This window comes from Pelobates fuscus, chromosome 5, assembly GCF_036172605.1.
Source record: "Pelobates fuscus isolate aPelFus1 chromosome 5, aPelFus1.pri, whole genome shotgun sequence".
Taxonomy (NCBI): domain Eukaryota; kingdom Metazoa; phylum Chordata; class Amphibia; order Anura; family Pelobatidae; genus Pelobates; species Pelobates fuscus.
The window spans coordinates 73,847,152-73,969,047 of record NC_086321.1 but is presented as its reverse complement, the minus strand read 5'-3'; the positions used below and the strand labels follow the sequence as shown (position 1 = coordinate 73,969,047).

General features: G+C 42.4%; 1 protein-coding gene across 1 annotated transcript; it reads right to left on the bottom strand.

Annotated features, from left to right (window-relative positions):
* Positions 1–4,567: 4,567 nt before the first annotated feature.
* Positions 4,568–83,943, bottom strand: OSMR (oncostatin M receptor). Its single transcript, XM_063453991.1, has 18 exons — positions 83,787–83,943; positions 53,564–53,664; positions 52,300–52,466; positions 49,997–50,156; positions 47,031–47,297; positions 43,057–43,201; positions 40,219–40,367; positions 35,960–36,105; positions 34,763–34,934; positions 33,897–33,973; positions 27,426–27,648; positions 26,407–26,592; positions 25,050–25,151; positions 11,555–11,734; positions 9,543–9,704; positions 6,964–7,057; positions 5,757–5,829; positions 4,568–5,446 (listed from the first exon to the last, which is right to left on the bottom strand). Exons 2-18 carry the CDS (start codon positions 53,640–53,642, stop codon positions 4,898–4,900), a joined length of 2,931 nt encoding a protein of 976 aa, XP_063310061.1. The 5' UTR covers positions 53,643–53,664; positions 83,787–83,943; the 3' UTR covers positions 4,568–4,897.
* Between the last annotated feature and the right edge of the window lie 37,953 nt (positions 83,944–121,896).

Sequence of the window (121,896 nt, the reverse complement as noted above, 5' to 3'; positions counted from 1 at the left end):
ATTTATTGTTCCCGTAAGAAACAGAACCAACTGCCAAATACAACCAGTCAATGAGATTTAAATAAATCAACACAATATATTTTGTGGTTTGTTTCATGTGCATGTTTAATATAAATTGTACACAAGAAATATATACGAAAATATGTATCTACTATACTGTAATCTCCTGAGATATACAATTTATTAGAACACTTGGCTCAACAGTTTTTATAAATCCTTAATTGTAACTTCTAGGTCAGATCGTTTATAACAAAAATATTTAAATGAGAATGTCACAACAGTATTTGTGCACTGGCCAGTGTCATTCCACATATTTTTACAAACAAGGCTGCCATCACGGGGCCACAGCTCCTACCCATGTAAGAGGCCCAGGACACATTCAGAATGTGACTGTATATATGTATATACAATAGCGCTACGGAATATTGTGGCGCTATATAAATGGCAATAATAATTATATATATATATATATATATATATATATATATATATCATTAAAACACGTACAGGGTGGCTCAAAAGTAGGTATACAGTTGAATCAATGAAATACATCACAACAGATTATATTGGTACACATACACTGATACACAAGAACGTGGCAGTTGGAAAGGAATGTTGGAGAGGATTGTTGCAAATGGAAGACAAATGGAAGACATTTTGAGCACTCAATAGATTCAATAGTTTTAAACAAATATAAAAGTAATAAACAATGTAATAAAATGCAAATAAACTCTACTGTATACTTAATTTAGGGCCACCCTGTATTTATATACATACACACACACACACACACATATAGATATAGATATAGATAGTAGATTTAGTAGACAGTTGGCAGTGAGAGTAGGACCTGCCAAAGATGGGGTACATTGACGTTGTGGCAGGCTTATGCAATGTATGATCATATAGTGTAACTAAACCCCCATTAATTTTTTGCCTAGATTAGGTGTTTTTAATAAAACTAGTCAAATCTGTCAGCATCAAAGTAGCTGTTTAGTTGATAAGTGAGTGCGCTGGATTTCTATTTTTACTATATATATATATATATCTAAACAAGAAAGAATCCAGGATGCACTCTCAGGACTTGTGAAGAAAAAGTGTTCCGTTTTATTTTAAATCATGTGCGAACAGAAGAACCAACGTTTCGACCTCTGCAGGTCTTTTTCAAGGTTGACCTTGAAAAAGACCTGCAGAGGTCGAAACGTTGGTTCTTCTGTTCGCACATGATTTAAAATAAAACAGAACACTTTTTCTTCACAAGTCCTGAGAGTGCATCCTGGATTCTTTCTTGTTATATATGGAACGCATTACCGTTTGCACCCAGGCAGATTTATTGGATTACAAGTAGGGAGAGTGCCAAGCTATTTATCTATTTATCTTTTATATATGTATATATGTATATGTGTGTGTGTGTGTGTACGTACACACACACATTCATATATACAAGGTCTAGTGCATTCACTAAACACCATTCACTAAACACCATTCACTAAACACATTCACTAATATATGAATGTGTGTGTGTACGTACACACACACACACACATTCATATATACAAGGTCTAGTGTATTCACTAAACACCAACTACAAAGCTCACAAAATGTTATAGCTTTCCAAGTGTCACGGTTCAGGAACCAGACACATAGACAGATCATGAGAGAAACAATTGCAATACCGGTCCTTAGAGTGGCCGGGCTATGCAAAAGGAAAGAGGTCAGTGTACAAGCCGAAGTCAAAGGAGAATAGAGATACAGAACAACAATAAGACAAGCCGAGGTCAAGAATCAGAGAAGACAGAGTAAACGAGAGACAAAGACAGAATTCGGTAACCAAGGATCAGACAAAGTAAACGCTCTATTGGGCCACAGCAGGGCAACAAGGCACGGAGGAGGTGTGTTTAAATATGCTGAGACTACTTCTGATTGGATAGCTTCCACTTAGAATTAATTACAACATTATTTGACCCTTCCTGTTTGAGCCCTGACGTCATCATTATGCACCATGTCAGGTGGCTGACTCAGGCGCATATTTGAGCTTCAGAAGGAATGCCGGCAGAACCCGCAACAACGGGAGCCACCGCGAGCGGCGAGCAGGCAGGGGGGCTGACACCAAGAGGAAGAGTTTCCCAAGTTGGTTAATCGCAAAAGAGCAGGCATTAGGTTGCTAGGATTGGAGCTGCCTAAATTTTGTTTACAACGACGTTGTGGGAGGCTTATTAAATATATGATCATATACTGTACCTAAATCCCCATTATTTTTGCTTAAGTTAGATTTTTTTAAACTATAACATTTTGTGAGTTTTGAGCAGCAGCAACCTTATGCATGTTCACATGAGTGGAGCCCTCTTGGTTTTATATATATATAAATATACGGCTGTGGGCAAGGTAGATCAAAAATCTTCCTCCCTGGGCCATTGTAGGTGTGTACAGCTAGGGCTTATCAAGGCAACACTCTGACACCATGTGCTGGGGTTCTCAAGAAGAACCTGTACCCAGCCAAGAGTTTCTAGAGTACCACCATACCACCAGGGAATGTCATGCCCCCCTCCTTAGCCAGAGGTAAGAAGAGGTGATGGCTTGCTCAGAACACTTACGCACACACACATTCCATGCATCCTTTTCACACACATACACTGCATCTATAAACACACATTGCATCCCTTGCACATACATTGCATCCACTATACACTGTATCCACTACACAAACACTTCCTACATTACCCCGGGATGCACTGCATCCCCTATATGCACACACTATATCCCATAAACACACTTTATTCCCTATAAACTACATTCCCTTAACACACACATTGCATCCTCCACAAAGACACACACATACACTCCACTTTCTGTAAGCTGGGATGGGCCCCGTGGGCAAACTCAGAAGCAGGCCCCAAGTTGCTTAAGGCGTTCTCAATTTTTTATGGCAGCCCTGTTCACACAGACTGTCCTTTAGTGAAAAAATAATATATTCAACAATTCAACATTCTCTATACAAGTGTCATTAAAATTCAATTCATAGAATTTATTACCAACATAATCCGTAAAAAAATAATGTTTTTAATAGAGTTCCTTCACATTTTTAATTTTCCAACATTTTATTGTTTAATTACCAATGACTATTATTATTAATTTTTTTGTACGTGAAAAAATCCTGTTTTAGTGAATTTCTCCCAGTATTTTGTGATCAAGGGGAATTATAGATTGTAAGCTCATTTGAGCAGAATCCTCAACGACCTATTGTTCCTGTAATATTTTGTAATTATCTCACTTATTGTTAAATTTCCCCTTTTATAATATTTGAAAACACCACTGAATTAGTTAGTAGTAGTAGTAGTAGTAGTTACATAACTGAAGCGACTTTCGTCCATCAAGTTCATCCTTCCTCCCATATGTTTTTGCTGTTATATCCCTGTATGTTATGGTTTTGCAAGTATTTATCCAATTGCAGTTTAAACATCTGTATGGACTCTGATAAAACCACCTCTTCAGGCAGAGAATTCCATATCATTATTGCTCTTACTTTAAAAAAAACTTTTCTTTGCCTTAGATGAAATCTCCTTTCTTCCAGCCTAAATGTGAGACCTCGTGTCCTATGTATAGCCCTGTTTATGAATAGATTTCCAGATAATGGTTTGTACTGGCCCCTAATATATTTGTATAATGCTATCATATTCCCTCTGAAGCGCCGTTTTCCCAAACTAAAGAGATTTAAATGTTTTAACCTTTCTTCGTAACTAAAATGCTCCATTCCTTTTATCAATTTTGTAGCTGGTCTCTGCACTTTTCCTAGTGCCATGATATCCTTCTGGCGCTATATAAATGCCAATAATGATAATAATTGCATTGTGATAACAATTCCTGCTTTGCTATGTGAATTGGGGTATTCTTTGCCTACTACAACTAACGTCGTTTGTCTTTACATGGTTTCCAAAGTTTGTCTCTGCACATGAGAAAGTCTACTACAAGAGGTAATTCAAGAGAAACTGGACTTCAGTGACCTATATATAGCAGATCTTCAGTTGACATCTATGGGAAAATGTTATGAAATTACTAGAGGTATGCTGATCTCTTTTAGTACAAATATACAAAAATAAGTCCCCCGCTCAGACTCCCACTACTCCTGGGCGGCAGCAATGACCATAGTACACATCAGCCCCAATACATATAGTAAAAAAAAAAAAAGTTACTTGCTTACTATCCCAAATCCCTATGCACATTTGAAAACTGGAGGTTTAAACTATAACACAATAAACTTGTATACGTTTTGATGTAACACTCGAATGCACATTAAAGACATTTTGGTTGTTTTCCCGTATTTTTATGTTTTGCTTTAGAAACAAATATTCCATCCTCATCTTTGTATAACACATACAGATATAAACTAGTTATAATCTCAGTATACATTGCCCACGAAGCTCACAATGTAACCACAGTGCCGGAGTGCCATTCTTTGCTGTGAATGGACTTTACAATTCTGTTCCGGTTCTGATTACAAGTGTCATGTAGCAATTAACACTCGGAAGAAAATATTTATAATGACCAGGATTGGGAGTAAAACATTAGCGCGAGTGCTGGCAATTTACTTTTTTCTAGGTAAAATTGAAGGCGTAAATGTGAATTTTCTCAGCTCCCTACTATGATAATGCAACCTGTTTGAATATTTTATTCATTGTCCTCCAAAATGTGGAAAGGAAGCAGTACTATCATAGAGTAGACAATGTTCTAGTGATTCCATTCTACGTGCCATATTATGTGCACTGACCCATTTCTGTTATTTTATCACTCCTGAACTTGAATCGAAGGAATGATAACTAGATTTGGAAACGACCGAAAGTAGTCTTCCTGTGATGAAGATATGCTTTGTAACAGATGTGTATTTGGTAGTATCATTGTCTTAGTCTTTGAGTATGAATGCAGAAGAATCTGTGGATAAAGGGCTCATCTCCCCAATGTCCAAACTATAAAGGTTTTCTGAACTTGCATTCCTCCATCCTAAATATGTCTCTGTATTCATATCCGCAGTTTGCACATCAATGGTGGGACGAGGATGAGCCTTCAACTGTAATCCAAGTTGTGCAATTTCTGTTTGAGGCTTATATCCTACATTTGAAACAGTTTCATCCACATCATCCGAAGTAGGGCAATAATTTCTGTTGAAAAACTCCATGTTATCAATTGCTTGGGAATTATTTAACGCGCTGTACGAATGTTGTTGTAAAGGATTGGTGTGAGGCATGTCAGTAAGTAATTCACTTTGTGTATCATTGATACATCTACTCCAGATCTTATCGTTGCTGTATGGATCATAATCTCGAATATCCAATCCGTTGTATTTTTCGTCCTGTATTTCCTTATGCATTTTTGGTTCCTGGACATTAACAATATAAATATTTTGAGTTGGACCACTGGTGGGCAACATTATCATGTTACTTCTTGAGTTATCCTGAAAAATAAAATAAATTATATATATAGGTAATGCACTAATCACACATCATTTAGATTAAATAATTTAAAGGACCACTAAAGTCACCATGTCCACCTCATCTCAATGGAGTGGTCTATGTGCAGTGGTCTTGTAATTTTAACAACACTGCATGGTTAAATATACCTCTAGTTTCTGTCTTCCTGAGCACTTTATTATACTGTATTACATGTAGAAATGAGCAATTCACACTACAATAATAGAATATGTGGAATTAAACGCAATAATTGTTTACTGTATTTTTTTTTTTTTTTTTATATATATATTTTACCTTGCTGGTATCAAATGAAAGTATATTGCTCTTGTTGGGACTTGGTATATCGGGGTAAAAGAAGTTCTTTAACCTAAATGGAAAAACCACAGACAATGAATTGTATTTTATAGACTTAACATGACAATAATATTCTAGAAGATATCTCTATCTGTCAGAATTCTATTTGTACCTGGTATTTAAAAATTGTATATATGTACCTTGTGAAGATGTCATATAATGTATTGCTTCAATTGATTTTCCTGTTTTTGAGACTGATTTCCAGATATGGTTTATTTATTTTGGGTTTATTTATTTTGAAGACTTTATTCTATTGTTAGCTGTCTCGCCATATTAAAGGGACACTATAGTCACCAAAACAACTTTAGCACCTCCCTGCATGTGACTTACACAGCCTTCCTAAACACTTCCTGTAAAGAGTCGTCTAATGTTTATACTTCCTTTATTGCAAATTCTGTTTCATTTATACATTTCTTATCTCCTGTTCTGTTAATAGCTTGCTAGACCCTGCACGAGCCTCCTGTTTGTAAATACAGTTTAATTTACAGAGCAACGTTTAAAGTAAGTAACATTTGATTGAAAATGAAACAATTTTTTTCATGCAGGCTGTGTGAGTCAAAGGGAGGTGTGGCTAGCCCTGCATAAACAGAAATACAAGTTATTTAACTTATAAATGGCAGAGAATTGAGTAGTGAGACTCAGAGGCATGATCTATAAGCTGTTTTTACAGTTTCCATTTCACATGCAGAACTTATAACAGCACCGATTAAGCACATATATCCCAAAAGGTGGTTTGATCTCCTAACTGGCAATAATTCTCTGGAAATATACATTGTAAAATAACATAATAATAACATAACATAACATAATAATAACATAATAACTGATACATTCAAACTCTAGCAATATTAGTATTACATACAGTATATCCACTCATTTACTAGATCCATGTTGAAGAATGGTATTTGTGGATATACACAAGTATTTACTAAAGTGAGAATTCAAAGGGCATTTCAAAATAAAAGACGAAATAGACAGACTGGAACCATTTCTGTAAATCTGCTATGATTCCAGTTTGACTACTCTTACATTTTAAATTCACTTTTGTTCACTTGGAATTCTCAAATTGGTAAATAATTCTGATAAAAACATGACTACTAGTAATGTAGGCAGAACATCAACTGTTCTAAATTCTAAAACCACTTACGTTTTCCTCTTCCAGCAGCCCACCACTAGTAGCATTAGTGCTGTGATTAAAAAGATGACCACAGGCACGACCATTGCAAGGATTGCCCCATTTGCTGCAAAATAAAATGTTAATCAATATTTACATATTATATCAATTAATGTTTTATTATGATATATTTAAAGGCAGCTCAAAGAAGTTGTTTTGGTGCTGTCTTAAATCTCAAATCTTAAATCTCAAATAGTGCTGAGGATTCTCAATTTTCAGAATAAATTAGGAGTGCTGCTACATATTGTACTTTTTAGTTTGTTAAAACTCTCTGTTCAATGTATGTGTTTTTGTGATCCAGCGTCATATTTTGAAAGGGGATTCTGGTTTTAAGAGTTTTCTAAACTCAATCCATTTCAAACCATGCTTCAAACTAGGACCCTTACAGCTGGTATAAGATATCTTGAGGCTCCTTACAAAACTATTGGCCTATTCCCAGACACAGCAGGTACCCTGAATAATGAAATCCAAATAAAACGTATTATCAGTGGCAGAACTAATGTAGAGAGGGCCCAGGTGCAAGAAATTATTTTAGGGCCCCTCTCTAGAGCATGGAGAAAAGATAGATCCATGTCTGTTGTGCAACTCCCGTGATGCTATGCCAGGTGGGAATCTACCATTTGTCCATCTTTGAAGGGTTGTATTTGTGAGCAGTGTTTGTGCACATTGGGGTGTATTTGCATGCAGTGTTGGCTTTTAAATTTAGGTTTGCTTTTGTGAGTAGAGTTGGATGTAGTGTATTTTAAATGTGGATGTACATTGTGTGTGTAGCATTGGTGTTTTGCAAAGGGGTGTGTTTGTATATAATTTGGGAGTTTGAATTCAGGTGTGTGTTTGCATGTAATGCTTGTGTTTGCACGGGTGTGTTTGCATGTAATGTTGGTGTTTGATTGCTGGGATGTATGCACATGCATACACATTATCACACAGATACACACATACATACATTCATACACACACTGACACATACACTCAAAGATATACACACTGACACATGCACACACCTTGGCGCATGCACGCACTTTGATTCAAAGAAAAAAGGATAAAGGATACTGCACTTTTACAGTGAAAATCAGGTGCATCGCCAACACTATAGAGGCCCACGCCCGACATAAGACTAGAACACAGCACACACATGAGCGGCAGACACTAGCGGGGACAGAAGAAAACTGATGCACCCAAGTCTACCCTACAATTCACGCCGGAAAGTATTACGGTCCCAGATGGACAGATAGCCCTTGACACCTAGAGGTACATTGGGGATGCCACCCCGGTCATTGCCGTATATGTTTCCACGCTCTACACTCTAATCTCTCGCATAAATTCCAGAAGGGAAACAGTTAAACCCAAATGCGATAATCGACACGAGGTAAAGAGTAAAAGGCACCAGATAAAATGATGCAACCATTGTTCCTTGACGACACTACCTGAATGTTCTTGCTTTTCCTCTCACAAGATCTGCCTTAATGCTAGAATTGCTATAACTCTAATGCCAACGACTGCTAACGAAAATTGTTGTAGCTGTACATCTCAACGCAACTACATAGATAGGAACTATGACTATGTTTCTGTATACACTGTCGTGAATGCTATGAACCGAATTGTTACTGCTTTCTTGAATTTTCACCTACAAATACAAAAACAATAAAAAGAAAGATTGACAAAAAAAAAAAAATCAAAAAAAAAATCTGGTGCATTAAAGACCAGGTTGGCGAAACAGAATTTAGTATATATTAGTAGAAAGTAGGTCCAGACAATCAATGTTTCTTCAAAAAGGCAGATTTAGTGATAACTGAATGTGCAACGTTTTGGCCTTCACAACGGCGTTTGTCAAGCTTGACAAAGGTCTCTGTGAAGGCCGAAATGTTGCACATTCAGTTCTCAATAAATCTGCCTTTTTAAAGAAACCTTGAGTGCCTGGACCTACTTTCTACTAATATCTGCATGCACACACCTTGACACAGAGATACATACACACTGAGATACACACATATACACATACTGGCACACAAACACATAAAAATACACACAATTGCAATACTCAGATATACACATTTGCATACACAGATACACACAGATACACACTAACATATACACACAGTATATTTGCAAACACCCTGCTGTTAGACACCTTTAGCCTGCAGCAGGAGGGTGACTTTCTTGGGTGAGGCTGATGGCTGAAGTTGATGTGGGTCTGTAGCTGCCTGTGTTGTCGCCTTTCTCCCTTCCGCACTGTTCTCTATTTAAGCTGGGTGAAGTGATCAGATGTCACTTCCTCCCAGCCAGCAGACACCACAGATACCAGCAATAAAGAAATAATACCCACCGAGTGGCTCTAAGTGCATGGGTCACCCAATATGCCCCCCAAAGCGTGCGGGGCCGGTAGTTCTGCCACTGTGTATTTTTTGTATTTTTACTAATTTCACATACCAGATGTGTGCTTTACACCAATAATGATGTCACCTTTTCTTCTACTAGAATCCAAATTTCCTCAGTTCTAATAAAATTTTTACTAAAGAAGACTGCATGATATATGAGTTTTGTATACTTACTATCTGAAGGAGTAAGGACTTCACCAAATGCAAAGGAACTTTCACCACCTTTAGTGACCGCTGCTACTGCCACTTCATATTTTGTGTTGGGTTTAAGCTGCTTTATAGTAAAAGTCTTCTTTAAAGGGTCTTGAATAAAAAAAGTGCATTGTTGGGAGTCACCTGCAAAAAAAAAACAAAAAAACATGTTATTTGCCTTATTATTACATATATCTTTAAAATCATAGTTATGATAATTATACAAAAATAGATTGTTGCACAATTTAGGTCATCCAATTTGTGACCTTTTATTTTTGTTACATCGGTGCCTGTTTTCAAGCATCTATAATTCTCCCTAAGATTCCTGTTCTGTCAATGACTTTTTAGAATTCTTTGTGGCCATCATAATTTTAAATGTATTTTATATAAAATGAGGCAGACGTTGAAGCAAACAGTATGTAATTTCTTACATTAAACAAAGAAAAAATACACATTGACACTACAGAATATTTCATTTAAACACAGGAGCACTTAAACAGTTGAAAAAAAAAAGTATATTATTTAATAAAAGTAAAGCAATACATGTATTATTTAAAGAGTTTGCATTAAACCTCAATAATATGGGAGGTACACAGAGCCAAAATGAATACTTCCAGATACACACATGCTCTCAGACAAATCTACAAGGATGCATATACACACACCCAGACACTACATACACCTCGACACATACATTTAGACAAACCCCTTTTGCTGCACATCATATACTTACATATTGCTTTAAAGGATTACATTATCCAAAAAAAGTTATCATAAAACACTACTTTTGGTTAGAAAAACAGCAAAAAAAGAAAAAATACGAAATCTTACCTCCATTCCATCGCCGTGTCCATGTTCTTCCTGTAGCCTGATTCTCCCTGCCTGATGTCACTTATCACCAGAAGGGGAGGGAGGGCTGAATGAGAGGAGGCCAGGGACAGCATGGGAGGGGGATCTGTGCTGGCATTGGTTGTCTGGCACCAGTATGCTGAGTGTGTTGGCGTCAGATGTAAATTTTGCACAGAATAGACATTAGCCAGCCCCGAACTTTGTTGTAACTCTAACTCTGGTAGCTATGGTCTTAATCTCTGTATTTACAGAATTTTATAGTGAAACTCTGCACTTACGGATGTCCAAGTCAAATCAATTAAGTGGTCAAGATGCTTTGAGTAACCCTTCTCTTTGTTCTAACTTAGTTACATCCCCCCAGTGCTAATGTTTCAGCCAGCTCCATTACTGCTCTTCAATGTGGTCTGATTAAATAAGACATTTCTACGTCCCCAGAGAAGCAATGGGATTTTACCATGCAACAAAGCAAGCTAGCCACCTGCATGACTGTGCCTGTACAAATACTGTCTACACTCCATGATGGTGGTTCTGAGTCCCACTCACAAAACTATATAGAGTTAACATTAGTCTCTGACTATCTATAGCTGATACATATATAAAGTAGTTTCATCAAATGTAGGACACATTTCAAAACACTCAGATGTTCATTTACAGTTTAGCAACTTAGACTTTTTTTTTTAACATTTCCTGTAGAGCATAATGAGAGAACCATTACATTCTGGTCCACTAATGACCAGTGACAATAAGCAAATGTATTAATTGTGGATATTTCTATTGTACTGCTTAAAGGGATACTATAGTGCTAGAAGGCAAAGTTGTATTCCTAGCCCTAGAGTTCCCTCTGGCTCCCTCCCTCCCCCTCCCCCTCTGCCCCCCCCCCCCATACTGTAAATGTTAATAAAACTTTACTTTACTTCCCCAATTCCAGCGCCAACGTGCTGAGTAGGCACTCTGACAGGGTTGGTTAATGCGCACAGAGTGCAGTAGGCCGTTAATGCTTTCCTTTGGGGAATTTACTGAAACTGGATGTCCTCAACCATAGCCAGTAGTCACCTAGCAAGCAGGAAGTGCCTCAAGTGGTTGAAGTGGTCTGGGTGCCTTTAGTGTTCCTTTAAACAATATACATGCATTTATCATTGTTTTACCTGAAACAATATCTGCTTCCGATTTCTTTAGTTCACAAATTCCTTCTGGAGGTTTTATGTGTATGTTGTAGCCACGTATAAAGCCTTCCTGTAAGTCATTGATTGCATAATCCTTCCATTCCAGGTGCATTATATCTGGCTCAACCATGCCAATTTTTGGACGTGGATAATTTGAAGGTGCTATTTGAAGATATAGATGGGTTATTATTTTTAATCAGACCTTTCATGGTCTAAGTCTGTATTTAATAAAAGCTGATTATATTTAAATTCTTTATTTTCACATGTTTTGTGAGAAATATCATTATGCAAGGTCGGTACAAACATATAAAAATAATTCAGGATTCACAAGCAAATAATCTCAGGAAATGCACAGTTAGAGCTGTGGCCAGTGAGGTGAGTTCTTTTAGTTATATAGAGATGTCTGAGCATATGTATAATAGCCAAAACAGTAAACAGCCTATGCAATAATTAACAAGATGTCGTCTCAAATGTATCTATACTATGAGTGTTTACTGTAGATATGCCGGTGCAAATAAATGTATGCAAATAAAATAATTAAAATAAATCCAATGCTAAAGCAAAATAATTAGGTGAGAGTGCAGAGCGTGAAGACACTGAACATCTGTGCTGCACGTTGTGCTGGGACTGACCCAGGAAGCACCTTTAGTGGCCGTCTGAGTGACTGCCACTGGAGGTGTTCCTAGGCAGCAATGTGAACACTGCCTTTTCTTAAAAGTCAGTGTTTACCTGAAAATGCCTGCAGGGACCTAATATAGTCACAGAACATTAACTACATTAAGCTTTAATTGCTCTGGTGACTATGGTGTTCATTTAACTTATATTTATTTCTAAAATATTTTACTAGGAATGATATATTAAGATTTCTCTCGTTTTCAAGTGTGTCCTGGGACCACAAACATGGCATTGTTACAATAGTGTACAGCATAATATTAAAAGTACAAGGTAATATTAAAATACACTGTATAATATTAAAAATACAAAGTAATATTTACATAGTAATAATTATACACAGAACAAGTAAGAAATATAATTAACCATGATTACAGGTGCATTCTGTACGGAGCTTTGTTGACAGATATCTCTTAAAGGATTTTAGTGTGGAAGAAGATTGAATTGTGTCCAAGGTAACATTATAACTTGCGGAGCTTCGTAGGAAAATGAGAATCAAGCTACTTTTTTTTTGAAATGCGGTGTACTTAATAAAGTGCTGGTACTAGATCTGCGATTACAGGAGGGGGGAGCGGCCGGGGAGAGCATTCTACTCAGGTAGGGTGGGAGCTTCCCCAAAAAACTCTTAAACACAAGGCTGGAAGGATGGAGGCGCATCAGGATTCCAGGGATAGCTAGCTTAGCTCTTCTAACAAGTCACAATGGTGGGTCCTGTAATTACATTGTAGCACAAAGCTGGAGAGCGAGTTATACAATTTAATAAGCTTGATGTGGGATTATTCAAAATCTTTATTGTACTTGTATTGAATTATTGTACTAACTCCATTTTAACTCTATACTGTGATGATCCTCCATTTTGTCCTCCTAACCTGACTTCTTCAATCCTCCATTTTGTCCTCCTAACCTGACTTCTTCAATCCTCCATTTTGTCCTCATGACTTAACTTGTTCATTTTAAAACTACATTACGTGACTGAACTTCTCAACCCAATTAGTATAGTAGACAAAGACTGTGTTTCCTGCAAGGACAAGCACCAGGAGGTGCCGGCTACTCCTTAAACCTTGCTGGCTACTCCTTAGAACTTGTAAGATAGTATAGTTTGAAGGCCACAGAACACAGTAGTAATGAAATGTTCTATTCATAAGAGACCTTGCACCTGGACATGAAGCCTGATATCATTGACCGTGTAAAATGACGCTTAGGACCCCCTTATCCCCACCCGTGTCCAGAATAATCCCACCTCTGGTGGGTGGACACGGGACTAACCTCTTAATTTTTTGAACCAATAGGTAAGACACTAACACCGACACTTAACAATTAATCCAATTGATGATGTTTATTTGCTGATATTCTAATAATCAATGATGACGCAAAATGCCTCTTAAAAGGGCCTGCGCGCCCGCTTTTTCTTCACTTGCCAATAAACTTTCTCGAAGTTATTTTAACCTGAACCTTGTGTGTCAGACTTAATTACTTCAGCGTATATACGCAATTTAATTTTATTGATTTGGACAGGAACAGATAGACATTTAAACATTTGGTTTACTTTTAAAAAGTACCATAACAACTTGGCGCCCAACGTGGGGCATCGGGCTATGTCCGGCCGGTGAGCCGTCCTAAGGAAGACAAGGGTGGACGGAGGAATCCGGGGGGAAGGAAAGGAGATTGATCACCTCCAGGTACACGGTAGAGACTTCTGCAGAGCCACCGGTATGTTCCGGCCCCTTTGATTGACCCGTCCACGTGTCTGTGACTGCTTCCCGGGAGGACATCAAAGACAGGTAATATCTTGCCCGGTGCCTCGTTACTCACTTGTTTACCTCCATTTTAGTCTATCTGTTGCCTGGGTGTGTTTGAATTGTTTGCCTGTTTTCCCCTTTTTGGGATAAAGGGGGGTGGACCTGAGGGGACTTGCCTGGGTCTTCAGTGTGTCTGTCTATCTGTTTGTATTTTACCTCTTTTGGGATAAAGGGGGGTGGACCTGAGGGGATTTGCCTAGGTCTTCTGTTGCCTGTTTTACCCCTTTTAGGAACCACGGTGCTGTGGTTGTAGGGAAAAAGGGGGGTTGACCTGTGGATGTGTTCCTGGGGGTCATCTTTTCCTGTTTAACTCTTTTAGGAGCCTCGTGGCTGGGGCTGTAGGGAAAAAGAGGTGTGTTGGATCTGTGGAGATTGTGTAGACTCATAGTTTCCTGGGGATCCTTCTTGTGTCACTTTGATAGCCTAGCTAGCTTCTCTGTGCACGTTACTCTGCTTGCAGAGTGGTGGTACCCTCCAGCTTTGAGCGCTGAGCTGGAGCCATTCCAATTTTTATTTTGTGGTGTGTGAATTCGGGCAGGCATTGCTGTCTTCATCACCACAGAGTAGTGGGACTTATAAAGTGGGTCTTTATAGGGGCACTACAAGGGTGAGGGTAGCGCAGACACTACGAGTGGGCTGCTGTGACGAGGGAGGCATATGGATTTCGGACCGGTGTTAGCTGTTATCCTTGGCCGTTGGTAGTAAGATACTACGGGATTGAGGGAGGTGACTTTGGAGTAAGCACACGAGTAAAGGAAAGGAATTACTGTTGATTTCATTTGAACTGTGATGCATGCACTGTATTTCAACTGTATTGTTGTCTTGTTTGTTTAATAGGAGTCTCATGAACTCCTGTGTCTGTCTCTAAGGATTTTCCTTGCCTTTCATCTTTTCTGTACTTCCTATATTATTATACTATCCACTCCCATTCCTCTTAAAGGAGAAGTGATTGGTCACACACTTCTCACCTCGCTCCAATCCGTGTCTACCACCCCGGGTAGGCGGATTCAGTGACTAGTCTACGTTTTGGGAAGACGCACCTGAGAAAGTCCCACGGTTCTCGGGTGGCAGTCGAGCATTGTAGACGTTCTTGTTCCGTTTTCCTTCTCTCTCTCTATATCTAGGACGCTGGTATAGGGGTAAAGGGATTATGGGGCAGGATTTAAGCAAGCCCAATAAGGGCTGGTTAGCATGTGATTTGGTAGAAAACAGAGAGGGTGAGGAGATGGTTAAAGGTGTTGAAAAGATTGCAAAAGTATGTAAAATTACTGTACCAACGGGTGGAAGATTGCAACCAGAAAGTTGGCGCAAGTTACTGGCAGAAATGAAAGGCAAGCTTACAGATAATGGTTTATTAAAGACTGCTGAAGCATGGTACAGAGTAGCGAAGGCTATTCAGCTAGAAGGTTGGGTTGAGGAAGAAATAAATCACAAAGGTGTGAAATTGTTTGTGTATCATAATAATTGTGTTACTGGGGTTTACCCTCAGCCAGCGCCCCAAAGTGGCGCCCAGGGGACGTCTATCCCCAAGGTTCAGTCAGCAGTAGGTGATAGCCAGCTGACTATGTTCCCCACTCCCAATCCTCCTAACACCCATCCCGTCACCTCCCCTGTCTGCCCGGTCCTGAATTCTGATGGATCTTTCTTTTCCCCTTCCCCGTCTCTAACATTCCCATCATCCTCATCCATCCCTACGCTACCTGCTGTACCTCCCCCTAACATTTCATCTGCCATTCCTTCCCTACACTCTCTCTCCGTTAAAGGGACACTGTAGGCACCCAGACCACTTATGCTCATTGGAGTGGTCTGGGTGCCAACTCCCACTACCCTTAACCCTGCAAGTGTAATTATTGCAGTTTTTCATAAACTGCAATATTTACATTGCAGGGTTAACTCCACCTCTAGTGGCTGTCTATTAGACAGCCACTAGAGGTCACTTCCTGGGTTCTAGCACAGGTTTCCTGTGCTAGAGCGTCGCTGGACGTCCTCACGCTGTGTGAGGACCTCCAGCGTCGCTCAAAACCCCATAGGAAAGCATTGAAATGATTTTTCAATGCTTTCCTATGGGGAGACGTAATGCGCATGCGCGGAATTTCCGCGCATGCGCATTAGGTCTCCTCGGCCGGTGAGCGAGTTCAGTCTCGCCCACCGGCCGACGTAATCACTAGGAGGAGCGTCGCGGAGGCGGAGACAGCGGCGAGGGACATCGCCGCTGTCCCAGGTAAGTCACTGAAGGGGTTTTCACCCCTTCAGTAACCAGGGATTGGTGGGTGGGAGGGAGAGGGACCCTCCAGTGCCAGAAAAACGGATCGTTTTTCTGGCACTGGAGTTTCCCTTTAATAATCCCCTCCCCTCTTCATCCGCCCAGCTAACCACCTCTTCCACCCTTGCCCCGGCTCCTCCCTCTACACCCACCCCTACCAATCCCTCTCCGTCCCCTCCCATCTCCACCCCAGTCCAATACCCCACCTCCTTCCCCTCCCCAGCCTGGCCCTACCCCTTCCCATATCCCATGACCCTGCCCTATCCCGGATATCCACTACCCCTTCCCCAAGCCACTCCCCAGGTTCCGGTCATGCCCAGTCCGGCACAGTCTGCCCCGGATGTGCCCACATCCAACATGGCCGCCACTTCTTCCCTTAACCCTAATGCAGTACCTTTTCCGGCCACCAATATGGCGGCCCCCAGTACAGCCCTGATGCCGGTAATTCCCGGTGACTACCTATCTGGTTATGATCCGCTAGCCACCCCTGCATCTGGGACCCCCTCTCATCCCCCGGTCCTGTCACCTTACTCGGGCCCTGCCCGTAAGAGAGCTCAGATCATAGAATTAGATGAGGGAGAAGAGGATAGGTTATCCCAGGACTCGTTGGAGGCTGCAGGAGCCGCTGCAGGAGCCTCAACTCATCGTTCTATCGATGATCCCTTTGGACACAAGGGTCGGGGAGAACGGACCGCTCCTAAGTATGTTGCTTTTAACCCCACTCAAGCCAGTGCATTAATGAAATCGCTCCCTGACCCAGAAAAACAGCCTATGCCTTTTTACCGAGGGATAGTTCAAATTCAAAAGACTTATTCCGCCGCATGGCGTGATCTACTCAGCATTTGTGCTATTAAAGCAGGGGATGCCTATTGACCAAGCATGGCCCGTCACCTCAGTACAGATCTGCTTTCCAGTGATGTTGATTACCCCTCCGGGGTAACCTTTTGCACCCAATTAAGAGAATGGGCTAAGGACAAACTTGCAGATCAGGCTGCTGGCCTTACTGATGTTATTCAAGATAAAGGAGAATCAGTGGAAAGGTTTCATGCAAGACTGTATCAAATGTTCACAGATTTGGGGTTTGATCTTACTGACAAAATTCATTCACAAATGCTGTCAGGTGCGTTTGTCCAAGGCGTTAAAGACTCTATACGCAAGGGAATTATTGCTGCACGCCCTGAATATAAGGTTGTTCCCCTGGATACCCTGCTTTTAGTCGCTATGGGCCTAGAATCTGCTCAGACCCCCAGAAGGCCAAGCTCTGCTCCTCTTATGGTATCACGCAGTATCCCTGTTCCCAGGGGCACCAGGCCAGAGGATGGCTTCTGCTTTAATTGCAAAGCTAAAGGTCATTTTAAAAGTGATTGCCCGGAACCCAAAAGAGAGATAAGAAAGCCATCCAGACCTGCCCCGGTCACTAAGGCCGAAAAAGGGGTTCCAATAGTTGAGGAACCCGATGAATAGGAAATTGGCAAGCCTGTGTCTGTGACCCCTGTCATGGCAGTGTCTACAGGGGATAAAGGGGGGCCACTTGCCACAGTGACTTTGCCCATTGAAGGCCACCCTACCACATTTCTTGTTGACACAGGTGCAGCCCGTAGTGTTCTGCGAGAACAAGACCTGCCAGACCCATCTTTCCTGTCCAATATTGACGTCTCTTGTGTTGGAGTGGATGGCCAGCCAAGACATAGCCCTTTAACAACTCCACTACGAGTTGGCTCTAGCCTGCTTGCTCGCTTTGTGGTATCCTCCACATGCCCAATTAACCTGTTAGGTGCTGATGTCCTCTCACGCCTGCAAGCATCCATCACATTCACCCCAGACGGGCAGGTAGAAATGTTCACACCTCTATCTGTATCAGACACCTCAGCCCTGTGCTCCTTGCCTCTGATGCTGCATTTAGAAAAGCCCCGTGAGGAAGCAGCAGAATTAAGGTCCAATTTCCCAGAGGAATTAAAAACACAGGTGCCCGCCAAGTTATGGTCCTCAGGCCCAGAGGACATAGGTCACCTGAATGTTCCCCCTGTGGTGGTAAAGCTTATTCCAGGAGCTAAGTTACCAAGAAAACCACAATATCCATTAAAACCAGCACAGTCTGCTGCCATTTCTGTCCACATCAAGGCACTCTTGGAGAAGGGTGCCCTGGTAAAATGTAAATCTGAATGCAACACCCCGTTATTTCCTGTGAAAAAGAAAACTCCAAAGGGTGAGCCAGAGAAGTACAGGATGGTTCAGGATCTCCGTGCTGTCAATGAAGCTACCGTCCTGGACACCCCTCTTGTACCAAATCCCCATACTCTGCTCTCTGGAGTCCCACCGTCTGCTAAATTCTTCACAGTCATCGACCTGGCCAATGCATTTTTCAGTGTCCCATTGGACCCATCCTGTCAATACCTGTTTGCTTTCACTCATGAGATGCAACAGTATACCTGGACTGTTATGCCCCAAGGAGCACAAAATTCTCCAAGTCAATTTGCAAAGGCCATGGGTACCATCCTTGACCCATGGCAAGCTGAGCACCCAGAAGTTGTCTTGCTCCAGTATGTGGATGATTTACTGCTCTGTGGAGATGATATACCCACTACTGAAAGGTGTTCAATTAGTCTTCTTTCCTATTTGGCAGAACAGGGATGCAAAGCTTCACTCACCAAGCTGCAATTCTGCCAATCTTCAGTGATTTTCCTTGGACATTGCCTATCTCAAGGTACCAGACATCTTACTCGGGACCGGGTAAGAGCTGTTCTGGACATTCCACCTCCACGGACTTCAAAGTCTCTTCATGCCTTCCTAGGCCTCATTTCCTACTGCAGAGCATGGATCCCAGAAGCCTCTCTGCTTATGCAACCTCTCTATGATGCTCTTAAGTCTGACCCGTTCTGTCTGACCAATGAAGCTCTGGACAATTTCAATGCTCTAAAACGTGCCATTGCTTCTGCTCCTGCCTTGGGCCTACCCGACTACTCCAAACCTTTCAAATTATTTGTCTCTGAAAGACAAGGCCATGCAACAGGAGTTCTCACCCAAACGAATGACTTAAGAGGCCGCCAGAGACCTATTGGATATTTCTCATGTCAACTGGACATTGTGGCCAGAGGGACTCCTTCCTGTCTCAGGGCTGTTTTTGCTGCAAGAGAGCTCATAGAAAGAACCTCGGACCTGGTCCTTGGCCACCCTCTGGTTGTTCTAGCCCCTCATGACATTTCTGCTATCATCAACCAAGTCCAGCTCAAGCACGTGTCTCCAGCCAGACACCTGCGCCTACAGTGTCATCTTCTTTTGCCTGACAACATTTCCATCCAAAGATGTCAAGTGCTTAATCCATCCACTCTTCTTCCACTCCCTGAGGGGGGTATCTATTATGGATTTATCACGGATGAAACCTACATTTACCTGCTCTGTGGATGTATCAAGAAAGTCATGCATCCACATTTGTCATTTTATGAAGATGAGACACCTCTTTGTGAAGGCCCGGATTACGCCTTCTGTACCATGTGGTACAAGCCAAACATTACTCCCGAACCTTGCTATGAAGATGAGCTTTACCACTGGACCAATGTAAAGCTCACTGCACAAGACTTCTATTGTGACTCTGAAGGCAATAGCATGGTCTTGGTCCAGCTACCTCAACAACTCAACTACCTCTACCGCCATTGGGATACCGCTATCCCACATATTCCTGTTACCAAGTCGAAGACAAGGTCATGGAATGATCTTGGGCCCATGGCAAAACTATGGGCCACCATGAATGAAGAACAGCTACAGGAAAATGGTATTGCCAAATACCCAACAACTGACCTTCTAGAAGCATGGCCACGCCATTTCCTGGAAAAGGAATTTCAAGATCTGGTCATAAAGAATGATTATGACCCAGAAACACCTCATGACTGTTTTGAACAGATGAAAATGGAAACAGTGCACTTACCAACTGTGCATGAGAATCCATTACCAGATCCGGATTTTACCCTGTTTGTGGACGGATCAAGATATGCCGATGAAGGAGGAACATATCACACAGGATATGCCGTAACCACAACAGACGAAGTCATCAAATCATCATCCTTACCGCCAGCAATGTCTGCGCAAGAAGCTGAATTACAGGCTCTGACTTCAGCATGCAAAATTTCCGAAGGAAAACGTGCCAACATCTATACAGATTCAAGATATGCTCTGGGTGTGGCACATGACTTCGGCCTAATTTGGAAGACAAGAGGATTTCTTACCACCGCCGGTACACCAGTCAAACACAGCACTGCAATCAAGGAGCTAATGGATGCCCTCCTACTCCCCAAAGAAGTGGCCGTTTTGAAAGTTAAGGCCCATGGGAAATTGGATACAGATGAAGCAAAGGGCAACCATTTAGCTGATCAGGCTGCCAAGCTAGCGGCCAGGGATCTGCAGGAAGTGGATGAAGAAGTGTCCGGACAAGAAGAAGAAGAAGTTCCTATTTTTGCTCTGCAAACTCTTCCTACTGATTTGCGAATTTTGCAAGAACAGCAAGCTGCAGTCACTCCTGAAGAAATCCAGAAATGGAAAAAGAAAGGAGCTGTCCAAAAGGACGGAATATATTACAACAATTTCAAATTTTGTCTTCCCAGAAATTTGTATCCAGCAGTTGTCCAATGGGCACATGGGCCTGCACACCTGTCAAAAGAATTGATGGCCGCCCTCATACAGAAGTATTATGAAGCACCTGGAATCACAACATTGATCAATAGCTTCTGCAAGGCCTGTGTCATTTGTGCAAAATGCAATCCAGGAAGACCAATCAAGGTGCCTGCAAAACACCTGGCAAAGCCCATGTATCCCTTCCAGCGAATTCAAATTGACCACATCCAAATGCCCAAGAGTGGGCCCCATGAATATGCACTAGTCATAGTGGACATGTTCTCAGGCTGGCCAGAAGCCTACCCAGTGGCCAATATCACTGCAAAAACAACCGCAAAGCGCCTACTTACAGATATTGTATGTAGATTCGGACTCCCAGAAGTCATTGAGAGTGATCAAGGCCCAGCCTTTACAGCAACTGTGACTAAAGAAATTTGGACTGCTCTAGGGGTGACTCTAGCCTTCCATACCCCTTACCACCCACAAAGTAGTGGTAAAGTGGAGCGCATGAATGGCACTCTAAAAACCAGAATGTTAAAAATGTCACAAGAAACAAAGATGCCCTGGCCAGAAAGCCTGCCAATAGCTTTATTTAGTGTTAGGCACACACCTAGAGGGAAGCATTCACTGTCTCCATATGAGGTTCTATTTGGGACAGCACCCAGGCTAGGTTGTTATTATCCACAGCAGTTACAGCTCCAATCAGATGTTTTAGTAGACTATGTAACTGAACTTGCAAGTGTTTTAAACAAAATACATGCCCAAGTTTTCTCTTCAATTCCAGATCCCGAATTGGATACAGGTTCCCATAACCTGCTTCCCGGAGATTGGGTCCTGGTCAAGAAGTTTGTGCGGAAAAATACCCTGGAACCAAGATTTGACGGTCCATTCCAAGTTCTTCTGATTACCGCAACCTCCGTCAAATTGGCCGGTAGGCCAAATTGGATCCACGCTTCCCACTGCAAGAAATCTCCTGCCCCAGAGGAAGCGAATATCGTACAAACATGTATCTCTGGTACATCTTCTCCTTAATTAGCCTTATGAAGGCCCAGCAAGTAGCCATTACCAAAGATATTAGTGGGTACACCTTCTGGTATAATTCATCGTGCACCCAGGTGGCTACTTATACCTTTGACTACTGTGATATTGTAGAATGCCCATTTCCCACACCACAAATCCAGAGCATCTATAGAGATATCCCTCATTCGAAAGACCCATATGTTTGTGCAGTTGACAAGCAATGGGGGCACAATTGTGACCATTGGGGGGCGGCGGGATGGAATGCCGGGCCTGCCTGGGGTTACAAACCAAAAAGTGCCGTATCCAAAGTAGATGATCATGGTAGATCCCTCCTCCAGAGAATGACTTTGAGAAAGCCTGGGGGGAGTACACCAATGAAATTAATCCTTAACATTGAGCATCCAAGCCCAACAGATGCGGACCAGTATGTGATGGGAATGTATTGGAAAAAGGGTTCCTACCGTAAATTAGGGCATTTCTACCTCAAAGATATGTGCAACTCTTCTGAGTGGCAAGGGGCCACCCATATGGTCCCTAACCCATTAAAACCTCATATCCAGACCTTTCAAGACATGATGGCCATTGCTAACCCCACCTTCGAAGATACCATGGCCGCTGAAACAGGTTTTAATGATGTAAATTTATGGTTAGAATGGATGAAATATAATGCTAATAAGCATAATAGAACTGCATGCTATGTGTGTGGCGGTGCCCGGCCTCACCTGGGTACCGTGCCTTTAATCCTACCAGTAGATATAGAAGAATGTGTTTTAAGCCTTTTTGCCTATCACTATAATTTTAACAGGTCCATATGTATTGCATGGACAAAGGAGTATCCTCTCCTAACCCAGGATGTCAAACCCCCAGATGGTATTACCGTGTATAAAGGTAATTACACTTGTTATGCTAATTACGATGGAATAGGTAAATTCTTGGGTAACTTCTCCAAGGGGTATTGTGCTACCTACAGAAATGTCTCTATGGACTTGTTGCAGTTTCACACCAGGTCATTAGGGGATATTTACTGGTTGTGTGGGGATTTACAGCTAAGATCCAGAATGGACAAACAGTGGTGGGGGGAGTGTACTTTGGCTAAAGCTATTATGCCTATACATATCATCTCTGACACACACCTCGTCACCCATGGATCCAAACACACTAAGGTTAAGCGTGACGCCCCAGTGAAAGGAAGTTTTGATCCTCATGTGTATATTGATGCCATTGGAATGCCTAGGGGGGTGCCCAATGAGTTTAAAGCAAGGGATGAAGTTGCCGCAGGATTTGAATCAATTTTTACCATAGTTACCGCAAACAAGAATTTAAATTGGATAAATTACATTTATTATAATCAACAGCGTTTTGTTAATTATACCAGAGACGCCCTCCAGGGGTTGGCCGAACAGCTGCAGGCCACATCCCAAATGGCTTTCCAGAATAGAATGGCCCTAGATATGATCTTAGCCGAAAAAGGAGGGGTTTGTAAAATTTTACCCGACACCATGACATGTTGTACCTATATCCCAGAAAACACAGGCCCTAATGGTAAAGTTACATTAGCCATAGAGAAATTAAATGACCTGTCTGAAGAATTAAAAAGGAATTCTGGGGTAAAAGATCCCTGGGAAAGATGGTTTGGTTGGATGACAGGATGGCAAAAGGCTTTAATGCAGATTGGTATGGCTATACTAATTTTTCTTTTTATTTTTGCTCTTCTCTTTTGTTGTATCCTCCCATGTCTGAGAAAATCCCTCATGAAGACTGTTGACCAAGCGGCACCCACTTTCACCCATCTCGAAGTTGATGACCAAGATTTCCAAGTCGTCAACTCACCCTGTCTGCCGCTGCAAACAATCCCTTTTGTTGATAAAGTGCAGGAATTCTAGGAAGGGACTAGCTTAGGGACAGCATCTGTCAGTGAATGGTAAAGGCCCCGTGTGGAGAAGTGGTGGGTTAGCTGCCATGGGACACCCATGGGTGTGAAGTGTTCGAGAGCCATACTGATGGATGAGTTAGCCTATTAGGGTCAGCTCTAGGGACAGACTTGCACTTTGCATTAACACCTAGCTAGCGGCCACGGGGTTTCTGTGCCTTTGGGTTAACACGTCTTCCTGGTACTAACTTAATAAAGTTTTTATCTCTTAGAATCTAACATTTCATAGGGGGGACTGATGTGGGATTATTCAAAATCTTTATTGTACTTGTATTGAATTATTGTACTAACTCCATTTTAACTCTATACTGTGATGATCCTCCATTTTGTCCTCCTAACCTGACTTCTTCAATCCTCCATTTTGTCCTCCTAACCTGACTTCTTCAATCCTCCATTTTGTCCTCATGACTTAACTTGTTCATTTTAAAACTACATTACGTGACTGAACTTCTCAACCCAATTAGTATAGTAGACAAAGACTGTGTTTCCTGCAAGGACAAGCACCAGGAGGTGCCGGCTACTCCTTAAACCTTGCTGGCTACTCCTTAGAACTTGTAAGATAGTATAGTTTGAAGGCCACAGAACACAGTAGTAATGAAATGTTCTATTCATAAGAGACCTTGCACCTGGACATGAAGCCTGATATCATTGACCGTGTAAAATGACGCTTAGGACCCCCTTATCCCCACCCGTGTCCAGAATAATCCCACCTCTGGTGGGTGGACACGGGACTAACCTCTTAATTTTTTGAACCAATAGGTAAGACACTAACACCGACACTTAACAATTAATCCAATTGATGATGTTTATTTGCTGATATTCTAATAATCAATGATGACGCAAAATGCCTCTTAAAAGGGCCTGCGCGCCCGCTTTTTCTTCACTTGCCAATAAACTTTCTCGAAGTTATTTTAACCTGAACCTTGTGTGTCAGACTTAATTACTTCAGCGTATATACGCAATTTAATTTTATTGATTTGGACAGGAACAGATAGACATTTAAACATTTGGTTTACTTTTAAAAAGTACCATAACAAGCTTATGAAGGTATGTTGGCGGCGCAGGCGCATACATTACATCCCCATATTGCTTCTTATTACAAAATAATAGACAATGTTTAAATTTTGTTTTCTGTAATTGTAAAAACAATGACGACTGCTTGCCTTTACCATAACATTTTCTACATACCTAGTTCTTCTATATATCCGGCTTTTCTTTCTAATAAATGTTCGCCATCGAGAGCAGATCCATATATTTGAAAGTGATATCTCACACCTGGTCTAAAGGCATCTGTGAATAGCAAAATGAGAAAAAAACACACACACTCAATATGGGTTATTTATATTGGTTTTACTGGTATAATTAAACTTCCTCGGGACCATGCAAGTTTGTGTTGTTGATCACTAAAAATTTAAAGCAAGTAAATTTCATGTCTCACAAAGAAAAGCAATAAAATGTTTTATGACCTTATTTCATGGCACAATAAGAGCACAGATTATAAATGGTCATAGCAAAGTGAACTAATGTGCCCAAGATTATTGAATTTACTATTCTCAACCAAGTTCATCCTTAATATCTAACCTGTGAGCGATAAGTAAGGACAGAGAACCCTTAAAGGGGAACTGCCACGTTTAAAAAAAAAAAAAAAAGCCTTTTAATAATATGTTAACCTATTACTATAATTACGAAATATGTATTTGCAAGGTGTGAAAAACATAATTAAATGTAGCCATCCACACATATTTATCCTGCAGCTGGGTGCCTACATCTTAGTTCCCTGTCAAATTTTCAATCACTTTTATGATCTCTATCTTTTGCACCTGGTATTCAGCATGGAGAAAGTAAACATAGGAGAGGAGAAGTTAAACAATGTTTCTATTTCTCCTCTTAATTTGCAATGTTTGTACTTGCTTTGCTTTGTCTAAAATGGATTTTAGTTGTCTAATTCAATGGTTTAAATCTCAGTTAAGTGACATGTTCATTTTATTTTAAAGTATCAAGACTATCATGTCTCAATGTCGGTTTGTTACAATGTATTTATTTATTCATTCTTTACATAGTGTTTGATTAATTAAACTCTTTGTTTTCAGGTTTGGCAGCTTATTTTGTATGAGCAGTCTTTTTGTTTTGTTTACAATTGTTTTAATGTATAATACTGTACAGTATTGTAAACATTTTTTTAGGGGGTTTGTGGGAGATGTTAAAATAGGGGCCAATATCCTGATTAATTGGCTAACATATTGGTACTTTCTACCATGGAATTGTGTATCTTGTTGTTACCCATACTTGGAGGACAAGGTAGTTAGATCCAAAAAGATTCTCTATTCTCCCAGGTATTCTATGCAACTGAAGGTAAATAGGGAATTGGATGTAGGCCACAGCTTAATGGGCCACAGACATGAGGTAAGAATAGACAGACCACCGCTTAGTACTATTAATCATTCACAACATGTAATATATTTTTATAAATGTTATTACAGTAATTAAACTATTTTCATAAACTCGTAGCATTTTTCCTTCCTGTTGATATTATGGGAAATCTTACTGGATTTTATAATGTGTTGATGGATGCTGGAGTTGAACTTTTTCCATTGAAGATCACAGTAATCTTCCCTAGGGTAATTACACCATTCCACAACATATCCGTGATAAAGGTTAGGATTGGATGTCCATGATATGAATATACCATCATCTTCATTGTGTGTCATTTCCTCTTGTACTTGATCAAAGCCTATAAACCCATAGAAAGCAAATGGTAGGTTTAAATCAAGTTTGCATTCATTAGTGGTTGAAATTTTGAAAGCCTGAGAAAGGGAATAAAATTAATAAAATGTGATTTGGGATATGGATGAATTTTCTTTAATAGCTAGTGTTTTTAAAGGGACACAAGGGTAGTCGCCAGAACAACCACAGCTTATTGTATTTATTCTGGTGAGTATAATCAGTCTCTTCAGGCTTTTTGCAGTAAACATTGTTTTCAGAGAAAATGCAATGTTTCCATTACAGCCTAGGAATACCTCCACTGGCCACTCCTCATGTGGCTGCTAGAGGTGCTTCCTGGGTCAGTGCTGCACAGTGTGACTAACATTCAGTGTCTCCAGCCTCTGCATGGAAACACTGAACTTTCATTATAGGGATTATTTGATTCAATGCATCTCTATGAGGAGATACTGATTGGCCAGGGCTTTGTTTGGCTTGTGCTGGCTCTGCCTCCTTGACGCTTTCAGCCAATCCAATGCTTTCCTATGAGAAAGCATTGTGATTGGCTTTTGTTTGATACATTTGATGATGTCAACCAAGCAGGCAGATCAGGGGCAGATTCAGCAGCAGCAGACGGGAAAAATATATAAGGTGTTGTTGTATTAGGGGAGTTAGGGGGGCACTATAGGGTCAGGCATGCATGTTTGTGTTCTTGATCCTATAGTGTACTTTTAGTCACAATAAATACAGCAGTAATTGGATCACCCCGTTGACACTTAAATTTGAAGAAAAAAAACACGTCTTTACATTTCTGTGTTATATAAAACATGAGGAATTGGATGCGTTATACCAGAGTTGACGTACCATCTTTACTGAGGGCAGGAATTCGTATTTCTGACTCTGGAGAACTGCCAGCAGCGTTTAATGCAGTAACTCTGATCACAGAAGGCTTGCTGTCAATAGAAATGTGTGTGCTGTTTTCTGGAGAAAAAACATTCATGAATTGTGGTTTGGAGAGTTCTCCCAGTGACTGCCAGGTAACATTATAATGTTGAATATATCCATTGGCATGGAATGCTGTTAAAGGCTGAAAAACAAGAGATAAAAGTGAAAATTGTTGGAAATATCCTGCTTCCATTTGTCTCTTTCGAATTAAATGAAACTGCAATACCTTTTGTTGACATATCTAAAAATACATAATTTTAAAGTCATATAAGTCATTAAGACCCTCCCTAAGTCCTCCCCTAACACTTCATTTCAAATGGTACCATGACATCTTATTTTGTGTGATGTTTAGTATTAATATTGTGAAAATCAAAATTAATTATTTTTACATGACTTACATTCCAATCCTGCGGTGTGTCATTTCTTTGTTTACACAGGAAAGGAAATTATCCTAAAGAGGACACTTTTTTCTTAACCTGTAAGCTATTAAAGTTTCCACTGTATATTCACTATAAAAATTGCTCACTGTTGAAAGTTCACTGGACTGGTTGGGATATAAAGAAAAATAAGGCGAAATAGCATTCTTCAGAACACAGATATAATAAAGTTCTGTCAGAGACGTAACTTGAAACTACCGGGCCCAGGCACGAAAATTGTCCTGGGACCCCCCCCCCCCCCCCTCATATGTCTCATTTTCCCACTCCCAGCTCCTCCATGTTTCTCACTCTACCCCCACCCCAGCTCCACCATGTGTCTCATTCCTTTGCCCCCAGCCCCTCCATGTGTATCCTTCCCTCACCCCAGCCCCTCTATGTGTCTCATTCTCTCCCACACAGCCTCTCCATGTGACTCAAATCCCCCCAAAGTGTCTCATTTCCTCCCCTCCAAAGCCCCTTCATGTGTCTTATTTCCTCCCCTCCAAAGCCTCTCCATGATTCTCATTTCCTCCTCTCCAAAGATCTTCCATGTGTCTCATTTCCTCCCCACAGCCCTTCCATGTGTCTAATTTCCTCCCCCCAGCCCTTCCATGTGTCTCATTTCTTCCCCCAAACCATATATCTCATTTCCTCTGCCCTGGCCCTTCTATGTGTCCTATTCCCCATCAGCCCCTCCATGTATCCCATCCCCCCTAAGCTCCTTCATGTATTCCATTCCCCCCAAGACCCTCCATGTGACCAGCCCTGAAGCCATGCAGGCGGGCCACGGTCTCAGGGGTCACAGCTGCGGCTGGGTCCCCTGGAGTGACGGGCCCGGTCAGAACTGCGACCCCTGTGACCATGGTAGGTACGCCATTGAGTTCTGCTGTGTGTAAAGAAAAGGGGCTCACAATAAGATCAAAGTATTTTTATATCCAAGTGAACACATTTGGCTCAATAATCAGAAAATCATTATTTAATGTTATATACCACAAAACGGCAATAAAATAAAACAAATAAGAAGGAGGAGTAAGAACCAGTATGAATCAAAATGTGGTTTTTTTTTGTTTCTTTTGGGGGGATGGGAGGGGAGGTCCTTGCCTACAGGTTAAAAACAAGTTAATAAGATTTCTAATCAATGAGTAGTTAGTTCACTCTTACATAAACTGGATATTTTATTTACGGTACATTTAGGAAGGAAAGAAGTAAAGTACAAGGAAAAGACCTGTGTACTCGTCAAACAATAGAGGAACTGAGCAACAGAGTTACAAAATATCCCACCTAAAACCAATGATTCCTTTAAATAATTTACTTTGACCGTAGTATTTGAGTAAAGTATCATTTAGCATAGATTTCAATTTGCTATCTATAAATCAGTCACATGAGAGAATTGTCTGAGTTCAATACATTTTGTGTCACTGTAAATAGCAGAACTAAAATCTGTTTAACATGCTTTATAACTGCTTTATAGAGTCCTATATGCCTCCAACATTCAAACCAAAATAATATCTGTCATGCCCAGGGCCGGATTAACATAGGGGCTGATGGAGCTGCAGCTCCAGGCCCAGGCCCATGGAATAGGCCCATTGGTTTAAAAAAAAAAAAAAAAAAAAAATTTTTTTTTTTTTTTTTTTTTTTTTTACACACTACTCTTAGGGTTGCCAGGTATTTCTCATGTATTTCTTAGGGTTGCCAGGTATTTCTCAGAAGTATTTCTCAGGTATTTGAGGCTGCCTAGCCGGTGCCGGTATTGCAGTAATACCGGCAATACAAATGTCTGTCTCAGTATAAACATAGATTATTCTGCCAGCGCCGGCCAGTAGGGGTCGCTGTTTGTGTGGAGAGAGGTAGTGATAATAAGTTACGGCATCTGCCTCCCTGCCTCTCTCTACTCACTGATCAGCGGGGAGCAGCTCTGCACAGAGAGTCCAGACAGCAGCTCCGAGACATGGGGACATTGAGACATTGGGACACTGGGGAACATGGGGACCCTGAGCATGGACGTCCGCAGGAATTTTTCCGTGGGAGGGGGGGGGGGGGAGGAGGGCATAATTGTAATGACATCCATGCTTGGCCCCTTTTTGACAGTGTCATGAAAGGGAAGGAGCATAGTCATTTTCACATAAAGCAAGGATGAATAGCGTTTTCACAACTATGGTGTCAGGAATATATATTTGTATTCCTGACACTATAGTGTTCCTTTCATCAAATTACAGGTACATTCTGGTCACCATAACAACTTTATCTAAATGAAAATGCTGTGATGCAAGAAGGCCCCTGGGTGCTCTTTCTTTGAAGGGGTGAAACCGCTCTCAAATGGTTTACCCCCAAAGGCTTCCTTCAGCTCCAGGTCGCTCAGTGGTATTCGACTTCTGAAACAGAGTGTCAGGAAGTGCAGATTGACGTTGGGCATGGGTGCCGCTGATTGGCTAGAGTGGTCAGCTGACACTCTAAGCCAATCGCTAGTTCCCGATTCATAAAAATGTTTTACATTTTTATGAATGGGGAGCTACTGATTGGCTTAGAGTGCTAGCTGACCCATCTAGCCAATCAGTGGCACCCCTACCCAGCGGCCTTCTGTGTTTCCTGACACTCAGTAAATAAAAGTGAACACATTAACACTGATATTGTTTTTTTTTACCTGGGGAGATGAGAAGGTCCAAAGTTTCCCTGCCAGGCCCAGGTACCAACGCCTTATGATGTGGTGTCCAGAATGAAGTGCTCCAATCTCATTTTCTTCTCCTTCATTTGACACGGTCTTCTTTGTCTTCTGAGGCTCCTTCTGCTCCTTTACCTTTCTGCTACTTTCTGCTTATTTTGCGCCCTTCTGCTCCTTTCTCTTTCTGATCCCTTTCTGCTCCTTGATGGCTCTTCCTGCTCCTTGATGACCCTTCCTGCTTCTTGCAGACCCTTCCTGCTTCTTACTGCCCTTCCTGCTTCTTTCTGCCCCTTCCAGCTTCTTGCAGCCCCTTGCTGATCCTTTCTGTTCCTTCTGATACTTCCTGCCCCTTCCTGCTCCTTGCAGACCCTTCCTGCTCCTTGCAGACCCTTCCTGCTCCTTGCAGACTCTTCCTGCTTTTTGCAGACCCTTCCTACTCCTTTCTGCCCCTTCTTTCTCCTTGCTGCCCCTTCCTACACCTAGCAGACCCTTACTACTCCTTGCTGACCCCTCCTGCCCCTTGCAGACCCTTCCTGCTCCTTGCAGACCCTTCCTGCTCCCTTTTCCTACTCCCTGCTCCCTCTTCCTACTCCTTGCTGCCTCTTCCTACTCCTTGCTGCCCCTTCCTACTCCTTGCTGCCCCTTCCTGCTCCTTGCTGCCTCTTCCTACTCTTTGCTGCCTCTTCCTACTCCTTGCTGACCCCTCTTGCTCCTTGCAGACCCTTCCTACTCCTTGGTGACCCCTCCTGCTCCTTGCAGACCGTCCCTACCCCTTCCTGCTGCCACTTCCTATTCCTTGCTGACCCCTCCTACCTCTTGCAGACCCTTTCTACTCCTTGCTGACCCCTCCTGCTCCTTGCTGACCCCTCCTGCTCCTTGCTGCTCCTTCTACTTTACCCTCCTGCTCCTTGAAAACCTTTCAACCCCTTCCTGCTTCTTGCTGCCCCTTTCTATTCCTTGCTGACCCCTCCTGCCCCTTGCAGAACCTTTCTGCTCCTTCTACTTTACCTTCCTCTATGCGGTCTCCCCCACCCCCCATCCCTCACTTACCTGCTCTGTAGGCTGCCTCTGTGCTGCTCCCCTGTGGATTCAGTCATGAGAGAGAGGCAGGGATAAGCTGTAGCTTCCTGCCTTTCTCCATTCACAGCGCCACCTACTGGCCAGCGCTGGTATTGCACTGTATTCTCACACTAAACGAAAAATAGCAGCACAAGCTGAAAAATCCGGGGGGGGAGGCAAGTACCCCCCTTTACCCCCCATTCGGACGCCCATGACCCTGAGACACTAGGGACACAGTGGCCCCGTATCTCCCAGTGGCCCCTAATCTGTGTCCCCATGTCTCCCAGCCACTCTCCCTAGTGGCTCAGTGGCCCCATGTCTCCCAGTGTCCCCATGTCTCTAAGTGTCCCCTAGTGTCCTACTGACATCAGGACACTGGGAGACATGAGGACACAGACTCTAAGGGACACTGGGAGACATGGGGATACAAACACTAGGGGACACTGGGCGACATGGGGACACTGAGAGGCATGGAGACACAGGGAGACATGGGGACACTGGGTGACTTTGAAACATAGGAGACATGGCAGTGTCCCCATGTCTCCCAGCCAGTGTCCCTAGTATCTCAGTATCCCCATGTGTCCCTGGTGTCTCTCAGTGTCTGTAGTGTGCCAGTGTCCCTAGTGTCTCAGTGTTCCCTAGACTCCCAAAGTCCCCTAGTCTCCCAATGTCTCTGTGTCCCCATGTCTCCTAGTGTCTCAGTGTCCCCTAGTATAAAAGAAAAATTCTCAGGCACTCACTGTGATAGATTTAGGCAGGTTTAGTGGACACCGCAATGTTTCGACCTGTACCCAGGTCTTTATCAAGTCTCCAATGTCCCCTATGTATCAGTGTCCCCTATGTATCAGTGTCTGAGTGCCCCATGTCTCTCAGTGCCCGTAGTGTCTCTGTGCCCGTAGTGTCTCTGTGCCCGTAGTGTCTCTGTGTCCGTAGTGTCTGTGTCCCCTAGTATAAAAGAAAAAAATCTCAGGCACTCACTGTGATAGCTTTAAGCAGGTTTATTGGACACCGCAACATTTTGACCTGTACCCAGGTTTTTATCAAGTCTCCAGTGTCCCCTATATATCACAGTGTCTCAGTGCCCCATGTCTCCCCGTGTCCCCTCGTATCTGTCACCATGTGTCCCCAAGAGTCTCAGATTTCCCAGGTCTCTAAGTGTTCCCTAGTATCTGTGTCCCCATGTCTCCCAGTGTCCCAATGTCTCTCAATGTCCCCTAGTGACATGGGGACACTGGGAGACATGAGGACACAAACACTAAGGGACTGGGAGACATAGGGACACAGACATTCCCCCTTTTTGTGTATGTTCGCCCTTTCGGCCGTTCTGGTTATGTGATTTGTGTCAGTAGCCCACCCTTTTACCGCATCCATAGACTTTCCTGCTTTACTGGACACTGCTGTTAGGGGGTATGGGTTTACTTGAAAGATGAAAGCATGAGATTAGCAAAGGGTATGTGTTTTCTCATAGTTGCATCCTATGAGTTTCCCTACAGCATCATCTCCATCAGATACATGACGCTTAGGAGGTAGGACTGTTTTAGTGTTTTTGGTCAATAAGATTTTGTAATTAGGCCCATCATAATTATCAGCACCAGGCCCACTGGGCTCTTAATCCAGCCCTGGTCATGCCAGGTAGGATACAAATATATTTTGCTGATGAAATTTGACATTATATATGGACAGGTTTTGCATCACATAAATAAATGTTTTGCAGCATTGTGCACCACAAATCTGCCTTCTTAGCCATGCCCCCTCACTCCGGAAAAATACTTCCTTATAAAATGTATGTACACAACTCAGCCACTGACAGTACTGAATTATCTGAACAACAAAACAACCTGCATTAGAAGGACAGGATACCCAGGACAAGGATATCGTTACCTGTTCATAGCATCTCTGTCTGCAATCAGGTTGTGAATTAAAAGCAGTTTACTCAGTCCTGTTGGGCTGAGACTTTGTGCACACTTTTTATAGGGAAGTCTTTCTGCCATGAGTGGAGACAGGCTTATGGTGTAAAAATCGGTAAAACGTTTTTTTTTGTGCAAAAACAATAAATATTTGATGATGCAAAAAATACAGTGTACCTATAAGGCCAAAATCTGTAAAATGCATGTTGTGTTGTTACCCAAAGTGTCCCTTTAAATCATTTTTTTTCTCTCAGATGCACTTTATTGAATAGTTAATCCTTTTTTTAAATTTCCTTATGAATTGCAAAGCATCATGTTAACATGATTGCAGATTGTTATAAGTGCTTACCTTCCAGTGAAGAGTCACCATTCTGTCACCATAAGATTCATTCACTTCTCTCCAAATATCAAGTGGTGCAGTAGGAACTGTAATCAACCACACCAAAAGTTATAGGAGACACAAGGCTGCTGTAGGCAAATCTATGTCTGTTACACAACTATGTGCATCACCTCTGCTCACTCATGCATGTTACTTATTGAGAAACACAGAAACTATTGACTGATATGAGCCCAAAATTTGAGCTAGATTAGCTTTTGGAGAAATAATTTGTGACTGCTGAGAAAATGTTGCCGTTTATCCGAATAATATTTTGGACCATGTATGTGTGCATAATTGTATATCATTCTCTGCACAGACATTATATATTGTACGACTTTGCACAACAAATAAATCTTTTTTTTACATTTTTTAAAATGTTTTAGTTTGGATGAACCGAATCTTGTAAAGACAGCTCTTACAGGACTGGCTTGACCTACTCATTCTTTAAAATCTCAGTCAGAACACTCTGATTGGTTGGCTTGTAGGCCAACCAATCAGGGAACTCTCACAAGACTTGCCTTTGAATATTTTGTTATAGTTTTGCTTCTCTTTGGACAGAATTGTAATCTTGGCATGCTGTATACATTATATATATTATATAATTAAGTGATTTTCCTATAAAAGGCTGACTGAGTACATTTATGTGTCTAGCACTATTGTGCGAGTGGGACACAGGTAGCGTCCCTGAATTAATTGCTTACTGTGATGTGTGAATTCATGTAGCCTAAAATGGGGGAAAAAACTATTGTACTATTCTGAACAAAATAATTATTTTATGCTTTTTGTAACCCTATTTAATGCTCAGAGGACAGGTATTTTTTTAAGGTTCAAATTACCATCTTCGAGTGTCCTGATTGTAATACTCTTGCACCATTTGCTCCATTTTGGTAAAGAAGAAATAACTGCACAGCGTACTTTCACTGTGTAAGTGGTATATGGGTGTAGTGTTCCCTTGCCAAGCCTGGAAATGCATTCAGATGTTGAAGTTCCATGTATGGTCTTATTTATCTGTAAAATATAACAAGATATTATATAATATCTAATGATGTATAATCTGAATGTAATAAATAAATCATAAAATAAAAAAGCATTTTAACTAATTCCCTAGAGTGATATGGCAATGCAGACTCCAGAGCACAGCTAAATCCTGCAGTACAGGGCTTGCTCATTGACTGAGAGCTGGACACTCTCAGCCAATGAGCGCCGATTTGCACTGCTGGATTTAGTTCAGTACATCTGAAGAACATCATTCATTTTGAGGAACAAGCTCCACATAGAGGAACACCCTTTGGATTTCTCGCCTATATACACCACCACCCGAAAACAGACTGTCAGAAAAAGGGCATATTATTGAACCCTTCAGCATTTGATCTCTGGTTAATATCTGATTCTGTTTATACTTTTGGGTATTTGTGTGCTTTCTTTTACTGGGTATATATACCGCCACAGTGCATGTATTACACTCTATTTTGTGGTACCACATACCTGCGCTGCACACTATTTCTACTGTTTGCTTTAACTCTTTCAGTGCCTGATGGGTGTTTTGTAGCACAGAGCTGGTAATATTCAATGCTTTATGAGTTTTGTTAGTGATGTTCGATGGCTTATGAGTATCTTACTTTAGCATGGGTCTATAGCTTTTATATTTACACAAAGGCCCCTCAAAAAAAAAAAAAAAGACATTAAAGAAACACTACAGTCATCTATACAACTTTAACTTAATGAAGCAAATTTAGTGTTTAGATCATGTCCCTGTAGTCTCACTGCTCAATTCTCTGCCATTTAGGAGTTAAATCACTTTGTTTATGCAGCCTATTCACATCTCCCTGCTTGTGACTTACACAGGCAGGGAGAAACAAAAGTGATATAACTCCTAAAGGACAGTGAATTGAGCAGTGACATTTCAGACACATGATCTATACACCAAAACTGCTTCATTAAGTTGAAGTTGTTTTGCTGACTATAGTGTCCCTTTAAGAAAATGTTTTGGCTGCATTTATGTTAAGCATGATATAAAAAAGTAGCCTTTTTACCAGTTCTTCATCTCCAGTGCTCTTCTGGAGTCCAATTTGACACAGTACTGGATGATCTTTATAGCTGACCTTTAAAGACCATCGTAGTGTGGCACTTCTGGCAGTTATATTAATTACCGATAGTCGTTCTGGAGTGAAAGGACGAACTGAAACATAAAGAATGTTAGGCCATGAGAATGAGTATAAGGAATTCGTTGAATACATTAACAACAGTTAAGCATTGACATCCAGTGCGCACGATTTAACTATAGTTTTCTTGTATTGAAACCTAATCTCTAAATCAACATCAACAAGCAATGTATATTGTAACCTTAATACTTAATGCATTGTTTCCTTTACTCTACATATATTTTCCTGCCTCGTGTTCCACTTTGCTATAATTACCTTGTCTCTCTCTTGCCATCTCTTGCTCATCATCATATATCACCTTTTCTACTATTTTCCTTGCATATTATTATTATTATTATTATTATTATTAGCATTTATAAAGCTCCTACATTTCCTGCAATGGTTTACATTATTATTACTATAAAGAGGGGATATTTGTAGGACTTGCTCAGACAGCAAACAGGCTTACAATCCCCCTCCCTCGCGCGCTAGAAAGAGACCGGGGCCGGAATATGACGTCATATTCCGGCTCCGGTCTCATTAAGCTGCGCGCGAGGGAGGGGGAGCAGAGACAGAACAGCCTGCTCCCCCAGAAGAGCCTGCTCCCCCAGCGGCCTCATGAAGAGCTTCCCCTGCGGCCGCCTTTCAAGTTCTCCCTGCGGCCGCCAGCACAGCTACCAGTCTGCCCAACCACAGGTACTAAAAAATATGTATGTCAGTGGGAGTGTGTGTGTGTCATGCTGTGTGTGTGTGTGTGTTCCATGCTGTGTGTGTGTGTGTCTGTATCATGCTGTGTGTGTGTGTCTGTCTGTCTGTCTGTGTCATGCTGTGTGTGCCTGCGTCATGCTGTGTGTGTGTGTCTGTGTCATGCTGTGTGTGTGTGTGTGTGTGTGTCTGTATCATGCTGTGTGTATGTCTGTGTCATGCTGTGTGTGTGTGTCTGTGTCATGTGGTGTGTGTGTGTGTCTGTCTGTGTCATGCGGTGTGTCTGTGTCATGCTGTGTGTCTGTCTGTGTCATGCAGTGTGTGTGTGTCTGTCTGTGTCATGCTGTGTGTGTGTCTGTCTGTGTTACGCTGTGTGTGTGTCTGTCTGTGTTACGCTGTGTGTGTGTGTCTGTATGTGTCATGCTGTGTGTCTATCTGTGTCGTCTGTGTCACGGTGTGTCTGTATCATGGTGTGTGTGTCTGTCATGGTATGTGTGTGTGTCTGTCATGGTGTGTGTGTGTGTGTGTCTTTGTCTGTCATGGTGTGTGTGTGTGTCAGTCGTGGTGTGTGTGTGTGTGTGTGTGTGTGTGTGTCAGTCGTGGTGTCTGTGTGTGTTTTTAAAAATAGTGTTTTACTCACCTTTTTTTTTTTTCCAACGTCGTGCTGGTCTCTGCCTCTATGACTGAGATCATCAAGCTTGATGATCTCAGCCAATCCGCACTGACACAGGAAGCGCCTCTAATGACCGTCTGAGTGTCTGTCACTAGAGGTGTCACTAGGAAGCAATGTAAACACTGCCTTTTCTCTGCAAAGTCAGTGTTTACATTCAAAAGCCTGCAGGGACAGGCACCAGAACCACTACATTAAGCTGTGTGTGTGTGCGCCTGCTAGTGAGCTTGCTTGCATGTGTATGTGTGTGTGTGTGTGTGTGTGTGCCTGCTAGTGAGTGAGCTTGTGTTTTATGTCAATGAGCTTATGTATATTAGTGAAATTGTTTGTCTATGAGGCTGTGTATCAATGAGCTTGTGTGTGTCAGTGAGATTGTCTGTGTCTGCATGTGAGTATGCTTACTGTATAATTAAATGTTTTACTCTGAAAGGACCAATATATTATATTAGAAAAAGCAATATATGGCGCAATGACTTATGGGGCTGGCATAGATTTTTTTTTTCCAGGGCTGCTTTGTATCCCCAGTCCGGCCCTGCTCATATGGAATGCTTAATATGCCACGGTAGTATCCTACCTTGAACATTGTTGTTTTTTTTCCCGATCACTTCTAAACTCCACTGACTAGGAGGAATTTGGCAACTTGTGGATATGTGGAAAGTTGCCTAGTACATAACTAACCAATTTCTCTCTCCACCTTATTTTAAATAATTGTTTCCTTTTCCTAACCTCCAAAACAGACACCATATAGGCAGGATATTCAAAGTGTGTAAGCACGTTACAAAACACTACCACCATGTTTATAAAAGGTTCCATTTAAAACCCTTATTCTATATTTGAATTGCTATTACATGCCTTTTTTGAGTACCAGGTCTGGTGAGCAAAGTCTCTCCCACGGGTAATTAGCGAGTTTCTTGAAATATAACTGCATTTAAGTAAACTTGTCACTGTTAATATTAATAAGTTTGTCTGGAAAAAATATATTTTATAATTTAAGTGTAAGTTCAGTAAAAGGTAGGTTGGAGTCAAATAAAAACTCCATATTCAGACACTGTGTATTAGAACTGATGAGCCATCTATTACTCCTCATTCCTGCCATACAATGCAGCTTCAGCTTCCAATGGATGAAAAGACATGCTTGCCAAAAAATGTCCGGTTTCTGATTTAAAGGGACACTATAGCCACCAGAACAACTACAGCTTATTGTATCTGTTCTGGTGAGTATAATCATTCCCTTTGGGCTTTTTGCAGTAAACACTGTCTGTTCAGAGAAAATGTAGTGTTTACATTACAGCCTAGGGATAACTCCACTGGCCTCTCTCATATGGCTACTAGAGGTGATTCTTGGGGCAGTGCCATTAAGTATCTCCACCCTCTCCATGCAGACACTGTACTTTCCTCATATGTATGCATTGATTCAATGTATCTCTTTGAGGATATGCTGATTGGCCAGGGCTGTGCTTGACTTGCACTGGCTCTGCCCCTGATCTGCCTCCTTGACAGTCTCAGTCAATCCTGTGTGAAAGCATTGTGATAGGCTCAGAGAATCACTTCTGATGATGTCAGCCAAGCAGGCAGTTCGGGGGCAGAGCTTGAAGCTGCAGACTTGAACAAAAGTAAGATTTTACTATATTTAGGGCAAGGAGCAAGGCAGGGCAGGGGGGCTAGATTGTGGTTTTATCAATGTTTGTGTTCCTGACCCTTTAGTTTTCCTTTAAATGTCAATTTAATAGCTCTTAAAACTAGTGACACTCTTATATAAACTGGAAGGAAGGTTTCCAGTTCTTGATTCCAACAAAGTCCTTGTGTTCTTCAATATTCAGACCTGACTTCTTATCGTTGCTGCTTAACCCCTTAAGGACACATGACATGTCTGACACGTCATGATTCCCTTTTATTCCAGAAGTTTGGTCCTTAAGGGGTTAAACCAGGTTTGAGATGAGCAGAAAGGTATTTTTCCGCATTATTGAAAACTAATTCACCAAGTCAAGTTTTAGAGACTGGCAGTAGATTGTAAATTGCTGACCTTAACTGACCAGCACTCAGACAAGCATTAACCGAATCAAAGTTATTATTACTATTATTGCTATTATTACAAGTATTACTATTACTAGTACTAGTTTAGTTATTAAGCAGGGAGTTGTGTTGAGTGGACCACGGCATGCGAAATTTAAACTGAGCTGGAAAATAAATCTCTAATTCACTGTTTAATTAATACCTTAAGTATTCCAATTTAAACACTTTCCCTTTCACGTCTATTCTAAGCCATGTCTTTCGGACTAAATGGTTTGTATTGAAAATCTGCCATCAGGAAACCAGTCTTATTTTGCCTTCTGACTCACTGCCCAAGTGAAAGGGATTCATATGTCTAGTATGAAACTGTTATTTCTTGTGCTAAATCATTTATTTTACTAATTTGATGAGACATTTGTTGACCAGTGTGTGGGCTGTGGCAGATGTCAACCGACCATTAACCTGCAGTGTGTCAAGCTGCCCCCATTATAATTGGCACAAATAACAAATACACTGTGTTTCGTTAGTGCTATGTTTGTGCTGTTTTGTGCCGTAAAACAAAGTGGATTTTTTTTTTATAGAGGAACCAGCTTCATACAGCCTTAATCTGCTGGTAATCTAATGAAAGCTAAAGTTTACTGTATAATTCCCACAAACATAGTAATACAGAAAGAAAATTAACAAGCCAAGCATTCTGTGCATTTCCATAATGAGAGTTTGGTGTGGAGTCATTTGGATGTAAAGTAGTTATAGTGAGATGCCATACCGCTCTCTGTCACATTTACAAGAGTATTGACACTTCTTTTTCCTAACTGATTTTCAGCAGTCAAGGTAAAATTATATATTGCCCTGTTCTTCTCAATGGTCCAACTGCAGCTGTCTCTAGCGGAGCAAACACTTGTTTTCTGGGAAATCCTTAAAAAAAAAAAAAGAAATACAAAAATGTGTTTCAAATATGAATATTCTTATCAGTGACCTGTTTTTTGAAGCACTATTTAAATAGATACACATATGAATTATTTATACATAGGACATGAGCTGTGGATCATTAAACATGGTGGGAATTCGTTCTCTCAAATAACTTTATCATGCATTGCAACAGTTATTTTAAGGTATCTCAGGTTGTTACACAAAACACACTTGTCTTCTATTATACGACTTGCAGGCTTGTAAGCAATGCAAAATGCAAAAAAATGATATTTCCCCATAGTGGTTTGGTAAACATGAAACAGGCACTCAATACATAATTAATAAATTGTTCATCATCAGAAGTATGTTTAAGTAATTTTGTGTGGTGTACAGCTTCTGCAGTATTGATAAGACTCATTCCCTTGTAAAATTGGCTGTATCATAAGTATGTTTTGTATTCCATTATTGTTCTTTTTATACTTTCATCTTATACAAAGCCAAAAATAGCCTCAATTCTACTAAAATATTTGCTTTTACTAGATTTAAGATATGCATGTGTGGCTAAACTCCATGTAACTCCAACCAAATGCTGCTATCAGCAGTATTTGATTCCAAGACTGAGTTTCACTCCTTTCTGGAGAAGGACATGCCTCTCATTCTGTAGGCTGAATAATGCAGGTACATATTTTTCATGTTTACCTGCTTTTTCTTTCTTATGCTTTCCACACCCACTCCCACTCCAGGGGTGACACTGATCCAACCAATCAGCGTCCTATCCCTAGGAATTTCATGAAAGTGCGTTGGGCATGCCTGACAGATTTATACACATGTAGGACATGTAGGTGGAATATCTCTTCATCTTGCAGTATCCTGAAAGGGGATTTATGCAGAGCAGGCTCTGGTGTTGGGTTCCAATTTTTCTCTCCTGCTGCTACACAATGATGCTCTATCTCTGTCATTAGTGGTCTAATCTGAAACTGAGATGGCTGGGGAAGAGGGATGTGGGGTCGAGCTGAAGACAATCGTCTAGCTGAGATGCATGCCTAATAATGCAATATGACCAAGTTTATGGTAAGTTTATAAATCTTTATTAAATACTTTTCAAAGTTTTTTCATTTTTTTAAATTTATTTTGGTTTGTATATCTGTTTAAAAGTTTTTGCTTGCTGGTTTAAAAAAAATATTGTCCAGTGGTGTATTTTTTTTTTTTTTAACACTTAAACGTAAACATTACAATATCTGCATAACTGTACTGTTTTACATTGCAGGGTTAAAATGACAGGACCACTGCACCCAGACCACTTCAACTGAGATGGAGTGATCTGGGTGACTGGGTTACTTTATTGACCACTGATCTACTTTCATCTTGAAATGCTAAATTTGATCTGGGAAAATCTAGCCTCCTGTTACTATTATGTATTATAATTCGTTTTAGGACAATAGTCGGAAAGTGAAGCAATTACTAGGAACAGTATTTAATTGCTTTCCACTTTGAGTTCTTCTCGTTTACTTCTCTTTATCACTAGAGAGCAGCATTTAGCTAGACAAGATATATACAAAGATAATGCAAGTCAGTGAAATCAGGAAATCAACTAAGAACAAAATGTAACCAAAAAGAAAGAAAAATAAGTGCAAAAAACACCCTGTCAAAGTATCCTACTGGCTGAAGCAAGTGTGATAGTTTGGCTTCAGAGTGGAAGAGTAGAACAGCAAGAATGAGGCAATGAAGGAGTGAGGTTGACCTTAATAGAAAATGATCACTGTATTATATATTAAACTAATGAAAAAGGACACTAAAGGCTGTTAAATAAAGATGCTGCAGAAATGTTTTTATTGCAGCAGAACAGATACAAACAAGATAGGTTGATATTTCAATCCACACAGGACTTTTATTGACAGAATGGTCCACCTATCTTGTCTACCTTTAATACTGCAAAAAAAAAAAAACAAGTTCTATAGCATCTTTATTTAAGACCCTTGAGTGAACTTTGTCATTTGTTTTGTGTTTCTTGGACGGGGCTATTAGCACCAGGGAATTTAATGTCAATGAGACCAGAGCCCATGTCTGTATATACATATCAAATTATAAATTTAAAAATGCTAAACAAAATAACTAAATATGACAAATAAACGATGGCAGCCTAGAATTCTTCCTCTCTTGTCACTTTTCCACAATTCCTCTTTTTGTGAGTAACCCTGATAATTATCTTCATAAAAGGAACACTCCAGACATCATAACAGCTTCATCTCAACAAAGTTGTTATTGTGCCTAGCAGTCCTGGGGATTGTCTTACCTTAAGACCGTTCATAAACTTATGTACATTTGTAACGTATTTGGTCTTATGGGAGTCCAGTGAGAGGCTAACAGCATCACCTTATCACCAGCAAACATGGAAAGGATTTTGCCTTGAGGCCGAGGCCAGTGGAGGCAGTGGGGCCAGGAGAATGGGCGTTGTCACTACCACTTTTGGGTTAAACCATTCATAAACAGTTTAATCTTTTAAAGTAAGACAATGTTCAGATTAAGTTGTTATGGTGCCCAGAGTAAATCTTTAAGGTCTTCCATGAAAGTCTTCATAAGTCAAGCATTCAGTGAAATAATTCAGCACAGACATTGTATTGTCAATTGCATGGCATTATGATAAGCATTGTACTTAGGTATTATAGTTGACAGGTTTCTATTTTCTCAAACGTACCATTCATGCAGGGTATATTTTGGAGACATTTTCCCATCACCGTTCTTATTATCAAAGTTGTATAGTGCTCCCGGGTACCAGGTGCACTTTAATGTTTTCAAATCTTGTGTCTCACAGGAAATATTGCTTGGCTGATCTGGTGGTTCTGTAATATATGGGACATGAACATTTAAAGGAACAAATCGCTATCATCTCTATTCAACAACATAGACGATGTATATGCAACACACCAAGAAAAAAAGTAGGTCAGTCCAAATTAAACTAACCCATACTCAAGCAGAGAAAGGCATCAAGTGGAATTAACTGAAAACATTGATTTTATGCATAAAGACCAATTCTTGGGTTGAATGGAAACTGCCACATTTCTGGTATTTACAATTTTGAATGTGTTACATTTTTCATTCTATGCTTCATTTTATTTTAAACTTGTAATAAAGATTTAGCAGATTGAATCATAAATCAGTTCAATAAGAGGAGAAATAAAAACTGTTTAATTTCTCCTCTCCTCTGTATGCTTTTGCTATGGTAACTGCAAGATGCAACCGATAGAGGTAATAATTACTGCTAAATAAGTAGTATTTAGAGGTAATAATTACTGCTAAATATAACTATTTAATCTCAAAGAATTGGTTATAGTGCCTGGACTCCTCTGGAGCAGTTCCTCCATTCAGTGTTAAACCAGTTTCAAGAAGTTTAACTTTCAAGGTTTACTGTTAGTGAAGCAGCATTGATGTATAGCTCATGTATAGACCAGTCTCACTGCTCAATTCTCTGTCATTTAGGAGTTACATCAGTTTGTTTATACAGCTCTAGTCACACCTCAATGCATGTGACTTGCAGAGCCTGCTTAAACACTTCCTGAAAAGAAAGATCTAATGTTTAAATGTCCTTTGTTGCAAAATCTGTTTAATATAGAGTTTCTTATCTCCTACTCTTGATAATGCAACCATTCATTTTGTTTTCATGCAGGCTGTGTTGATCACAGCCAGGGGTGGTGTCGGTAGGGCTGTATAATAAAAGTGAAATAGAAGTGATTTAACTCCTAAATGGCAGAGAATTGAGAAGTGAGACTGCAGGGGCATGAACTATACACCAATACTGCTTCATTAAATTAAGGTTGTTTTGATGTCTACAGTATCACTTATAATGGTCACCAGTCACCAACAGCTTGGCCCCTACTGCAGGGATGAAGGTATTAGTTATACACTTCATTCTAGCCATACCAGCAATGGGTACTGTGATAGTCAGCCGGCACTCTCAGCCAATTACAGTTTATAATTTCTCCTCAGGGCAATGCTTCCTCATTAGTCCAAGCAGTTTGGAGGGGATGGGCTACTGGGGAACCTCATTTAGCATTAAGACACTAAGGGGGACTCCAGACACTATAATCACTTCAACGAAAGGAAGCACTTACTGAGCCTACAGTGTCCTTTAATTTAAAATTTTACATGGCATTAATACATATTAAAAAATAAAAAATAACTTAGATATGTGTCCAATTGCGTCCAGAGCCATTGAAGTGATGCAAATCCCAAGTATTGGTATGGTAAACACTTTTGATAAAGCCAGTGGTGAAACACATTGTGTATTCTAATATTGTTTTATTCTTTATTTTATTGTTTTTAATGATAAAATAACTTTTTGAATAGACCTGATCTGCTGCTGAATTCCTGAGCTGAATATCCTTGGTGGGGTTAATACTAACTGTGCCTTTTGATTGTGCATACCTAACTTTGTTCAAACACACGTGAGTAGGTTTTTATGATTTTAAAGTGTTTTACACTCTATTTCTGCAGTGTGCACTATTGTGGTTCTACTTCTCTTTTATATATCCACGGAGAGAGATCTAAATTATCTATAGTGGGGATCATATCACTTCACGCTATATCTTTGGAGGCAGAATTAAGGCTCCATTATATATGAGTGCTCACTTTTTATATTTCACCTACTCTTGCTAATTGACTCAGCATGCTACACCACATATTTTTTTTATTTCTCTTCCATATCTCTGAGAGGATAACTATTACCATAAGGACTACCTGAAGAGCTTGTACTACACTATATGCTCAGGCAGGGATCATTCCACCCAGGCATTCAAATAAGAGCCGAATTCAATTTCCCTGAAAGTGTGAGTGCACAATTTTACCTATATTATCCCATCACAAATTTTTAACCTGCTACACTATTACTTCCTTTTGTCTCTCCTTTTCTCATTGCATATACCTTCAAAAAGGACATTTCAGGCACTACATCATTCCTGTTTTATCTTATCTTTTATCGGACCAAGAGAGACCACGTATTTGGCGATTAAGCTGCTTACTGAAATTTATCAGTATTGTACAAGTGCTGAATTTTAATTTTTTACTTGTTGATATCATTAATAGAATAAAAAAATGCATTTATTTTGAGCGCAGTAATATTTTTTCATTTTTTATTATTTTGGAGGCTGCAGTAGGTGACCAATTGCTCAGTACCAGCACCAATTGGACTGCAGAGTGCCAACACAATATATTTTTGTAACAAATAAATATTAGTTAAATGTAAGGATAAGTAAACATAATATTAGTAATCCTTGGCAAGTTCTCCTTTATGTTTTATGAACTGCAGCAATCACCATGAAATGAATGAAAGGTTTCTGTTGATTATCTCACACAAGCGTGGACGTAGGGGAGTGGATAAGGTACTCTACACTCAGTTAGCTGGAAGTTTTGCATTTCCATAATGATTTTCACTTTTAAATTATGTAGAATTTAATGAGCACATTTCTGAGTAACTGGTATTGCTGGATGTGGAAAACAACTTTTAATTAGCATAATATTGCTTTTTTTCTTTTATTCCAGGCAGAGTTCCATTTTCTTAGTTGTGGTTTTGGTTGGGAAATATCTCCTTCCTGTACCAATTATTTCAAATTAGATCTGACTTTGCCAATAGAAGAGACACAAAGGATCACGTAAGAAACTGCTAATGTAAAACTTAACTAAAAAGATAACATCATTTTATAGTGAGAATGCAATAAAACAAATATGCAGAACATTTCGATAACTCCGCAGAGTAGTAGACACAAGAGAGGGCACCAAAAATAAAAGAGTTTGGCACGATAAAGATGAAGTTGAATCCATATACTGAGAGTTGAGAGGCTATGGTAAGATGCTGCATGAAGTGGATAGATATTGCGAGGAACTTAAAACAGAACTTCTAAATTCTAATTTTCAAGACTGACTGAACTGCCCTTAAACAGGGAAAGCCAGGTTCGAATCCCCGGCAGGCCATCTTACCATTACTTACTAGTAGGTGTCTTTAGGCAAGAAATTTAATACTATATAGCTGCCCTACTCAAATACTCATTGATTGTAAGCTCGTTTCAGCAGGGCCTTCTTCACCTCAAAATAGCCCCTTTCTGTAATTGTAAAGTGCTGTGAAATATGTTGATATGTGATGCTATATTATTATTATTTATCTAGCACTGTATATAAATGCAAATAATCTCTCCTGTCCTTCCCACACTCTATATGGCCCAATATGACTCAGAATCACAGGGATGCATTTTACCCACAGACCAGTATTTTTACATCCTGGTGTCCTTCTATGCAATCTGTGTTTCCTATGTTATGCAGTTATCTTTGCAGATGGCAAAAAAAATTTTCATGCCACCAATAATTCAAGTACAAATAAATTAAAGCATCTTAAATTGTTTTAACACAACTAGTTCTTTCAGTGTGTATTTTGTTCAGTTTCAGACGTTGTGCTTTTGTTACTTTGCATATTTTTTATAAATGTTTGTGATTTATGGTTATGTGATATTTGCAATGTATATTGTGCATTGGTTTCTGGCTCAGAGTTAAGTTTTTCTTTTCTATGGGATGTTGTTCATAAAATCTGATGACTTATTTGGGGATACTATTTGAAGAATATTTTTAGACTTGATAGCTAGATAGATAGATTATAATGACACAATGACATTAGGTAATACTTACTACTAACAAAGAGAACGGTTCCGTTGTAAGACCCGTTACAAAAGCAGATAAAATTGGTTCCGTCAGATGCAGATATTGACACATTTTTCACCGTGATCACAGCTGTCCCGGGGCTGCCATTTGCCATATTGTAAGAGGTAGATTTAAACTGAATTTTTCTGACATACTGATTTTTGACTGGGATGCAACAAAAGCTCACACTGGATCCTTCATGAACAATTTTCTCATGTGGGTAAATGATGGGCTTGGATCTGTAATTATTCTCTCCTGTGCAAACAAAAGCCAACAACATGCATTTAACCTAATACTCATCCTTAATTTAAAGTTGGATTAACAAAAAAAATAAAATATAAATACAGTTGGTTGTTCACTTACAATATATATATATATATATATATATATATATATATATATATATATATATATATATATATATATATATTCCACACATTACTCATTATTAACTGAAAATTGTAGTTCCCCATTTGGCCACACGGAGGACTTATTCAGGGATAGCATGTACAATAAACATGTTGGGGCTCTGTGTGTGCCAGATATGTGTAGGGCTTGGACCATTTGACAATGCTTGTCAATAGGGCTGGGATTCCATCATTAACAGCACACCCTCCACTACTGACTTATGATACAAAACAATTCAGAAAGACCATAGAAAAGAGTTGGAGGATAATGTCGAAGCTGCACCAAACATTAAAGGAACACTCCTATAGAACTTTTAAAAAAAAATCTATTTAGTTGGTTATGCATGATTTTACTGGGGGTATATCTAAAAACAGTTTGCAAAGGATACAGAACTCTTGTCTGCAGCTTTTGTAACCACTCCCCTTCTTCCCCAGCCCACACTTTCTGTAGCTGTCCAATCACAGATGTCCCATAGCAGCTCAATGAAGTCTTTGCAAGACAGGTGTTCTGAGTAATTGCTGCCTCTTGAACTTAACTGCACTGAGCTAAACAAACCAGAAAGGATTGACAGCCAGTGGGGGCAACAAGGGTAAAAGTGCCAATTTCTATTGAAATCCGCACTTTTTGTAAAATGAAAAAAAGAAGACACGCTTCACAGATAAACCACTTTAGCAAGTTAAAGTGGTTTAGGTGTGTGGATTGTCCCTTTAAACAAACCCAGTAGACATATCTAATAAGGTAAGCTATTTAAAAGAGGACATGAATTTAAAATTGTATCTTCAAATATATGTATTGTCGGCTAATTCAGTGATATAGTAGCTAATTAGTAACAATGAAGTTAATAATTTAACTTTATATTCCTGTGCCTCCTTTCTAAACAAGTTATATACATTCAGAAGGTTAAAGCAACCAAAACATTATCGTAAAAGAAGGCCCAAGTAACAACCAAATTCCATATTAGAGATCAGAGAGGTGAGGGGTGAATTGGTGCAGCAAATGCAACAACATTTGCAAAACTGTAGCAACATGAAACAATCTCTTCACTAGTGTGTGCTATTACATGCAATGTCCTCATAACAACTGAGCTCCAAGGATCTGTCAGATTTAGCACTCAGGGTAATACATTAGTTTTGAGTTGTTGTTTCTAGAATTAGATAGAGCACAAAAGGAAATCAAAATTCCATAAGAGAATATATTTTTAACATTAAATATGTCACCCGAGCCTCAGGAAGTGCACTTTATTTCTTTACAAAATTATATCTATACCAAGATCTTAAAAAAAGACCCGCTAGGGTCAAAACGTCGATCATTTTTTCAGATGTAATTCTGTTTTCCTATTAAATCATGACATTATTCTAAGTCCTGTGAGTGCCCTCTGGATTATTATTTTTGTTTTTATATATATATATATATATATATAGACACGGGTAACACCCGGGCCATTTAGCATTTTTTTTGAAGTTGCAAGTAGAGTGATAAGCGTCTACAGTTTATATATATATATATATATATATATATATATATATATATATATAAAATAGAGATATCCCCTGCACTCACGCTTAAAGACAGTCCAATGCCGGGCGCACCACCAGAGCTCCAAATAATGTAGAAAAATAGAAGGGAAGGCTGCTCTCCGGACTTTAAAACATCAAACTTTTATTAAGAAATGGTTAAAAACGACCAAGGTCGTTTTTAACCATTTCTTAATAAAAGTTTGATGTTTTAAAGTCCGGAGAGCAGCCTTCCCTTCTATTTTTATATATATATATATATATATATATATATATATATATATAAAATTTTGTAAAGTAAAATACACACATCATTTGCAACTGACCTTTTGGTCACGTTCCACACTATAGAAGAATTTCAGCATTTACTTGGCAAGATAATGCATCTGTGGTTTTCATTGTAACAGTGTATGAAAATTCTCAAAGAGGAACTACCACTTTGGGTGCGAGTCTACTTTATAATAACGAAGTTCTCAATTTTATTCTCTCAGATAAGCTTTTCAAATGATCAGAATCTGTTAGAAAAGCTCTTTAAATAACATCTACAAAGATTAGGTATTGCATTTGAGAAAAATGTTTCTAACAGATTGTGATAATTTGAAAAGTATATCCAAATATTAAATTGAGACCTAAGTTAGCTATGTTATCTTTTATTTAAAATAAAATGTGGAGCACTTCAGGAAGTTGGAGGAGCTTATTATCTGAAAGTGTGTTGGAGGTAAATGTGCATTATAAAAACCTCTGCTGGGCTCCACAACTGAGTAAAGACTTTAATATTATTTACCCGGGACATGGAAATAGGAAATGTCTCTATCACAAAACGAAAAGCTCAGGAATCCAGTAAATATTTCCAATCAGAATTCAGCACAGGTTCATTGTGATCTAGAAGTGATCATTTTAGATTTCGTAACAAGGAAATTGAGCACGGTTATGTATGATTGCAGTTTTAATAATATACAAATTAAGGAATATAATACAAAGGAAGGAAAGTCCCAAAGGAAGAGTAATCAAATAAACAAAACATATACTCACCATGGTGTGTCTGCCACGCACTCCACGCACTCCATCCCTCTTGTCTAACTAAGGCCCATCTTATGCGGACAGAATGAGATTCGCATTCCAAAGGCAACTCAGAATCCCAGGTCCATTGGAAGGTTTGTTTGGTGGTAGAAATATGTGTACTATAATTGTGCTGGTAAATTAGAATAAATGGCAGTTATTAGAAAACTTTTGTTTTACATAACAGGGTTAGGTATAAAATTAAGAGAAAGTAGAGAAATCACCATGGAAACTAGTAAAACCCCAGCATGCATATTTCATTGCTAACTTTTATATCTTTGCACCACTTTTCAGAAAATGACACTTTTTATACATAACCCCCAAAGTATCTATTCACCTTTTTCAATATACAATAACACACATTACAATTAATAAGTTTGTTTTGTGAACTGAACAGTAGGTGGAGCTATAGCAAGCTGGCGAGTTTACTTACTGCTGTGTACTATAGCAGTACATTTGTCTGCCTCTGTTATAGCTTGATGTTCTGTTTGAACCCCTTCAAAACCAAAACATCTATACATGTTTTAATCTTATTTTGGCATCTTAAACTAAAATAATGTTTTTTCCATTATGCCCCTTGGTTCTGGGCACTGTCTTACCTTAGGGTGTTAAACCATTATTAAACAGTTTAACCCCAAATGCTGAAGATGGCCCCCAATCTCATCCCTTTAATTTCCTTTCTTAGTCCGAGGCTTCATTCAGGTCTGGTATCGCTGACAGGCTCAGAGTGTCAGCTGACACACTCAACCTATCACAAGCTCTGCATTCAAAAAATGGAGTGAAAACCCTTCATACCTAGTGATAGGATGAGAGGGTCAGCTGATGCTGTGAACCTACCAGTCCAAGACTTTTTAATTGAAGCCTCCAATCAAAAAAAGAAAAGAGATGCCAAGCAATCGGGCTCCCATCTTTCAGAGTTTAGGGTTAAATTGTTAATGGTTTAATTATCTAAGGCAAGATAGGGCCTGGCGTCTCCGGGGGGTGGAGGAAGACTATTACAGCCACCAATATATGCATTGTTCAGTTTTAACAACTTTAAATTGCAGGTAATTATTACATAACACAAATTAACATTTTAATTAAGCAGCAATGCGTTTTACCTGCAGTCTGCAGAGTAGCATATATATCCATAATAAAATATGTAGAACTTTCTCCATAAGTTGATGAATGCATTATTAAATACAATTACAAACATTTTATGCAATTTTAAAGGAGCAGTCCAGGTACCACAATCATTACAGTGTGTTGTAGTGGTTTTTGTCACAGGAGTCCCCTGGTGTCTCCAAATCTAAGTAGTCAAACTGTTTTCTAATGGTTTGACTTTGGGTCAGTCGGGCACAGATTCCTTTCAATTTTTTTCTGGTTTTTAGAGATTAAAGCTCTTGTTAGGATTATCGGTTAGCTCTCCTGAGATGTACCTTGCAGTGCCAAGCTAACTCATTTTCTAAAAGAGTGTCAGCTATTGATTCACAACCAATGAGCTTAGCCCTGTGCTGCCGGTCTTAACTCAGTCAAAGAGCTTTGTGTTTTCATTGAGGCAGGGAGCAGCGACTGGCAAACCACAGGTGAAAAGTCAAATTGTTAGGAAAGGGTTTCACTACTTACACTGGAGGGAAAACCAGGGCACTCCCGGCACCATAACCACTACAATGCCCTGGCCATGGTGCCTATAGTGTTCCTTTAAGCACGATTAATAAAAATAATATACTGAGAATTAATGCTAATTTTCTATCTTAATGCATAACTTGCTGTTGCGAGGATGGTAACCTAAGCAATTCAGTACATTGCAAATTATATTTCCTATAATGCCTTTCTAGCTTTTACCAGCAAGCTATATTACACAAATATATATGTGTGTGTATATATATATATATATATATATATATATATATATTATATATATATACTAACTGCGTATAACCTCAGAGTTGGAAGAGTGGCTTTAGCATTTTTCAGGTGGGACATCGGAGATCTCTGTCCAGAATAGTACAGGTCTAGGAACAGCGAAAATATTGTTCAGAAACCTCAGACTCCTGGGCTCGAGAATGACGAATACACAAAAAGAAAAGAAAATGGAAATCTCTGTCCAAAATAGTGCAGTTCTAGGAACAGTGAAAATATTGTACAGAAACCTGGCTTGAGAATGATGAATACACACAAAAAAATAAAATCAATTAATATATTGAATATATTAATTAATCAATTAATATAGACGTACAGATTTGCACTTACTGCACTATTGTATTAAGGTAAATTGAGACGATGTTGTTACTTACGTTGCATATAATATTTGTTTCGTTAGCTCGGCTCACTTGGATGTGAAACACAATGTCTGAATCCGACGCATGCAGAGTATTGTTGACATTCCACTTCACAATTAAACGTTGTTGTGATGACACATTGTAAAGTTTCAGATTCAGTGGTTCATGGAGTACATCAATGTCTAAGATAAAAGAGCATATTATGTTAATAGAATGTTTCATAATCTTTCTCAGCATTAGAGTTTCATCATAACTTTTGCTTTAACAAGAGTCTTATTATTGGCCAAAGACGGCATAATGTAATCTACTGTATAGTAATGTCACTGCATTATAAATACTGACAATGTAATAATATAGTCATTGTGTAATGTGTACCTTTCTAAACATTAAATTTGAAAAAAGTAAAACAATGATTGAAAAAGAGAAGAAAAAAAACATGCCATAGTGTATTGACTAATGCTAATAATGCACTCACATTAATCTGATTTCTTTTTTGGATTAATATCTCAATGCTGTTAATACTTTACAGTCATTAAGTTTTTTTTATTGTTCTAACAAATTTTATCAGTACTTTTTATAGCTATTTGACCAATGATGATTTTAAGATAAAGAAGGTGACAATTATCTAAAAGAAAATACGTTTTCCCTCTCTTTTCTTTAATGTTGCACAATATAATTTTTATAAAAACTACAAATATATTTCTGCTATTGTCTTTTTGTAGTAGTCAAATCTTATCTTTAAGCCCCCTAACTTCAAGTCTCCCTAATGCCACCCTAGCCTTACTCCCATAACCCTGAAAGGCTAACCCAACCTATGGCTCCAACCATAGCCATATAAAAATATATGCGAGACTGTTTGCCATTTCAAGAGTAGTGTTCCCAAATATTTCAGGAATTATTTAATGGCCAGTCTCTTAAATTTAATGCATATGCAAATTTAAAGGCTTGTTACATTTACATAAAAAAAAATGTGAATTCGTGTTTCTAACTGGTTGTACAAAGCCACAACATTGTATGTTACCTAATCCATTACTTACAGATTGAAATAAAAATAATTTATTAGTAAAAACAGTTATCATTAGATAATGAGATTTTTGAGAAATTAGTTTGAGCTTCTTCGCCCAAATCAAATTCTTTTTAATCCACACCTGTATAAAATCGATTCGCTGGGGATTTATCTATCCCCGTTGAATCAATTCATTCAGGTATGGATTAAAAGGAATTTTATTCTGACAAACTGGCTCAATTTTTGCACAAGTCTAGTTATCATAGCCCATACCTTGACAGTGCAGGAATCTGAAGTTCAGTACTAGGACAAGTGCTAGAATTTCATTTTGATGCTTTTTAATGGGGTCCATTGAATATTGTCCAGGCTTATATCTAAAAAGAACACAAAGGTATTAGATGTAAAATGATAGTGTAAATTGAAATATATGTCAGTTTATTAATACATTGACATGAGTAGTACAATTTAGAGCCAGATAAGATTCTGCTTTTTATTGTAGAAATGCAACCAGCACTAATTTAGGAATTGTGAACGGACCAGGGAATTTCAGGTTTTAGAGTAACCACTGTAGTGGTTATGGTGGTTATGGTGTTCGGAGTGTTCTATTAGTCATAAGCATATTTCATTTGGGTGAAGGCTATAGAGCTAACATTTGCAGAGATATCTTGAGTTTGACAGGAATGGACAAACATCTGACATCATTTTTTACAACTTATAATCAGTTGTTGAAAGATACTTGGCTACTTTTGCTCAATGTGACTTGGGGGGCCGTGCTCAAGCTACATGACTTGCATTGGCATCTCCAATCTGGCATGGGTGAGATTTTGTTTCAAACAACTTTTATTAAAGCTGCTCTGTCACATCCCAGTTGCTCTGGGAGTAAGTGCATATTTTGCAAAGACCTCCGATGACGACACAGTCATGTGGAGTGTGGTATCCAGGGGTTGCAGCAGAGGTATGCCATACTTACCTGATGCTGTCCCCCGCAGGCATCTCCATCTTTCATCTTCAGCTCCTTCTGCTTCATCTGCCAGAAATCCCCGTCAGTGCTGTGCTCTCCTATATGTGCAAGAAAGCAAAACTGATCTCTATGGAGAATTCCACAAGACCGACAGTGCGGGAAGTGATGGAAATTGTTGGCACCAGCTCCACCTACCAAGGTAGTCCCTACTTTTTCTTATGGTATCTTTTTCTTTTGACTACATCGGAATTTCGATCACTCTATTACAGTTTCTGAGCATTTAATACAATTTTTGGTGGGTGAAAGAGCTGCCTTAAGGGTTAAAATTGGCAAAATAACAATTTAGTAAAGGTGCTTAACAGTGTAGATAAAAATAAAATTAATATCAGAGAGGAAGGGGGGACACACACGCAAGACCACATCACGCTCTTAAACATAACTGAGACCCCTAATAGGAGACCCCAAAACCCCCAACTGAACCAAGAACCGACATTGAGACCACTGGTTAATATCGTTTGTCTATATTTATGGATTTATGTTTAAATACATGTATGTATGTTTCAATGGATCTATACACTATGGTTGTCACACGCACTGCTTATGAGAAAAGTATAGGACGCCGACAACACCTAAATGGCGACAGAGGAAAACACCCTGGCTACAGGACCACAACCACACACGCTTACGAACAAACTAGATAAGCAAAGCGATCAGATAGTCTTACCAAACGTATGACCGTAATAATGTAACCACATAAATGTGACATGTTAAAACCATAACGGTCCAACTGAGATGTTATCAATGCCACCATGTTCCTGTCTGTATAACTATATTTTGAATGTGAAAACTCAATAAAAACAGAATTATATATAAAAAAAAAATAATAGAGTCAAATAAAAATCTAAATCATGGTATGTACTAAAAATAATGACATAGCAGAAAACAGCAATTGTTTATAAAACGTGTCTGTGTCGGCTCAGTGATACCAGTTGGCTCAGTGATACCATTACACATTACATCAGAAGAGGCAAACCCATTTTATATCAAGCAAGATCTGAGGTACCCGAGCACTGAACCTCAAGAATATGAAACGTAGTAATAATGGAGGGAAGGATGGGGTAAAGAGAGAGGAGATGAAAAAAAAAGGATGGAAAGGCAGGGACAAAGAAAAGGGAAAGCAGAGGGGAGCCCAAGAGAGAGGTTGCTGCAGACTTCAAAATTACAGAGCACAGGACATAGAGTTGAACCAAGGAAGCTAAACTGTACTGTAGTTTAGCAGAGTCTCAGAGTTTAGTGGTGAGCTGCTCCATAGACCTAATGTAAGGTAGCCCCATGTAGCCAAAGCGCAGCTAAGCGAAAAAGGGCCTTGACAGGATTTAGGAGGCGGGCATAGGAGGAAGAAAGGAAGGAATGGAGTTATGGGTAAGTGGGCTGGGGATATTTAAACAGGCAGCCATTTTAAATTAATTCACTTCTAATTTCCTACCTGACCGAGTTTGTCCCGCCCACCCTCCCTGAATTTTGTTTCTGGTAGGGGTTATCCCGTTTTTTCACAGCTGCGGGATAGGGAGCTGAAGGAGAAGAAATGGGCTCCCTAGGATGAACGTGATGGAAACGGAAAACTGTGGTCATTGGTGGTTGGTAGGTTTCGAGTTCTGTCGGTGGCTCAGAACCTCGTGGGGTAGGGCTATCCAGGTATACCCCTGCCATGGTTAATTTAGGTTTGGCACTTTAAGTTGGTATGTTGGAATAATGTTGGTATATGTTATATATATATATATGTGTTATTTATATGGGGGTCATTGCCTTTTATAGTAACAGAAGGATTCAGATGCGAGGGCGGAGTATGGGGGGCAATAACCCATGTTTATTTGTTAAGTTATTATTATTATGGTTATTATTATTATTATTATTATAATTAATAAAAAATGTATTATTCGAGATTGTTTAATAAAGCTGTTGACAACATTTTCCCATATACCCGAGTGTCAGTGCATTATTGGGTTAGGTATTTGGGGGGTTGTCCTGGAGTCCGACTGCCCATATGGCGACTATACACCGGTCACTAATTTTACTATTATTGAAGGGTAGGTTCTTGGGAGTTCTACTTTGTAGCAATGCAAATACGAACCACAGTATAGAATCTGTGTGTAAGATTTAGTCCACCGTTTGAAAGCACATAGGTAAAATTTTAACTGGAGTTAGAGATACTGCAAGGCTAGAGAGAAAGGAATGGGTGTTGACGATTCGGATCACTATTCCAAAAAGATAACAAATTATAGAGTCAAATGCCACAGACCCAGTAAATGAGTTGGTGTGCCTTAATGCTATTGTGTGATAGAGCAGTTGCTAGCATTTTTTTTTTCAGTGTGTGAAGTTGTCAAATCTTGTGTTTGTGATAGGAAAATCACCACATGGACGAAAGTATAGTGAGTTCAGCATGAGGTGATTCTTCATGTTTTTATTTATTTTGTAATCTAAGTGATTCCAGTAGGCGGGTCAGATTTTATAGTCCCTAGATGATCATTTTCCTCCAGAGTGATGTTTGTAAGGGAATAAAGTCAGTGTTCATTTTACCATTTAGCCACGAAGCATTTAAAAACCACTCGAACATCTGGACATGAGTCAACGTGAGTTATATTCCTATGAAAATACTAGCAAGTATAAAACGTGGAAAAGAAGAGATCAACAGTAGAAGTCAGATTTGTATCTGGTGCTTCCAAAAGAGCAAGGTGAAATCTATGTGAACCGAGTATAGAGTTCATATACTGAACAAGGAAACACATGTTGCTCCGAATGAGTAAGCTGTTGATGAAACAAAAAAAATCACATAGATAAATTAAAGATAAGGGTCTCTTGCTATCACCACTCCCAGTTTTAACTTCTGTTTTTCCTTTTTTTTTTTTTTTTATAAAAGTGTTACACCTTCATGTTGATGTTGATTTCCTTCTTTGCTTAAAGGACCACTCTAGTGCCAGGAAAACATACTCGTTTTCCTGGCACTAGAGTGCCCTGAGGGTGCCCCCACCCTCAGGGACCCCCTCCCGCCCAGCTCTGGAAAGGGGAAAGGGGTAAAAACTTACCTTTTTCCAGCGGTGGGTGGAGAGCTCTCCTCCTCTTCTCCTCCCCGTCGGCTGAATGCGCACGCGCGGCAAGAGCTGCGCGCGCATTCAGCCGGTCACAGAGGAAAGCATTCATAATGCTTTCCTATGGACGCTTGCGTGCTCTCACTGTGATTTTCACAGTGAGAAGCACGCAAGCGCCTCTAGCGGCTGTCAGTGAGACAGCCACTAGAGGAAATAGGGGAAGGCTTAACCCATTCACAAACATAGCAGTTTCTCTGAAACTGCTATGTTTATGAAAAAATGGGTTAACCCTAGAAGGACCTGGCACCCACACCACTTCATTAAGCTGAAGTGGTCTGGGTGCCTAGAGTGGTCCTTTAACAAAGGGTAATTCACTAACGTGAGAATTAAAAGTGAATTTTACATTTAAAGTAAAAGTCGATGAAATGGAAAAATTCCCCAAGTCAGCTATACTTCCAGTTCTACTTATTCCTGAAATAAGACATTTACTTGGAATTCTCTTTAAATTCACAGTTTAGTAAATAACCCTGATGGGATTATTCACAAAACTTAATTTACAGTAGCAAATTCAGAGAATATTAATCATATAGCTAAAAATACAAATCACATGGAGTGACAAATCAGACTGTTCTCCAGTAGAAGGAATTTGGAGTTTATTGTACGTTTTGATTAAAATCAGATCTTCTTAGTGATATACCTTGTTGGTGATATTTCTGTAGTAGACATGCATAATTTCTCCAAATCCAATTAGTAAATACTAGAATTTAAACTTTGGGATTTTTATAGAATTGTATAACTTAAAAAAATGTTTTGGAACCTTGTTCTGAAGCACTCACCTTGTAAACCAGAGGTGCGAGCTAGCACATTGCATTGGTGACATCACCTGTGGCCCATAATAGCACTTATTAGGGGCCCTCTGACTCAATGATGTAGTATGGTTTCCTTACCTTACTTAGTTATCATGTAACCTGCCTTTTTGTGCCTGAAGTCGATAACTTTTCTTGGTCCTTTTCTAGATTATTATCTGAGCCTTAAATCCGCGCAAAGGGCTGGAAGATGTATCAAGGCAGAGAAACAAATAACTGCACTTACTGAATCCCACCGAGTTTAGTGAGAGTCTGGAAAGTGTTTGCAATGTAAAAGTCATGATGCAATACGTGGATTAGATCACACAGGCAGTCCGATTAGTAATGATAGAATCATTTTAGTAACTAACCTTTGTTTTAATCCACCACATGTTGCAATCACTATTGCATATCATATATTTAGGCTATATAACATTTCTTTGAACAATGCCACCAGTTTCAATATTTTTAGATTTGATTCATTTACAATGTAAACAGAAGTGTGCATGGTATCTTGACATAAAACAAAAATATGTGGTTACTGTATCAAACCTCCAGACGAAAGCATGCTGCTTTGGACGGTTTCCCATTTAAATTGTAATTAATTATTTTAGTGAATGTTCTGTTCAGTCATGAATATTATTTTATTTGATGCACAATAATGTAAAAAAAAAAAAAAAAAAAAAAAAAAATCACCTTATGATCCGATCCTTCGAACAGAAAAAAAAGCCCAGAAGTATGATGATGGGTGACATCAATGCTCAGTGAATTCACAGCATCTAGACATTGGTGAGTGTTCTTGGGTCACAAAATGGCTGATTCTGACCCAAGATCATTTAAAATGGTTGTACACACTGTGCAACGGAGGAAAGGTGACAGAGGGAATGTTTACATCATTTCAATGTAGGACATTAGATGCATAGGAAGCTACAGAAGTAATATTAGAAATAGAAGTAAATAATATCAACTTTAAAGAAACAGTAAACGTTTCCCCTTAATATATTAACAAACACATTGAAAAGAATTGGATCCATCACAAATGGCAAATCCATGAATTATGCCACGTGACAGTGAATGACAAGCAGCTGGAAACAGCTGGAAGTGACAACACTGACTTCATATTACATAGTTACATAGTTAGATAGCTGAAAAGAGACTTGCGTCCATCAAGTTCAGCCTTCCTCACACCTGTTTTTTGCTGTTGATCCAAAAGAGAAAAAAAAAAAAAAAACCCAGTTTGAAGCACAATTTTGCAACAAGCTAGGACAAAAAAATCCTTCTTGACCCCAGAATGGCAGTCAGATTTATCCTTGAATCAAGCAGTTATTACCCTACATTGAAAGATTATATCCTTGAATATTCTGTCTTTGCAAGTATGCATCTAGTAGCTGTTTGAACATCTGTATGGACTCTGATAAAACCACTTCTTCAGGCAGAGAATTCCACATCCTGATTGTTCTTACAGTAAAAAAACCTTTCCTTTGCCTTAGACGAAATCTTCTTTCTTCCGGTCTAAACGCATGGCCTCGTGTCCTATGTAAAGTCCGGTTTGTGAATAGATTTCCACACAATGGTTTGTATTGGCCCCGAATATATTTGTATAATGTTATCATATCCCCTCTCAGGCGACGTTTTTCTAAACTAAATAGGTTTAAATTTGTTAACCTTTCTTCATAGCTGATATGTTCCATTCCTTTTATTAATTTTGTAGCCCGCCTCTGCACTTTTTCTAGTGCCATGATATCCTTCTTTAGAACAGGTGCCCAAAATTGCACAGCATATTCAATATGTGGTCTTACCAGTGATTTATAGAGAGGCAAAATTATATTCTCGTCCCGAGAATGAATGCCCTTTTTCATGCATGACAATACCTTACTGGCCTTGGCCACTGCCACTTCCATTATAAACAATCTCCGCTTCAAACACTTGAGTCTAAAATGGTTTTAAAAATATGACAAACTTTTCAATCCAAATAAACATTTCTATTCATCCTCCATTCCGAGAATAACAATATTGTCCAGTACAGACAATGTCAGGATAACCCGTGATACAAATCCCGAAACACTGATATTTGCTTCTATTTATAATGTTTGGATCTACAGTTTGGTAATGTCAGCACCTCAAAGTGTCTGTCAGGTTTTGACATGTGCGTCACATAGAATGTTGGGCAGGTTTTATACTGAACTGCCACAGAGAATACATTGGCTTTAGATAAGAAATGTTCCTGTAAGCAGACATAAGTAATTATCTTTCCATATAACTATACAACCAGTATGCTTAATGTTCTTCCTACATAATTAAAGCAACATGGTTAGTCTATATCTTTTTAGGATAAGGAAAAAAAATATTAGAAGAAAAAAAAAAACCTCTGTTTGTTGTACAGAATTACACTGAACGGTATTCTAGTTTTGGCCATTCTCCTTGCAGTACCTCAGCTGTGTAACAGTATACAGATACTTTATCTAACAAATAAGACATATCACAACTTGAGGTTGTGTCGCAGCAAATTGAAAGGCTGATCTCCAAAACATATCCATACCCTCCAAGTGTCCCTGTTTAGGAAGGAAAGTCACTATTTTGGGCCCAAATCCCTCGTTCTGTCCTAATGAGCATTTTTCTTCTTCTATCAGATCCATATACGGCATATAAAATATATATATCCCCACCAATATAAAGTAATTTATCTTTAACCCTATTCTCTACAGAGCACTTTTTGATTGAAAAAAATGTATGTGAAGCAAGGGATGCATAGTTAGCATATACAGATATCATAACACATCCATTTTGTCAATAAATTTAATTGCAGACAAACTTAAAAACATGTAAATTTACAAATTTTTTATTTTTCACTTATTCTTTCATCCTTTATAAAAATATTTGGGAAATGAAAAGCTTTAGACAGTATACAGTGTTCTTTATCCTTCATTATTTCACACAGAGTCCGAAATGTTAGTATAACAGCAAAAAGGCATGTTTTCTCACATACTGTAGGTGTAACAAAAATAGATACATAAATATGGTCAAACACCTTGCTTATAGGTATTTGTATGGCCTGTGAAGACATTACAAGCAGTGCCCCAAAGAATGTCTGCATTTGAACATACTGCCCACATACAGTAAATACAATTAAATCATATATTTCTTAAATTAAGGTGTTTAAAACAGCAACAGCAATGTTAATCAGTCTTTGTACTGCTGATGTAATGCAATCGGTGTACATCTGTACATCTGCACATCTGCACTAGACTTGTGCATGGTGGATACATTTGGCTTGGATAAACCACTTTGTCCAAAAAGAAAATTTAGTTTGGGTATTCTGACATTCCTGCATGTAGTGGTTCAGCTCATTTGCATATTGCCCATGCAAAATATTCAGGAAAACAATTCTGGGTGAATTGGTGAATGCCAAAATACATACATAAAATAAATAGTGTGCTTATATTTGCAGTGCACTGATAGACACATTTTTCCGCCATTTGAATCATAGATCCTTGTAAAACGTGTGTATGTGAAAGTGACAGACTTCCTTGAGTCCAGTTCTCTGCTCGACCCACTTCAGTCTGGTGTCCGCGCTCAGCACTCTGTGGAAACGGCTCTGACCAAAGTATCAAACGATCTACTCGCTGCAAAATCTCATGGTCACTACTCTATCCTAATTCTCCTTGACCTTTCCGCTGCTTTTGATACTGTTAATCATCAACAGCTTCTTCTCATCCTCCGTAATCTTGGTCTGCAAGATATTGCTCTTTCCTGGTGCTCTTTCTACCTCACCCAGTGCTCTTTTAGAGTTTCTTTCTCTGGCTCTGCCTCTTCTTTGCAACCTCTCTCTGTTGGTGTCCCCCAAAGTTCAGTCCTTGGTCCCCTGCTGTTCTCGATCTATACTACCACCCTTGGTAAACTCATCAGGTCGTTTGGCTTCCAATATCACTTCTATACAGATGACACGCAAACGTATCTGTCCTCCCCTGATCTCTCCCCGCCCCTCTTTGCTAGTGTCTCTGACTGCCTCTCTGCTATTTCTAATCTGGATGACTTCCCACTTCCTTAAGCTCAACTTGTCCAAAACAGAACTTCTGGTCTTTGCTCCCTCAAATGTTGCTACTCCTGTTTCTCCCAACTTGCCCGTTGCAGTCTATAATGTATGTGGCAGCGAGGCTCATCTTCTTGTCCGCCTGCACCTTCCACGTCTCCCCCCTCTGGCAGTCCCTGCATCGACTTCTTGTAAGATATAGGGCTCAATATAAAATGCTGGTTCTTGCTTTCAAATATCTACATTATGCTACTCCCACCTATTTATCCTCACTAATACACAAGTATGTCCCGCCTAGGCCCCAACGCTCGGTCGAAGACCTGCGTCTATCTTCTGTTCATACTCCCACCTCTGATGCTCGCCTTCAAGACTTCTCTAGGGCTGCACCGTTCCTGTGGAACTCCCTTCCCTTTTCCATTAGATACTTCCCCAGTCTCCAGTCCTTCAAAAAATCATTAAAAAAAAATAAAAAATAAATCACAGCGGACAGTCGCACGGCCTCCGAGCTCCAGCTAAAAAGCGGGAAAAAACCCTAAAAATAGCAGTGACCCACGACCAAGAGGCACCCAAAACACGCACCTCATGGGCAAGAAAACAAAAAAGCTGAAGCCTGACTGACCCCAGCAGGGGCGAAGTATTGGGGACCTATGGTGGCAGGCGCATGGCGCCCAGGAGTCTACAATGGTGTCCCTCCACGGAGGTTGCTCCGACTTCTCCGACGGGATGTCGGAGGAAGAAGATGGAGAACACACGCTGGCAATGATGCGGCAACCGCCAGCATGGTGCTGGGGAGGTGCAGGAGGCAGACAGTTCTTGGACTCTAGGTGTGGGGGTCCTGTGGACAGTTCTTGCCTCTGAGTGCCCACTGCTGGTGGGCTAGGACTTGATTGGGGAGGACAGATGGGGGCCGGACGCACTAGGGGACATATTGCTGCTGTGCCATAGACAGCCCTAATTCGACTATTACAAAGTCCTCTATTGCGATCATTCTGCTTTTATTTATTTCCCCTCTCCCCCCCCCCTATACAGCCTTAATGCTGTGCAAAACGCGCTAAATTAGGTTTAACGCTCTCCTCTACTTTCTACACCAGCATATATGGATCTAATCGCCATACACGGTGTCACAAATCAATACCACTCTTAAAATGTTTCTGTTTTTTTTTTGACCATATGATAACTGGCCAAACGTGCTACGAAAATGGTCCATACGGACGCCATGTGGTACCCCACTTGGTGCACACAAGAGGACCCACACGTAAAAGACCTTACCCTTATTCTCCCAGTCCCTACTAGGGAAGGTTTAGCCACAAGATATGAGTGTCGATATCTGTTTTAACGTTTACCATCATGCGCTTTTCGCCTGCAAAGTCTTACACGCAAATGTAACTATTGTTGATGATTATTAGCGTGCTTGCAGATAATTCGTATTATGGGTATCGCTAAGCATACGCAACTTATTTTCACATACTTTAACCTTTCCGCCTCACCAGGCATTAACTGTTTTAATTGATCAATAATATGCTTTGGGGTACATGCCTCGGACGTATGTTTACTTGCCTACTGAGACCATGTTTTACATGATACAAATATATGCTATACAACATCATAATTCTCTCAACATGCGCCAAACTGTTAGGTCAGAGGGCAAACGTAATTCAAAACCATCTTATATTTAGCACCCGCATATAACGTGCACAACTTTTAATCACAATTAAGCTCCCCTTTTATTAGTTCTATTGCTATAGATTTTTAGGTTTTATCTAAAGCAAAAACAAATCTTGCAAAGTTTATGTACACTTAATTTACTTAACTGCATGTTTATTTAACTATGTATAAGGCTACCCATGCGGAAAGCGCCATTGCACGCATAGTTAGACATAGGTTTTGCTCAGATGACTAAACAACCAGCATAATACGTTAATATGCCCTTGATATATCAAATCTCGCAAATTCTATGCACATCTAATTTACTTTATTGCTTGATTCTTCTGACTTATATGCCTCTGCGCAGGCAACCATATGTTATTTCTAGCAATTCATAAAATGTCTGCCAATGCTTTTTTGCGACTCTAATAAACATATTCAAAACAAAAAAACATGCTTGCCCATTGCACAAGTCGTTTATTGGTTTATATGTCCATAATACACTTCGGAGTTATGGGAATAAGACGACCCGCCAATTGGCCTAAATTTGGATTAATTGCAATTCGTCCGAAAACAAATGTACAACTCTAATTTGCACTTTAAATTGATACTGATATGGTACACACAACTTGCTGTGAAATTAATAATCAATACATTTCTTCCATATATTGTGCTAGCAGAAGCAGAATGTTTGGGCCCCTTACCACATGTCAATCAAATCAGATCCTGTGAGCTGAGATCTACAGGGAGTGCAGAATTATTAGGCAAATGAGTATTTTGACCACATCATCCTCTTTATGCATGTTGTCTTACTCCAAGCTGTATAGGCTCGAAAGCCTACTACCAATTAAGCATATTAGGTGATGTGCATCTCTGTAATGAGAAGGGGTGTGGTCTAATGACATCAACACCCTATATCAGGTGTGCATAATTATTAGGCAACTTCCTTTCCTTTGGCAAAATGGGTTAAAAGAAGGACTTGACAGGCTCAGAAAAGTCAAAAATAGTGAGATATCTTGCAGAGGGATGCAGCACTCTTAAAATTGCAAAGCTTCTGAAGCGTGATCATCGAACAATCAAGCGTTTCATTCAAAATAGTCAACAGGGTCGCAAGAAGCGTGTGGAGAAACCAAGGCGCAAAATAACTGCCCATGAACTGAGAAAAGTCAAGCGTGCAGCTGCCAAGATGCCACTTGCCACCAGTTTGGCCATATTTCAGAGCTGCAACATCACTGGAGTGCCCAAAAGCACAAGGTGTGCAATACTCAGAGACATGGCCAAGGTAAGAAAGGCTGAAAGACGACCACCACTGAACAAGACACACAAGCTGAAACATCAAGACTGGGCCAAGAAATATCTCAAGACTGATTTTTCTAAGGTTTTATGGACTGATGAAATGAGAGTGAGTCTTGATGGGCCAGATGGATGGGCCCGTGGCTGGATTGGTAAAGGGCAGAGAGCTCCAGTCCGACTCAGACGCCAGCAAGGTGGAGGTGGAGTACTGGTTTGGGCTGGTATCATCAAAGATGAGCTTGTGGGGCCTTTTCGGGTTGAGGATGGAGTCAAGCTCAACTCCCAGTCCTACTGCCAGTTTCTGGAAGACACCTTCTTCAAGCAGTGGTACAGGAAGAAGTCTGCATCCTTCAAGAAAAACATGATTTTCATGCAGGACAATGCTCCATCACACGCGTCCAAGTACTCCACAGCGTGGCTGGCAAGAAAGGGTATAAAAGAAGAAAATCTAATAACATGGCCTCCTTGTTCACCTGATCTGAACCCCATTGAGAACCTGTGGTCCATCATCAAATGTGAGATTTACAAGGAGGGAAAACAGTACACCTCTCTGAACAGTGTCTGGGAGGCTGTGGTTGCTGCTGCACGCAATGTTGTTGGTGAACGGATCAAAACATTGACAGAATCCATGGATGGCAGGCTTTTGAGTGTCCTTGCAAAGAAAGGTGGCTATATTGGTCACTGATTTGTTTTTGTTATGTTTTTGAATGTCAGAAATGTATATTTGTGAATGTTGAGATGTTATATTGGTTTCACTGGTAAAAATAAATAATTGAAATGGGTATATATTTGTTTTTTTGTTAAGTTGCCTAATAATTATGCACAGTAATAGTCACCTGCACACAGGGCCGCCATCAGGGGGTGACAACCATGACGGTTGTCACGGGCCCGGCGGCCCTGGGGGGCCCGGACTGCTCTGGCAGTCCCGGGCCCCACTTTCCCTCCCTGCACACATAGATAGCGAATATCGCTATCTATGCGTGCAGCCGCGGGCCCCCGGCTCCCTGTTACCGCAGAGGGGGCCCAGGCAGCACACAGCTTCTCCTCTTCTCCTCTCTGCTAATAACTCTCGCGAGACCCGGTTGCCATGGCAACGCTCCGCGGGTCTCGCGAGAGTTATTGAAGGAGAGAAGAGGAGAAGCTGTGTGCTGCCTGGGCCCCCTCTGCGGTAACAGGGAGCGGGGGGGGGGGGGGGGCACCGGACCACCAGGGATGCAATCTCCCCCCCACCGGACCACCAGGGATCATGGAATCTCCCCCCCCACCCTGGACAAAGGTAAGCAGGGAGGGAGGAGAAACCATTTAATTAAATTACATTTTTTTTAAAATGTTTGTGAAAATGCCCCTTCTTCCCCATCCCCTTTCCCCTCCCCCCCAGATTGCACATTTACACACACACTGCATACACTGACACAACACACACACACACTGCATACACTGACACAACACACACACACACACACACACTGCATACACTGACACAACACACACACACACACACACACTGCATACACTGACACAACACACAGACACAGTGCATACACTGAAACAACACACACACACACACTGCATACACTGACACAACACACACACTACATACACTGACACAACACACACACACTGCATACACTGACACAACACACACTGCATACACTGACACAACACACACTGCATACAATGACACAACACACACACACACACTGCATACACTGACATAACACACACACTGCATACACTGACACAACACACACACACACTGCATGCACTGACACAACACACACACTGCATACACTGACACAACACACACACACACTGCATACACTGACACAACACACACACACTGCATACACTGACACAACACACACACACACACTGCATACACTGACACAGCACACACACACACTGCATACACTGACACAGCACACACACACTGCATACACTGACACACCACACACACACACACACACACACACACTGCATACACTGACACAACACACACACACACACATACACTGCATACACTGACACAACACACACACACACACACTGCATACACTGGCACAACACACACACTGCATACACTGACACAACACACACTCTGCATACACTGACACAACATACACTGACACAACACACACACACTGCATACACTGACACAACATACACTAACACAACACTCACACTGCATACACTAACACAACACACACTGCATACACTAATACACTAATACAATACACACACTGCATTCACTAATACAACATGCACTCTGCATACACTATACTGACACACACTCTGCATTCGCTACACTAACACTCACTCTGCACCCACTACACACTAACACACTCTCTGCATTCACTACACATTAACACTCTGCATTCACCACACTAACACACACTCTGCATCCGTTACACACTAACACACTCTGCATTCACTACACATTAACAAACTCTCTGCATTCACTACACTAACACACTCTCTGCATTCACTCCACATTAACACACACTCTGCATTCACTACAAATTTACACACACACTACATTCATTACACTGACACACTCTGCACTCACTACACCCTAACACACACTCTGCATTTATTACACACTAACACACACTCTGCATTTACTAAACTATGCACACACTCTGGATTCACTATACTGACACACACTCTGCATTCACTACACTAACATACACTCTGCACCAACTGTACTACACAAACATCCTGTATTCACAGTATACACACTACATCCACCACAAATTGAAACACTCTGAATTCACTATACACAGACACTGCGTCTAATACACACACTACATCCACTACAGACACTGCATCCACTAAACACATTTCATCTAGTACATACAAACACTACATCCACTACTCAAACACTATCTGCATTCACTACACATTAACACTCTGCATCCGCTACACACTAACACACTCTGCATCCGCTACACACTAACACACTCTGCATCCGCTACACACTAACACACTCTCTGCATTCACTACACATTAACACACACTCTGCATTCACTACACATTTACACACACTCTGCATTCACTGCACTAACACACCCACTACATTCATTACACTGACACTCTGCATTCACTACACACTAAAACACACTCTGCATTCATTACACACTAACACACACTCTGCATTCACTAAACTATGCACACACTCTGGATTGTGTACACACAGCATCCACTACACAAACATCCTGTATTCACAGTACACACACTACATCCACCACAAATTGAAACACTCTGCATTCACTATACACAGACACTGCGTCTAATACACACACTACATCCTCTACAGACACTGCATCCACTAAACACATTTAATCTAGTACATACAAACACTACATCCACTACACAAACACACTCTGCGTTCACTATACACACTGCATCCGCTACACAAACACAAACACACACTCTGCATTCACTGCACAAACAGTATCTAATACACACAAACACTACATCCATTACACACATTCTAATTCACTTCCACTATACACACCACATTCAGTCCTGCATCATTGTCAGTGGACTAGGTAGGGTGTGGGCGGGCCCGGGAGGGAGGGGGCGGGATGGGGGCCCAGACCATGTGCTTTGTCAGGGGCCCCAAAATTTCTGATGGCAGCCCTGCCTGCACACACAGATATCCCCCTAAAATAGCTATAACTAAAAACAAACTAAAAACTACTTCCAAAAATATTCAGCTTTGATATTAATGAGTTTTTTGGGTTCATTGAGAACATGGTTGTTGTTCAATAATAAAATTAATCCTCAAAAATACAACTTGCCTAATAATTCTGCACTCCCTGTAATGCCAAGTATTGAGTGACAGGTAGAGCAAGGGAACACTCCCCCAGGTGGTTCTCTGCTCCCTGTCACGCTAGAACTAAATCAGCAGACATTCATTTTGCTTTTTGGAGGAGTATGAAAGACGTGGATGCTAATATGCTGGCAATGAAGCCAGTATGTTTGCATAAGCACGGATTATGACACTGCTTGGGGATGTATCAACAAACAGAGCCAACCACAATAGTCAGGAGGTGGTCACAGAGCGTTGGTGTTAGAAAACTGGAAAAACCTCAAACTCCAAAAATGGTAACACTGGAGTGAGGGGCAGCAGGTAAGTTACACTATAACAGCTTCCAAAATGAGCTAAATGTGTAATTTAACTTTAATATAAAATATATATTTAGTGGCTGGAAGCTATTATATATAGCATTAGGTGATCCTGGACTGCCAGGTTCACCTTCTAGTCATCTCAGTAAGCTGAATACTCTAAGGCAGGCTTCCCCAAACTCCAACCCTCCAGATGTTGCTGAACTGCTACTCCCATAATTCTATGAATGAAATAGATGGGCTGAGAATCATGGGAGTTGTAGTTCAGCAACATCTGGAAGGCCAGAGTTAAGGGAAGCCTGCTCTAAGGCATGATTTTATTGTGTGATATAATTGCAATATAGATCATTGTAATATTTTAACTGAACTAAACCAGCAATGGAATCCACATGTATCCCTACCACCTCTACTCCATGACTACTTCTCTGGAATTCCATACTCTCTGCATAGTGTAATCTTTCCAGCTCCCCATACTTCTGTTCCACTACAAGCATCCATCTTACTGTTACACACTGATAACGTAGCTGGCAGACAGTCTTATTACACAAACATCTACAGACGTGGAATTAATAAACTGCAGAGGATCAAACCAGTTTAACCCATTCATGACGGACGATAGTCAGTAGTGTTTTGATGCAAAGTGATTTGACTAACTCCTTGCCTTAAAGTGGCACATCCAAAATTAGTGTCACATAAAGATAGCATCTTTATGAAATACACACAATGACTGAAAGATAAACTGAAAATAGGACTGATTTGTCTTAGTATTTTTCCTATGCTTGGCAAACTTGAAAAAAAAAAAGGCAGAGCTACCTTTTGTGAAGTCTTGTCAAGCCTTAAGCCATCACTAGTGACAGCTGAGGGGAAAAGGTCCTGCCTATGGAGATTCCCGTGGTCTCACTGGATCCTCCATATACCTTAATGTGGTACTCGCACATTAAGCGCTAGAAGCTGAAGAGGACTGGCTAGAAGAGCATGGCAGCAGCTGCATGGGACAGGTTCAGGTAAGTATAAGTCACCTTCCCCCGCACCTCTCAGCCACCTCATTGCCAGCAAAGTAGTCACTGTTGGGGGTCTTTGTAAAGACCATAGACCAGGAGTGTAATGTGTAATGTGGCTTGGTTGCCACCTAGGCTGCAAGGATGTGAAGGAGGCAGGGAGCCATTTACATACTGTGCTCTTACTGCACAGCACCCTCATATGCCCTGCATTGAGCCTGCATCAGCATCACTACTGGGCGCACAAGGGACCTGTTCTAAAAGAGCACAGAGATCCCAGCACAACAGCAACTGCTAACCACCAGGGACCGATGATCCCCTCCAGCCCTCCCAGAGCAACATAGGGAGGCTGGGTGGACCTCTTAATACTGAATGTGTATAAATGGGATTTTTGGGTATATATGTCAGTGATTGTGTGTGTGTGTGTCTGTCTGTATGCATGTGTATGTGTTATTGTGTGTGCGTATGTCTGTGATTATGTGTGTCTTTATGCATGTGATTGTGTGTGCATATAAGCAATCTAGAATAATTATAAGATAGTCGATACGGTTCTCCTGAATGGGGGTTAACCTAACCATTAGAATGACTTGGATGCTTCTGATTCGTATTGTGTCGTATGTTGTCATGTTGTGATATAAAAGTCCAGCTCAAGGAGCGGTTTAAAAGCAATGGTCTGTAACAAGTAAGATTGTAACTTGACTGATAAATGTGACAACTAGACTGCTAGTCTTGAAACAATGTAACAAACTCGTGCAGACAAATACTTGCTAGAAGATAGGGATAGGGATAGGGAGAGGGAAATTGTATATTGTCCTACTGTGCCTTTTCTTGGGCACCCCTTAACAAAAGCTAAACCTGACGTACTCTAAACTAATGTAAATAGGAATCCTCCCTCCAATACACATTGATTGTGTGTATAAGTCTGTGATTGTATGTGTGTGTATGGGGGTCTTTGATTGTGTGTATAAGTCTGTGATTATATGTGTGTGAATGGGGGTCTTTGATTGTATGTGTGTGTGGGTCTGTGATTGTGTGTGTATGTATGTGATTGTGTGTATATATCTGTGATTGTATATGTGTGAGATTTTGTGTGTTTAGGTCTGTTACTCTATCACTGCATTGTTCATTGTCTCCAGGACACTAATTTCTTCCCAGTGAAATACTTTTTACAATCTTCATTCTTTTAACTAGTTTTCTTTTAGTTAACTGAAATACAGAGCATCTAAATCCGAAGCCACCTGTAAGGACCTACTGATGAGTAAAACAAGTATCATACATATTTTTCTGTGTAACTCTAACATTGCATGTTTGCTGTAGAAATGGTAGTAAATAAAATGTAAGGAGGAATATGAATATTATTTCCTTGTGTACAATACTAACAGAGGGACACTTTATTATTAGGGGTGCACGTTGTGACACGGGGCACGCTGTTTTGGGAAAGTTTAGTTGACTTATTAATATTTTTTTTTTGCAAAGGACATGTAATTTAAAAGAACAATATATCTTATTAACACAGCCTGATTTATAAACATATTTATTGTAGTTAAAAGACACATTACTGTGAGTATTATTGCTGTGAAGTTCTGGAACAAAATCAGACACATCAACAAAATAAAGCTTCTACATGGGAGGAACATTAGGATAGAAAAGAGGGACAGAGGGATTTGGACCCAAAATAGGGACGGTCCCTCTTAAATAGGGACACTTGGCGGATATGACATACCATTGAAGCTTGTGAAATTCGCTAAATGCAATGAACCACTTCAAGTCTGTTTATTTTAGCCAAGAATGTAAAACTAGCTACAAGTTAATCGCTTGTTGTGTACATTGGCAGAAATACAGTACTGGGGGATGGCGGACAAGGAGAATGTATGGGAGTTTGCTTAGGGGAGGCACAGTGACTTCCCAGGATTTGTAATGTTATGTCTACTTATCTCTATATTTAACAATTGTGGTTTTTGATGTGAAAAATTATAACAAACCTGGAAATCCACACCTTCGTATCCAGCTCCTTGTCAATTACTATGTGGTGTGTCCTTTGCACCTGTCAGACAGCATAGACAAAGCAGAGAATCGCAAAACGGACAATGTTTCTATTTCTTCTCTTAAATAGAAATGCTTGCCCTGCATTTGCCCTGTCTGAACTTGATTATGATGTAATTTGCTAAATCTTTACTATATTTTGTTTTAAATAGTGCATTTCATTTTTTGTTGGATTTTTATTATTAGTTAAAGTTGATTGTCAATGCATATTCAATGTTGTAAATTCCATATATATGACATTTCTGCTTTAACATAATACATACAAATGTATTATATTCTTTCAATAATATATTAAAGGAACACTATAGGGTCAGGAACATAAACATGTATTCCTGACCCGTTAGTATTAAAACCACCATCAAGTCCTCTCTGTCCTCCCTTTCCCCGTTGCCTCCCTAAATATAGTAAAATCTTACTTGCATTCAAGTCTGCTGCTGATGGCTCTGCCTCTAACCCACCTGCATACCTGACATCATCAGAATGGATTCTGTGAGCCAATCACAATGCTTTCACATATGATTGGCTGAGACTGTCAAGAAGGCAGATTGGGGGCAGAGCCAGCCCAAGACAAACACAGCCAATCAGCATCTCCTCACAGAGATGCATTCAATCAATGCATCTCTATGAGGAGAGTTCAGTGTCTGCATGCAGAGGGTGGGGATACTGAATGTCAGTACTGCAGTGTGCAGCACTGCCCCAAGAAGAACCTCTTATGCCTTACCAGTAACAATCCAGTATATTATAGTATATTATATTTCTAAATAATTTAGCCAGCTAAATTGCTGGCTGAGTCTCATGGGAAATATAGTCAGCAAGAAGTGCAGTGCTAAAGATAAGATATTACTATGTGAGGTTACTACTACAAAGTTTCATTCAATTTCTATATGCAGAGTATCAGACAAAGTTCTACCTGGCTAGGGAATAGTGTTTTCAGCTCCTGGTTGTATGAGACTACAGTGAAGAGCTGTGGAGGATCATCAGAGACTGCGGGTGAGAGAGGAGTAAAGTAACACTGTGATATGTGCATTTTTCACACTCTTCCTCCTCTGTAGTCATAGAGCTTCATGCATCTGTCCCTTTACGTTTCGCACACACCACAGAAAGTAGGCGGAAAGTAGGCCTGTGGCTGCTCACTATAAAAAAATAATAATAATAAGTTCCCCCCTCCCGAGCCCCTGGCCCCCACCCCTGAGCGGTGGGTGGGGGCCCTAATTTAAAATAATGGGGGGGGCTATTGTCCTCCCCCCGGGCCCCCACCCCTCAGCCGTGGGTGGGGGCCCTAAATCAGAATAAGGAGGGGGGACCTAATGTCCTCCCCCCTGGCCCCCACCCCTGAGCGGTGGGTGGGGGCCCTAAATTATAATAAGGGGGGACCTAATGTCCTCCCCCTGGCCCCCACCCCTGAGCGGTGGGTGGGGGCCCTAAATTATTATAAGGGGGACCTAATGTCCTCCCCCTGGCTCCCACCCCTGAGCGGTGGGTGGGGGCCCTAAATACTAATAAGGGGGGGTACCTAATGTCCTCCCCCCCAGGCCCCCACCCCTGAGCAGTGAGTGGTGGCCCTACAGTAAAATAAGGGGGGGGACCTAAGGTCCTCCCCCATGGTCCCCAGCCCTGAGCGGCAGGTGGGGGCCCTCAATACTAATAAGGGGGGGACCTAATGTCCTCCCCCCTGGCCCCCACCCCTAAGGCGGGTGGGGGCCCTAAATATTAATAAGGGGGGACCTAATGTCCTCCCCCCTGGCCCCCACCCCTGAGCGGCGGGTGGGGGCCCTAAATACTAATAAGGGGGACCTAAGGACCTCCCCCCTGGCCCCCACCCCTGAGCGGCGGGTGGGGGCCCTACAAAAATCCCCCCCAGGTGACTAGGGGTCCCCAAACCCCTAGTCACCCCCTCACCCCCCCAATAAAAATTATCCCCCTACCTACCCCCCTCACCCTAAAAACTAATGAGGGGGGACCTTTAACTAAGTACCTGTAAAGAAAAAATAAAACCTACCATTCAATGTTTTCTTTCTTCTAAAATCTTATTTTTTCAGCCCCAAAAAAGGCCAAATAAAAAAACATAATAACCGACGCAATTATATATAAAAAAAACGAGCGCAAAATTAGGCTCAGAGCACTCTGATTGGTGGGTTTAAGCCATCCAATCAGAGTGCTCTGACAGGTAAATGAAGAGACTGACAGGTAAGTCTCTACATTTACCTGTCACAGCACTCTGATTGGTTGGTTTGAAATCCACCAATCAGAGTGCTCTGTGTCATTTTACACAGCGTGAGAAAGTTCTTTGGAATTTTCCCACGCTGTGTAATTTGACTCATAACTCTCTGATTGGTGGATGCAGTAACCAATCAGAGAGTTATGAGTCAAATTACACAGCGTGGGAAAATTCCAGTATTAGTAAATTTGGCTGAAAGACCAATTTAGGTCTTTCAGCCTTTTGGTAGATAACTCCCTAATGCTGTGAGAATTAGGGAGTTATCTACTAAGCGGCTGCAAGAGAAGTCCCGAGGTGCCGAAGTCCTGAAATTCCAAAATTCCGAATTTACGAAGTGCCGAAGTTGCCGAATTTACGAAGTGTCGAAGTGTCGAAGTGTCGAAGTGCCGAAGTTCCGAAGTGCTGAAGTGCCGAAGTTCCGAAGTTGCCGAATTTCCGAAGTGTCGAAGTGCCGAAATGCTGAAGTTCCGAAGTGCTGAAGTGCCGAAGTTCCGAAGTTGCCAAAGTTCCGAAGTCTTGAAGTGCCGAATTGCCGAAGTCTCGAATAGCAAAAATCCCGAATTTCAGAATGCCGAACCGAACCGAAAATTTTCCCCATGCACATGCCTAGTTGCTGCTCATTTTGTTGCAATAAATCTGCCGTCGGCTTTCACATTTGGAGTGCCTGTGAATCTTTCTTATTGCCTTGTCGTATTGGGATCGCTGGTCCTGTTCCAGAGCACCTGTGGCCATTGGGAGTGAGTGTGGTTCCTGCAACCAACTTTTTCAAAAATAGGAGCAGCCACACTGAGATTCACTTTAGTTAGTACCAAAACACTAAGGTCCTGGAGCTCATGCTTTAGTCATGTAGCCCCATGTAGCTAGAGCGCAGCTAAGCGGAAAAAGGCCTTGACAGGGGTTAGGAGGCGGGCTTAGGAGGAAGTAAGCAAGGGTTGGATTATGGGTAAGTAGGATTGGCTATTTAAATGAGCAGCCATTTTAGGTGAGTCATTCTAACTTTCTACCTGGTTGAGTTTGTGTTCACCTTGGTGTGCGCGGACTTTGCTTGGTTGGATTTTCTTTTGTCTCCTCTGCAGGGCCAATGGACGACGTGGAGCGTTTGCTGGAGGGGATCAGGTCGGCAGCACGGCATCAGGGTGTGGACTGGCTACGGGCACAGCTCGGCCCTGCCCTGGCGGAGGCGGCGGATCGGGACGGTGATGGCGGGAGACCGGTCAGGGCCCGGAGGCCCCCGAGGAGGCTAAGCCCGGGCACGGGGCCCGGTGAAGTTGTCCCCGGAAGCAGTGGGGTTTCGGTTGCGACCGGCAGCAGGCCCGGGAGCCGCGTGGTCGAGGCCTTGCCTCCCTGCGTGCGGACGGAGCCTCGGATGAGCACTCGGCGGCAGAAGGATGTCGCGGACGGGGGCGCTGCTGCTTTCGGGTCGGAAGTGGCCGGGCGGCCCCCTGGTGTTGCAGGACCCACGGAGGGGAGGTCTGGGAGGGCTTCCCCTCCATCGGAGAGTGACGAGGATGACGAGGCTGGATCCGGGAGACCGCATGGCCGGCCTGGGAGGCAACAGGCAAGTGCAGGGTGCTCCGGCCGGGGCCCTCTTGGCGGGAAGGTCGTTAGGGGGAGCTCTGCCACGGAGAGAGGCGGGAGTAGGCCAGTGGGGGGCGCCCAGGCCATAGTCCTAAGGGGGGAGGGTCCTGGGGCCCCTAAGCGTAAATGTGGATCGAAAGGAGTGAGTTCCAGGGGCGGGGGGGGGTCTCGGGATGTGGCCAGGTCAGAGAGCGGGTCCCCCGTAGGGGTGGTGGGTAGGTCTGGGCTGTCGGGGTCTAGTAAGCAGGGAGGTAGAGGTAAAGGGGCGGTGGTGGTAGGCGCGGGAAAAGGGGTTCCGGAGGCAGTCAGACAGAGGAATAAGGGAGGTCGGGGACTGGGATCCTCAGTAGTGGTCGGGCGGCGGGGGGGCCCGGGTTCTGGGAGTAGTAGCGACAGTCCATCACCCGTTAGATCGCAGGGGTCCTGGGAGGCGCGGGGGAGGTCGGGTCGGCACTGCTCCCCCTCGGACAGCTCGGCAGGGGAATGTGCGGCAGCCCCTAGGTATGGTCGGCAGGGGCGGCCTACTAGTAGTGACGGGAGGAGTCGTAGCCCCAGGGGTTCCCGGGTGCCACGTGGTGGTAGAGGTCTGCGGGAGGCTTCGGTACAGAGCAGGCGCTCCCGGGGTCGTGACGGGAGGGGTATTGATGTCCGTTACACCCTACCCAGGACTTCTTCTCCTTGTCCTAGATCTCGGAGCCGTTCCGCCTCCTCACAGGCTGGTCACCGGGTGGGCTCCCCTCTTCCTGGATGTCGGGCGATCTGCACTGCAGCCCCCACCGTCCCGGTGTTGGGGGGCTTGGCCGGTGAGTCCAGTGGGTCGATACACTCTAGCGCTTTAATTACCACACTTCAGGCACTACTCCACTCATTGGGGGCGGGGGGTGACACTAGCGGCATTGGTCAGGTGTGGGCTCCGGGTGCTGTGGCTACGGGCTCTCGGGTTGGGAATTCCACAGGGCCTAGTTCGGGCGGGGACATGGTGGTGCCGCAGGAAGTAGGGGAGACTGGGAGCGAGCGGGCGGAGTTGACCGGGGGTATTCCCGACGCGGCTAGACAGCACGCGTATGTGTCGTTTGCGGGCCCGTTGGGGGTTCATTTGAAGCAGGACATGAAGGATAAGATATGGAAGGGGGAGTTCTGTGAGATCTTCTCCCTCCTCCCATTGGAGGACTTTATAGACCTCAAGGAGGAGGATAAGAAGGACGAGAAGAAGGAGGAGGAGGAGAAGAGGAAGCGGTATCGCAAGATTCCGAAATCCTTTGGGAATTGGCTGAGTGCTTTTTGTGTGCTGGCTAGCGTGCTCGGCGAGAAATCGCCGGGGTTATGCTCCTCTCTGTTTTGCTATTTGGATGGCATTTGGGAAGCGTACCGGACTTACGGGGGGTTGGCGTGGTGGCGGTATGACGAGCAGTTTAGGCAGCGGCTGGCGGCTAACCCGGGTATGCGGTGGGACCAAATGGACCTGCCACTCTGGATGAAGCTAATGATGGCGCAAAAGGCGCAGCCCTTTCAGAACTCGGCCGGCGCTAGGGGGCAGTCCGCCTCGTCGGCCGCCTTACCAAAGGGCTTATGTTGGCTCTATAATGAGGGCCAATGCAAATGGGGGACCACCTGTCGCTTCAAGCACGAGTGCTCCGGCTGCGGAGGCGCTCATGGGCTCAACCGCTGCTTCAAGAAGGGGAAGTCCGGTGGCGCCGGTGCTGCTGTCGTGGCCGGGGGAGGGGGTGCATCCGCTTCCCCTGGGCTTAACCCCAGTGAGGCTAAGCGCGATGGAGCCATGGCTAAGCCGCTACGATAACAGGGCGGATGCCGCTGTGCTCCTGGCGGGTTTTGCTAAGGGGTTTTTCATTCCGTTTCAGGAGCGGGAGGGGGGATCGGGGAGGCTGCGCAACCTGAAGTCTGTGGCTGACTTCCCGGACGTGGTTAGGGAGAAGCTGGGCAAGGAAGTCGGGCTGGGCCGCATGGCAGGCCCGTTCGCAGTGCCTCCGCTGGAAGGCCTGCGGATTTCTCCACTTGGGGTGGTTCCCAAGAAGGAGCCGGGTAAATTTAGACTCATTCACCATCTCTCGTACCCGAAAGGGGAGTCGGTGAATGACAGTATTCATAAGGACTTGTGCTCTGTGTCTTATGCATCTTTCGACCGGGCGGTCGATCTGGTCCGGCGGGCCGGGCGTGGGGCTCTGATGGCGAAGGTGGACATTGAGGCCGCGTTTCGGCTGCTGCCGGTCCACCGGGACTGTCATCACCTGCTGGGGTGTTTCTTCGAAGGGGACTACTTCGTGGACTTGTGCCTGCCCATGGGTTGTTCCATTTCGTGCTCCAATTTTGAGAAATTTAGCACTTTTCTCGAATGGGTGGTACGGGTGGAAGCGGGGAATCGTTTTATTGTGCATTATCTGGATGATTTTCTGTGCGTGGGGCCGGCTGATTCCTTGGATTGCCTGCGCCTGCTGCGGACGGTTGAGTGGGTGGCGGGCCACTTCGGGGTTCCGCTGGCGGCGGATAAAACTGAAGGCCCGACCACGTGTCTGAGTTTCCTGGGTCTGGAGATTGACTCTGGGTTGGGCGAATGTCGGCTGCCCCGAGATAAGCTGGACAGGCTTCGAGGGGCGGTGGCTGCTGTGGCGGGGGCGCGCAAGGTTACTCTGCGGCAGCTCCAGTCTTTGATTGGGCTGCTCAATTTTGCGTGTCGGGTCATTCCGATGGGAAGGGTCTTCAGTCGCAGCTTGTCGGCCGCTACTGCGGGGGTTCGGTCCCCGCACCATTTCATCCGGGTGTCGGCGGCCATGAAGGCGGACTTGGGCATTTGGGATGCCTTCTTGCGGGATTTTAATGGGACGGTGTTGTTCAGGCAGGAGGGCCAGTCGTCGGCCGAGCTTGAGCTTTTCACGGATGCATCGGGCAGCGTGGGTTTTGGGGCATATTTTGGTGGCTGCTGGTGTGCGGAGAGGTGGCCGGACTCTTGGGGTTCGAGCCCTCTTATGCGCAACTTGGCTTTCCTTGAGTTGTTCCCGTTAGTCGTTGCGATGGCACTATGGGGCGACAGGCTGCGTGATCGGAAAGTGGTCTTTTTCTCGGATAACATGGCAGTGGTTCACGCGGTGAATCATCAGTCTGCGGCCTCAAGGCCGGTGGTTAGGCTGCTTAGGCGACTGGTATTGCTGTGTATGTCTCGGAATGTTGTTTTTCGCGCGCGGCATGTTCCCGGTTATTTGAATGAGGTGGCTGATGCTCTGTCTCGTTTTCAGTGGTCCCAATTCTGGCTGGTGGCGCCGGGGGCTTCGAAGGACGGGCAGGCTTGCCCGGACGAGATTTGGCAGCTGGGAACATCCTGCTTGGAGGACTTGTGAAGGCTTCCCTGGCGCCGGCCACTTGGGCCTCGTACAGTAAGGTTTGGGGCTTGTGGGAGCGGTCGCTGGACGGGCTGGCCATGGACAGCGGGGAGGCCCTGCGGGATGCTTTCCTGTGGTACACCTGTCAGTTGCTGGCTAAAGGGGCGTCGCCTGCCATGGTGGACAGGTCCATGGCGGCGATGGCATTTTGGTTCAGATGGCATGGGAAGGAGGACTTTACTAAGACCTTCATTATCAGGCAGGCCCTGAAGGGCTATCGCAAGGGACGCAGGTCGCCGGATACCAGGCGCCCGGTGTCGGTTCGACTACTGGGGGATTTGGTGGGTTTATTGCCTGAAATCTGTTTCGATGGGTTCGAGGCTTCGCTGTTCAAGGTGGCGTTTATTTTGGCGTTTTTTGGGGCATTCCGAATTGGGGAACTGGTGAGCGCTAATAAGAGGGTGCAAGGGGGCCTGCAATTTTCGGGGGTTCGTGTCTTGGATGGGAAGGTGGTGGTGCACCTCGGCAGATCCAAAACGGACGTCCGCGGCGTGGGCCGGGACGTGGCACTGGGGGCCTTGCCGGGCTCGGCTTTGTGCCCATTGGCTGCTACGGCAGAGTACCTGGCGCGGAGGCCAGCGATGGGGGGTTCCTTGTTGGTGCATGCCGACGGATCCTCCCTCTCTCGGTTTCAGTTCACGAAAGTTTTTCGGTTGGGCTTGGGCAAGTTAGGGCTTCGTGCTGAACGATTTGGAACGCACTCGTTCCGTATTGGGGCTGCCACGGAGGCGGCTCGGTTGGGATTGGGGGACGAGGTGGTGAAGCGGATCGGGAGGTGGGAATCGGTAAGATTCCGTTCCTATGTCCGATTGGGTCTGTTGGAGTAATGAGATTGGGGACCGTTTTATGCAAAGAAAAAAAAAAAAAATAAAAATATTTTGGGAATAAGAGACTTGTAACTGGCTGTACTGAAATGGTTTACTGTGTTATTTGGGCTGGGGTGGGGGTCTCTGTCGGACTTCCCTCATCATTTGTTTTTTCCCCCCAGGGCGTGAGGCATGGATCGTGGGCCATTCGTTTGTCTTCTGGGCCGAGAGGAGGGCCGCAGCTCGAGCGCAAGGCCAGCAGCTGGGTTTTCCGAGAGGCCAGTTGGCAGTTCGCTGGTTTGGGTATCGGGGTTTCTGCTGGGGGGATGTTTGTGGTAAACTGTTTGGGATGCTGGCGGCGGGATACACGCCAGACTTACTGGTCCTACATATTGGGGGTAATGACCTGGGCCTTACGCCACAACGCCGGCTGGTGAAGTGGATGAAGCAGGACATCAATAAGTTGAGGGGCCTGCTTCCGGGGGTCATGTTGGTTTGGTCGGAGATTGTCCCGAGGCGCAGGTGGCGACACGCTCGGGATCCAGGACGCTATGGATAGGTGCAGGAAGAAAGTGAATAGCTTGATGGCAAGCTTTGTGCGGAAGGTAGGGGGTGTGGTGGTAAGGCACCTTGAGCTGGAGGAAGGGTTGCCAGGATACTACCGCTCGGATGGTGTTCACCTCTCGGAGGTGGGTTTGGACCTGCTCAACTTGGGTTGGCAGGATGGTATACGGATGGCTCTGTTTCTTCGGGGTGGCGGAGCTCAGACAGCTTAAGGGGTCAAGGTCTGAGCTTGTGGCGGGACGGGGAGCCGAAGGAGAGGAAATAGGCTCCCCTGGATGAACGTGAGGTGGAATAAACAGATTGTGGTCATCGGTGGTTGAGAGGTTTCGAGTCCTGGAGGTGACTCAGAACCTGGTGGGGCAGGGGTATCCGGGTATACCCCTGCCGTGGTTAATGGATGGTTGGCACTTTGGAATGTTGGTGTATGTTATAAATATGTTATAAATATGTATAGGTGTTATTATATGGGGGTCATTGCCTTTTGTATGGTAGCCGAAGGAACAGGATGCGAGGGGGCGGAGTATGGGGGGCAATGACCCATGTTTAATATGTTAATTTATTATTGTTATTATTATTATTATTATTATTGTTATAATTATTGGTTAATAAAGCTGTGGACAAATTTCCCCATAATACTTAGTGTCTGCGTGTTATTGGGTTAGGATATGGGGGTGGTTTGTCCTGGATTCCGACTGCCCAAATGGCGACTATACACCTGTCATGTAGCCCCATGTAGCTAGAGCGCAGCTAAGCGGAAAAAGGCCTTGACAGGGGTTAGGAGGCGGGCTTAGGAGGAAGTAAGCAAGGGTTGGATTATGGGTAAGTAGGATTGGCTATTTAAATGAGCAGCCATTTTAGGTGAGTCATTCTAACTTTCTACCTGGTTGAGTTTGTCCCACCCACCCTCCCTTTGTTTGTTATGTGTTTATTTAACCCGTTTCTTTCACAGCGGCGGGACGGGGAGCCGAAGGAGAGGAAATAGGCTCCCCTGGATGAACGTGAGGTGGAATAAACAGATTGTGGTCATCGGTGGTTGAGAGGTTTCGAGTCCTGGAGGTGACTCAGAACCTGGTGGGGCAAGGGTATCCGGGTATACCCCTGCCGTGGTTAATGGATGGTTGGCACTTTGGAATGTTGGTGTATGTTATAAATATGTTATAAATATGTATAGGTGTTATTATATGGGGGTCATTACCTTTTGTATGGTAGCCGAAGGAACAGGATGCGAGGGGGCGGAGTATGGGGGGCAATGACCCATGTTTAATATGTTAATTTATTATTGTTATTATTATTATTATTATTATTATTGTTATTGTTATAATTATTGGTTAATAAAGCTGTGGACAAATTTCCCCATAATACTTAGTGTCTGCGTGTTATTGGGTTAGGATATGGGGGTGGTTTGTCCTGGATTCCGACTGCCCAAATGGCGACTATACACCTGTCATGCTTGATGCTGAGATGAGACACCAAATGTAGGATTCAGCCACTTTTATTTGGTTAAGTAGATATTTCTCCAAAACTTAGTTTTTTCCTCTACTTTTTCCACACACAGCCAACATATATTCCTCTGTATCTTACTGAAAGTGTGCTACATAGTATACAACTAGAGGGAAAGGATTTAATTGGAGGTTCCAAAGTCATGTTGTAAGGGAAAGTTTAAAAAAGAGGAATATATATGTCTATTGATAGTGCAAGTAAAGACATTGCTTTTTGTAGACTTGCAACAACAGGTTGCGTACCAATATTTAGGAGATATTAAATGATCAAGAAGAAAAAGCACTGCATAAGTAAAATAGGTTAAAAACAACAAACATTCAAGTCTATCAGGATCAACCAGGTAAACTATAAACAGAGAGAATACCTAATGGTAAACAGTGAATTATGGAAAATAAATTATGGTAAAGATTTGAAGAAATAGTAATAAATCACAAGTCTATAGGTTGAATAGTTCATAAATGTCTCCAGAAAACAGTGGACATGCATTTTTATATTACATGTGTTTCTATGTATGGTAGTCAGTGTGTGTGTATGAATGTGTGCCTGTAAGTACTGTATGTTAGTGTTTCTCTGTCAGTGTGCGAGCGTCTATATTTGTGTGGACTAATAGTACCCCACACAGTTATCTCACCCAGGTGTGGGTGTCCCTGTTGAACACACCGCAAGTTCCATGCAATAAGCAATGCTCCACAGTTGTTTAGGAAGCTATCCAATAGATGTATAGATAAAAACATAAAAAATAGAAAACTTAAATTTGGCACTTATCAAGGAATGTATTCGCTAAAATATGATTTTGGAGAAATTAAAAAGGAATAAAAAAATTCTAGGACAAAATAGCCATGCTCAAAAAATAGCTGAGATTTGGATATTTTCCAATTTGATGATTTTGTTGTAAAAATCAGTATTTCCTGTCAATTATTTACATTTGCCAGTGCAACACATGCACACTCAAATTATCCCAGAGTGTAGAACTCGGCAGTGTGCGGTAAGATGCGGATGCTGAAGATTACTATGAAAAAGCTTGTTTGAGCAGGGCCTTCTTCACCTCTTGTGTCTATTATTCTGTATGTCTATTACTTTTTGTCAGATTTCCCCTTCTATAATTGTAAAGCGCTGTGGAATATGTTGGCACGATGTAAATGCCAATAATAATATATAAAAAAAAAAAATCTAGGTCCCCTAATACTTTATAACTAATGATTTGCTCCTATACTGACACAGTTAATAATAAAACGAGCTTTCTAGAGTTGTAATAAACACGATTCAGGGCCTGTATAAAACATCTTCAGCATATACTGTTTAATCTGTACATTATCACTATGGAGATCGAGGTTACATTTACTTATTTTACGGAAAGCAGCACTGGAAAATTCAACACAAAATATCGCAAGGGATAGTTGTACTTACTGTATATGTAGATAAAGATTATTTTCTTGGATGCCAAAGATTCCACAGAGCCAGTTGAAGCAGCAGGAAATGTCTGAGTTGGCTCGACAACTTTCACTGTACAACTTTATAGGACTGTTCAATGAACCATGAGAACATAACTGGATATTTTAGAAGAGTTTCAGATTGTTGTTCCCTGTTAGCTGGGTTGTCCTGAAATCCTACACTGGTGTGGGCGGCATTACAGGAAGAGGGGGGTGACTCATCTTGGCTCTCTGCGTGAACATGAATTTAAAGAGAAAAATGAAAATATTTTCTTTGGACCTGATTCTTTTAATACAGTCAAATAAACAAGCTTAAACACGTATAACATTGCCAAAACGAAAGGGACTACAGACGGATAAGATTTAGCTTCCCGTAAAGGTTTTTAGCATGCACTGCCTGCTGTGCGAACAAACACTCAATTAATATAAAACAGGCAACCTAATGAAAATTGTATAAATAATTGTGGATTAGGAAATAATGGATAAATAATGATCTGCTTATACTGTGCATTTCCTGTATAGCCGATACTACATAAAAAACTGAGTAATGATTTTCAACGTTTGAAGAAACTACACATTCACAGAGTTCCGTGTATCGGCTTGGGTTTATCTGTGAAGCTGGAGCCTTTATTCACTTAAAAACAAATTGTAGAGAATTGAAAACTAGATTGCAACATGAAGGCTATAATAGGCCAACCGTGACTATGTGAATGGGTGCATTTTTCCAAATCAGCACCTTTATAAAAAAAAAAAATGCAATTATGTGTTTAGTGAATAAACCTCTAAGTCTTGCAAAATAACAGTAATTAGGGATATTGACTAAATAATGAACTGCTGTGAATCCACCTGTGAATTGCAAATTGTAGACTGTGTTCACTGAGTAGGAAACACAGTTGAGAAAGTTTCCAGTGTTTCCTATATTCTTGTCTTAACTTTTCCTACTTGATGAATGTCTTTATTTAGCAAGGGTGGGCTGTTTTCTGCTATGACATGGGGTCTTGCTAATAATACACAGGGCTATTTACTAAAGAGAGAATTCAGAGTGAATTGCATTAAACTGAATGCATACCCTCCATTTGGTTTACTATGTACAGGCTCTATAGCTTGACCACCTATTATACCAAGTTAAAACAGGGCCAATTAGACCTCCTACATGTCTTTTATACTAGACATATGTTATAATGCTTATTCAGAGCCTATTGTGTATTCTATTGTTATGCCTATTGTCCCAAGCCCATAACTGATACGCAAAGTAGATGGTGGGAACCGCACTCAATCCCAGCGGCCAAGGGTGCTCCGGATCAGGACCAGCAATCCCAGAATTATACACGAAAGAAGAAAGGACCACAGGCACTCCAAATTGAAACCGTATGCAGATTTATTAGGAAAAAATGCAACGCCAAGCAACGTTTCGACCAACAAAAATACCTTTGTTGGTCGAAACGTTGCTTGGCGTTGCATTTTTTCCTAATAAATCTGCATACGGTTTCAATTTGGAGTGCCTGAAGCCCATAACTGATGTCACAATGTTCCCATCTTACCATAACTCATGCATTGGAAAAGTGTATTATTGAGTGAATACCTCCAATAAAATACAAATTAAAAAAAAAAAATATCTGAACTGATAGCTGACTTAAATAACTTTTTTTTATTCAGCTATTTTGACAAAAAATCTGAAATTCACTTTGAATTCACCTTGAATTCTATCTTTAGTGAATAACCCAGATCATTTTCTTATAACATTAATATTTAGTGCTGCAGATTTTGTAGTTGATATTTAAAGGATTATTCCAATCACTATGACCGCTTCAGTGATTTGAAGTTGTCACGGTGCCTGGAGTCTGTATGAGCAGCATTTTGCCATGAAACATTACACATATAGAATGTAACCTCTTTGCTGATGGAGTTGTAATTCCTGTTCTGGCAGCGTTAATGGGGCTGGCTATTGTCAATTATGTGCATATTGCAATGGACAGAATGTTATTCATTGGCTTAGTGTGGTCTGCTTCTGCAGCTCTGCAGAACTGCAAGGAGAAAAAAAGCATGGAGACTCTGCTCCTGGCGAGGGCCAACCATTGCAAAATGGCTTACCTCATTAGCGAGGAATGGGGCGAGGGTACTCCTGGCATTCTAACCACTGCAGCAAGCTGCAGCCATTATGAGACTTGGAGTAAACTTTTAAGCAAATGGAAAAACATACATAAAATTTATATTTGTATTAAGATTCTTGAACAATATCCTGATGACTTAGTTTGATCCTTGCAGGGTGACTTTATCCCAAGAATCGTTTCATTTCCGATTCATTTGAATTTATTCACTAAACAATGAATTGCAGTAAACTGAAAAAAATTATTGCAAAATGTCGGCTACAATACCCAACCTTTGACTCCAGGAGAGCTGGTGGAGGTTTACAAATTAGCTGTTTTTAATGAAAGTTTGGGATTTGTTTTTCAGTTCACTTCAAGTTCCTTTTTAGTAAATATAAACCATAGAATTTGTAAAGATATGCCATTACCTCGCCACCTCCAAAGTCAGCTATGATGGTAACTAAAACAAGTCAAACAATATACAGGTAGCGCCAAGAAAAATACTCCAAACTCAATAGTATATAATAAGAGCAATAAAAAAAACCCACAGGATATAAAAAGAGTCCATTATAAAAGAATAAAAAATATTAAATGGTACGGCACAGTCTCAAAGGTGGCAATAGATCTTCTAGTACCAGGTATGGGACTTTCTTGGTAGCTTCGCTTAATAGCAGAATATGAAAAGGAAGCAAAAATAGAGGCAAGTTAAAAACCCACTGCATCTAAACCCAAAACTCAAGTTAAAAACCCACTGCATTTTAACTTGAGAACTTTGGTACCAGAAGGTTTAAATGCTGATTTTGATCTTTTTAATTTTATGTAGAATCCATATTTAATATGTTTTTAATTGTCACTGTTTAGCAGATATGCCTATAGACTGTTTCTTTTTTTAAATTAATTTTCTATAAATTGTTATATCTCTTGTCTAAAAATGCAAATTTTATACTTATTGAGCCCCAGGGGCTCTGTGTTTGTAAGTACTGAGTTGGCATTAGTTTTTGAACTTTGCTCCTTACTGTACTACCCTTTCGTATGTTTATGTACTCTTTCTAAGGATGGGATATGCATTCTCCATAGGAGCCAGGATGGGATATGCATTCTCCAACGGACCCAGAGGCTATCCACACCAGAGCTAGGTTTTATAGTTCCCTGTTTGTGAGTGTTTTATTTATAAACCTTGCTTCTATAAAATTTTACTTATTTAAGAGTTGCACAATGTGGTACTATTTGTATTTCTAGGTTCTGGAAGTAATAATACTTAAAAGCACCAAGGTTATTGTTTTAAGGTAATTCTTAAACATTTTTTTTATATAGCGCTACACTTCTGTATCTTTGCACAAGATTAGCTGCTCCCAAGAAGCTCTGGACCAGGAGATCCCATTCGGGACGCACCAGGCAGTATTTGCTGCACTGGAGGACAATCAGTTTCCAGCTAGCTTCTGGCTGCAGCTGCTTGTGACAGGTACGTATGGATGCGAGAACTTTGCAGGATTTGTCCCCAGGTAGGAGAGCAGAGCATGTAGAATGCTTTGTATAGCAGATTAGTGTAGGAGCTCTATTAAGATGCATCCATCCACCATGATGGTCAGGACTTGCCCCAAGCATAAATAATTTGTTTACCTAGCTAGATCTCAGTTCATAGATCTCTCTTTACCTTTTGTGTTTGTCTACAGGGCCGGTGCAACCATAATGCGGCACAGGTGGTCTGCAGCCTTATGGCACACCGGCCCAGGGGGGTATATCCAAGTGACCGTCAGGAACTTCATGCTAGTCACTATGTAGCACTGCTGCCTAAATTCACCCCTAGTGGCATTGGTACAGAGAACTATAACAAATTCTTGTTATCAAGATCCCCATGTAAGTAACTGAAAACAAGAACGTATACGTGGACATAATCAACATTTTTGCATGTTAAGTCAAACTATAGGGCGAACTCTGTTTTGGCCACTCCCAACACAGAAGGGCAACTATGTTAGTCATCACAACCCAGTGAAATAAACTCTGCAAGGAGGATTTTCTTGCTCTCCCCCTCTCCTTCCAGTGGGGGGAACCCAAAAAGACAAATAAAATTACATACCATGATGAGAAATAAAACAAAGCAAAACAGACAAAAAAAAAAAAAACGGATTTGAGAGATTTCACCATATCAAAATAAAGTTGTGTTCTCATGACAAAGCCTGGCGAATTATCGCCTGTGGAGAACCGTCTCTCTATCTGCGCATAGAAAGATCCGGAAAAAAATGCATTTAACTGAACTATGTATTACAAGGTTAGGGTCCCCTGCTTGAGGGCAGCTCATCAACAAGTAGAGATGCCTGATATCGATAGTTCTTCCTTCATAGATGGAATGGGTGAAGAAACTGTACACAGGAATGTACTTGATTCCAAGTACCATTCGTGGAAATCTCCAGGGGGTTTTACAATCTCACTGTTATTCAAATTTCACTTGAACACAAAAGAGAAGGGAAGGGTATCAAACGTAAAAACTTTTTTCATTTATTATTCAGCCCTTTTTTCTTTTTTCTTATTTCACCCCCTTTTTCTTCTCTACTCTCTCCTCCCTTTCTGTACTTGTGGCCCCACCATGTCTTTCCTCTCTCTTAGCAGCCAGTGGAATTCGCCCCACATAGAACCCCCCAATGTGATCCCCAAAACTGCCATCGAACAGGCAAATACTAGATGCACAGGGGACACCTGACCACAAGAGCAGCCGACTGGGGGCCCGGAAAGCACTCACTTTTCCCCTAAATTTCTTGTCCTGCAGGTAAATCGGAAAAAACTGTTCACATGTGGTGCATGTGCAGCAATTTTCTCTAGGTTGTGCCCCATCATTTGAATACATAAAACATAAAAAATAAGGTTACCCAAAGCAAAAAAAAAAAATACATGACAATATACTCTCCACTTCTCAAATCAATCCAGTCCCCAGTGAACCTGCATTGAACATCAGGACCATCAGGGTTAGTCACTTAAGTCATAGCCGACCTATTTATTTGGTTAAACTGCTTACATTTTTACATTAAATCCAGACAAATAAATAAATAAATATTGAAGAAAAATAGGCAAATATTTATTGATCGCTTTTTGCTAATGTAATTAAATCGATACCATAGTTTTTCTTTAACCAATAATAAAGGGTAGCGATCGGTGATGGCTGAAACATTAGGACCAGTCATATAAGGATTTGTTTTCTTGGGGACTTCTTGTGGCGTGTTTCATTTACTATATGAAATAATCCACGCCTAACACAAGGTTGAATAAAGCTTGACAGAAAGAAGCACGAATACAGAACCCAAACATCCAGTCCTTGCTGTGTCTAAATATACTTGAAACAAAATATTTAATGTTTTGATATAGTCTACAAGAATAACATCCACTGCTCAAAGTCCAGTTTATGTGGTCTTAGCCCTCCCAGGCAAATCTGTAAAAAAAATTCTGCCCTATTTAATTTCTCTTTACTCTATTTGCACAATAACTTCATAAAAGGATGTAAATCTAGAAATTAGTGTAATTGTTAAATTGTTTTGACACTATATTTACCTCATCCATTTATATTATAGCTCTCATCCACTACTTATGGATGAGGACTAGAGGCACTCTAAGTATTGCAACAAACAAACCATATGAATGCAAGATCTCAACTACAAAGAAGGGTGCCACACTGAAATTACCCACCAAATAAAGATCATTCTTAGGTTAATAGAAGATATTTAAATAAAGTTTTATTAGTAACTAGTGATGTCCCGAATGGTTCGCTGGCGAATAGTTCCCGGGGAACATAGCTTGTTCGCATTCACCAAGGACGGCGAACATATGCGATGTTCGGTCCGCCCCCTATTCGTCATCATTGAGTAAACTTTGACCCTGTACCTCACAGTCAGCAGACACATTCCAGCCAATCAGCAGCAGACCCTCCCACCTCCTAGACAGCATACAATTTAGATTAATTCTGAAGCTGCATTCATTTATTTTTTTTTGTATTATTTTTTTTTTGTGTGTTTATTATACATTATCCCCCATAGCCAGTAACCTGTAATTATTATACATTATTCCCCCATAGCCAGTAACCTGCGTTTATTATACATTATCCCCCCGTAGCCAGTAACCTGTGTTTATTATACATTATCTCCCATAGCCAGTAACCTGTGTTTATTATACATTATCCCTCCATAGCCAGTAACCTGTGTTTATTATACATTATCCACCCCATAGCCCTAAATACTAAAAAGAAGGAGGGACCTAAGGTCCTCCCCCCTGGCCCCCACCCCTGAGCGGCGGGTGGGGGCCCTAAATACTAATAAGGGGGGGACCTAATGTCCTGGCCCCGACCCCTGAACGGTGGGTGGGGGCCCTACAGTAAAATAAGGGGGGACCTAATGTCCTCACCCCTGGCCCCCACCCCTGAGTGGCGGGTGGGGGCCCTAAAAAAAATGTCCGTCCCCCCAGGTGACTAGGGGTCCCCAAATCCCTAGTCACCCCCTCCCCCCCCCAAAAAAAGTATCCCCCTACCTACCCCCCTCACCCTAAAAATAATGAGGGGGGGGACCTTTAACAAAGAACCTGTAAAGAAAAAGAAAAAAAACAAAAAAACTTACCATTGGATGTTTTCTTTCTTCTAAAATCTTCTTTTTTCAGCCCAAAAAAAGGTCAAATAAAAAACCATAATAACCGACGCAATTTAAAAAAAAAAAAAAAAAAAAGATCAGAGTGCTCCGACAGGTAAATGAAGAGACTGACAGGTAGACAGGTATGTCTCTACATTTACCTGTCACAGCACTCTGATTGGTTGGTTTGAAATCCACCAATCAGGGTGCTCTGTGTCATTTTACACAGTGTGGGAAAGTTCTTTGGAATTTTCCCACGCTGTGTAATTTGACTCATAACACTCTGATTGGTTACTTCAGAGTGTTATGAGTCAAATTACACAGCGTGGGAAAATTCCAAAGAACTTTCCCACGCTGTGTAAAATGGCACAGAGCACTCTGATTGGTGGATTTCAAACCAACCAATCAGAGTGCTGTGACAGGTAAATGTAGAGACTTACCTGTCAGTCTCTTCATTTACCTGTCAGAGCACTCTGATTGGATGGCTTAAACCCACCAATCAGACTGCTCTGAGTCTAATTGCAGGGCGGGGCAAGGCTTTATAAGCCTTCCTCCGCCCTGCAGAGCTCAGTCTGCGCGGAGCCCTCCATGGGTGAAGATGGATTTTTTTTTTTGCGCTCTTTTCTTTTCCTTTTTTTTTTATTGCGTCGGTTATTATGTTTTTTTATTTGGCCTTTTTTGGGGCTGAAAAAAGAAGATTTTAGAAGAAAGAAAACATCCAATGGTAAGTTTTTTTTCGTTTTCTTTACAGGTTCTTAGTTAAAGGTCCCCCTCATTATTTTTAGGGTGATGGGGGTAGGTAGGGGGATACTTTTGTTTGGGGGGGAGGGCAAGACTAGGGGTTTGGGGACCCCTAGTCACCTGGGGGGGACATTTTTTTAAGAGCCCCCACCCGCCGCTCAGGGGTGGGGGCCGTGGGGGAGGACAATAGGTCCCCCTTATTAGTATTTAGGGCCCCCACCCACCGCTCAGGGGTGGGGGCCGGGGGACGACATTAGGTTCCCCCCCCTTATTTTACTGTAGGGCCCCCACCCACCGCTCAGGGGTGGGGGCCGTGGGGGAGGACAATAGGTCCCCCCCTATTGGTATTTAGGGCCCCCACCCGCCGCTCAGGGGTGGGGGCTAGGCGGGAGGACATTAGGTCCCCCCTTTTTAGTATTTAGGGCCCCCACCCGCCGCTCAGGGGTGGGGGCCGGGGAGTGGACATTAGGTCCCCCCCCCTATTTTACTGTAGGGTCCCCACCCACCGCTCAGGGGTGGGGGCCAGGGGGGAGGACCTTAGGTCCCCCCTTTTTTGTATTTAGGGCCCCCACCCGCCGCTCAGGGGTGGGGGCCAGGGGGAGGACATTATGTCCCCCCCTTATTAGTATTTAGGGCCCCCACCCACCACTCAGTGGTGGGGGCCGGGGGACGACATTAGGTTCCCCCCCTTATTTTACTGTAGGGCCCCCACCCACCGCTCAGGGGTGGGGGCCAGGGGGGAGGACCTTAGGACCCCCCCTTTTTAGTATTTAGGGCCCCCACCTGCCGCTCAGGGGTGGGGGCCAGGGGGAGGACATTAGGTCCCCCCTTATTAGTATTTAGGGGCCCCACCACCGCTCTTGTGGCCAGAAAGAGTCCCTGTGGGTTTTAAAATTTGCCTGCCTATTGAAGTCTATGGCGGTTCGCCGGGTTCACCCGTTCATAAACATTTGCGGAAGTTCGCGTTCGCCATTTGCGAACGGAAAATTTCATGTTCGCGACATCACTATTATTAACCAATATATAATTGAGACACATACAATAAACAAAACGTGCAAATAAAGTGTGATAAACAAAAAATAATAATACGTGGAAAACAATTAAAAAAGGTGGGGGGTGGAGAGGTAAAACTATCGAAGGTTAAAGGGACACTTTTATTTACCAAAACAACTTTAGCTTAATGAAGCAGTTTTGGTGTATAGATCATGTCCCCACAGTCATACTGCTCAATTATCTGTCATTTAGGAGTTTTGTTTATGAACCCTAGTCACACCTCCCTGCATGTGACTTGCACAGTCTTCCTAAACACTTCCTGTAGAGAGTCATCTAAAGTTTATTCTTCCTTTATTGCAAGTTCTGTTTAATTTACATTTTCTTGTCCCCTGCTATGTTAATAGCTTGCTAGACCCTGCAAGAGCCTCCTGTATGTGATCAAAGTTCAATTTACAAAGAAAGAGATATAGAGAATTGTTTAAGGTAAATTACATCGGATTGAAAGTCAAACCATTTTTTTTTCATGCAGGCTGTGTCAATCAGAGCCAGGGGAGGTGTGACAAGGGCTGCATAAACAGAAACAAAGTGATTTAACTCCTAAATGGCAGTGAATTGAGCAGTGAAACCTGAGAAGCATGATCTATACAATAAAACTGCTTCATTAAGCTAAAGTTGTTTAGGTGACTATAGTGTTCCTTTAAAAGTATACTTTTACATTTTTAAATGTCAGTATATACCAGTGATGGCGAACCTTTTTGAGCCCGAGTGCCCAAACCGCAATACATGCTAATTTTTTTTCCTTAAAGTGCCAACACGGCAATTAAACCTGAGTATTCAGGTTTAAGTTTAGAAAAAACAACTCGGACTGTTGTCCGAACTAATTAACAACTTTTGTTTTAAAAGAACACAACAACAGAGAGTTCAATGATACAAATTTTAAATAATGATATAAATAGATAAAATTAAGCTTATATTTATTAGTATCTCCAACAAATGCAATACATACACACACAGACTGCTGAATACATACACATACTGCTGAATACATACACAGACTGCTGAATACACACACACACACAAGACTGCTGAATATAGAGACTGATGAATACACAGACAGACAGTCTGCTGAGTACACAGACAGACAGTCTGCTGAGTACACAGACAGACAGTCTGCTGAGTACACACACAGACAGTCTGCTGAGTACACACACAGACAGTCTGCTGAGTACACACACAGACAGTCTGCTGAGTACACACACAGACAGTCTGCTGAGTACACAGACAGACAGTCTGCTGAGTACACACACAGACATTCTGCTGAGTACACACACAGACAGTCTGCTGAGTACACACACAGACAGTCTGCTGAGTACACACACAGACAGTCTGCTGAGTACACACACAGACAGTCTGCTGAGTACACACACAGACAGTCTGCTGAGTACACACACAGACAGTCTGCTGAGTACACACACAGACAGTCTGCTGAGTACACACACAGACAGTCTGCTGAGTACACAGACAGTCTGCTGAGTACACAGACAGTCTGCTGAGTACACACACAGACAGTCTGCTGAGTACACACACAGACAGTCTGCTGAGTACACACACAGACAGTCTGCTGAGTAGACAAACAGACAGTCTGCTGAGTAGACAGACAGACAGTCTGCTGAGTAGACAGACAGACAGTCTGCTGAGTACACACACAGACAGTCTGCTGAGTACACACACAGACAGTCTGCTGAGTACACAAACAGACAGTCTGCTGAGTACACAGACAGACAGTCTGCTGAGTACACAGACAGACAGACTGCTGAGTACACAGACAGACAGTCTGCTGAGTACACAGACAGACAGTCTGCTGAGTACACACACAGACAGTCTGCTGAGTACACACACAGACAGTTTGCTGAGTACACACACAGACAGTCTGCTGAGTACACACACAGACAGTCTGCTGAGTACACAGACAGTCTGCTGAGTAGACAGACAGACAGTCTGCTGAGTCGACAGACAGACAGTCTGCTGAGTAGACAGACAGACAGTCTGCTGAGTAGACAGACAGACAGTCTGCTGAGTAGACAGACAGACAGTCTGCTGAGTAGACAGACAGACAGTCTGCTGAGTAGACAGACAGACAGTCTGCTGAGTACACAGACAGACAGTCTGCTGAGTACACAGACAGTCTAATGAGTACACAGACAGTCTGCTGAGTAGACAGACAGACAGTCTGCTGAGTAGACAGACAGACAGTCTGCTGAGTACACAGACAGAAAGTCTGCTGAGTACACAGACAGAAAGTCTGCTGAGTAGACAGACAGACAGTCTGCTGAGTAGACAGACAGAAAGTCTGCTGAGTAGACAGACAGACAGTCTGCTGAGTAGACAGACAGACAGTCTGCTGAGTAGACAGACAGACAGTCTGCTGAGTAGACAGACAGACAGTCTGCTGAGTAGACAGACAGACAGTCTGCTGAGTAGACAGACAGACAGTCTGCTGAGTAGACAGACAGACAGTCTGCTGAGTAGACAGACAGACAGTCTGCGTACACGCAGACAGTCTGCGTACACGCAGACACGCAGACTGCTGCTTACACGCAGACACGCAGACTGCTGCGTACATGCAGACTGCTGAATACACGCACACACACTGCATTGAGGGGTGTGTGTGAGGGTTGCTGTGTGTGAGGGTTGCTGTGTGTGAGGGGTGCTGTGTGTGAGGGGTGCTGTGTGTGAGGGGTGCTGTGTGTGAGAGGGGTGCTGTGTGTGAGAGGGGTGGTCTGTGTGAGAGGGGTGGTCTGTGTGAGAGGGGTGCTGTGCTGTGTGGGGAGGTAGGGGTGCTGGGCGGGGGTAAGGGTGCTGTGTGTGGGGGGGTAGGGGTGCTGTGTGTGGGGGTAGAGGTGCTGTGTGTGGGGGGAGGGTTGGGGTGCTGGGTGTGGGGGAGGGGTGCTGGGTGTGGGGGGGTAGGGGTACTGTAGGGGGGTAGGGGTATTGTTTATGTGTGGGGGGTAGGGGTACTGTGTGTGTGGGGGGTAGGGGTACTGCTGGGGGGGTAGAGGTGCTGTGTGTGTGCGGGGGTAGGGGTACTGCTGGGGGGTAGGGGTGCTGTGTGTGGGGGGGTAGGAGTACTGCTTGGGGGTAGGGGTGCTGTGTGTGGGGGGGCTGGGGTGCTGTGTGTGTGGGGGGTAGGAGTACTGCTTGGGGGTAGGGGTGCTGTGTGTGTGGGGGGTAGGAGTACTGCTGGGGGGTAGGGGTGCTGTGTGTGTGGGGGGTAGGGGTGCTGTGTGTGTGGGGGGTAGGGGTACTGCTGGGGGGTAGGGGTGCTGTGTGTGGGGGGTAAGGGTTCTGCTGGGGGGTAGGGGTGCTGTGTGTGTGTGGGGTAGGGGTACTGCTGGGGGGTAGAGGTGCTGTGTGTGTGGGGTAGGGGTTCTGCTGGGGGGTAGGGGTGCTGTGTGTGGGGGGGGTAGGGGTACTGCTGGGGGGTAGGGGTGCTGTGTGTGGGGGGGTAGGGGTACTGCTGGAGGGTAGGGGTGCTGTGTGTGGGGGGTAGGGGTTCTGCTGGGGGGTACGGGTGCTGTGTGTGTGGGGGGTAGGGGTACTGCTGGAGGGTAGGGGTGCTGTGTGTGGGGGGTAGGGGTTCTGCTGGGCTGTAAGGGTGCTGTGTGTGGGGGGTAGGGGTACTGCTGGGGTGTAGGGGTGCTGTGTGTGTGTGGGGTCGGGGTACTGCTGGGGGGTAGGGGTGCTGTGTGTGTGTGGGGTAGGGGTTCTGCTGGGGGTTAGGAGTGCTGTGTGTGGGGGGTAGGGGTACTGCTGGGGGGTAGGGGTGCTGTGTGTGTGTGGGGTAGGGGTACTGCTGGGGGGTAGGGGTGCTGTGTGTGGGGGTAGGGGTACTGCTGGGGGGTAGGGGTGCTGTGTGTGTGGGGTAGGGGTTCTGCTGGGGGGTAGGGGTGCTGTGTGTGTGGGGTAGGGGTTCTGCTGAGGGGTAGGGGTGCTGTGTGTGGGGGTAGGGGTACTGCTGGGGGGTAGGGGTGCTGTGTGTGTGGGGTATGGGTTCTGCTGGGGGGTAGGGGTGCTGTGTGTGTGGGGTAGGGGTACTGCTGGGGGGTAGGGGTGCTGTGTGTGTGTGGGGTAGGGGTACTGTTGGGGGGTAGGGGTGCTGTGTGTGTGGGGTAGGGGTTCTGCTGGGGGGTAGGGGTGGGGGGTAAACGTTTTTTTAAAAAAAAGTACATTAAATTATCTTCTCCCCCCCCTTCTTACCTTTAATGAAGGAGGGGTGGGGGGCGGGGGGCACAGTCATCCCTGGTGGTCCGGTGGTGGCAAGTAGTGCTTCCGGTTCGGGAGGCAGGGGAGGGATCTTTGAAGCAGCTCCCCCGTCCTCCCGCGCGATGCTGTGTGGAGCGTTGCCATGGTAACGCACGGCAACGCTCCACACAGCTTGCTCGCGGGAGGACAGGGGAGCTGCTTCAAAGATCCCTCCCCTGCCTCCCCCTGCCTCCCGAACCGGAAGCAGAGTAGGCGCCTGCCATTTCGGGCAGGCAGGTGCCTACTCTGCAGTGATGCCAAACCTATGGCCGCGTGCCCACAGAAAGGGCCCAGCGTGCCACCTGTGGCACGCGTGCCATAGGTTCGCCATCACTGGTATATACTATGGGCATCAATCTTGCCTCAACATAAATAGTAAGGGTATTTCATTTGATACTGCAGTGGTTTCCAACCTTTTTTCACTTGAGTACCCCTTGGCAGCCCATTTCCATAACTTGTACCCGTCACATTAGCAAAATGTTGTAATTAATATAGTTGCATTTATTTAAAATTTATAAATTTTTCTCTGTTCAATCTCCCCTTTTTCTCTGCCCTAGGCTCCCCCTGCTTCTCCTCCGCCCCAGACCCTCAGTGCCTTTCCTCTGCCCCAGACTCTCCCTGCTTCTTCTCCGCCCCAGACTCTCCCTGCTTCTTCTCTGCCCTAGACTCTCCCTGCTTCTTCTCTGGCCTAGACTCTCCCTGCTTCTTCTCCGCCACAGACACACAAACTGGCACACATGCAGACACACAGAAACAAACACTGACACACATATAGATACAGATACACAGACACACCCGCAGATATGCACACTGACATACATACAGACGCACAGACACACAGATACAATGATACACATACAGACAGAATAAAACACTGACACACATGCATATACACAGACACACAGATACATACACTGACACACATGCAGATACACAGATGCATACACTGACACACATACAGACAAAGATACCCACACTGACATACATATACGAATACCAACACACAGATACAGTGACACACATGCAGATACTGACGCAGATATAGGCACTGACACACATGCCAATACAGACACTGACACATATATAGGCACTTACACACATGCAGACACATACCCTGACACAGATATAGGAACTGACACTCATGTAGACACATACCCTGACACACAGATACAGATACATACCCAGACACACATGCAGATACACACATATAGATTCATACACTGACACACAGATACACACTCTGAAACACAGACACATATACTGACAAACATGCAGATACACAGACACATATATACATACCCTGACATACAGACACACACACACACACACACACACACACACAGATAATTACCCTGACCCACTTAAGGATACATACCCTAACACAGATTCAGACACATACCCTGGCACAGATTCAGACGCATACCCTGACAAAGATTCAGACGCATACCCTGACACACATACAGATGCATACCGTGACACACATACAGATGCATATCTTGACACACAGACTCACTGACATAGAGAAACACACTGACACATGCAGATACATACACACTTGCAAATACACAGACACACACATTGACACAGATACACACATTGACAAACATGCAGATACACAGACACATACATATACACATACACTGACACACTTAAGGATTCATACCCTGGCTCACATGTAGATACAGTGAAACACAGATACATCCACTGCCACACATGCAGATACACAGATACAGACACTGACACACAATGACACATAAATGCATACACTGACACACATACAAAGATACCCACACTGACACACAGATACGGACACTGACACACAGATACAGTGACACATACATGCAGAAACAGACACTGACACAGATATAGACCCACAGCTGGCTGGCCGGCTGCCTCTGCTCTCCCATGGCTGGCTGACTGTCCGGCCGGCCACCTCCGCTCTCCCACGGCTGGCCAGTCGCCTCCGCTCTCCCACGGCTGGCCGGTCACCTCCGCTCTCCCATGGCCGGCCGCCTCTGCTCCCCCACCGCTGGCCACCTGCATTCTCCTTTGCCGCTCTGGGCTGACATATTCCAGGCACAGGACAAAGCTCCTAGCCGCCATGGTGACCTGGCGCCTGGGATTTGTCGAGCCCTGAGATACACAGACACACACACACAGTGACACACTGACACGTACACTGACATACACATACACACACTGGCATACAGATACACACACTGGCGCACAGATACACACACTGGCGCACAGACACACACACTGGCGCACAGACACACACACTGACGCACAGACACATACACTGACATACAGACACATACAGATACACACACTTAATTTTCAGCCGGACAACATCTAATTTGTTCTCTGCTTCAGTCAGTACTCCATCTTTGTTTGCATCACTCGCCCTGCTCCACTCTGCAGAAATTAAGCAAGTAGCTCAAGAGATAGTAGGAGAAGATATATATCAATATCACAGAGCTTTTACGCCAGGGTTTCTTTGCATTTTCTTTTGGAAATACCTGTGTAAACCATAACAACATATCCTGAGATGGGGGATTATACTGTCCACGCGCATCACAGTTGAGCTCTGTTATAGCTCATATAAATGTGAGTGGATTCTGTATAGTTATGTATATTCACCACTTCATGATATAAGTTTACTGTATTGCACTATTATTTTTTTATCTGATCTTATTCCGAGGTTTAATCCATTGGAAGTACTTGGGAGTATATGTACGTATATCTTGTATATATAAATCACTAGGCGCGGTTTACGCCTCTTTTTGTTTTTTCTATCTATCCACATGTTTTTGGGAATCCTTGTTCTGTATACTGCTGCCTGTCTATAATACACTATAGTGAGCGCCTATTACTATTTTTTTTTCACCAATTATTAAACTTAACACTTACCTTATGAACTACCTTATGAACTGTAGAATTTTCTAACAATATGGTTAATATACATTTACAGCCAGCTCACATGGTTGCAAATGTATGATAACCCTATTGTTAGAAAATTCTGCAATTCATAAGGTAGCCAGAACACATGTGGCTATAACTTCATTGGTATATAGTTTAAATCCAATTTAAACAGGTCCCAGACAAAAGATTTATGGTATCTGTGATCCATTATTAAGAGTCCTTATTTACATTATATGTCCACTCAAGAGGAACAATGTATATTCAAAAAATCACCATCCCAGTCTTAAGTGAATTCTATGAATAACTTACACGGGGGACTAGAATATAAACAAACTTCAATCCTATATGACTGAAGAAGATCCAAGTTGAATATACATAAAATAAAATAAATAACCCTCCTGTTTATCAGATTGGCTGTAACCGGCCTTTGACCCCAAAACGTGCGCGCATGACGTCACACGCACGCCGACGTCATCAATGTGAGCGGCCATGGGGCTATAAAGTAGCATAGATCCTCAGTGCCCAGCACCCCTAAACATGCTTGGAATAGCAGACTTAGTTCAGTGTAATAGTTGCTATGCATTTGTTTCACGTTCCACTTTTTGGAGGTTTGGTTGTTGTCTTATCTGTAGACAGTTCTCTATCTTGCGGCAGGAGATTGTATTTTTGAAGTCTGAGATTTGTAAATTATCTGGTAAACAAACTCAGGCTGGAACTGCTGCAAAGCCACTGCCGCAGAGACATAATAGGAATGGCAGATGGATCACTGTAGGATCTGGTAGACTTAGAGTTGTGGTTAAAAGGCATATTGCACAGTCTGTTGCTCTACATAATTCATTTTCTGCACTTTCAGCATGTAATGGTGTTATGGAGACAGGCACTGAGGGTAGTGGTGTTGTGGAGAGAGGTACTGAGGCTAGTGGTGTTGTGGAGAGAGGCACTGAGGCTAGTGGTGTTGTGGAGAGAGGCACTGAGGCTAGTGGTGTTGTGGAGAGAGGCACTGAGGCTAGTGGTGTTTTGGAGAGAGGCACTGAGGCTAGTGGTGTTGTGGAGAAAGGCACTGAGGTTAGTGGTGTTGTGGAGAGAGGCACTGAGGCTAGTGATGTAGTGGAGAGAGGCTTGTAGACTATGGTGAGCCCTAATAGAAAGCAGTTGTTGTTGGGGGATTCCATCATAAGAGGTGTGGAGATGGACAGTGGTGGTCTTGTGAGGTGTCTTCTCTGAGCTACTGCTCACAGAGACAGGAGACGTATCTGTAATATTGTTAAGCGAGCAAAGCAGGAAGGGGAATTGGATGTACTTGTCCATCTTGGGACAAATGACTTGGCTTGCAATGAGGTTTCAGAGGTTAAGGAAGTGTTTTGTGTTTTTGCCAATGATATACGGCAGGTTGCTTCCACACTGTCATTCTCTGAAGTTCTGCCTGTGCATAACACTCAGAACGACAGGCGGATGCGTATTAGGAACTTTAACTTGTGGCTTGGTGAATGGTGTCGGGAGCAAGGATTTGGCTTTATTTCTCATGGTAGCTCTGTTTGGAATGGAAATAAACTGTACAAAAAAGATGGTTTGCATCTTTCTCAAAAGGGAACAAATGTTCTCAGTGAGCAGTTCAGAGGTTTTGCTAGGATGTATTTAAACTGGGGGGGAAGGGGGGGGGGAGGGTGATAAAACATCAATTCAATTGTCCCCCAAAACAAGGACAGAAGGTGCCTGTAGCAAGTGTGTTAAAAAATGATAAGCTTAGAGTCATGTCTACAAATGCTTGCAGTTTAGGGAATAAGATCCATGAACTTGTGGCAATAATGGCAACTGATAGTGTAGATTTAGTCGCTGTTACTGAGACATGGTATAATGAGAAAAATGACTGGGACATAGCAATACCAGGGTACTCTTTATATAGAAAAGACAGGGAAGGTAGGAAAGGGGGAGGGGTGGCCCTGTATGTGAAGTATAGCATAAAATCTAGCCTAATAAAAGTTAGTGAGGTGAACATAGAGTCCGTTTGGGTTACGTTAGAATTTCGTAATCACACAGTAATTCGTGTAGGTGTGATTTATAGGCCCCCAGAACAAATTGAAGAGTTAGATAATCTACTAGTTGAGGAAATAGCTAAAATGACAATGAAGGGGGAAGTTATCATCATGGGTGACTTTAATCTTCCTGATGTGAATTGGAAAACAAAAATAGCTGCTTGTGCCAGGAGCACACATATTCTACACTCCCTACTGGGATTGTCTCTAAAACAAGTCGATGAGGAGCCAACTCGTAAAGAGGCCATACTAGATTTAGTGTTAACAAATGGAGATTTGGTATCCGATACTACTGTAGGTGAAAGTTTAGGATCCAGTGATCATCAATCAGTGTGGTTTAATATAAGAACAGTGACTGAGTCACACCACACAAAAACAAAAGTTTTAGACTTTAGAAAAACAGACTTTTCTAAAATTAGAATATGTGTAAAGGAGTCATTATCAGACTGGAGCAATTTAAATAGCGTTCAAGAGAAATGGGATTATTTAAAAGTTGCACTACTGAAGGCAACAGAAAATTGCATTAGGCTTGTCAGTAAAAGCAAAAAATTCAAGAAACCACTGTGGTACTCCACAGATGTGGCCAAAATAGTAAAAAACAAAAAGTTAGCATTTAGTAATTATAAAAAAAAACAGAGTGAGGAAGACAGAATGATCTATAAGATTAGGCAGAAAGAGGCTAAGCAAGTTATAAGAGCTTCCAAATCACACACAGAAGAGAAAATAGCACAGTCAGTAAAAAAAGGGGGACAAAACTTTTTTTAGATACATAAATGAGAAAAGAAAAGTAAAACAAGGATTAGTTAGATTAAAAACAAAAGAAGGAAGGTATGTAGAAGAGGATAATGGTCTAGCTGACTGCCTCAATGACTATTTTTGTTCGGTATTTACAGATGAAAATGAAGGAGAGGGACCTCAGTTAAGAAAAAGGACAAATGCGTTATTTATTACATGTGAGTTTACAGAGGAAGAGGTTCTATTTCAACTGTCAAAAGTAAAGACAAATTAGTCAATGGGACCTGATGGAATACACCCAAATCTATTAAAAGAGCTTAGTGGTGTACTAGCAAAACCATTAACAGATTTATTTAACCAATCATTGATAACAGGAGTAGTCCCAGAAGATTGGAAGTTGGCGAATGTTGTGCCCATTCACAAGAAAGGTAATAGGGAGGAGTCGGGCAACTAAAGGCCAGTAAGCCTTACTTCAGTAGTGGGGAAAGTGATGGAAACCATGTTAAAGGATAGGATTGTTGAACATCTAAAAACACATGGATTTCAAGATCAGAGACAACATGGGTTTACTTCAGGGAGATCATGCCAAACTAATCTTATTGATTTTTTTGATTGGGTAACTAAAATTATAGATCAGGGTGGTGCAGTAGACATTGCTTACCTAGATTTCAGTAAGGCTTTTGACACTGTTGCACATAGAAGGCTTATCAATAAACTGCAATCTTTAAGTTTGGATTCCAGGTATGTCTTTTTGCTGATGATACTAAGATATGTAACAGGGTTGATGTTCCAGGAGGGATAAGCCAAATGGCTAATGATTTAGGTAAACTAGAAAAATGGTCAGCGTTGTGGCAACTGACATTTAATGTGGATAAGTGCAAGATAATGCATCTTGGACGTAAAAACCCAAGGGCAGAGTGCAGAATATTTGATAGAGTCCTAACCTCAACATCTGAGGAAAGGGATTTAGGAGTGATTATTTCTGATGACTTAAAGGTAGGCAGACAATGTAATAGAGCAGCAGGAAATGCTAGCAGAATGCTTGGTTGTATAGGGAGAGGTATTAGCAGTAGAAAGAGGGAAGTGCTAATGCCATTGTACAGAACACTGGTGAGACCTCACTTATTGTATTGTATGCAGTACTGGAGACCGTATCTTCAGAACAGGGCCGGTGTAAGGACTTCTGTCTACACAGGCGAAGACACATTTTGCTGCCCCCCAAATTTATCTTCACATGTCTGTCTAATATACACTTTTGCCCCTCTTACCCATTCTTTTGCCCCTTTTGTGCATCTTACCACCTTTTTCTATTGTTTTCCCTTTTTGTATAATGTATCCCTTGTTTGGCATTCTTTTGTGTCTTCATTCCACTTTTCTTTACCCCCTTGCGTCACACACTCACTCGCTCATACACACACACACTGACCATTACACACATACTGCTTACACACACACACACACACTGCTTATACACACACACACACACTGCTTATACACACACACTGGCTCTAACGCACACAGTCTCTTACACACTTGAACTGCTTATACACACTCACTGGCTCTAACAGACACACAGAAACAGTCTCTTACACACACTGCTAATACACACACACTGGCTGTAACACACAGTCTCTCACACACACAGTCTCTTACACACACTAACTCTTACACACACACACACTAACTCTTACACACACAGACACACACACTAACTCTTACACAGACACACACACTGGCTCTAAAACACACACACACACACACACACTGACTCTTACATACACACAATGGCTCTAACACACACACACACACACACACACACACACACTAACTCTTACACATGCACACACTGGCTCTAACACACACATAATAACTCTTACACACACAGACACACACTAACTCTTACTAACACAGACACACACACACTTACTGTTTCTTATGGTTGCTAAACAGAGGTCCCGCTGCACTGTTGAAGCTTTCCTCCTCTCTCCACAGCAGTTGGCCGCCGGTATATGATGTCACATATACCAGCGGCCTGTAGCTCAGGAAGAGATTTGCCGCGATCGCTCCTCGCTGCTCCGCCCCGCTCCCTCAGTGGCTGCACATTTCTCAGAAAGTGCTGCAGAAAGTGACCGGCAGGAGCGGAGTTCACCGTGCCGGTCACTTGGACATTTTTGCGCCCCTCGGGTCCGTGCGCCCTAAGGCGGCTGCTTGTGCCGCCTTATGGTAGCGCCGGCCCTGTTCAGAAGGATATTAATACCTTAGAGAGAGTTCAGAGAAGGGCTACTAAACTGGTTCATGGATTGCAGGATAAAACTTACCAGGAAAGGTTAAAGGATCTTAACATGTATAGCTTGGAGGAAAGACGAGACAGGGGGGATATGATAGAAACATTTAAATACATAAAGGGAATCAACACAGTAAAGGAGGAGACTATATTTAAAAGAAGAAAAACTACCACAACAAGAGGACATAGTCTTAAATTAGAGGGACAAAGGTTTAAAAGTAATATCAGGAAGTATTACTTTACTGAGAGGGTAGTGGATGCATGGAGTAGCCTTCCAGCTGAAGTGGTAGAGGTTAACACAGTAAAGGAGTTTAAGCATGCGTGGGATAGGCATAAGGCTATCCTAACTATAAGATAAGGCCAGAGACTAATGAAAGTATTTAGAAAATTGGGCAGACTAGATGGGCCGAATGGTTCTTATCTGCCGTCACATTCTATGTTTCTATGTTTCTATGTTTCTATTAGGTATCTGGGCACAACTATTGCTGTCAGGACGGTAAATACCATCATAAACATTTCTATGAGCTGATGAATCCGTTACAAAGACAAGCTTACTTTGTTACTTAGAATGGGTCTGGTAGGTAATGTGGACATGTAACTATGTAACCCAATAAAAAACATTACAACACACAAACTATATGAAGGCAGGACCCCAGCTATAAGGGAGGGGCCAGACTTCACTGAAATTACCCACAAATAACAGTAATAGAAGGTAATTTATACAAATTTTATTAGTAATCGGAAAATAATTGAGACACATAAAATAAACAAAAATAAATGCAAATAAGTGGAAAGCAATTTAAAAAGATGGGTGAAAAGAGGAAAGTATAGGAGATCAGTAGTATACATTACATTTTTAAACATCAGAATATACTCTGGGTATCAACCTTGCCTCAACATAGTAAGGGCATTTAATATAATACTCTAAGAGTGTTAATCATTAAACAGTGCTCAATCAGAGAATTTTAATAATTGGTAGGTCTAAGTACTTCCATTATTTAATTATGATTCCCCATCCACCCCATAGTATTTAATTAATAGCCCCACCCGGAGCTCATGGGTGGGGGATGGGGTGTACACTATGGTGTTCCCCCATTTTTTTTATTTAATAGCCGCACCCATTAACCTTGGGTGGGTGCAGGGTGGTGAACAGTGACTGTTCCACACCCACAATTTTTTTTTCACCCCAATTATTTTATTTTCAGTCCACACCTAAAGCCCAAGCGTGAGGGCGCAAACTGTGCCACCCCCTGTATTTTGTTAGTGACTGGGCAGCTACTGCTAGCTTTTTATTAGTAGGTATGCCCTCATCCACTGCATGGCGGATGGGGACATAATGAAGTTTCAAAACCTCCCTTATATTAATGTAAGAGTCATATGGATCACCATAGGCTTTTTTCCCCCAACTAATCTCATGCATGCTGCTGCCAGCTGTCAAATGGTTAAAAAAAAGAAAGAAAAACATTCTCTAATAATTTTATCTGTGAAATCTGATGAGGCTATTTGTTTGAGATTGTGTGCCTGATAAATGCAATTAAATCACATAATCCAATATTTTAAATGTAAAATACAGCTAAGAGATTTGAGATTCAAACTAATAATTGTGTGTTCCTGGTAATTTCATTAACGGCAGTAATTTAATTTATCCAAACTGTAAAACTGCTTATCAGGATTGAATAAAACGTATGGTAAACGTGACTGGTCTCATTAAACTTGGTTACAACTACATGTCTGTTCGTCCACCCATTGTAAAGCGCTGCGGAATTTGATGGCGCTATATAAATATCATAATAATAATAATAATTAAACTAAGGCCTCACAGTTGGAGCTGTGAGAAATGTCTTCAAGACAACACATCTATTACATCACATCTATAACCTTAGTTACCAGCTATATGTATGGCTTTACATACACGCACACATAAAGCACATGTTCTTTTTTTTTTAATTAAAATTCCTTCTATAATTTTCCTGTTACAGTGATGGAAGAGTTAAATTGGATGAGCCAGAGGCTGCTTGGAAAAATGAAGGGGATTTCTACAAATGGAATGTGCAAATCCGGGTTTAACTGACAGGCAGCAATGTTTCTTATTAAATGATAGGGCCTTCTTTCTAAGCAGAGAATTGTGCTGAACCATCACACAACGCATACAGCCCCCCCCCCCCCCCCCCCCAAAAAAAAAAATAACTCAAATTGTATACTTTGTTTTCTCTGTTTATCTAAACTAGGTTACCTTTTCATACATTTTGCAATTTGGTTTTATTATATTTTTATAAATGTTATTACAAAATATAGTTATACTTAAACAACCTTGAGTATTTATACAGAATATATTGCATTTCTATGTTGATTTAAAAGGAGAGCACTTCACCTTGCTATAGTTCAAAGTAGGCTTGTATAAAAATTTGCTGTGGCTAGTTCACCCAACTCAAAATCCTTTTAAGCCAGACTTGAACGAATTGATTCATCTTGAATTTACCTGTGGAATCTTATTCTGTGAATAAGACTACGCAGGTAAATCCCAGATTAGTAATTAATTCGTTTGATTCGTTTTTAATTAATTCGTTTGAGTGTGAATTAAAAGGATTTTGTGTCTGGCGGACTAGCCAGAGCAAATTGTTATACAAGCCTACTTTGAACCAGGTGTAACAGAATGGAGAACTCCAATATTCTTTTATTTCCCTTTTTGTTTGGCTGTCCGTATGTCCCGTTTGTTTACCGAACCCCCCTGCTGTGTGGCCCCTTGTTTGCACCTTCATAATTACAGACCACCCCTGGCTGTCAACCACAAATTGGTTATTAGTTCAAGTGCTTTCCCTGTGTGGCCGCCGTTTGTATAACCGAATGCACATGTTCAAACATTGGCGGCCATTTTGTCTCCCGAACGAGGGCAGCGGTACATGGTCGTCTATTGCGTGGAACTAATTTCGGATACGCGACCCTGCGAATGCCCGGGAAACTGGTACCACTATCCATACAACTTCCTTAACAGTTAGGAGAATGGCGTTCGGAAGGCATAAACTACCAAACGGGAGGAGAATTTGAATACTAACAGCCAGGGGATATATTCATCAGTGTTCATCATCAGTGTGAGAACCCCCGAAAGATGACCGGTCATTGCTTTTTTTTTCTCTGGAACTGTTTTGGGGCATCACCTCATGGCCGACCAGTCAAAACTTCACGCAAATGGTGTTCCCGAACCACTGAAGAGGTCTGAGTGATATTTTGGCAAAGTGTGCACTCAGATCCAGGCTATTTTGTGATATGACTTTTTGCTATTTTCTTTTATTATATTTTTATAAATTTTATCACAAAATATAGTTATACTTAAACAACATTCAGTATTTATACAGAACATATTACATTTCTATGTTGATTTAAAAGGACACTCCAGTTCCCTAGAGCACTTCACCTTGCTATAGTTCAAAGTAGGCTTGTATAAAAATTTGCTGGCTAGTTCACCCAACTCAAAATCCATTTAACCCAGACTTGAACGAATTGATTCATCTTGAATTTACCTGTGGAATCTTATTCTGTGAATAAGATTACGCAGGTAAATCCCAGTTTAGTCGATTTGTTTGAATGTTAATTAAAAGGATTTTGCGTCTGGCAGACTAGCCAGAGCAAATTTTTATACAAGCCTTCTTTGAACCAGGTGTAGCAGAATGGAGAACTCTAATATTCTTTTATTTCCCTTTTTATTCGGCTGTCGTATGCCCCGTTTGTTTACCGAACCCTCCGCTGTGTGGCCCCTTGTTCGCAGCATCATAATCACCGACTACCCCTGGTTGTTAACCACAAATTGGTTATTAGTTCAAGTGCTTTCCCTGTGTGTCCACCGTTCGTATAACCGAACGCACATGTTCACACAAGTGGCGGCCATTTTGTCTCCCGAACGAGGGCAGCGGTACATGGTTGTCTGTGGCGTGGAACTAATTTCGCATACGCGACCCTGCAAATGCCTGGGAAACTGGTACCACTGCCCATGCAACTTACTGAACAGTTAGGAGAATGCCGTTCGGAAGGCATAAACTACCAAACAGGAGGAGCATTCGTATACTAACAGCAAGGGGATATATTCATCAGTGTTCATGTGAGAACCCCCGAAAGATGACCGGTCATTGCCTTGTTTTCTCTGAAACTGTTTTGGGGCATCACCTCATGGCCGACCAGTCAAAACTTCATGCGAATGGTGTTCCCGAACCACCAAAGGTATCTGAATGATATTTTGGCAAAGTGTGCACTCAGACCCAAGCTATTCTGTGATATGACTTTTGAAGTTATTAAAATGTATTTTGGGATGTTTTTAAATATTTTAGATTTTTCTGTACCTGAGAGATAATTTAATCACGCAATTATCTCTCAGGCACAGAGGATCTTGGGAAGAAAAAACATGTAATTTTGAAAGAAACCCCATGCTAGGGGCAATGTATAAAAGCTGTGTGTGGCAGGAATAAAACCAGTTGTACTCCCAGAACTGTGTGTCATCCAGTTGCTGGGGAGGAGGTGGGATCTACTTGGTGTTTTCTTGTTCCTGATTTTACTCTTGGGTGATCCAGCGGAGAGAAAGTCCCAGCTAGGACCAGGGCTCCACTACACCAGGGCTGTCTTTATCATGGGGCAAATGGGGCAGCTGACCCTGGCCCAGTTACTCCTGGGGGGCCCTAAGTAGCTTCCCCATTTGCCCCCTGCACACAATCATTTATTTTTGTATCACTGATCCTGAAAGAAATTGCTGTGGGCAGCGGGCCTGCACATTAAGGAGGCCCATTGGGTGGTCCATGCACTTAGGGTCACCCAGTTGGCATCTGTCTACAGGGGCCCGATCAATCACTGTGGCCCTTTAAAAGCATGATCAGGCCCCATTTCACATCGGCAGCATGGGAGCACATAACTGGAGCCGAAATGGAGAAAGGATGCAGTGAGAAGGGGGCAGTAGCATGGGCGTCCGCAGAAATTTTTCCAGGGGGGGGCATAATTGTAATGACATCTATGCTTGGCCCCTTTTTGACAGTGTCATGAAGGGGAGGAGCATAGTCATTATCACATAAAGCCAGGGTGAATAGCGTTTTCACAACTATGGTGTCAGGAATACATGTTTGTATTCCTGACAATATAGTGTTCCTTTAAGCAAATTAAAGGAACATTCTGGTCACCATAACAACTTCATCTAAATGAAAATGCTATGATGCCAGGAAGCCCCTGGGTGCTCTTTTCTTTAAGGGGTTAAGCAGCTCTCAAATGGTTTATATAAAAATATATCTGGTATGTGAGCGCTCCAATTAATAATAAACAACTGATAATAAAATAGTGACCACTATAGCTTAAACACCACAATAACCACCAAGTGGAAAATCAGCATAGGAACTGGCATATAGACTGGGTTAATCTATCTAAATAAATGTTCTATAAACATGTACAAAGTATATAAAAAACTTAATTTATTGTATATAAAAATAATCCATAATTGTAACAAAAATAAAATAAATAATATCAAACAACACATCAAATGTCCAGATCAAATATCTGCAAAGTAGATAGTATTGGGCCCCTTATTTATTATTGTTTTCCACAAATAAGCTGATGCTAGGAACTGGAGATGTGCACATGAATTGGTAGATTCAAATATAAAAAATGTATTCCAAAGAAAGAAATAATGTTAAGAATAATACCCAAATGTATGCACCGTCTCAGGTGGAGGGAGCTCATAAACCAACCCAAATACCGGGTCGGGACTAAGGGGGTTGCGGTCAGGATATCCCCAAGTGTAAAGCCATATCCACAAGATATTAAACACTCTGGGGGTTCACCAAGGCAACTTACCCTGTTCGTCCAACCTTCGGATAAGGTAATGGGAGCACGCCAACTCCAAACGATGGGAGGTGCAAACGATGCCATTTCCGCCAGGCCAGTCGCCGAAAATCAATACCAGATCGTAAGTGAAGGACCGGATGAAAAAAACAGGTCGGCGGTGTAGTGAAGAAGCAGACAGCACGTCTACGCGTTTCGTCCTTACTAAAGGACTTTCTCAAGACGAAGTATGCTGTCTAAGAGCAGAGTATATATACCCCCTCTCTCACTTTTGAAAGTGGTCATGATTGTTAATTAATCAATTAGTTCTAAGTGGTATTCCACTCATAATAGAAAAGTTATTTACCGTAATACTATATATTACTGGAATAACATAAACTGCAATAAAGTGAAATGGAATCTTTGCTATTATTGAGAAATGTCACAGTCACAATTCAAAAACAAAAATAAAAGGCATGATTGAAAAATACAGTAAGGATAAAGGATATGATTGAGAATTATAATTAAATAATTAATTATCCTTTTTCACAATATTTAGAAAAACTTGATTATATTAATAGACATTAATTTTCCAACCTTTTTTATATAATTATTATTTATCCGGAACCCAGAGAGATAATGAACGAAACATTAAAGTGATACTAAAAACTGATATGCAACTCATATAAAGTTTGATCATAATGAGACACATGATCAAAATGTATATCAAATAAATATATGTAATTCCGAATCAATTCTCCCCCACATATGGAGTCTAGAAGTTATAAAATCCTCCAATATACAATTATTCCAAAGTGAGAGGATACACAATATAGATAAAATCTTAAATATTACATTCCACTTCTTCATTTAGCCCATCAAATGCTCTCAAATGGTTTAACCCCAAAGGCTTCCTCCAGCTCTAGGTCCCTCAGTGGTATTCGGCATCTGAAACGGAGTGTCAGGAAATGCAGACTTAGGTCAGGCATGGGTTCCCGCTGATTGGCTAGAGTTGACAGTTGACGCTCTAAGCCAATCGCTAGTTCCCGGTTCATATTTTTTTTTTTACTTTTTTATGAATGGAGAGCTACTGATTGGCTTAGAGTGCCAGCTGACCGCTCTAGCCAATCAGCAACACCCCTACCCAGCGGCACTCTGTGCTTCCTGACACTCAGTAAATAAAAGTGAACACATTAACACTGATATTTTTTTTTTACCTGGGGAGATGAGACGGTCCAGAGGTTCCCTGCCAGGCCCAGGTACCAAAGCCTTATGATGTGGTGTCCAGAATAAAGTGGAGGGTTCACTTCTATATTTGGCTCCTTCTGCTCCTTTACCTTTCTGCTTATTTTGCGCCCTTCTGCTCCTTTCTCATTCTGATTCCTTTCTGCTCCTTGCAGGCCCTTTCTGCTCCTTGCAGGCCCTTTCTGCTCCTTCTCCTACTTTAGCTTTGTGCTCCTTCTGATTATTTCTGCTCCTTTACCTTTGTGCTCCTTCTGTCCCTTTCTGCCCCTGCTCCATGCATACCCTTCCTGCTCCTTGCTGCCCCTGCTCCTTGCAGACCCTTCCTGCTCCTTGCTGCCCCTGCTCCTTGCAGACCCTTCCGGCTCCTTGCTAACTCTTCATTTAGCCCCCCCCCACCCCAATGCCTCACTTGCCTAATCTATTGGCTGCCCCCCCCCTGCCTCACTTGCCTAATTTATAGCCCCCCCCCCATGCCTCACTGGCCTAATCTATAGGCTGCCCCGCCATGCCTCACTGGCCTAATCTATAGCCTCGCCCCATGCATCACTGGCCTAATCTATAGGCTGCCCCCATGCCTCACTGGCCTAATCTATAGGCTGCCCCCCATGCCTCACTGGCCTAATCTATAGGCTGCCACCCCATGCCTTACTCCCCTAATATATAGGAACCCCCCCATGCCTTACTCCCCTAATACAAAGGCTGCCCCCCCATGCCTCACTCCCCTAATATATAGGCTGCCCCCCCATGCCTTACTCCCCTAATATATAGGCTGCGCCCCCATCCCTCACTCCCCTAATCTACAGGCTATTTTCAGGGCCGGTGCTAGGATTTTTAGTTACACAGGCGAAGATGCATTTTGGCACCCCCAACCCTCATTAAAAAAAAAAATATGCATCTTCACCTGTGTGTCTTTCCTCCCAAGCCACAGGCACACAGGCATCATTTTTCAGTCACACAGTCAAAGTCATACAGGTACACTGTCATACAAAGACATAAATAATCATACAGAGACATACAGACACATACAGTCAGAGACATACAAGCAGAGACATACATGCATACAGAGACATGCAGGCATATAAAGACATACAAGTTCTTTGGAATTTTTCCACGCTTGTAAAATGACACAGAGCACTGTGATTGGATGGCTTGAAAACCATCCAATCACAGTGATCTGTCATTTTACACAGCGTGGGAAAGTTCTTTTGAATTTTCCCATGCTGTGTAAAATGACACAGAGCACTCTGATTGGCTTAAACCAACCAATCAGTGTGTTCTAAGCCTAATTGCAGGGCGGGGCAAGGCTTTATAAGCCTTGACCCGCCCTGCGGAGCTCAGTACGCGGCGTGCCCTCCATGGGTGAACATGGTTTAATTTTTGTTTGCGCTCGTTTTTGTTTTTTTTTAAAGTGCGACGGGTATGATGGATTTTTATTTGGCCTTTTGGGGGGCTGAAGAAAGAAGAATTTAGAAAAAAGAAGACGTCAAATGGTAAGTTTCATTTTTTTTTTTACAGGTTAGTTATTTTATTCCCCCCTCACTATTTTTAGGGTGAGGGGGGTAGGTAGGGGATAGAATGTTTTGGGTGGGGGGGGTGACTAGGGGCTTGGGACCCCTAGTCACCTTGATGGGGGGGGGGTCATTTAGGGCCCCCACCCACCGCGCAGGGGTGGGGGCCAGGGGGGGAGGACAGTAGGTCCCCCCCCTTATTGTTTTATTAGGGCCCTCACCCACCACGCAGGGGTGGGGGCCGGGGGGGAGGACAATAGGTCCCCCCCCTTATTGTTTTATTAGGGCCCCCACCCACCGCTCAGGGGTGGGGGCCAGGGGTGGAGGACAGTAGGTCCTCCCCCCTTATTGTTTTATTAGGGCCCCCACCCACTGCGCAGGGGTGGGGGCCGGGGGGAGGACAATAGGTCCCCCCCTTATTGTTTTATTAGGGCCCCCACCCACCGCGCAGGGGTGGGGGCCAGGGGGGGAGGACAATAGGCCCCCCCTTATTGTTTTATTAGGGCCCCCACCCACCGCTCAGGGGTGGGGGCCGGGGGGAGGACAGTAGGTCCCCCCTTATTGTTTTATTAGGGCCCCCACCCACCGCTCAGGGGTGGGGGCCAGGGGGGAGGACAGTAGGTCCCCCCCCTTATTGTTTTATTAGGGCCCCCACCCACCACGCAGGGGTGGGGGCCAGGGGTGGTGGACAGTAGGTCCCCCCTTATTGTTTTATTAGGGCCCCCACCCACCACGCAGGGGTGGGTGCCAGGGGGGAGGACAGTAGGTCCCCCCCCCCGCCTTATTACCATTTTTTTTTACAGTGAGCAGCCACAGGCTGCTCACTGTTTAGTGGACATGCCCCTACTCGCGGCATAGCGAGTAGGGGCATTGGGGAGATTTTAATATCCCTTGTGCTATTATGGGGGTCATATTGACCCCCATAGAGTGAGGGGGGACCTGGGGGGCTTATGAAGTGGTGGGGAGCACTGCTCCCTGCCGCTTCTATAGTAACATATTACAAGGAGGGAGCTGCACGCCGGTAGCTCCCTCCTTGTAATAAACTGAACGAACAAACGAACACTGATACTCAGTGTTAGTTTGTTCATCTGATTTTTTCTATTCATTCATTCGTCTGTCTGATGAATGAATAAATAGATGAAATTCCCGTTCGCATGTCCAGGTGTTTCACTGGGCATGTGCGGGAATCTTACAGTCTGTGTAGTGTGGGCAGATGACGTGTCCCACAGGGACTTCACCTACCCACACAAAGATGGCGGCGTCCTGAATATAGATCGGGGCAGAAGATAAAGAATAAAAAATAGGTAATGTGGGGGGCTTAGGGGCATTTTGGGGTGACTAGGGGGTCGATTGGATGTAGTGGAGGCGGGAGGGGGGTTAAAAAAAAAACGGGATTCGGCATGACAGTGCCGCTTTAACAGAGAACTTTTCAAAGTCCCACAGCAGCAGCTTACAGCAATAACACTTTTGCTGCCAGTTTGAATCACACTGAGTTAACTCGCTCACTGCTGACTACAATTCTCACAGGAAAAACACCTTTAACTCCTTAAGGACCACGGACATACTAGGTAAGTCCGACAAAAAATGGTCCTTAAGTAGTTTTATTGATTGCAATTTGAGGGACCTGCCTGACAACCCAGGCCAAAAGTCCAGAGAATTTCATTTGCTAGCACTGTATTTAACCCTGTAACTTTACATAACACCCTACAATCTGTACATGGGGGGTACGATTGTACTCGGGAGACTTTACTGAACACAAATATTAGTGTTTCAAAACAGTAAAACATATCACATCGATGATATTGTCAGTGAAATCTAAGTTTTTTGCATTTTTCACACACAAACGGCACTTTCACTGATGATATCATTGTTGTGATACGTTTTAATGTTTTGAAACACTAATATATGTGTTCAGCGAAGTCTCTTAAGTATAACAGTACCCCCCATGTACAGGTTTTATAGTGTTTTTGAAAGTTACAGGGTCAAATATAAGGCTTGATTTTCACATTTTTTCACATTGAAATTTGCCAGATTGGTTATATTGCCTTTGAGAGCGTATGGTAGCCCAGGAATGAGAATTACCCCCATGATGGCATACCATTTGCAAAAGAAGACAACCCAAGGTATTGCAAATGGGGCATGTTCATAATTGTTTTTTGCATTTTTAACACACATACATTATAAAGACTAACTTTGGCCAGTGTTTGTGACTAAGTGGCTACTAAAAAGACTGGGCATACCCCATATTGAATACCCTGGGTTGTCTACTTAAAAAAAAATATGTACATATGAGGTGTGATGCAGAGATTTATGACAGATAACAGTGTTACAATTGATACATTTTAAAAATATATATTTTGAAACAGCAATGTCCTACTTGTACTTATAGCACTATAACTTGCAAAAAAAAGCTAAGAACGTGTCAACATTGGGTATTTCTAAACTCAGGACAAAATTTTGAAACTATTTAGCATGGGAGTTTTTTGGCGGTTGTAGATGAGTAACAGATTTTGGGGGTCAAAGTTAGAAAAAGTGTGTTTTTTCTTAAATTTTTTCATTATATTTTACAATTTTATTTATAGTAAATTATATGATATGATGAAAGTAATGGTATCTTTAGAAAGACCCTTTAATGGTGAGATAAACTGTATATAATATGTGTGGGTGCAGTAAATGAGCAAGAGGAAAATTACAGCTAAACACAAACACCGCAGAAATCTAAAAACAGGCCTGGTCAGTAACGGTAAGAAAATTGAAAAACAGTCTGGTCACTAAGGAGTTAATATTGCAATTGATAAATACAATATTTCTCATACCAGATCAGTTTAAATATTCCTTTCCCATTTAGTAACCAGTAAGAATAATTCTAGCAGATTCTAAATAGCAGATTATTAACTTTCCTGACTAAAGATTAATTATCCCTAAGTTCAGATAAGTCAGTATCTCTGGATAATAGCTTGGTATGCTATACTTGTCAAATTACCAATAAATATATTGTTCATTTTTTCCACCTGCAGGAATGGAATTTGTAACCATATATTTCCTTAGCTAATTATGATTCCTAAGTTGGAAATCTGACCAGCTTTTATTCAGGTATATTTCTGCTTTTAGGTAAAATTAATTTAATTAGATTAATTTAATTAAATTAAATAGAACCAGCATATTTACCAGCTTTCTTGGTAGAAATACTTTAGGCTTGGAGATATATTCCATGAATGGTGTATGCAAGTATGAGTAGAGCATTGTGAAAAAAAGGAAAGTCATCAGAATTCTGATTATTAAGAATTCCAAAGTTTCAGTTGGAGTGTGTAGCGGTACTTACCCTCTCCAGGGGCCGGCCGGGGTCCTCTCTTCTCGCCGCGCGCGGTCCTGCTCCTGCACGAGCCGCGCGCGGCTCAGCCTACGATATGATCAGTCAGGCGGGCAGTGACCGCGAGAAGCGGTCACGTGTCCCGCCCGACACTAAGAGCGCGCCGCGCGTCTCAGGCGCGCTCTTAAAGGGACAGTGGGAGACTAAATTAGAATCAGTCTCCCATTGGCCCCTGTCAGGCCACATTCCCCATACACTCACGTTTTGGGGGCGTGGATATGACAGGGGCCAATCAAAGTGAACCTTAGGGTATTTATACTCACCTGTTTCCCTTGCTCCTTGCCCTATCGTGGTTTCTGTCCAGTTTCCCTTTAGTGCTTGTATCGTTCAGTTGTTTTTTTGGTGCTTGACCTTGGCTTTGTTCCTGACTCCGCTCTCTCTTTATCCTTGCTTGCTTATCCGCTGTTTTGTCCTCTGTGTACCAGTCCTCGGCTTGTTCTACGTTACGCTGTCTCTCTGTTCCCTTGACCTCGGCTTGTTCTAGACTCTGTCTTTCTTATTCTCGTCAAGTCCGGCCATTCTAAGGTCCGGTAAGACGACCCCTGGTTTCTTGTCTCCTGACTATCTGTACTATTCCTGCGTGTTGGGGTATATTACCGTGACATTACGATAGGGCCATGGACCCCGCAGGTTTAGGTCAACAGATGGCCACTCATGAGGCTAGATTCGCAGAACAGGATCACCGTATGGATCAAATGGCTCAAGCCATCCAGACACTGTTATCCAGATCAGCTCCGGTACCTGTACCTACGCCTCCTGTAAACCCTATACCGGACACAGCTAATATGCCTAATGCTTCTGCACATCTAACCCCGCCACCTAGGTATGGAGGGGACGCTAAGACATGTAGGGGATTCCTTAATCAAGTGGAATTCCACTTTGAAATGTACCCACGTTCATTTCCCACTGATAGATCTAAGGTGGGTTTTCTTATGCACCAGCTTACGGATAAGGCACTAGAATGGGCAAATCCTATTTGGGAGGCTAATGGGCCTATGGTACACGACTTCAATAGCTTCCTCACAGCGTTCCGTAGAACATTTGACACGACTAAAAGGTCAAAAAATGCCGCCAGGGCATTAATGAGAATAAAGCAAGGATCTAAATCTGTAGCCGATTATGCTATTCAGTTCCGTACCCTTGCCTCACAGGTAGATTGGACTAATAATGGGCTTACTACCGCGTTTATGGAAGGTCTGTCTGAAACTATGTTGGATGAGGTAGCAGCTAAGGACCTCCCTGTACCCCTGGAGGACCTGATTGACTATCTTATCGATATAGATAACAGGATCCGTGACAGGTTATATACCAGGTCCAGAAATAGACATTTTGTTCCCTTTAACTCCCCTAGAGCTGAGACTCCCGAGGGATCTAAGGGTTCTGAGGAGGAACCTATGCAGTTAGGGGTTGCTAAACTTACTGACGCTGAAAAGCTTTATAGGAGAAAGGAGGGACTTTGTCTTTATTGTGGTAGGAGGGGTCATATGAGACAAGACTGTCCCGTGCGTCCGGGAAACTATCGCACCTAAGACCGTATAGAGGACTGGCCTTGGGTGTGACATCACAGTCCTCACATTTGCCTCTTAATAAATGACTTCTTCCTGTTTCCCTGCACCTTGATAGTAACTGCATAGCAGGGAATATACTAGCCCTGGTTGATTCCGGAGCGGCCGAAAACTTTATTGATTCCAGTTTTGTCAAGGAGAATAACATACCCACCAGAGAGAAGGAGACACCCTTGGCCGTTGAGGCCATAGATGGTAGACCATTATGCTCTCCAGTTATCACACATGAAACTGTTCCACTACATATGTCTACAGGGGTGTTACACTCTGAGACCATTCGGTTTCAGATCATTACTTCTCCTTCCTCTCACCTCGTGTTAGGGTATCCTTGGTTACGTACTCATAATCCCACCATTGATTGGGAGTCAGGACAAATAGTTTCTTGGAGCGATTCTTGCCAAGAGTCTTGTATTGTTAAAGTCACCCCTTTGAATTCTACTAATATTCCTCCCGTACCTACGGTCATACCCTCTCAGTACCTGTCTCTTAAATCTGTTTTTGATAAAAGGGAGGCTGAAAGATTGCCACCTCACAGGCCTTACGATTGTGCAATTAATTTATTACCTGGTACGATGCCTCCCAAAGGGAGAATATATCCTTTGTCTCCTCAGGAGAATCTGGTTATGGAGGAATATATTAAGGAATCTCTAGAGAAGGGATTTATAAGAAGATCCTCTTCCCCGGCAGGGGCGGGTTTCTTCTTTGTATCTAAGAAAGATGGCGAATTAAGGCCGTGTATTGACTATAGGGGCCTAAATAAAATCACCGTCAAAAATGCGTACCCCATACCTTTGATCACAGAACTATTTGATAGGCTTAAACAGGCCACAGTTTTTACTAAATTGGACCTTAGGGGTGCTTACAATCTCATACGTATCAAAAAGGATCACGAGTGGAAGACCGCTTTCAATACCAGGAGTGGCCACTACGAGTACACTGTGATGCCCTTTGGTCTTTGTAACGCCCAGCAGTTTTTCAGGAATTTATTAATGATGTCCTACGTCAATTTATACATACATTCGTTATAGTATACTTGGACGACATATTGATTTATTCTACTGATTTACAGACTCATCACATGCATGTTAAATTAGTGTTGAGAACTCTTCTGGTTAACGGTCTCTATTGCAAACTCGAAAAATGTTCATTTGATCAATCTGAAGTCCAATTCTTGGGTTATATAATCTCGGCCAAGGGTTTTCGTATGGATCCCAAGAAACTTTCTGCCATTGTTGCGCCTATAACCAGAATGACCAAGAAGGATGGTGATACTCATGTCTGGAAACCAGAAGCACTCGAGGCCTTTGAATTCTTGAAGGCTACATTTGCCTCTGCTCCTGTTTTACAGCATCCTGTCCCTTCACTGCCCTTTATTCTTGAAGTTGATGCTTCTGAGATAGGGGTAGGTGCTATCTTGTCTCAAAGAGATTCACCTGAAAAGCCGTTACACCCTTGTGGCTTCTTTTCCAGACAGATGTCCAAAGCAGAGAGGAATTATGATGTAGGCAATCGTGAACTCCTTGCTATCATTTTGGCGCTCAAGGAATGGAGACATCTGCTAGAGGGTACTAGGGATCCCATCCTCATTTTAACGGATCACAAAAACCTCTCTTACCTTAGTGAAGCAAAAAGATTGTCTTCTAGGCAGGCCAGGTGGTCTCTGTTTTTGTCTCGTTTTAATTACATAATCACATACAGACCGGGTGATCGTAATACTAAAGCTGACGCTCTGTCCAGACAATTCGAGACTACTGACAAACTCGAGGTCGATGTTACCCCTGTCATTCCGCCTGACAGAATAATAGCGACTACTGTTCTTTCCATTTCGTCTTCTCTCTTACAAGCTATTCAGGCTAAACAGTACTTGGCTCCTGGGGAGAGGCCTGCTGATAAGCTATTCGTTGATATACCGGAGAGACGAGACATCTTGTCATTATATCATGACACTAGAACTGCTGGACACCCTGGTATTTCTAAGACATTTTCAGCAGTTTCTAGATATTTCTGGTGGGCTTCCTTGCGCAAGGACGTCACCGATTACGTTAATGCCTGTAGCACTTGTGCCAGTATGAAGTCCTCCCACAGAGTTCCTTGTGGGTTGTTACATCCGTTGCCCATACCCGAGAGACCGTGGTCCAATATATCCATGGATTTCATTGTTGAATTACCTCCCTCTAATGGTAAAACTGTCATCCTAATGATTGTGGATCGTTTTTCTAAGATGGCTCATTTTGTGTCTCTTGTCAAATTGCCATCATCCAGGGAACTTGCCTCTATCTTTGCCAGGGAGGTGTTTCGGTTGCATGGTATTCCCACTTCGATCGTGTCCGATAGGGGTAGCCAGTTTATCTCCAGATTCTGGAGAACGTTTTGTACGGAGATGGGTATCTCCCTCTCGTTTTCCTCAGCCTACCACCCCCAGTCTAATGGAGCTGCTGAACGTGCCAACCAATCTCTAGAGCAGTATCTTCGTTGTTTCGTGTCCCACCATCAGAACAATTGGGCTGACCTTCTTCCTTGGGCTGAGTTTGCTCGTAATAATGCTGCTCATGAATCCTCCGCTAACAGCCCTTTTTACGTTGTTTATGGCCGGCATCCCGTGGTTCTTCCAGCTGCATTCTCCTTACAGGGCATGCCAGCTCTGGACGAACATTTGGCTAATCTACGTAATACTTGGGAGCAGGTTCAGTGTTCTTTGGTGGCCTCTGCTGCTCGCCAGAAGGTTCAGGCAGACAAGCATCGCAGGGCGGCTCCATCCTATGCTGTGGGAGACCGGGTTTGGCTTTCTACTCGCAATATTCGTCTTCGTGTGCCTTCTATGAAGTTGGCCCCTCGTTTTATTGGTCCTTTTCGTATCTTGCATGTGGTTAATCCTGTCTCGTATGCATTGGATCTTCCAAAAAATTTACGCATTCCTAACGTGTTTCATACCTCCTTGTTAAAACCCCTCCTGTGCAACCGTTATACTCGGCATGTCCCTCCTCCTCCTCCGGTTTCTGTGGAGGGCCATGAGGAGTTTGAAGTGGCGGCTGTAATTGACTCTCGTTTGCTTCGGGGTCGCCTCCAATATCTGGTACATTGGAAGGGCTATGGGTCTGAGGAACGCAGTTGGATTTCCGCTGACGCTGTTCACGCTCCTCGCCTTGTGCGTTCTTTCCACGCTCGTTTTCCTGCCAGGCCTGCTCCTCCCCGCCCGGTGGGCGTGTCTTCAGGGGGGGTACTGTAGCGGTACTTACCCTCTCCAGGGGCCGGCCGGGGTCCTCTCTTCTCGCCGCGCGCGGTCCTGCTCCTGCACGAGCCGCGCGCGGCTCAGCCTACGATATGATCAGTCAGGCGGGCAGTGACCGCGAGAAGCGGTCACGTGTCCCGCCCGACACTAAGAGCGCGCCGCGCGTCTCGGGCGCGCTCTTAAAGGGACAGTGGGAGACTAAATTAGAATCAGTCTCCCATTGGCCCCTGTCAGGCCACATTCCCCATACACTCACGTTTTGGGGGCGTGGATATGACAGGGGCCAATCAAAGTGAACCTTAGGGTATTTATACTCACCTGTTTCCCTTGCTCCTTGCCCTATCGTGGTTTCTGTCCAGTTTCCCTTTAGTGCTTGTATCGTTCAGTTGGTTTTTTGGTGCTTGACCTTGGCTTTGTTCCTGACTCCGCTCTCTCTTTATCCTTGCTTGCTTATCCGCTGTTTTGTCCTCTGTGTACCAGTCCTCGGCTTGTTCTACGTTACGCTGTCTCTCTGTTCCCTTGACCTCGGCTTGTTCTAGACTCTGTCTTTCTTATTCTCGTCAAGTCCGGCCATTCTAAGGTCCGGTAAGACGACCCCTGGTTTCTTGTCTCCTGACTATCTGTACTATTCCTGCGTGTTGGGGTATATTACCGTGACAGAGTGTTAGTGATCAAAGAC

Bases quoted from the DNA above. Each gene is read 5' to 3' on its own strand.
- OSMR (XM_063453991.1), bottom strand. From the start codon at position 53,642: ATGGACCCCATTAAAAAGCATCAAAATGAAATTCTAGCACTTGTCCTA. The intron at 11,735-25,049 runs GTATGTAGAAAA...ATCTTCAAATAG, and splicing joins CGGATATATAGAAGAACTAG to CACCTTCAAATTATCCACGT. The intron at 5,447-5,756 runs GTAAAATATATA...TTTATTTTTCAG, and splicing joins TTTCATTTGATACCAGCAAG to GATAACTCAAGAAGTAACAT.